We start from the raw sequence: 111,129 nt of genomic DNA, 5'->3' as shown, positions 1-111,129 counted from the left end.
GGGGAACGGCTGAGGGAGACCAAGAAAGAGTAGTGTGGGGGAGAGACGCACGCATATGCGTGTGTGTGTGTGTGTGTGTGTGTGTGTGTGTGTGTGTGTGTGTGTGTGCGTGCGTGCGTGGGTGCGTGCGTGCGTGCAGTTGCAGGATGGCACAGCAGCAGAACCTGAGGGTGGAGAGAGAGAGAAAGAGGGAGAAGGAGAGAGACAGAGAGAGAGAGGGAGAACGTGCTAAAGATGGAGAGAGATGAAGGAGGGAAAGCTCAGGAGACGGCTGGTCTGACCTGCTGAAGCTGCCTGTCTTTGCCAACATGCAGCATTTCGCTTTGTAGCCTGATGGAAAGAAAACCCTTTAATATAAATGTCCCTAAATATTCTTAAACTTAATTGTACCTCCTCTGTTCGGAGAGCTGTTCATCCCACCCGCTCATTTGACCAGATGTGCTGATTTACATGATTCAAAAGAATGTCACGCTCATCAATCAGTCTTCCATAAAGACCTTTCCTGTCATTTTTCTTCCTTTTTACAATCACGTCACTGACAAGTACCACTTTCTGGGATTGGACCCGGCGTAATAGGTCCACAGATGGCTCCGTGTCTGTAGTGCGGTCGGGGAAAGAAATGGCAGTACTGGGTCGGCTGGCTGAAGAGCTCTGAGGGGTTTTTCTCTCCCTAATTGCTCCAAGCTGTGTCCCTTTCAAGGGCCAGAGACACGCAGTATTCTCATCTAGTACTAACTCCGTTTACTTCAAAGCTGCGTAGATTCAGTTCATCAGCACTGTTTCTCATTCTTCAAGGTAATGCCGCATGAACTCACACGAACAAAAAGAGATGAATAAACCAGGTACATCATAAGGAATTATTTATTTTGGAAAAGAAGAGAGATAAACTTTCCATAGTAAACATTTTCTGATCTACTGCAAGTGCAGAAAAGTTTGATTTCTTCTTTTTCATATAAAATTCTTATATTTTAAACGTATAAAAAGTGACACAAGGCAATTTTTGTCAGTGTTACAGAAGGCGATTTGCCCAGACATTCTATACTAATTCAAATACAGTTTCTCCATTTATTATCTGTAGTTCATACGTGCAATAATACTTCTAATCTAACTAGCTCTACATAAAGTGTGTGATTATATTGTGCACTTGTAGTGACAGCCTTTGGAATTACAAATGTTTCTTTTTTTACTATTTTTAAAAAAAATCCCTTGACACAAGTCATTTGATTACAGAAAGGATATAAAAACAACAGAAAAACCCAGTTATTTTTATTTATGAAACTCAGAGAAGCAGCCTCCCCTGCATAGGTGCACATTGCATATCTTGCAGCCAAACACGCTCTCGTGTCGGAGTCCTTTGTTGGTGCAGTTCCTGCAGCGGCGGGAGCGTTCGGACATGCGCTCCAGGCGGTGTCCATACTCTATGGGTGAGTCTGCGTGTCTCTTCCGTGCTGCCCGCTCCATGCCCCTCGCCCCTTGGTAGTCTCCGATCAACTGCTGGGCCAGCCGCACCCGGAAATGGCGCTGGGTGAACTGTTTGCCGTTGAAGCCCGCAGGCGGCGTGCCTCCCCTGCTCTCCCTCAGGATGATGTACGCGTTGACGATGCACAAGTTGACGTAGAACCACAGGAAGTAGCGCCACCACTTCTTACAGGGCCTGCCGACCTGGTAGCACTCCCTCAACTGGTCACACAGGTTGACCCCCCTCATATTCTCCTGGTAGAGCAGCAGGGGCAAAGGTCGCGGCACACCCAGAGGCAACCCTGAGCTCTCCATGCTGTCACTCTCACCCTCGCCATCTGTGTCACGCTGCTGCTCTCCTGGGCTGATTCCCACAATACCTGGCGCAGAGTTGGTGGACAGGCAGCTAACCATTTTAACATCCCATGTCACCGTAGCAACCAGGTTTCCACGCTGGCACTGATAGAACTCACCCTGGGCGAGCTTGCCAACATTACGTGGGCGGAGAACTTCTGGGTAACCTTTGCGTCCTGGTTGGGTGGGTCCGCAGGCGTACAGTCCGTCTCTCAGCAGCTTGTGGAGGAGGGGCACTGAGGTGAAGAAGCTGTCCATGAAGAGGTGGTGGTACTGCCCCTCCAGACCACGAACCAGCGAGGTCACCACCCTGTAGCCCTGTAAGGCCGCCGCTTCCCCCTCCCTGGGTTTGCCTACATAGATCCTCGATCGGTGGCAGTAGCCTGAGCGCGAGTCACACAGCATCCACACTGTCAGCCCCTTCCTCAGGGGCTTGGAGGGCATAGACTGGGAGGGGGAGAACCTTCCCTTCATGACAACAGCACACTTATCAATAGTGAGACAACGATTGGGCATGTAAGCATCCCACATGGTGTTCTCCACCACATCCAGGAGAGGTCTGATTTTAAACAGGCCATCATATCCACGCTCCCCCCGCTCAGGCTCCGACTCCCGGTCACACAGCTGCAGATACTGGGTGAGTTTCTCAAAGCGCCTGGCTGTCATTGTTTTTTTAAAGCCTGCATTGCCTATAAAGATGTCACTGGCCCAGTACATGCCCGTGTCTGGGAGCTGATTGATGCCCATGAGAATGTTCAGACCTACATACGCTCTCATCTCTCTAACATCAGTGGGGTGCCAGTGGGGGTCTGACTTCCCGCTCCTCCTTTGCCGATAGAGGGCGTAATTGTTTGTTTGTTCTACCATGTGTTCAAAAAGAGAATCTGGGAAGAGTATCCGGAAATAGTCACGGGTGTCAGCATCGTCCCCCAGCGAGTGCTGCGGGCCGCTGACAGCAGAGAACGGCTCGATGGAGATGACCTGGTCAGGTTCACCCCAGAAGTCCGGAGACGTGCAGTCCTCTTCCAAGTCCTCGTCAAGGCTGAAAAAACTCCTGCGCTCCTCCTCCTCCTCTAAATCGGAGAAATCAATATCCGAGTCGTTGGAGGTGCTATCGGAGCAGTTAGTGGAGGTAGAATAATAGCAGTCCTCCGCGTACTCCTCCTCGTCGTGCTTGATGCCGTTACTGCCCGTCACTAGAATAATGTTGCAGCCTCCTCCCGCGATGAAGCTGGCCGCGTCTGCAGTCTCCGCCGCGGCTGCCTCTGCCGCCGCCGCCGCCGCCGCTGTGCTCGTGAAGCCATTCGCCCCCTCGCCGTCCTCCTCCTCCTCCTCCTCCTCGTCGTCTTCCTCGTCCGAGTCTGGCTTTTTATATGGAATCTCAAACCACTTCACGTCGGCTGAAAGATTTAACGGATAGTCTTGACTCTCGCACACCGTGGTACTTTCTGTGTCCGCGCTAGTTTCCAAAATAGTAAAAAGCTCTCTTCCTTTTCTTGCCGTCGCCATGTCGGGGTATTAAAGTGCCCCTGCATGAGTCTTTTTATGTATATTTTCTCACCGTGAAAAAACACTCGCACGACCCGGTCATCCGAAATGAAGTGATGTGCACTTAACAGGAGGCTCTTGGAGAAAACTTGCTGCTGGGGAACCTATGCGGCGTCTATAAGCTCGGCTCTCATTGTTTCCGCTCCGGGTTTTCTGAGCTTTGTAGCGCAGTGTGGCCGCAGACGTCAGAAGCTGCATGCATGTCCTGCTTTGTAGGGCGTTTTGCGACTGCAGCTGGTGGGGTTGCTAGTTCGCTCGGCTGGCAGATGGCCGCTCGCTGTTCTAATGCCCGCTGGCATTCACCACTATCAATAAGCCGGATGCCCATCTCCGAGGCCGCGGAGACGCAGACATCACTGCAAAACATCACCCCCCCCCCCAAAAAAAAAAAAAAAATCACATCAGTCACCTAACATCTGGCTGCCTGCAAACTTTCACTGCACACTGCACTGCGTGAAGTTTGACAAACCTCCCCCCCAGGTGCATAAAGTTTATTATTACCTGTGTGGAGTAAAAACATTAGAGAGGATCAACATCCCACACAGGAGGAGCCCTCACAGTCAACTCGCTTGTTCATTCATAAACATGCTTCTTGCTTCTGACAGGTTCCTACATGAGTCTGAAGCCCTATAGGCTATTGTAGAATTAGGGACCTCCCTCTACTTTATGAATGTGGGCAGATACTTTTTGTGTGTGTTTGACTTCCAGGATTATTTGCCCCTGACTGGGCTCATTGATCCTCTGCAGCTTTTGTGAGTTGGTTCCGTGTTTCTAATCACATTCTTAGTGTCATTTTCTTTTCTTTTTTTTCTTTCTTTTTTTTTTTTGCTGAGTGAATCGAGTCTGTTAAATGCACAAGCGTTTTAAACGACACCAAATGGTGTTTGGAGGGTGTTGTAATGTATGATTGAACCATCAATCATGCACATTTCAGTGTGTGGACTTGTGGCCTGTAGTTCTCTCTTCGGAAGAGGATGGGGGGCCAAGAGAGAAAGAGGGAGACACACAGAGAGAATTTTGTATGCAGTGTCAGAATTTTAAACTTTCTAAACTCAGAATGATCACTTTCACCCCAGGATGAATAATTGACAAAAGACCTCTGATTTCAAAGTCAGAATAAACGAGCAAACCTAATAGGGTCTTCGCCCCGGAGTACCTCCGGGCTCAGGCCCCAATTAAAAATAAACCCAAATAAACTAAATACAAATAAAATTGAAAAAAAATAAAGTATAAGTGCAGCGTCAATCCTCTGCCTTAGTTAACCATTAGTTGCCAAAACAACAAACAAACAAACAAAATGCTTCATTTATTTCGCAGTGTTGATTGAGTTTGAATAATGTTTGTCAACCACTGGGTCAGGGCCCATACGAGGACCGTGAGCACACTTCAGTGGGTTGTAAAGTGCTTTCAAGATGAAGTTCACTTTTTAGTAGAGGACGTAGAGTGGAATATTTAACTTAAAGACATCATGACAAATTTAAGTTTAGAAAATATAGAGTTTATACAAATATTAAAATAGTTCACTTTAGAACTCCATCTTTGGGCGACGTCATCAGTCTGACATGCTCAGTTTGGCAGCTAACTGCTAAAAAGCAGAGTTGTTGTATTTATTTATCTCCAGGGCTCAAATAGCAGGATGTGGTCTTGTTGGATTTCAGTATTTCTTGTAAATTTATCATGACATTAGAATAAAATAGATCAGCCAAAATAATATGGTTGATTTTTTTTTATCTAATGGCCCTGGTGGGCCTGGGATCGATGGGCCTTAAGGTAGAAAAGATTAAAACTGGGTTGTAGAAGACAAACCCTGACGCTGTGTTTGAAATCGCATCCATCATGGCTGCGTCAGTGGAGAGTCCAGGCTTCTAAACACCTGGGGACAGTTATTGATCGTAGAATTGAACTGCGAAGCCGTGCGCAGAAAGAGGAATCAGCGTTTTGAGGAAACCGTTTTACTTCCGTCTTGGCAAAGCAACGATGACCTTGTTTTTACATGCCTTTGTTGAATGGATTTGATCTTCTTGTTGGTGTCTCGGTTTGGACGTCTTTCTCCGCAGAACAGAAATTCCTCGAATCAAATTGTTAAGTGGTCCAGCAGGCTGATCGGTGACTCACAACTTAATCTGGCGTCCCTGTACTCTGGACAGTTACAGAGGCTGACTCGTTCAGTTTTAAATGATGACTCCACCCTTTGCACAATGAATTTCAGCTTCTTGCCTCTGGACAGAGGTTTACTGTCCCCAGGTGCGGAACAAAGCACTATAGAAATGGCTTAGTAAGTTTCTCTGGGAAGCCTGGGGCTGTGGGGGGGATCCGAGAAACATATTTGCTGCTCAGATTTCTGTCTTCAGTCCTTGATTATTGGAGCCAGGAGTTTGCTTGTCATCCTATCACCGTCTGTGTTGCTTTCAAGATGTGTGTCGAGATGAACGCCTGTCTTGCACACTGCGACACAAATACATGTATGGGAATAAATAAAGTATCCCAATAGTAACCTGAGCTAGGCTAAGCTAAGCTAACATACCCTAACTTAAGCTCTCCTTAGGAGCCTTTCTGATGTTTGATGTGACACAAACTGTTCAGTTTCATTTTCAAATTCCAGGTTAGGGTCCACAAACTTTGTCATACCCCTCTGCTGTCACAGAGTTGCTCTAATGAAATGAAATACAATGCAGAATATGTCAACTGTATAATTTGGTGTTACTGGTTAAAAAATGTAAACAATATCTCAAGGTTAGATGTTAAGAGTCATGGGTTGTTTGTTCGCTTGGAAAGCGTCTAGTTAAGTCTCATCTTCTTGTGTGTGTGTGTGTGTGTGTGTGGGGGGGGGGGGTGCAGAAAGGGTCTCCTCCAAATTCTTTCAGCCGGGGCCTGAGTCTACATGGCTGGCTGAGCACTCGCTTGCTGCCCCTGGGCCTGGCAGTGAAGGCACGATTTATGTGTCCCTTCTCACCAGCTCATTGCACAGCTTCATTTTGTCTCAACTGTATCACATCGCCTCACTGTTGTTGGTATCTGAAGAAATTGAAGCTGTTCAGGCACTGGGAACCAGTACGCTGGAAAATTAGTGAGGCTGTGGTCCTCCAATATCTAGCCTAAAATAGAAGTAGTGCGAGAGAGAAAAAAAAAAGGCTCACTCCAGCATTTGCAGGCCCCTGGAGCAGAAGAGTACTGCAGCAGACCCCTCAGAGACTCCCGCGGTGGGGTGGAGAGACGCCGACCAATGGGGGCTCAGGCGTTTTGTGTGTGTGTGTGTATATGTGTGACAAACAGAACTCCTCCACAGCTCAGATCCTTTTCTCATGGATGAGTTCAGAGATGGTTTTGTATGTGTGTGTGTGTGTGTGTGTGTGTGCACGTGTGTGTGTGCGCATATATGCGTGTGCACGCATCTGCCAGCATGTGAACGAATGCTGCAACCACTGCAGCCCCTGGTAAAGAAGAAGCAACACTTCTCCCTGTCACTTCTCTGACACACTGGAGGTTGTGTTTATGTGCATGTGTCATGAATGATGTCGTCTTCCACCGCCATGGGCATCTTAGCTGATGTAATCTGAACTGAGACAGCATCCCAGTTAAACGCTAAAGTAATCATCACCTTTAAAAAATATTTTTATCATTTTTATACACCAGAAAGTTTTATTTATGTGAAGTTAAAACAGTTTCATGCTCTTCGATACCTTTGGATGTTTTCCATCTCTACCGATATCTTTAGTAAACATATCCATCTATTTTTACTCTGATGTTCTGTTTTCCCATAGAAATTAACAGCCTGAATAATCAGGCTGTGACGTGTACGGTTGACCTTGAAAACCATTCACCGAGTTGCCCCCTCCTTCGAGGCAACAGGGACACAGCGCCCTCTTGTGGTGTCCAGCGAGAAGCGATTTACCACAAGACAGACTAATTTTACACTGTACCTCGTCATGATTAACCCTTAGGAGGAGCTCAGGAGGCTATTTTGGCAATTAAAAAAAAACAAAAAATAAAAACAGACACTTTTACTATATACAATAAATGAAATCTGAAATTTTTTAACATTATTTTTTCATTTCATTGAGAGATCTGCTTAATCCGAAGCAGATGCGATTTAAATCAGTTGTACACCAAAGCAATTTGATTTGCGGCGTTCTTGTTCTTAATATTGATTTTATGAATATGTAAAAATGAACATGCCGGTGAACGTGTATTAAGTGATGATAAAGGAGAAACTGATTTGGGACACTGTCCACAAGCGCCCATCTAACTTGAGTGGAACATGTTTTGGAACCTTGTAGAGCTTTACCAGCAAACAACAGAGTCATCACCCATAAACATGTTCTCTGTTGTAGAGATTAATAGAACCTTTGTGCAGTTGGCAAAAGTTTGTCCAGCAGAGCAGAAAAAGTAGTGAGTATTTTTACTGTTGCCCACTAGATGGAGATAAAAGACAGAAGAGGAGGAGGAGGAAGGAGCCTTTACAGTACACAGCATCATGTTCTGTGTTCTTTATGAGAACAAAGTCTTAACAAAGCGCAGGATCTAAAAGTTTTAATGAGAGTATACAGTATCTTGGTGTCTCAGCCTCACACACACTCTCACACACCGACGTGCACACACCGACGCACACACTAACTAGGGTTTTGACTTGGCTCCTGGATGTGGGACCATGTGTTCCTCATTACGCCTGTTGTGGTGGACCAGAGCAGTTGGACCTGGTCACCGAGGCTGTCTTGGCGCAGTCACAGGACCTCTGCTGCTCCTCAACAATCTCTGACATGTCCTCATTTTTACAGTAATCCATTGTTAAGGCTCAAAATTCTTTCCGCTTAAATTGTCTTAACTTCTCAGGATTTATGTTGATTTATATTTTAAGGCCATAAAGGCTGATGGAAAGCACAGCTTCCATGAGAAAAAGAGGGAAAGTTAATAAAGCTGAAGATGTCAGGATATTCAGCTGCGCCATGGTGAATGTTGGAGATTTGTATCTGCATGTTCCCGTTTGTTCTGGTCTGTCAGTTCACCTGGCCAGTGAGACCCATCCCACATGAATGTGAGTGGGCCAGCACTTCCTGGTCCACGCGGGTGAAACCTTGGTTGTGACCAAAGTTTACCAGCGTGCCAACTCGGGTTCTGTGCTGATGCTGAGGAGAGCATCTGCCATGTGTTCAATGGGTTTCATGAATGAATGAGGGCATGAAAAACAGCATCGGCTTCAAAAAAAAGATCTAATCAAATTAGGGCCATAAGTGTTTGTGTGGAGGGGCTAACAACAAACAAAACAAACCCAGATTTCAAAACACGTTGCAAAATTCTCTCTTCTCTCTCTCTCTCTCTCTCTCTCTCTCACTCACACACACAGACATACACACACACACAGACACACACACACACACACCCTCTTTACTGCGGGCGTCATTAAAAACATCCCTTGGAAATGACGACACACATACCGAATAAAGCTCCGCCTCCCATGCTGACAGACATTCTAACACAACAACAAATAAAACCAGTGGACCAACAACTTCCCCAAATACGACCCACACTTGTTCTGGGCTTATTTTTGTTTTTATTTGATCGAGCAAGTTTTTTTTTTTTGGGATTCACATGAAATAATTGATATAATAGATACAAATTGGCACCAAAGGCTTGGCCTCTGGATCTGTGTGTGTGTGTGTGTGTGTGGGGGGGGGGGGGCAGAATAAAATTACAAAGCCATTATTCCAGTCAACATAATCATAGGTAGGTTTACGTCACCTTTCATATAAGCACTTGTCTCTTTTATTTCCCCCGGAGATGAATAAAACTCTAATTGCTAGAGAGAGTAGGTGAGTGAGTGAGTGTGTGTGTGTGTGTGTGTGTGTGTGTGTGTGTGTGAGAGAGTGAGAGAGAGAGAGAGAGAGAGAGAGAGAGAGTTACAGAGTTAAAACCGTCACAGAAATTCTACCAACTCTGTCCTTCATTAAAAATCTGCACTGTTTTTGCTTTCATTACAGGTGATTTTCAGGTCTCCATCTTTGTCTCTGCATGACTGTGACAATCAGGGCTGCCCAAAGTGGGGCTGGTGGGCCAAATTTAGTCCACCAGATGTAAATAAGTCAATAACAAATAATGACGACAGGCCTGATAATAGAAAAAAAAAATGTAAATCACTCTTTTCTTTTTTGTGACATAAAAAGATACTCTTAAAATATTTAGGTTAACTAATGTTTCATGATTTGAGAGACACTTTCTGCAGGAGATCAGTTTGGCGTCCTTTGAACTCCGAGAAACAATATAAAATCCATCTTAAGAGCACAGTATGTGGTTGTTTTTGGCCTGCAGCCCAGCGTTGACTTTGAGGGGGAAAGTCTGTGTCCCTCTGGTGTTGCAGCTGACTTTACTTGATGTTCTTGACAGTCGGACTGTGTACGATTATTACTAGCGTCATGTTTTAGTGTGAGTTGATAATCAGTGTCCCATCATGTGAAAAGTCATTGTCTCTCGTGTGTTCATGAGGGAATCCCACCTCGCCATCATATTCTGGCATATGAAAGATGTTATTGCTGTCATGTGACCAAGTGACTGATCCCTACAACAACACAATAAAGTCTGCAAAGTATTCTGCAAAAAAGAAGTGTTTTGTCTGACGCTCACTGGGAATGATGGCAACCCTTCTCAAATGCTAATGAGGAAATGCATCAACTGCTTTCGAAGGATTTGTCACTAATCCTTCAAAACTAACCAACATGTGTCAGTGATTTCAACTTTTTTCAGGGATTCATGAAACCCAGAGTAGCTCTGACGTGCCGTTATTGCTCAGTTGCACTCCGTTGCGATTGTCTTTGCAACAGCAAATCATCTGATTGTGTTGGAGTCCCACAGTGTACAAGAATTGTTCACATGTCGTATTTAATGAGGTCCACATGAGGTGGTTGGCTGTTGTGCACCGTCAAAAACAATTGATCTTTTTCAGAGGATCGAGGATCAGTCCCGGCAGATATTTACCATCGACTCGAGGCCAAAGCTGCTTATTTATAACTATCGCATTTTGCCTTCAGGCTCCTTGAGTTGATGTTTCTCTCCTGTGTTTTAGCAGGATTCATCGACGCACGGCTGAGCAGACAGTGAGCGATCATCTGATGATCTGATAGCTGGGATAACAAATTCATCTCAACTCTCATGATGTAATCGATTTGCTGTGCGAGGGTCTGTTTTCAGTTGTTTGTGAGTTGCATTCATTCCATAGTAGCCACAAGCCCAAATCTGACTCTTGGTGCTTGACCGAGCTCTGTAATATCTCTGCAGGAGGAAGTCGGTCTGCTCCTCATAGAAATCACTTGTATTAATTGTTGTTTTATAGACCAGGGATATGCAGAAAACATCCAGCTACGTATGTTTAGCTTGAAGCTAATGGTGCCTGTGGCCGCCGACTGCAAACAACAGCAAAACTCTCCAACAACATCCATTTTTAAAACTCTCAAGTGCCTCACCTCGTCTTTATCCGGCCGTATAGTTAATAATTCATGAACACTTAATTTTGAATTTAAAATAAATACATAGAACAAGTGCGGGTGCAGCCCTGCCATGAATGAACAAGACTGGCTGGAGCGTTAAGTTAAACTGACTCACTGGCACTCTTCTGCACTCACTGGTGGTAGAACCACATTCATAAATGTTCTATTTACTTTGTTCTGAGCTCAAATCAAAGTATTTTTGGACATTTATCATTTTATCAAGCTTTTTTAAATTTTTTTTATTTTTAGAAAGCTCTCTGTTTTCTCTGTGTTTTCAGGTGTCAATGTACTTCCTCCTTATGTTAGCAGAGGAAGGCAGGGACCATATGGACCTTGTTACATTTCTTGCAAAGAGAGGTCGTGTGTGTCTGTGTGTGTTGTGTGTCTGTGTGTTATTGCTTGAGAGAAAGACTACAATCTACAAATGTCTTTAATTCTGAAGCAACTGGAATGTCTCCAGACACGACTGTAATTGGTCCAAAATAATGAAAAAGTCACGTATAAAAATAGACTTTCTATTTCATGATAAACCTTCTATTCTCTTATATGCAGTATTACTGAAGATCTGCTGTTTCAGACTAAAATACTGTTGTTTTTTTTAAATGAAAATGTACCGATGACAGTCCCAGGACTTGAACGGAGCACACAAAAAGCCAAGGAGGTCCTCCTGCGAGTGTTTGGTCTGAACACAAACACGTTCCTGAGGTCTTTCTAAACTCCTGGTGACGATTCACCAGTTATCATGAGAGGGCCTCAGTGTGGGAGGCCAGTTAAGAGGGTGAATGTGACACTGTTTATTTCAAGCAATCGAGCAACGCTCCTGTGACAAATGACAACATGGATCAAGGTGTTTGGTAAAACCGACTATAGTTCATTATTAGGTTGTCGATATGATTTTTTTTAACACATCTTGTCAATTTATTTTGATTCGTTGATTTTTTTTTTTTTATATATATAAAAAGTGGAAAATTGAAGCGCAGTGTGACACACATGGAGGAAATCTGGGATCCCTGACCTGACAAATTAGACGGAGGTGTTGTTTGTGTTTACTGAACGTAGCTCAAGCAAACAAATGTGTTCCGAAGCTGCTGCTGCCACCGCTGTACCGGCATCCCAGCCAAATACAGGGAGGCCCGTCACTCCGAGACATCACCATCATCTCCCTCTCACCGCCTGAGTCATGTCTGAGAAAACAGGAAAAACTTGTCTCATATGAGCGAAAAATATTTTTCTCTTCACTTGTAGTATTAGCGGAGTGACACATCTGAGAAGTGAATGCTAGATTTTTTTTCAGAAACGGGATAACCTGGAACCGAATTAGTTTGGATGACTGCAACTTTGACCAAAAAGTGGAAACCAGATTTTATTTTCTCAAAGATGTGTGTAGTAGCTGCTTTGAAGAGAGTTGAATCCGTGGTGCTACTCTAATTTTATATTCCTTTACATCAGAATTAATTTATCTTGTTAACTATGTGTATTTCCCTATTCCTGCATATCTGAGGACTGAGTGTATTGTGTGGTTTTATGACAATGGATGCTGTAAAAGTCCAGCCAGGAGATGGAAATGAGCAATAATATCAAGTTTCTGTACAGCACACTGATTTCATGCCCTGTATTGAAACTAAGTTAAATGACATTGTCATACGAAATGAAAACCACCTGCAGAAATGAAGGGAAAAAAAAGAAAAAGAAACCACATAAATTGTTACATAGTGCTTCAGGGTACAAGACTGGTGCTCCTTCTGTTTTTTTCTTCTTTATTTTTTGCACATGGAGGTCATATCTGTGCCAAAAAATAATCCAGGAAGACCATATACACAGAAGCCTATAACACACCACTCACATCCATAAGAAGAAAATGTACTTTGTCACCAGTTACTTTATTTAAGGGCCGGTAAATGTTTCGGATCATAAGAACTTGAGTCTCACAGCTCATGAAATCAGAGGAGCACAATATGCCCCAAAAATGTCTGATTCCAGCTTGTCTTTGGCTTTTTATATAGAGTTTGACAGCCTGACTTTCAAGATCGTGGAAATCTTTCATGCACCTCACTCTTTTCATTGGATGCCTCAGTGGAGAGTAATTTTCTTTTTTGGTCAGGATTAATACAGTCTTAAAATATTTTATTGTATTTTAAGTCAATAATAAATCCGTTCACTGTCATTTGTACCATTCATATACACTCCTACTCCACGTTCTTCATCACCACCTTCTTCACTGGGACCAAATTAAAGTTTCTTCCTTCATAACAGACACCAGGGAAGCTCTGTTGGCTTCAGCTGGAGATAAACCCTCAGCTCTCTGAACTTTGACCCTCTTATCTGTGACTGAGCTGATCCGTCCAGTCACCGAGGAGCCGTCGTTCACTCTTACATGTGCTTGACAGAAACGTTAAGGAAACAAAGAACTATGAAATGAAGGCCATTTTTGGGTGGCAACTCATCCCTGTGCCTGTGCGAGCTGACAGGTCAAAGGTCACGAGGACAAACTTTATTTTTTCGGTTCATTGTTACTCCTTTGATAAATGATTTGTTGAGGCGAAGCTGTTGAGCGTGTGAGTGTTTTCATGAAATATTAGATGTCAAACCCATTTTCAGGATTCTCCGACCACTAGAGGACGCTGTACGAATCTTAACTGTATTACCTCCAGTTCTCTTTATCATTGAAGAAATATGAACCGCTGTTAACCTTTTCAATTACCGGCGGATCATGGAAACAGTGACCGAAATGAAGAGCAGGAAAAAGAAAATCAAAAGTACAAAATATTGGGTCCAAGAGGCACACTGCCTCTTCTTTTCTGGAACATTTTAAAGTCACAGCCAATAAATTACAGCTATTTTGTGCAATTTCTGTTCAGACCACTCAATGTGACACCTTTTCTAACTCATCTCCCACCAGCTCACAGCTTAGAGAACACCTGTGATGCTACGTTTCTCTGCCCCCTCACTTGGTCCTCTCCTTCCCTCTGCTTCTTCAACTTTGCTAAAATTCAATCTGTGAATGGTTCTGAGCCGGAGTGCTCCATCAGAAAGGACCCCACCCCACCCCCCCCCCCCCCCCCACACACACACACACACACACACTCACACATGGAGAAGGTGCCCCTCTCTTCACCTTTTATAGTTTAAACCACAGATAAAACAATGATTCCTGCGAGTGGCAGAAGTTCCCCGGTGACCTGCTTCACGGAGGCTGGAGGAAGTGAGAGGGATCTTGATTTCATTATTGCAGAGTGGAACTTTTATGGAACTGAGACAGAGCTCAGGTGTACTTTGACAAATTCCATGATGCATTTGCTCTACTAGTGAACCTGGTGCACAGAGGACATGCACAATAGTCAAGAGAGATGCTGGTTTTAAATTAGAGCCATTGTAATATGCAGCGTAATATGTTTTTGTTTCTTTCCATTGACTTTGTTCCACGTGTTTTTAGCCACAAGCCAAATATGACACAGACAGATGCTGACGAGTGTTTGTAATAATAACAATATAACTGATTGTATAACCTTTTTTGTGAAGACAAAGCATAACCAAGTGACTCTGCATGATGAACAACCATACGTTTTAAATAGTGCCCCTCTATCACCCCTCATTTAATCTTTGGTCCATAACTACTCCAAACACAGGGCAGTTTCTCAAATCTTGAGCAGAATGATAACACTTGTTCCTTCAGAGATAGGAGCGTTATTTTCAGCACCAAATCCTGTGGTCAGCTAATGGTCTGCTTGTAACTGCTTGCAACATCCTTGTTTTGTTGCTGCCAAAGAACATTTGTTGTAGATTTCACTCTCTAGAGTGCCAAAACCAACAGAGAATTGAATAATTACACACTTGTACATTTATATGAAGCATTGCCTTTTTGCAAACAGGCTCATCTGTATAATACAGCTGTTTATGCCTGTAGGCTTGTTCAAGTTATTATTTTTCCATTTGAGGTTCCACCCTAATTGTGACTCTAAGATGGGCATCTGGTAGAATTCTGTGTCCCAGCTAGTTGTCCTGTTAACAATGGATGTTTTAGGGAAACAGAAGCCAGAGCTGAAGCTCAACATTTCAGCTTGCGTGTTGTCTTCCTGTTCGTCTGAACGGGGACATTTTCAACTGTCCTTTAAAAGCGTTGCGGGACCTGATGGGTGCGGCAGGAGCATTTCAGAGACCTCAAAGACTTGATCACCACACGTCCTTAAAAGGATTTGAAATTGTAATTTAACAGGCGATGGTAAAATGTGGACAAATGATTGAACTGTGGAATCACCACATGACTGTGACTTCACACGGTGATATGAACTGTGAAATGAAAACCAAGAATGGTTAGAAGCTGAAGCCTCAACTGGAGGCTCAGTGAAGCAGCATCACAATCTCGCATGTGTGTTTTTGTGTGTGTTTGTTTGCGGGTGTTGATTTTGTTCTGCGTTGTTGTGTAAGAGCCCTCACGTTTGCCCAGCAACAGTATCTCAACGTGCATAATAAGATGTGATATCACCGCTCATCAGCAGGCTTCACCCAGCTACACAAGTGCACACTGTTACGTTGTGAGTGTTGTTCCATCAACGGCCTGGTTTCTATGGCAGCTCTGACAGATGAAGAGGAAGAACGTCCCACCAAATGTCTGGAAGGCTGCCTGTTAAACTCCAGAGGCCATCGCACTCCAGCTAGCTGCCAGGGTTGACAAAGTCCTCGCTTTTCCAGGAAGTGATGGATGAACTAGACAACTCTGCTGGACAAAGACACTTCACACTACAGATACACACGCTGTTACAGAGACAACTCATGTATTGTCTTGTGGACAAAACAGATGTTCAAAGCCTGAATTATGAAATCGAAGCAACTCAAAGCAATGTTGTCCTCGATCGAATCACTGAAGTTATTGTAGATGTTTTGCACGTGCGTTTCTGTGCACGTATTTATGTGACTGCTGAGCTTTGGGATGGCTTGAGGGACTTCCTCGCACGGTGCGACTGAACGGAACAAATCTATGTCACGTTTTGTCTTTTCGCTGACTTTGTTGGGGGCAGCTGCACACGATCTAATATTCGATACAAGTAAAATAACCTATAACGTACCGTATATAAACGCAGCTTTGCCCTCATAATACTCTGTGTGTGTGTGTGTGTGTGTGTGTTTGTGAGACAAGGTGAAACAATTCTGAAGAGACCGCTTCATTTAAATGCCACACACATCCTTAGCCAATTTTCACATACACTGTGGCAGAAAAAAACATGGACGCTGTACACACTTCACACTCATTCATGGACCAAAAGTACTGCGTCTCCATCAACGAGTTACCACGGACACGTTCACAGGAAATACAGAACATGACCGGATCAGCCTTCCCTGTCCTGTCATACTGGGATTTTCTAAGATTATTATGTGAGTTTATACATTTCTTCATGTCTGTTTTCCTGCAAAAACCGTTTAAAAAAAAAAAAAAGTTCATTTCACTAAATCCTCCAGCTGTGTCAGACAATGTGTGCAATTTATCTTCATATATTCTGGTCCTGCTCTTTATTGCCATGATTTCTTTCTAGGAGGAGGTTCATTTTGGGAAAAGTATTCCAGATGGACATCCAGTTTAAACTACAGACCTTGCATTTGGGCGTCTTCTCATTTGTAAATGCTTCCTCTCATCTTCGAGCTCATTTTCAGATTCTAAGTGCAGCTGGCAGGGAGGTGACTACCAGAACATGGCTCAAACCAAAAATCCCTCCTGCTGAAGATTTGATTGACACGATTTCATATCTTTAGGATGGAGAGAATCCCTTTTTCTATCAAAGGATGACAGCAAAGGTTGTTGTGTACATTATATGCAACCATTATTTGTTTATCCTGCCTCCTTTTTTCATTTATTCCCTTGCTCTGTTTATACGTTTGCAAAGAAATTGGATTGTTTTGAAGGCACACCAACCCTTTTACCGTAGTCTGGTTGTATTTTTCAAGTGTGTTCTGTTTTGCATTAAGTTTAAATCCAGCATAAATGCAAACACTTGTATTTATTCTTACTTTATTTGCTGTCATATTCTCCTGCATGATCTCCTCTAGAGTTTTCTTCCTCAGTGTTTAGGCTCAGATGGATGAATCTATACATGAAGTGTATTTCTATGCAAATCTTGTTAAAATTAGAAAAAAAAGATTAAAGATTAAAAAAAAATCCTTTTCAAGGCTTTAATGATGAGTGAGCTATTTTTCTTAGGTATTTGAATATTGTGGTCTCGGTTAATCAGATGCGATTACGGATGTGTTCGTTAGTGCTTAGCTTCTTTTCTATAATTAATATTTGAACCATTTACAATGTTGAAAGTGGACAGAAATTCTTAAAAACACATGTATGAACATTTGAGAGGGAGAGAGAGATTCTTAGAGAAGTGCAGGAACTATTCATAATTTAACTTTGTTCTATTTAGGTATGCTAATGAGCCACGATGCTTGAGTCCTGCCACTAATACACACTTACAGGATACTGCAATTACTCTTACTATGAAGTACTGTCATTAATCACAACTGGCAGGTTTGTTATTTTACTAAATTCGGTCCCAACAGACTGTGGACCCTCGCGTCTTCTATACTCTGAATATGAGGACACATCTCAAAGCTAACATTGAACCATCATTAATTCACATCACATCAGGTTCATATGTATTCCTTCCACTGATGAATCTCCACGGCTTCGGGCCTCGGGCTCTCTGGCTTTGTAGAGCTGCCTTTTAACAGAGACGACTCCTGCCTGGGGCTAATGAGCATGGAGCGAAATGTCCTCTGAACAAACTGCGGCTGCCACCTTCAAAGGAGACATGCGGTGCCCCAGTTACTGAGGCCACAGGGAGTTGTCTGACACGACTACGCTTAAATATTTCTCTTGTTACCATTAAATTTGTGGTGAAGGATTACATGTGGAAGGAATTAGAAAGAGGCCTTGGTCTGAGGGTGAAGCTAAAGAAAGTCCTATAGGTGCTATCTTGCGGTCATTGTAAAGTAATTTGCACACATTGTCACCATGTTGGACCTGGATTTGCCCTATATGACGCCGACTGGTGCCTTTCAGCTTGCAGCAAGGTTCTTGTTTGTTCCCCTAGAAGCAGTAAAGATAGATTTCCAATGAGAGCATGTGGAGCAGAGGCTCTACGGTAGTGCAGTTTTCAATCCATGAAAAAATCTGGGATGAAATCAAAAGGGAATGTGACTCATCGATGTGTCAGGAAGCCGCTGGACCTCTGGTTGTGTCATAAAGACATCCTCCTCCATCACTTTCTCGCAGGCTTCATGCAGGTTTCTCCTCTGTTCATGTTTCACTGCCTCCACAGCAGAGTGAGTGCTGTGGTTCAAACAGGCTCCTCTCCAAGTTTTAAAGGTCCAGGTCTACTTGGACCCTCAGCAGGGGATGGCCCAGACTTTACTGGCTTGATTGGCTTTGAAGTCCTAAAAAAAAACCCCCCAAAAACGACTGCCTGCCTGATCAAAGGAGGAGAGACAGAAGGAAACCAGAACAATATGTTGTGGATGCACCTCAGCTGATGGTGTATGAGGAATGCTTGACATTACAAATGTGTCTTTATCTTCTGAGGGAAGACATGCAAACACAGTGAAACATTTTGATGTATTTGATTGTGTCTCAGCCCTCATCTTGGAGCAGCTTTCCACCAACACTCAGAGAATTAACTGAAAGAAATGTCAGTCTGCAAACGAGTTCAGTTTTGTATCCTTTAGTGACGTGGACATGACTCTCAATCACTCGGACCTCGTGGCTGAGAGAGAATAACTCAAGTTTATAGTTACACCGCTGACATTTAATTAGTGTGGAAATTTACGACGCGTAAAAACGTTGATACATTTGGCTGCTTCTCTTATCTCAGCGAAACAAAAGGTATGACATCTGTTACTGACAGGAAGATCGAGCCCAGAAGACAAATGCTCTGGCGGAATGTCGTTCAATTCATAATTAAAGATTCGGAATTGGAGACTTTCTGCCCGTAAAAGAAGAAAGCAAACTTCTTTGGGGATACTTTTGAAATAAAAAGTCAAAATCCCAATATAAAAAGTCAAGGTAGTATGACAAGAAATCATATTTAGAAGATAAAAAAGTCAAATTCACTAAATTAAAAATCCTAGAAATAATTTAAAAAAAAAAAGCCCGAGATATGGAATCAAAGTAATTATTTTGGAATTGACCTCAAGCAAAATCAAATTTAAGAGATAAAAAAGAATCAATAATGAAATAAAAAGTAAAAATTATGAGATTAAAAAGCCATGATAAGTTAAAAAAAAAGACTAAATGTGCATCAGCTCCAGTGGCTGAGGTTCCATCAATACTCCTAATAATCCTACACTCATAATTATGAGCATTTATCTCTTTATTTTGATTTACCATGGGGATATTTTTTTGTTGATTGTGGCTTCATTCTTATTCTTGTGTCTTTTTACTGGAAGGAATGAGCTCCTGTAGCAAAGACACCTTCAGCATTTAGTACATCACTTAAAAATCACAAAAACAGACCCAGCAGGTTGTATTTGTGTTTAGTCAAGGCTGTTGAGAAGCGTTGATAACCAGCTAAGTGCCGCCTTCGAGAAGTCAAAACTTCAATGATGAAGCTTAACACGGTTGACGAGAATGAAGATCTCTTGTGTCCGTTTGGCATCAACTTGAAAACATTTCGTTAAGCTAACGTCAGGATGAATTAGGTCACTGTGCTCACAGGAAGAAGATTCCAAATGTTGTTTCAGGAGTCACAGCCTGATATTCATCATCCTATCCAGTCGAATGGAGATTAATTGTGAGCCGGTTTGACTTTGTCCCGAGCCGTCCCCTAAGGCAGTGCCATCCAACAGTCTGTTATTTTTTGTTCATGACCAGAGGAATCCCAATCTAACCAACATGTAGGACCGATGATAGCAGCTGCAGCTATCATCCACTGGACTGAGGTCTCCTGTATCTTTTCCCTTTCATCATCACCCAAGACATTAGCTGGGTTCATTGTCTCAGCGATGTCCCCGCAGTATCTCTGCTCCCCAAGATAGAAGCAGATGACTGAGAGCTTCCTGCTCCTCCGTGTCTCCGGTATCGGCGTCACTGCCTGATAATCCCAACTTTACCGGCAGCCATCACTTGATGCTTTATCTCAACCTGGGAGTGCCAAAACGAATGCACACCAATCTGGGGGCCGCCCTCCCTAACAAGGCCCGAGCTGTGTGGGAGTGACGGGATGTGAACACTCATCAGTGATCAGAGTATCAAAGGTGAGTGTGTCAACAAGTCTCCTTTATTTAGTCTTGTGTAACACACAGCAGAGAGGGTGTGTGTGTGTGTGTGTGTGGCTGTTTTTTTGATTTACAGCTGTCATTTATGCATTGCAAACCACTGATGCAAAATATAAAAAATAAATTAATAATAAAAGCATTTGAGCGGATCTGTTGAATTGTAGACACATTGTGGCCGAAAAGTCAGTGGCTCCATATTCCCTACATGCCTTCTTAAGCACTTGGAATTGCGTCTAATAATGAGCACTTTATGCTAAATAACTTGTCATTTCACGGTTTAGAGTCGTGACTTGTTGAAAGTATCTCGGACGCCCCTGGGTCGAGCTCACCCTCACACAGTGGAAGGAAGCTGCTCCCAGCTGACGCCGGGCCAATGACAAGGCTGAGGCATGAGAGACCAACATGCAGTCACATTCACATCTGAAGGTGCTGTTGAGTCTCCGATTCGCCTTCCGTTTGAAGAGCCTACTTCCTGTTCTAATGTAACTTTTTAACTTCTACCCATCTGAGACGTGCGATGTTGTGCAAACACACAGCCACGCTACCAATATTCTTAAGTAACATACTTGGATGATTCAATTATGCTGTTTAACAGACAGTTTGGTCCAAAGCAACTTATTCTGACAGAGCTTTGTTTTTTCTTTTTTTTTTTAGCAGAAGCAGTAAAAAAGGTGAAGGGATGTGTCCTCAGAAGCTGGCCAGGGAGCTCGTCCCTCCACTGTGGCTCCAAGTAGCAGCTTCCTCTAAAAATGCAAATGACTCAATCACTTTATTTCCATTTCTGCTCTTTATGCAGTTGTTTCAATCTCGTACAAACAGTCTTTAAGTCCTCAGAGACACAGCTAACAAAAGGCTTACAGGTTTATCATCAAGACGCATTTCGCAGATTTACAGCTGTTATTGACAACGTCATCTTTCAGCGTGACAACAAACGAGCTGATGTTAACAGGAAAAAGTGATCAAAATGGTTGAGCTGAAAGGACAAAATCCAACTTCTCAGGCCAGGCTTCCAAAAAGGTTCTTTAATAAATAGTGAGCACCTGAACAGCTTTAAAACAACAACGGTCGGTCTTTGACACCGTTTGAGCTGCGATAGCCTTTCGTTGAAAATGGAGACCCTCTCTGCAAACGACACCAAACCAGGCAGACGTGACAAAGACAGTGAAACCATTTTTAAACACTTATGAGGGGGCTTTTGTTTTCTGGAGAATTCCAAACAGGTCGATTCAAATGGAAAAAAAGAAATAATCTGAAGCAACAGTTTGAGAACACGTCATTTGATCCCAGGTATTATGTCAGAAAGTGAATTCTTTCCTTTAAACTAAGTGGCAGAAAGCATGGGTGCCCCACACATCCGGAGTAAACATTCCACTTCATCAAACACAAGGACAGACCTGGAAGTCCAGGGAGGGATCCACACACACTCACACGCACGCACGCTCTGGGGGGTGGCAGTGGCTATCTGTCCACCCGTCCTCCCACACAGACACATTTTCTCCCTCTGTGGCTACAGCGAGTGGTGACAGGTCCCAGTTTTTACATTATCTTTGACAGCCACTGCAGTTCCTGTTGTGCTTCTAGGTTTGTATTGTCCGTGCCTTGTACTCTGTTCACTCTCCCATTGTTTCCATCTGTGGTTTCCTCTGAGCCGCTACTGTAGGAACAGGATGCTGAACGCCATGATGACACAGCAGCACGCCACCCACGGACTCTTCCGCTCACCTGCAAGAGTAAACAGACACTGCCAAATTAAAACCGACATTTTTTATCAACCTAAAACATTAGTCCATATAAAGAAATGAGGTAATCACTTACTTACCTATTCTGGCACATTTCCAGAAAATTCCTAGAAGCCTACAAGATTTAAAAAAAAAAAAAATTACACAAAATGACTGGTAAGCAGAGAAAAAAACTTAAGTACATTTCCTGGAGTGCTGTATTAAATCAAAAGAAAGACAGGAATCGCTCTGTTGTGGTGACATCAAATGTAAAACAGGTGCAGATTATATTGTTGACAGCTCTGTTAGAGCTACATGAGTAGGACCGAGCTAGAGGGCCCAGGAAGCTGTCAGATGTGCAGGCAGACTTCTGTGTGTAGGCCTGTGAGTCAGCTGTCTCCAGTTTCATGCTGACCAACAGATCTAAGCATCCCACTCTCTTAACCTTTGTTGAGGTTGCCTTTTCTACAATTTAAGCAAACAAGCTTCACAATGTAAACACAATTTTTTTTTCTTCCAATAGACAAGTTCTCAGAATTCTAGTATTTCCCTGAAACTCTAGGTTTGTCCCTACCACACGACATTTAATATAATGGCTCAAGTCGGAGTCAACAGATCAATCAAGAGAGCGATTAACTCACTCTATCTGGCTCTCTTGTGGATGTCTGAAGAGGATGTCCCTCCCTGTTCTTCTCATCGTGTATCAGTGTGACTGTGTGTGTGTTTGTGGCAGTTCTTTGTGCCAGCCCACATGAATCATGGAGTTTGTACAGCCAAGAATAATAATGAATCAGTAATGAGGCAAATTTAAGCTTTCTAGCAAATGGAGAAGTTGACTAAGAAGACCGAGTGTACGTACGCTTCGTCTGTCATCACTGTCTCACCCTTGTCAAGTGAAGGATGTAATAGATAAACCTTGAGTGAGAGTAGCTGCAGCATTTGCATGTACTCTTTTGCAGTTACCTTATTCCTGTTCCAGGTTACAGAGACATAAACAAGGCAGAGTGTTTGTCCTACAACAGCAGAACGATGGCAGGCGGAGCCTCGTGTGCTCTGGAGAAATATCCAGCTTATTCTGCACTCTTAGCCTTTCTAACAACATCTTATCAGTGCATGTGCTTTTTACTCCTGTGCAAAAATGTAGAAAAAAACATATCAATCTACTTGGCAAAATTTTGGACCTTGTAATTTACATGATCACACAAATGCACCTGACAGTTTGTGGATAATATAAACAACAGAGATACATGACGAAGAGGGAAATATGTTTAGCAACACCCTCCTGTGCTTCAAGCACGACAATGCGGCTTATCCAGAGCGATGGAGACAGCTCAACGATTTCTTGTAGAAACTTTAATGGAAGCCTGGTTATTAAGTAAATTGACTGGATGTGGTCATACCCGGTCTTGTTCTTGTCCAGCAGGCTGGGAGCCAGAGCTCTGATGTAGGCACAGGTACAGATCAGGAGGAGAATCACTGTTAGCAGTGACTGGAAGTTGAAAATTGCCGACTGTAAAGTGTCAAGACAAGACGGTGATACATGTTAACACGATCAAGAGACCAGCAATAAATTGTTAGCAGCATGTTAACTTTTGTTTAACCGACAATCATGGTACATTTTCTTGTTTATGTTAAGAATTTAGAATGTTAGTTGATTTTATAAAATTGCTTAATTTCTTTAAGTGACATTAACGTGGAAGTAACAATCAATGAGGCACAGAATGACACTCACACATGAGTGTCTGATCAGATAATTTTATTCAATCTTTTTATTCTTGAGAGACTTACTAAAGCATAAGCTGAACATGGATTTCATCAACACTCAACTTGAGACTGACAAACTTATTTTTCTCTTGTGAGTTAATTAAACTGTTTTGGAATAGGTTGTTTGGATGGATGAGATCTTGTTTTTAGAGCTTTTTGGTGCAACAAGTAAAGAAAATTGACCCCATGAAGACGTTTTGTCCTCATCATCTCTATTTACAAAAATGATTTATATCTACAATAGTTTTTGCATTTTTTGATCATGTTCCTGCTTCTGTTTCTTCGTCGTAAGTTTCGCTCCATTTATGTCGCTGACTCCTCTCCTTCGATAACGTTATTTACATTTATTCAAACTTTCCTACTCACAAAATTTTTTTTTTTTTGGAAGATCAGAACAACCAGTGCATTCCACCATTCTGCATACAATTAAGTTTACACCGTACATGTATGCTACATTGTGATGATCTCTCAGAAAGAAGTTGTTCTAGGTGACAACAAACCTGTTGATTACTTGATTTGAACTACACGGGAATCGCAGCGAACAGTAACGCTATTCAAAACGTGTAGCCTGTCGCTCCAGGATCTTCAAATATCCTACTTTTTACAAGCTTATGATTAAGAACCTCGTAACATGTAGCTCCCCAAAACCAGTTCTTAACGCACTATTTGTAGGAATAATGGGGCAGCTACGTGGCACACAACCCATTGTACATTTCGATGCTTGAAGACATCGTATTTAGTAAATATCGTCAAGCTACTCGTGTTTACACAAGACAGGAGTCTACAAAATGACTTCTATCGACAGTTCAACGAGGTTCCATTGAGTACGGTGACAGATAACTGTTACATTAACTGTTAACTAAACAATTAGCATACCGTAGCTAGCCGATGCTACCTAGGTGGTTAGCCAGATATAACACAATTGAACGGCGGCGTCACTAGTCGTTGCAGGGTGTAACTAACACGTATCAGACGTAGGTTACGAGTTATAGTTTACACCTGTACGTCACCCTAAATGAGTAGAAGAACGTAGTTAACAAAAATCTTACCATTTTTGTTGCTAATCAAAGCCACATCACACTTCCTCCTCCCTGAGTTTACGTAACGCAACGTAACGTAACGTAACCACGCACAGACCGTTTGCTGATTGGCGGACGTAACAAAGGGTGAAAGTTCAATCTCTCGGGTCAAAACTGCTTTGACAGAGAAAAGTTGCCGGCTGTTATAAAATACATTGCTTCGTTTGGACGTCGTGGTAACTTACCTGTATCATACCGTAAGTTTCTAAAGAACACGTTTACGAATCGTTTCATCCACAATGAATACAAACAACGTCTACGAGTTGTTTTATCCACAACAAACACACAGTCCGTGTAGAGTGAACATGAACTGCAGCGCGTCATCACCTGGGCGCCCCGGTCTTTACCTCCATATTCTTTCCTCATGTCTACTGGTAAAGGTGGGTTTAAGCTAGCTTGATAGCTCTTGTAGAACCCGGAAGCTTTAATAAAAATTACAATTTTTTTAAGGGGTTAATGTAGTTGTTAATGTGGTAAACATTTTTTTTTGTAGTTGTTAAATAATGGAAAGTTGATGTGCTGCAAACAGACAGTGCAGGTACAAACAGCAGGGGAGTTAGTTAAGTGTTCAGTTCAGTGTTCAGACAGTTCGATCTCAATTGTAATTATGATTAACTTGATATATTTTATGAGATGCAAAACAACAGCAATGTGATACCTGTATTACATATCATTGGAGGTTAAGAGACGAGGGAGTGTGTTAAGTCTGAAGAGAAGAGTGCGTTTAATGTTAGAATGGCCGCCGTGGTTCACTAAGGAGGCACGTTGCCACTGATATTAGTTACAGATAAGAAACTTATTCCAGTTTGCAGTCATCAACAATCCCCTAATACATCTGCTGCCCTAAGTCAGCCTGTGAGAAGTTTAGGAATTATGATTGCCAGGGAGTCACACCTTGTTGTAGTAGACAGAGCAGGACCCCGACCCACTACAACTGCATCAGCGTCCTCTGCAAGCAGGAAGTGGATCAGTACTAAAAGTGTCCAAGTGTAAATGGCTGCCATTTTTCAAACCTTTTCTTCTTTTCTACTGTGGCATACATCACCCGGCCATATTTGTAACTCTGATTTGACCGTTTGTTTTTTTGTTTGTTTGTTTTTTTAAACTTACAAGACAGATCTTGAGCTGTCTTTTAAAGTAGCACAATACATTATATGAGCTATTTGTTGAATACTGTTAATAGTCATTCATGAAAAAAACAGTTAATGGGGCAGCATAGCAATAATGCCTGTGGATTGAGTTTAATGTATGGGAGAAAGCATGATGGGAAAGTCCAGTGAAAGTGCTTGCCTAATTATCAGCGCCCATTAAAGAGGCAGTTGAGTGCAGTGGCATCTTTTACTCTGAATGAAGCAACCATCTGAAACGCTGGATTCATGAGTAGAGACTGTCTTTGTGACTGGAAATCTGTTATTGCTCACTACTTCCTGCGTTCCATCTTTCTGTAATGCAGCTAAGCTAAAGAAGTGAAAATGAGAAGGCTGAGCAACGAATGCAGATGGAGTAAGAGCGGAAGGTAAAAACTGTGTCAAGGCTGCAGGGGAGCTATTGCTAATGATTTAAGCACCCAGTGATTGTGTGGGCTAATGGAACAACGTAACAGATGCTAACAGGAAGAGTTCACGATCGACTTTGAAGGTTTTGTGTAGTTTGCCATTCCTGACAGACAGCGCTGTTTATTTAATTGGAGTGTCCTTCTGTCATTACCACAGGGTCATCGTCCCTGCACACCAGATGTTACAGTAACTAATGAGTAGCCGGCTCACTTTATGAGGTTAAAGTTGAACCCTTCATCTCCCTCATCTGGTTCAGCCCCTTCATCCAGCCACAACCCTTCGTCAAGCACAAAGGGTCAGCTTTAATCTGTTGGTTCTGCATGTGCGCATGTATGGATCGGTATGTCTGTATGTAAGTTGAGAGAACACGTGTGTGTCTGTCAGCATGTATGCAAAAAGACCCCCCCCCCCCCCCCCGCATACACACACACTCACCAAAAGAAAAGCCAGCTGTCATGTCATAACTTATAGCACTGTGTCCGAAGGGGTTAATTTTCATTTTTCAAACATGTCCAGCATGGCTAACTGCCAATTTAGCTGTCCTTTTCCCTCCATCCACACGCTTTTTGCCCTGTATTTAGGCAGGGATGATGTCCAACTCACCTCTCACTTCACATGGAAGCACTAATCACATGTTTGGGCCTGGAAATCCGTAATCAAGTAAAAGTTTGCGCAACGATTTCACAGGAAGGATTGTCAATTAAGGAGTTTCATGTAGGGGAGGACGATGGACGAAAGACTTGTATCACAGTGTATCCTGATGCAGGAACATTGCACATTTGAACCGGCAGCACAGTGGCTCAGTGGTCTGAGGTCCATTTTGTGTGAAGTTTGCATGTTCTATTCATGTCTAACTGGGTTTCCTTTGGGTGCTCCACTTTTCCCCACCATCAGAAAAATTCATGTTAGGTAACACACCTCTCAGTGCTCCTGACCACTGGCAGACGTGTACAGATGTATATCTGATGTAATGGAAGAATCATGCTGAGCTCTTTATCTGTCATTCAACATGTAGTTTTAACGATTGTTTAAAGAGCCTGAACAGGCTTCTCCAATGGATGTTTCCAGATGTTGTTAAATCAGGTCATAATGAGATGTAGTTTTGGCTTTGGCTCCAATGCATTTTCAGTGATATCTGTGCTTTAGATCTCTGGATAGACACTTAAAAAAACCAAAAAAAAAGCAACAGTTTAAGCCAATATTCCATTTATCACAGTATGTAATTACCTTGCTGGTGGTCAGGCAGCCCCCATTCCCTTATGTAAGCCAGCCAAAACCTTTTAATCTTCATGTGGTTCCTCTGACTCAGTGTGACTCCCATTGAAGATTCACACAGAGCCTTTTGTTACTACATCCAAGAAGTAAAACAATGAAACGTGCTGATGCAACAGAGCCTTGCAACATCAAAATGGACTCATTAGAGGCCAAGAATATGTGCTGAGCACTTGCAATGCCTGGACAATAGTCTTACCTGAGTTTGTATCTGTGGTTGCAGGTCTGATGCTGGAGGGATGAGTGGTACAGTTAGACAGATCTCTGTCACCACCGACCCAGGGACCCCCTGTTTTCTGCGGGTGGACTGGGCTGCAGACCTGGGTGCTGGGTTCACGATTGCTCTCACAGACGGCAGCTCTGCATGGATTGGAGAAGGTATATGGGCCACATTAGTGATTTGAGCCACAGCAGAAAACGCAAATGCTTCTTTTGGCTGCTGACTAGGAGAGGTCGACACCGGGCGGTCCCAACTCTGCAGGCACCTGGCTGAATCCCATTTCATAATAATGGAACTGTTAGTCCTTTACCCAGAGGGACAGCAATGACCTTGTTTTCACCATCATTCACTACTGTGCTGCAGCTTACAGGTGTATCAAGTAGATTAAATTCTACAAGGCTGGTCTTTGTGTGAGTCTTTGTTCAGTGTGTGTGTGTGTGCGTGCGTGTGTGTGTTGTGCATATGCACATGAGTACATTTTGTTTGGAAGGACACCTGGAATGTAACTGCTCCTTAGTTTTCTATAGCTGTCCATCTGCAGGGTTGACAGGCAGAGATGAGGCTGTGACAGCTATGTGCAGGTCTTTCGGTTGTCTCCGTGTTTGATGTGTTAATTGGGACCCTGCGAGCAGCTGTGCAACAGCTGATGACATTCCCCTCGGCTTCTCTGCATGCTTCCCTTTCCATCAGCTTTCACGTGCATTCATGCATTACCACATAATTCCTATTTACCGTTTTCTCTCAGCTATATGTCTTAAAATGTAGTAAAAAAAAGAAATGCTTTCTGTGTCCAGTTTCAGAAGATGAGGTGACGAGGGAAGCTGAAGACATGGGGATCTTGAGAGAGAGCTATGTCAAGGATCTTCTTCAAGCACTAACGGGAAGTGAGAAGGGAAGAAGAGAGGGGAGGAGAGCCGGTGATGCAGAGATGTATTCGTTCCAGCTCACGCCGGATCACGGCCGTCTCTCCTATCAGAGAATCTGTGATGACATCTCGGTGAGCAGAAGGCATATAGGAAACAGACATTCAAGCTGTCATCAGACAAACAGCACTGTGTTATAAATGCAACCTTCCAATTCATTTACTTCCAGTGTTGTTAAAGATAGCAATGTTTAGGTGTCTGACAAACCTTCAGACTCATTCGTCTGATTCTCAGACTAGCTTTCCCAAATTACCTGCAGGCAGCATTGGAACAATATTTGATAGTGATGCAGTTTTAAGTTGCTTATAGTTTTTTTTGAAGTTATTGCACCTCTGATATCAGAAATTTCTGTGATTCTGTCCATCCTCCAATTCAGTACCATTATTTATTTGCCCTAAATGTCAAATTAGGTGATAAGTCAGAGTTCAGTTGGCTTCATTCATCCTGCGTAATTGCAACTGACGGGGATAAACAGGTTCTGAATAATCATTTTTTAAAGATCCGATAGAAAGTTGTAACAAATGGATCAGTGGTTCACCTTTAAATTCCTCAACATCATGTAACCTCCCCATCATTGCTCCCTGAGGATAAATGCACGGAACGACTGACGACCAAATAGAAAGGAAGTCCTTTTACAGGGGGCTGTTAAGAAGATAAGCTTTATAGTGTCCACATTATTGCAGAATTAGAAAAGAAGGGTTGCCTTCAGGCTGCAGATAACAATCATTTGTTACCAGCCATCCAATAAGCAACAGTAAGAGATTGCAGTTTAATGGCTGCAGCTTGTAAATGTTTACTGATTGGAAGTTAATGAAATAACAAAAGCTTCCAGGAATATAAGCACACGGTGACGCCAAGGTGAAACCTGTGTAGGTGGAGACGAGCGTCACATGCTGAGTTGCCGCTGCTCTCACACGGTTCACAGTGAGTGACAGGTTTGATGGAGTAAAGGTCATTGAGCTTTCAGTGGATTTTGGTGTTATTCTTTCCAAATGTGAGAGGATGCTGTTGCCTCCGGGGAGCAGGTCACCGGGGGTCCTGGGATGGCGGTGCAGGCAGAGGAGACCAGAGGAGGGGGAAGGCCAGGGGGTTAGGAACACTGTAGAGACTATAAAAGCCTGATTTATGGACAGGTCCGTCCCAATCTCACGATGTTATACAACAGTTGATTAGAGCCTTTTCTTTTCTCTCTCCAACTCCCCCTGGCTTTCTCCGTCTCCGTGAGTGTGTGGGCCATGTACACAAGTGTGCCTGTGAGTGCGGGAGTCTGCGTCCAGACATGTGCTGACATACTGTTGGTTTTAGAGGATGTTAGCGAGCTATTTGCCTTTGGGTGCCATTCTTGACAAAAAGGTTGTTCTACTGTATAGGAAGTGATCTTATCACATGGACCAGCAATGTAAATACTAATATATCAGATTTCCTTCTTTCACTTATATTCCAGTGCATGATTTGAGCTTTGGCAGAGATAGAATATCAGTGTATAATCACCTGAAAATAAGGATCATATGAGCTACTCAGTAGGGAGCAGGAGGATCCTACCACCGTCACTGTCTAGAGTCTCCTGCTCAGTTTCTGAAATGAAGTATTACTTTTTAGTTTAACAGTGTTTGTTGCTGAATGCCTTTGTGCAGCAACCTACTGCCGCAGTGTTTACACCAGCTGTTTTGAGCTGGAACTCGGCAGCCATCTTGCTGACCACATCAACAGAAATCCCCACAGAAACTCTATGAGGCCGGGGAGGAACAAGGAAGAAGAGAGCTGGGTCTGTTTTCATGGGCAATATAAGAAAGCTAGAAGATGGATGAGCCAGTGAGGAGACATACAAGAAGATGCTGTCCGTCCTATCACCACTATTCATAGAGAAGAATACATTTGAGAGTGTAAAGAGAAGAGGTGACAGTCTTGCCACCATATTTTTTTCAGGTCATCGCAAAATACAAAACGGCACCCCACGCTGAAGACTGGACACGCATTTCCCCCTTTTCTCCCTGTGCATTGACATACTGTATTGGAAGTGTGTGGCCATGCACATCCATCAGAAGATTAAAAAGTGATACTGCAGGTCAGCTCAGTGGACACATGTCAATACTCAGGGTTTAATTTGCGTTCATCGTAGGATGAAGTAATTTTCCTTTGGGGCTCAGTGATATTTTTTTAAATCAAATATGGAAAAATATAGCATGCAGGCCACTGTAGTTGCTCCCTCATGCTTGGAAATGGGGAGGCGAGGTGGTTGGAATCTGCAATTTCACCACTAGATACCACTAGATCCTACACACTGGTCCTTTAAAATGGTGAAGTGGCACAAACAAATATAAAGCAGCTCCAATTCTCTGGCGTTGAAGTGATACGAGTGAATGCTCTTGTTAATGTCGGTGTTTGGTATTTCTACGCAGCAAAAAGTGTTTCCAAAAGGATCAGTCAAGCCAGACAAAATGACTGACAGTGGCCAAAGTTTGTCCAGTCCCATGTGTGCTCTTAAAAATATAATCCCAGATTATAATAATGGCTGTGTTCATTATGTGTGTGGTAGAAACAGATCGAAGAATCCAGAAGGACTATTTGCGTCAAGTGCGAACTACCACTCTTGTTAACATCTGCTTCTTCTCTCTCTCTCTCTTTCTCTCTCTCTCTCTCTCTCTCTGCTCTCCCTCATTTGCCTTTTCCCCCTCCAACATGTCAGAGGTTAAAAAGTGGAACATATTTTCCCAGCCGGATAATTTTAGGGTAGAGAAATGACCAAAAATTTGACAAGTTTCCTTCAGGATTTGTAGAAAGGTGGGCCGAGACAAAACAGGTGGTGAACTTAACCTGACATTAATATTTTATGAATATGACCCCAGAAGTTGTAATGCTGAATGTAATTTGAGTGTTTGCTGTTAAACTGCTACTAAGCAGGTGTCTTACATTGCTCAGTCAGACATTAACTCCTCTTTAATGTCTATTTAAGTGGCAATCTGTCATTGGTAGGAAAGTATCATTCCTGCACTGACATTTACCAAAGCAGACTGTTGATGCTCTTGGAGATGAAGGACTTTGAATTAGCAAATCCCATTTTTGTTGCATCTGCACCCAAAGAACCAACGCTTAGCACTGCCTTCCTTCACTTGTTGTTTTTAACAAAGACTCCTAATGTTTCGCTGATGTAAGTTGAATATATAATGGCTTAAAGTGTGCTTGGCTGTGTTCGTAGCACATTATATCCTTCTTTCCTGCTCTCTTCTTTTGCTGATTAAATATTACAGAACATATATTTGTATTTCTCTAATTAAAACATAATTTGGTCAAGGGCTAATTTATAGGCTTTTGCGTGTTGAAATCTGTAACACAACATAGTTATTTTCGAGTAAGATTTTTGGTAACTTTTGTTTGGTAAATCGAGAGCTTCATTTTCTGTCTCCTGTCCTCGCGTAAGTAGTTATTTGACATGTGAGTCTCTCCAGCGTGTGTCCTTTTCCGTCTAAATGATTTATTGTTTACGTTTGGTATTTAAATGGAGAAAATTAGATAAAGTTGCCAACAAAATTTCCCAAAGCTCAGTGTTGTGTCTATTAATCCGAAAACATTTTTTTTTTGATTAAATAGTTTCACTTTTACTGGGACCAACTTGTAGCCTTCCTGGGTTTAACATGGGGGAAATTTTATGCAATGTTTTATCCATAATTTGATCAATTGAAATAAAGCTCCTCTCAGTTCACTACTGTGCTGCTGCACGCTGATGAATGTGGGAACATTAGCATTATCGGAGAAGGACTGGCGACTCTCGCCCCTCACTTCCTGCTCCCTATCAGACCTCCGCCTCTGCAACGCCAACTGCTGGGACAACCTGATCTCTGCTTGATGCCCACACTTCTCATTCTGAACACCTTTCAGTACACATTTGGAAAAAGTAACACCAAAATGCACTGCATGCTCAATAACCATCTTTTTGGCTTCATTTACACAGAGCTCCCCCCTCTTACTTAGCTGTTACTGGACACGATCGTTATCTTAAGACAGAGAAAGATAAATCGCGTTTTGTTTCTGTGTTTTGGACTTGTTAAATTATGAAGTGTACAAGTGAAGTTTGAGTTTGCTTCCCTCACTCAATCAATCCATTCATGTCAGTGTCAAGTAGCATTATGGATTACTGGTGATTGACCAAATGGGGTTATGTCCTCTGACCCTTGGATATAAATGGTGGGTTTGGTCTCCTGCAGTGTGTTAGACGCTGTAATAAGGAAAGCCTTGTGTCTTCTGTGCCCACGGTGTGTTATTGTGTCATTTCCACTGGGACTGTGTTCTTTTGGCCTTGTTTTCTACACCTACTCCCCCCCTCTCCACGGGTTTGACCTTATGGTCTGCCTTGGTGTCTGAAGGCACAAATAAACAGTTAGACCACACACAAACACGCGCACACACACGCACACGAGCCCAAATGAATCATGAAACCAAGATTTGACTTTCACATATCCTGACACAGCTCAGCTGTGGATTTTGTAGGATTCTCTCTGAGCTCTAATCCTCACATTAGATTCTCTAGGGTTATGAAGGTCGCTACCTCAACCTCAGATGACCTCAGAGATCAGGCAGTCGATTCCGTTTATTGTATTTAATGCTGGCAGCATTGACCTTTCTAATAGTTGAAACTGAGCCTCCTCGTTGGTGTCAGTCATATTTTGAATGCAATTACAGGCTTAAATCATAAGTGCCCTCATTCTTTTATTGTTTAGTTGAATAAAAGATCAGAAAACTGTGTCGTGGGCCCTGGATGACAAACCGCAGTCTGACCTCCCACACTCCGGCAGAGCGCTGGCTGACCTTTAACTTTATCTCTGTCTCATGAGAGAAGCAGAAGCTCAGGAAAATAAAGAGCCGCTCTTTTTGCTCCACAAAGAATTTTAATCAGTTAAATAAATACTCACTATCCTCTAACTCGTATATTAGCGTGCTGCTTAGTCACGTTATCAGATTTATCTTCTTTTGGTGTATATTTCCTCCTTTTGGAAGCACTGTAAGTTTGAGATAAACTTTTGATGTTGAGGAACTCGCATGTTTATGGCAGTAGGTCTTCTCAGAAATCCTGAAAGCAAAGACGGTAAACCTTTGGTATTTAGAGCGAGGGAGGGAGAAGATGAGATAAACTGAGCTGAGAGCCACTTCCAGTGATAAACCGGTAAATTGAGGTGATTCCTCCATCAGATTCTCTGGTGAAGTTCAGAAGGATTTCAGAAGAACATATTTATCCACGTGCTTTAAGATTTGATGCCAAACTTTGATAAAATCTCAGGTATTATGGTGTAAAACTTTTACTGTAAATGCAGTGCATCACAAGTTGGGAAGGAGGAATCGGATAGTGATTCTGACATTATTCACTCATCGGATATCAGAATGACTGATAGTGCAACCTTCCCTTCACATTACACCTGGTAAATCGCCTCACTGTGAGGTGAAAAGGGGCAGCGGAGGAAGCATGTGGTAATCGGTGGACCTCCTCAGGTTGGTAGAGGAGGTGGGGCAAAGACCAGGAACGCTTTGAAACATGGTATTTGGAAATGTACAATTGGTAAGAAGAAGGTCACAAACTTCAACTCATTTAACCACAGGACTTATCTTGCATGTCTCTGCACACACAGGTGCAGAAATGTACTGCAGCCCAGCCCAGGTATCGATTGAGTCGGACCAAAAATGTGCGTGTCGTTGGACTACAGTGTTTGAGACAATGTAATTGATCATTTCCCCTTACATTTTTATTATCCCTAACACAGATATAACTTCACATTACCCTCATAAATGTTTTTCAGTGATATATTGCTCATAGGGTTATTTGTTAATTGAGAGTATTGCATGTTTAGGAAGCGTATAGGCTAATATATTCGTTATTGTTATTGTAATGTTAAAAAAAGCATTCAAGCATAAACCTTTTTAACCTTGCACTGATCAGGAATTTTGGACTGGACCTGAAAAAAGGAGCAGTGCATGTCTGGTGACAACCTTCTTACAAATGTGGAAGCATCTGCATGCTCAGCATGTCAGTGTCACGGGCCTTCACATTATCCTCTCTCACTCGGCTGATTTATTACCATATGACTTTGCTCTGGAAGTGCAGCAGCGATGTTGTCACAGGTAGCTGCAGGTTGAGGAGATGATCAATAAGATCAAAGCATTTCACCAAAATGGTGCAACCCTGCGTGTGTGCACATAGATATGAATGATAGCGATAGAAATAGAGCTGTAAAACGAATCTATGCGATGATCACTCAGCCCTCTACCAACACTGAACTGCCCATTTTATATTAGTGGTAGGACATTGCACACACGCACGTGCACACGCTGAATGGCACAGATTTCCTCCTCAGTCCTGAGAGGAAGCTGCGCTGGATCATTGTGACATCCTTATGCTGCTCCAGACTTTTATGAGTTCTTAGTGCCTCATGCTCCTCAGATCCTGGGTGGTCTCTTTTGTCAGATCGTGTCAACAAAAAAAAGTTGTTAAATCCCTGATTTCCTTAATATTCCCATTTTGTTTTCTTATAAAATGCTGAAAGAGCACATCGCAGAACACTTGGACCTCAGTGCTAGTTCACTCTCCAATCAATCCATCAGTGGATTTGATAAATCCCTTTGTTTCATTGCAATATTACAAAGCTATTCAGAGCTTTGACATTGAAGGGTAGAGTGGATCAAGGATGGAAACCGAGGGTTTTCAAACCTGTGAAGGAGCGTGGCTGTGAGGTGAATGTCCACTCATTGGAACGTGTTCATGTTCACCAGTGGAAGGGAAAACAGCTGTGTGGCTTGCCAGGACAGCATCAGCCCCGGACCAAAAATGACAAGTATTTTATGAGAGCGTTTGAAGATGATGGCTTTATTACAGTGGGCCTGCGACCTTGACGCTGCCCAGTTAAGATTTAGCACCTTGTCACCTTCTGGTTTCCCAGTGCAACACCAGCAGCACCTCTGTGTCTGCTTGAATGGAAGAAGGGTGCTGTGGCAGGAGGAGGCAGATCTGGAGCGGTGTTACCGAGGCAACAGGCAAACAAAGATGTTGTAGTTATTTGAAGTGTACGTCACACAGTAGCTGCTACATATTTAGACTTAAGATTCCTCAATCATTCATTTCAGTTCTTTTCAGTCAGCAAAATGTTTCTTTTAGCTCCTTGCAATGCCTCGGTCCTCCTTTGTGACTAAGTGCCAAAATACAAACCAAACAAGAAATGTTTTATAACATCTGAAGCCTGCCTGTGATTCCGAAGAGTGGCCAACAAGAAGAAATGGAGAGGAAACAGTTCGTTCTGTTCCACAGTTTACTGGTTACCGATGAATTCATCCTGTATTTCTCCCAGACAGATGAAAACACTCCATCATCTCATAAAGTCTCGCACTTCAGAGAAAAACGTGATGTCATGGTTTGTTGCACCTTCACAGTGCAGAACGTCTTTGGATTACACAGAGGTGCAAATGCTGACTCAAACTTCACTGTAAGCAGGCTGTGGGAGCTGCTTTTGTCTGATGTTTTGCTCGAATCTACTTTCTCAAAGAGGATCCCCAAGAGTTCTGGGACAGCTGGGAGATGTATCAAGAGTATGGTTCTAGATACGCATGCTCTCGTCTAACATGAGGCACCCAGAGATTGCACTTGTCATGTCTCTCGGTCTACCTAAAGTGTCACCTGTCAGTGTTGAGGAAGAATGGTTAAGTACCACGTTGCTATGTAAGGGCCACCTGCCCTCTGGAGAAACCTTTTATTTGCCTTTTAAAACATGTAAATTGTGTAAAGCTATGAATCATCCATCCTTCTTTCATCTGAGTTTTTCTGTTTTTTTTGTTCCTGCCCTTCAGGTGCACTTGGGCTCGGTGGAGCTTCAGCCAGCTCCAGACCCCCTACAGTTGACCCTGGAGATGATTGGCCAATCCCTGAAACGCAGCACGGACCTGGAGACAAAGCATTGCTTGCTTTTTGAGGAGAACCGCAGTCTGAAAGAGGAGCACCAGCGTATGCTCAGAGAGTAAGACTGAGGTGCTAATGGTTTGGACAAAATCTGGGATAGAAAGCAAATAAGTTTGAATAGATTATATCGTGACATATATTGAGAACTGGTATTTGCTCCTTGATTATCTTTTCAAGCAAACTCTTTGCTCTTTAACTCGCCCTGCCAGCTGGTTGTATGCACAACAATCACCCAGTATGACCTCATTACTGGTCGCCCATCTGACAGTATTGAGGGTTACACCCAATGTTGCAAACTGGGCTTGTGATTTCTGGGAATTACCAACAATTTTTTCTCTACTTGTATATCTTCATTTTGCTTGACCTCTTTTCATAGAACATTTTGCCTGGTTGCTTACCTGTTAATTCACTGAATGGAGATTTTCCAGCAGAAAGTGAGGGTGACTTATGTCTGAAGAGGGCGGGGGCAGCGTAGTGATTCCTCTCAGCATTTTACTCTCAGAAGGCAGACAAACAAGAGTCTTTTGAAACATGTCTGCCTGCATATGTGTGTATATACATTTGCTGTGTGTGTGTTGGAGCGCATCCATCGTCACCGTCTTTTTGTGTCCTCACCAGGCTCGACCAGCAGCTTCAGGATAAGGAGATGGTGGAAAGGGAGCTTTACTCTCGTTTTGTCATGGTGCTGAATCAGAAGAAGGCCAAAATCAGAGCCCTGCAGGACACACTTCACCAGCTCCAGCCAACCAATGACCAGCCGGGAGACGAGCCGGTGGAGCAAAGGTTGGCAGACTTTGGCGTGTCAGTCTCCTCTTGTAAATTTGCAGACATGGTGCCAGAGGTTAAGGATCACATTTATTTCATCAGAAGTGTCTCCCCTTGCCAGCACTTCACCAATGTTGTTGAGTTTACAAGCTTTAGCACAGTGTAACGTAGTGCTGCGGTTGCCTTATAGTGCTAATATTTTATAGTTTGTTTGCAGAATATATAAAAACACAAAGAGATTAATAAAAGAAAAAAGAAATTGTGCGGGGGAGGTTAGAACGCAAAGGCTTATGAAGATACTGCCCCTCTTAATAACAGTAGTTACATTTAGCAGCGATGAAAATTAGAAAAAAAAAATCATTACTTTCTTCTGTGACTGCAATTTCTTTAGCTTCCTATCAAAGCTAGATACGCTTCTAACTAAGTTAATACCTTTAGTGTCATAGTGTAATATAGTTATGTTTAGCATTCACAAGCATTCATGTATTTGCCTGATTTGATCTCTTCTCATTTTAATGTTTCTTTCTAATTAAGTTTCCTACAGTTTCCAAAAAAAGCCGTACCAGAACTAGTTGTCTTTCCTCTTAATGAGACCAGCTGAAAGTACTTTGCCAAAGTTATAGCAAAGTGTTGTTACAGTAGATTTTAACAGTTCAGTCGACTGAGTGTTATAAGTTCAAAAAAATACAGCCCTGGCACGCAAGAAGGCTGAATAAGTCCCTATTTAATTCATATTGATTAAAGAAAAAAAGATTTCTTTCACAAGAAACACTTGTGTTTCCAGGCAGGTCACCCCAGTGCCGTCAGACCTGCATATGTGTCGACCACACCTCTGCTGAATGGAGACGGACACTAATTCACTTTTTATGAGCTCGCTTTATGTCTTCCGTCATTGCAGGCCAGACTTTACTCAAATTTGCTGCTCATATGTCAGATGTGCCATTATTTCTTGAGGTCAGTAATCTGAAATATTAGAAAATAATGGCCTGAAGGCTTTGCTCATATTGTAAAGATAAAGTATTTTCTGAAACTCATACACTTCCAAGCTACTTTTCATTTTACAGCTTCTCTTTCACTCATTCAAATACACTGAAACACACTCTCTTCTTTTTTGTCCTTAAGGGACACAGCTGAAGGTGAAGGTGGCAGCCAGGACGGAAGAGAGGAGACGGCTCAGAGCATCCATCCGTCACAGGAAGCAACGATCCTCATCACAGGTCCGAGTTTTATCAGAGTAAATCTGCCCCTAAGCAATCTAACTATCCTTGTCAGAATGAGAAATGGAGTATTATTCATGAGTAATGGAAACAAAACATTTGCCTGCGCCAGTATATGTTACAACAGAATTAGCGGTAATAACGACCAGATTAAGCAGAAACGCCCCTTTGTTCTGTAATCACTCAGAGCAAAATAACAAAGGCTTTTCTCCAGGGTAAGTCAGCACCCGGCCGAAATTGTCAGCTGTGTGTTGGTGAATTTGCACGTACAACTGTGTGTAAGTTTGTGGGAATCATTAGGGTTTAGGAGTCAGGGTAATTATACTAGAGCTTCATTAACTGATAGCACATTTATCAGTCGGAACAGGGAGACGGTGAGGCCAAATATATGATAATAAACGATGAAAACTGTAGGATATGTTTGGTTAAAAAAGGAGCTCAACAGCCAAAAATTCTTGGACACATATCACGTTTAGAGAAGTTACTGCAGCTGTGACGCACTGTCAACACACTGTGCACCAGTATTCCACTAACAGACGACATTTCTTGGTGGAGCAGGGTGTGCAAGTATTGAACATGGCAAAATTTCTCTCACTCCCATTACTCTTCGTGATGTCATAGGTCACAATCTGACTCAGTAATGATGCAGACGGTGAGTGAAACGCTCAGGTTTTGCTCCTTTTTTTTCCCCACTTTCCTGCTCAAGCTGATATTACGGTCCAGTAAAGTTGACAGTTATCATGACAGATGTTATTGATTATGCAAACAGGAGGTTTGACTGTAAACTTAAAAGCACACACAAGCAGAGAATATACCCTCGGGTAGTCTGCTTCTGGGAAACACTTGTCAGTGAGTCATAAACCCACCCAGCGAAGTCTGCAGTGATTGCTTCAACACGGCCGTCTGTGAGGTGGTCTTCCCCTTCCTGGATCACGCCTGCTCTGTGTGATGTCACATCTGCTGAGTCATACCCCCCTGTACCACAGCCGTGGAGTCGGCTGGGATAACCTGTCTCAATGCTCTACCATTGTCTTTTTGTTGCGAGCCAAGAATCTCAAGAGGGGGATACTCTTACAAAACGCACTGATGTTGTAGTGACAGCAGGTTCTGCACTCTCTCTCCCTCACATGTCAGACCTCATCTCCTCGCTCTCTCTCCACTCCTGGCACCAGATGAATGGAGATTGGGCTACGTTTGGGTCTTGGCTTAAACACACTTTGTTGTTTGCACTCAATTTGTTTGTTTCCAGCATGTAAGTGAAAATCACTCAACGCGTAACTCTTGACAAATTCAGCAGCCTATTCTCTTGATACTCAAAGCCTTTTAATATTATGGGTGTATTAAAGAGTGTGTGTGTGTGTGTGTGTGTGTCTCTCTGTGTGTGTCATACTATTTACATGAATGCAGCTGTCTGAGTCTCTGGGCGTTTTCTTTTGGCTATGAGCACTGTAGTGGAAACAAGCCATATATTCATGTTGATGGCTGCTACATCATACTAAGAGATGTCTTTCATTGCTTTATGTTTCTGTTGTACATTGTCCTACTCATTTTTTTTTAAATAGCACGACCAGTCTGGTAACCCTTGGCAACCAATTTATCACTTTTGATCAGAGGGCGTGAAATAATTTGCTATAAAAATCTTGTGTGTTCACAAATTCAGAAACAGATAAACATGTTAAACGTGGGACGTCACCGATATTTGATGGGTTCTTCTCAGGCCTCAACCATTCTGCCCATGAAGACTGATGCTTTATTTGCATTTGGAATCCAAACTTTATTAACATGGTGGTTCACACATGTTCCTGTTTGACATGCCTCGCCTCAGTTAACCCTCATGCCTCAGGCTGTGATTTTATGCTGCTTAGGCCTGATAAGAGAGAGTAACGACAAGGCAGAAATTGAGACAAAAGAAGAACCTCTACCTCCAGGTTCAGTACCTGATAGTGACAACATAGGAAGCAGATCACTCACACTGGGGTGAATGGAGATAAAAGAGAGAGAAAAGAGGAATGAATGGAGAGAAGACGCAGAGGATGAGAGGCTGTCAGCACAGAGAGGGTTCAGAAAGTACAACTGTCTGATGAACTTAAGAGCAATACTTTACCCATAAGTGTATTTCGCCTATCAATAGGTCATTTTCCCCTCCTGCATTACTTCTTTGTGAAGAATCCAGGAAGAGCCAGCCACATATGTTTAGCTTTAGGCTAATTGCGACTGATGGCTAACAACAGTGGGGCGCCATGGCTCAGAGGTAGAGTGGTTGTCAAGCAACTGAAGGGTTGCTGGTTCGATCCTCACTTCCCCTGGTGACCATGTCCAAGTATCCTTGACCAAGATACTGAACCCCTAATTGCTCCTGATGGCCATATGATGGACCGGCGACCCGTCCAGGGTGAACCCCGCCTCTTACCCTCAGCTGGGATAGGTCCCCCCCAACGACCCTTAACAGGCGTGGAAAATGGATGGATGGATGGATGGATGGCTGGCTCACAACAGCAAAATGCTATTTGTTGTCTGTTCTCAAACTCCTTTCATTCATGGTAGTGCTATTTTTTTTTTTAAATGTTTGCTCAAATCACAGCGTTTGCGGATTGCTGTGCATAAAGCTGAACAAAGAAGATACTGATTTGAACAAACAATGCTCCTGACAGTTTGTAAATGGAGGTTTTTTTTGGCCAGCTTTGCTGCTGTTAGCCATCAGTTGCCATTAGCTTCAAGCAAAATATACGTGGCTGGTTCTTTCCGAATCATGGATTCAAGATGCATGACGTGTCTTGGTGAGCTCAGACACCTATTTGTGTCCAAGCTTGTCTTCTCAGAATGGCGCCTCATCCAGCACAACTGCTCAATCTGTTGATCTGAATTTGTAGAGGCTAGCAGCAGCGTTAAAGGGCAAACAGGTGTGTTTGTACATCTGTCTGTCTGTATAGAAATGATTGCATCCGAGTTTGAACCGGCTTGTGTGGAATGCCAGATCTCTATTCTTGATAAAGGTCACAAGACGTGAGGAGCGGAGTTGACTGGGGTTACTAAAGGTTATCTGAGGCAATAAGCCCTGAAACTGCCACAAATGTTTCCAGGAATGACACTGATGGAGAATCTGTTCAAATGATGAAGATGGAGAATCAAGACTTCTGCAATGAAACCACCAGTAATCCCAAGTATTTGAAGGAGATAAGACATCAGAGGGCAGGTGTTTGCAGATCTTGGCTTAGAGGCATTTGATGAACTTCCCCTTCAGCAGTCCGTTCGTCTTAGTGAGAAGAATCCAGTGCAACTTCCAAACAGCGGACAAACCTGATGCTTTTTATTACTGCCTGTTGAATGACTGTTTACTGTAAATAATACTGTGTATGTGTACTTATTGTATGCAGGGCGGGATCTGGTGTGCTACGGCATCCCATTGTACCCCACTTCTGATGATGAAGATGTACAACCGAGACCAAAAAGTCAAAGACTTCACACTCAAATCCCAGAACCTTCACAGCTGGAATAGAAGTCACAGGTGTGTCAGATGTGTCCCCCAAATTACTGTTACTGCTGGTTCATAGAGAACATTTGGGATCCTCACATAAAACCCCGAAACGAGGTCAAAAATTAAACTAGATACATGTTTTAATACAGGGAACTATAGAAGAAAATTAAATTGTGTAATGGAAAAATCTTGTCTGTAATACCACTTTGTTCCTCAAGAGGCAGTAATGAGTCACTGGAGCATCCTGGAGTTGTAGCAAAAGCTAAAGACCTCACTCCACAGCACTGCACGGCAGAGTTAGCGTATCATTATCGCTCACAATATGGTTGCTAACACCAGCTCTATTAATATGCTGCTCGCTTTTGATGTGGAGAGTGAAATGTGAAGCGCTGTTGTACTGTGTAGTCTTGTATTTTCAATATAATTACACTCAGGACTTTAAGTTTCTGTTTTCAGAAAACAGAAACTCAACATGGCAGTAACAGATGAGGCCTGCGCTTGTGAATATCTATCCCTCATTCCTTCCACTTCATCATTTTGTCATCACCAGTGGTGTTACAGCAAAACTGACGCAGTGTGTGCTGCTTAATACACTCTTCCCATCATCCCACAGTCATAACTCTGGCCTGTTGTGGCCAATAATTTATTTTTTCTTATGGTTCTGATTGCATTGCTCCTTATTGAAACATCCCTCCTCCTGCTTTTGACCACAACTTTTCTCTTTGTTGTGCTGGCTGCCATCTCTTCCTAATGGGTTAAATGCAAGGGGCATTTTTCAGTTGATCAAATGCGCAGTATGATGTGTATTTATAGTCTTGACCTGAATATATGCTTCTAGTCGTGCATGGCATGGCAATTAGACAAATTTCCGACAGCCTCAGATGGGATCGCTGGTGGGTTTGACAGGGATTAATACGCTCCTGTTAGTATTTGGCTTTCAGAGGTGTCTCCTGTTCTGGCTGTGCAGCTTAAACATACAGCATGAGGTCTCTCCCCATGCAGCTCTTGTCTCTTCGCTTATTGACACACTGCGTGAATGACCATAAATACTCGGGCTTCGGTAGCGATTTGTGTTTCTTTGGGAATTACAATGTTACATTGAGTTGTCATCGTGTTGTCAGTCTACAGGACATATAAAATAACCTCTCGTTTGTTATAGTTACACGTCCTTTAAAACCTGAAGTTCATAACATCCTCCCTCAGCTTACATTTGGGTGTTGGCTGGCAAATAAACAGCTAAATCACTGCAGTGTGTAGAAACTCTCGGTCCAACCAAGCACTGACAGCAAGAGCTTGTGAGCTCCAGGAAAAACATGAAACGTTTGTCTTTCTATCACAGCGTTCAATCAGTAATTAGCTGTCTTTTTTTCTTCACAAAACAAATCATGCAAACTCCTACAGGCAAAATTCAGTTTGACAAATTTTTCACAGCATCTCCTTGGAAAGTGTTGAATGTTGAATGTGTTTTGTGTTTTATTGAAGCAAATGATTTATTACCTCAAACTTTTCAGCCTCTTTCTATTCTCGAGTCCTACTTTGCCTCTTTTTCTCTCTCGCGCCTTCTACTGTACGAGACATCCAGGACCCATCATGAAAGCAATCAGAAAGTGAACAATCAGATTCTCAATCAAGCGATGTGGCGAGGTTCTTTTGGCTGGTCAGTCCTCTCCCCATTCCCAGATTTGATCCCTGATTTGTTCACAGGTTGTGAAAACCATTTTCAGAAAACCGGAACGTGTCGCTGCCATCTGCTTTGTTTTAACAGTGACACTTACCACCCTAGAGACTTTGTTAAGCTTTTGCAGATTTGAATAAACCAAAAGAAGTAAAAGTCACCACCATCTTTTCCCAAACGGCTCAGACTGAGTCATCCTATCAGTGCTTTCCTAAAACCTCGGCACAGATCAGCGTCACTGATCATATGATAAACTTACCACCCCCCCCCCATACACCCCTCCCCCCACCCCCATCTGTGCTTCCTCATGAAATGATGACATTGCTGTTAATGACTTGGTGAAGCTAGTAAAGACCCTAGATGTGGAGCAGGGAAGCAATTTCGTTAGAGATAAGATTCAACTCTGCCCTGAGCTTGAGTTTGGCTCCTCTGCTTCAGCTCTGTGTGGGACCAGAGAAACAGTAACACCCAGAAAACAGGGTGTCACCACCAGGGAACTAAAGCTGCTTGTCTCTGCTGCTTATTCATCATGTCATGCAGATGTTTTCCTCCATCTTTTCAGAATGAAAATGAACTCTATGCATCTCTTTCATTTGCATGTCCTAAGCTAGCATTTTGCAAACGATAATTGAGCTCCCCTCTATTTTCTTGTTTTGCCCTTTTATTCTGTAGATGTTCTGGCCTGAAGAACCCGAGGGGTGTTCTACCGAGGGTTAACAGGGTTATTTTGTCTCTCACTGTCCTCACCTCCTCACCTCTTCCTTTACGTCGGCTACCAGCTTTAGGTCTTGAGGTCATCACAGTGTGTCTTCTCCCTGACAGTAATGAACTTACGGAGACCTACTCAGGCTCTTTGTCTGACCATTCTACCTTTGACTTCTGGACCTCCCCGCCGTCTTTTATGATTTTGATTATATCTACACCTTGGCTAAAGACAACGGGTGGTCGCCGGGATAATCCTACAACACGCGCTGGCTGGTTTAGTAATCCTCACAAGAATGTCACACTCTCCTCGACACCACTGGGGCATCTAATAGAGAGATGTCCAGGTCGGTGTCTGGCCGTGGTTTACTGACGAGTGCATGACACACAGGCGATGGATGATGAGACAAAGAGATCTGGAGGTTGTGGAGAAAATCACAAAAAACACGTCGTTAGATTGAATAATGAATCTTGTAAAAGCAAGGCTGTGCCACCCATCTATGAATTTCAGTTCTCAGCCAGTTGATGCAGGTATGAATGTTTGTTATTTAAGTAAATCATAAAAATGTTATTGCAGGCTAAGTATGATTTTCTGTGTGAGACACTGTAATTCTATTTCTATTTGTTGTTGAGGCCTCTTAATATCAGCCTGACTTGAATCTTGACTTGCCTTTTTTTTCAACATCCCACATTGTCAAAGAACCAGTCAAATAAAGTTATTTGAAACCGTGAATTTTGATTGATTTTTATCTTGTCATATGTTTCTGATGTGAGATGGAGGGATGCACGTTAATTGAGTTTTACAAATTTATCAAATATCCTGGTATTTTTGCAACTGAAAGAATATGTAGCATCGTCAATGTGTTAATTATAAATATATTTACATATATTTGTTTCAAGAAGAAGAGGCTTGAGCAGGAGTGAGCCAACATCCACATCAGCCAATGACCCCGTGCAGATGTATTAAAAATGCTAAATACTGATACAACGATGTGCTGACTTCATGCATCCCATACAAGAGGTTTTATGTGGTGTATTGAAAATGCTGCAAATTTCTTGTTTGAAAGTAGCTGATGCCTTAAGAGTGGATTTAATCTGTATATCTGACAGTCATGAACTGCTTGTTATTCATGACGTCATTTTAAAGCTCTGGCTGCCAGTTTTCCGATGCTCCTGCAACACAAAACATATGAAAAAAGACTGAGATAAAAGTGAAGTTTGGCTCCAAAAAAACTATTACCTTATATGATCCTGTGTGAGTCTCATAACCAGCCAGCAACAAACACGTTGGCCTACTCTAGCAACGCACATCTGGGACTGAAGGAAACGTGACGTAAACCCCAGGTTCATCCAGCAGGGCAAATACCCAAATTTAATCATTTTAGCGCTGTGCTGCAAAATTGACACAGCCCACCGCCTAGTTTCTTTTGTCTTGGAGCAGAAACTTGATCTTTATTTATTGAATCCACTTGAATGTGGTGTTGTAGATGAACTGCACAGGGTTTCACTGAGGGTGGAGTTCGTACTTTGTCTTTAGGAAGCGTAACTCTCACGCGAGGCTGCTGTCTTGTGTCACATTAGTTATATCCTGTTGTAACAAATTGGAAAGTGAGTGCACGTATCCACTTCTAGTGATGAACTCCTGTTGGTTTTCTTTTTTTTACAGTGGAGGATTAAACTCCACCGGGCCCCACCCAGCTCTCCAGAACGGCCGGCCTATTTTCAACCCGTGCAGCTGAAACACTGTTTGAGAGGCCGATGATGCCTGAAATTAAACGTTCCCTCGCTCGCTTATCATCATCATTCACTTACGGCGTGCACCTGTAGAAAATGAGTGGCGTCTGCCTGCTCTCCCGCCACGGCGCTGTGCTGCAGTGGGACAGAGCAGCCTTTGTCTGGGTTCTAGCTGTAACGTTCCCTCACTGCTCACACTGTAATGTCTGAAACAACTTGGCCTCACACAGTCAACATTTTAAAGCCCAGGATGACAGCTCAGGTGCTGAATTCTGCCATCAAATTATATGCTCTTCTAACAGGTCACTGCTGTAAACGAGTTGGACCAGTTGTGTGCATCCTTAAGCCCCCCCGAACCCCCCACCCCTGCCTCCGTATGGCTGAATCAACCTTGTGATTCATTGCTTCAGTGCTTCATCTGTTGATTTTGGTTCTAACTCAATAATGTGATCAGTTTTGTTGGGCCTCTTTTGCCTCCAGTGGGCAGAACCATATTTTCTGGTGGTGGGTGGTCAGGGGGTAGTCTTCCCTGTCATATGTGCTACTTGAAGACATATTTACTATTTACTGTGTATCTACAGTGGTATTGGTCAAATTCTTGTCCAGTGATGTGTCAGCTGTGAATGACTGGATTCATAGAACCAATTCTTTTAAAGGACCACGCCTATTCTATGGGGAAATATGCTCATTATCAATCATTTTTGCTACCAGACAAGCAGATGGACACCCTTCTTTCCTCTCTGTGTGCATGACAGAGCTCCAGACCTCCTCCAGATGAAGTGAGTTAGCTTAGCTTAAGGCTAGTTAGTGTAGCTGAATGCTTGTTCCTGCACAACCAGATGCCTCCCTTGTAGCCACTGGCAACAGCAGCCGCATGGCGGACGCTCATGATACACAGATGTATGATCATATGCAGTGACAGCTAGATTTACTAAAGCAGTGTTTAGAGTTGTCGTTGGAAGCACATAAAGCAAAGTGACTCTGGAAGGATTTGAACTTTTGTTTGGGTCTAGTTCATAAATGAACACACCCAGCTCTTGTGTGGAAGAAAGGGAGTTCCACCATATAGCGAGCCAACGAGGAAACATTTATAAATACGCTGGTGCTCATGTGAACTACCACCCAACTATAATTTGAAACGTGATCACCCCAAATTCCTAGAAGTCATGTATACATTTGCTAGAGCATCAGGGAGGAGGCTGGAGATTTAACGCTTCCCACAGTGCTGTGTCATGTTCGCACTGGGGAAGGCCTTTGACAAGGAGGGTCTGTTTCTCGTTATCAAACCATTTTCTCTCTCTTTCTCTCTTACTCACGTTCATATGCCTTTGTTCCTTTGCCATTCATGCAGATTAAAGTGGCTGAAAGTGGGAGGTGGCGGATGCAGCGATTCATGGAGTTTCCAGTCTGCTGAACGTCTCAAACTGTCATAATCACAACTGTCTCCTTCGCTGTAGGTTTACAGTGGCGTTTGGGTTGGGCGGTTGAATCACAGATGACATCTTGTACGGGAACATGTTTGTTAGGGTGTGTGTGACATGACGCGTGTGAACACCCCTCAGAGCAGCGCAGTGAAGACCCCTGCTGTCACGCGTCAGCTGACTGTCTTTGTGTTCCGTTTCACCTTTTGTTGAAAGTTGAATTTACTGAAAAGTCCAAGAGGGCCAGGGAGGCGTCTCAGTGGGAGCTTGAAAGTTTATTCACACACATCACATGACTAAAAAACAACAAAAAACATAAATAAATTCAAAATTGTAAAGCAGGGGGGGCGACATGGCCCAGACAAAGAGTGGCCATCTAGCAAGCAGGGTCACTGGTTCTATCCTCACTTCCCCCAGTGACCATGTTGAAGTGTCCTTGAGCAAGATACTGACCCCCTAATTGCTCCTGTTGGTCATTGCGACGGACTGGCAACCCGTCCGGGGTGAACCCCGCCTCTCGTCCAATGTCAGCTGGGATAGGCTTCCCCCCTGGGGAATCTTAATGGATGAGCAGTGGAAAATGGATGGATTGTAAAGCAAGACAGGAACCAAACGTGAATGAAAAAGTGAAGCTCTCACTAGAATCACCAATTAGTAGACCGCTGCATCTCAGGAACACCCCTCACACCCACAGCCCACCAGCTGTCCCAAAATGATTGACACCTGCCCGCAGATTGACACCTGGTCTAGATAGTTGTGCCACTGGCTCACCTGTAGTGCGAAGCCCTTCATTCTTCTCTTCTTTTTCTCCCCTTTCAATTATTTTCATGTTGTTCGGAAGTTGTGGAAACGAGTGGGTGTGGCTTGCTGGTACAACTGTGGCATTCTGCTGCTGTCTGGTTGTGTTTCTGTTAAACTCCTCAGGTCGTCTTCTACTGTCACACCTATACGGAGGACTTGGCTGTAACGACAAATATTAGAATAGTCCAAATGACGCTGTGTTGTCTTCACATGACAATTAGCAGTAAGTGCTGTCTAGCGCCACCTAGTGAACAGAGCAAGTCATATTTACGCCACATCATGCACAACCCAAATATCAGGGTGTAAGACCCTCTCGCTCTGTGGAACAGCAACACACTGAATGCACGGGGATATGAAGGCCCCCTCATCGCTGCTTGTCTTACATTGGCTTTGATTCACCAATCAAAGACATGTCTGTCTCAGAATATCTTAAACATAAGCTAGAAAAATGCCTTTTTTTTTCTCTCTTTTTTTTTTTTTTTTTTTTACAACAGACCAAACATTCTCGCTGATGTAGGTGAGAACACTGACTCCAGCACGTCCCCTTCATAACATCCAGGAATCAGTCTGGAGACTGAAACCTCTCAGCGCCAGTTCGAAATAATCTGTCGAACAGAGCTTTAATAACAAAATATCAGGGTCATTGCAAGCAGTGAACATGCTCCTCACTCAGAAATATCAATATAAGCCTCACACAACCTTCAAAAGCTACCTGTATTTCTCCATAGATAATCTTACTGAACATGAAAATAAGCGCAACATACATTGACCCGAAGTTGGTTTTGATGAAAGATGATTAAAATACCTCTCGGTGAAGCTAAAGGGATCAGCCTCAGTGGTCTGGGTCTCCACGCTTGGCTCCAAAGGATCAAGGTTCACGTCTGTTCAGAGGCCACTTCATTTTTTGTGCATATTCTCTGTGCGGGGGGTTCACACGTGTTTTCCTCTACCTTGGGAAATCACAGCAAGCGGCTGCGTCTCCCTGGGTCGCAGGTTTCACACTTTAATTGCACCTCTTATCTTAACTCATTATCTATTTATGTTTTCTATCTTTGCTCAGTTGAGGTGTTTTTAGTTCATCTACACACTCACACACACACACACTCACTACTTGTAGATTTAGGGTTCCCCTTTACCACGTAAAAAAAAAAAGAATCTAGTTTTTAATCAGAAACATCAGCATCAGGACTGGAAGTATCAGGCGGAGAGATCCCTCAGGGTCTGAGACATTTAATGCTGCTTTTATGCTGTCTGAGGTGGCATGGGGCCGGAGCTACACCGCCTTTATAGGTCATGTGATATGTGGGTCATCTTGGGGCCCGCGCAGCAGATCACCAGGATCAAACGCTCTTTGATTGGCTCTTTGACTTCATTGATTTATGAGTACTGAGAGGCGACAGGAGATCCACGGTTCCTCATCATAGGAAGGTTTTTTTTTTTTTCTTTTTTTTTTACACGGCAGTAAGAGACTTGCAACTTTTAACTTTGCCGTGACTCACTTAAGAATGTAAAGCGGTAAAATGATTAAATGATTCCTGTAACTCCAAAACTAAGGGGTCGTTAATTATGTTGGGGTCAGGTGGTAAATTCCATCCAGAATCAGGTCAGTTGTGAAACCTTGGTGTCATCAGAAGGCACTCCGTCATTGTCAGTCATGCTAATGGCAGCATGTGCACCTTTGTTTCCTCTGCAGGCTCACAGATCGGACCTGAGATAAGCTCAAGTGTCCTGTTCTGGGATTTCTTTCTTTTTTAGTCAGTAAAAGCTTGTATAAGTGAAATATCCACCACCTGTCACCTCTCTACTTCTGTTTCTCTCTAAAGTCCAACTGTCCAGACCAGTCCGGCCTTGCAGAGATGTACTGGGATGATTACAGTGCAGAAAGACAGGTATGGAAAAAGCAGCCATAACTTTTACAAGAACCTCCAGCTTCAAGGGCAGTCGTCTCTGTCAGATGCTTCTTGCTTGTGTTCCGGCCCTCCACGAATGTGAGAGGCTTAAGGAAGCTAGCATGTCCCGTTCGAGCCCGCAGACCCACCGGCCTGTTCTGGTTCACACGTAGAGGGCTACATCTCCTCTAGGCCATCATTAGGGTGTTGTCACGATACCATTTTTGAATCCTGTGTCCCTGCATTACTACATTTATCCGGACATATTTAAATATATGTAAATCTTTGTAAAAAAAATATTTTCACGACGACTCCTGCTCGCAGCGTAAATGCTTTCTAAGAGTTTTATGCCCCTGCCTCATTTATGCACTTTGTGTAACTGTTTGATATGTCGTCGCAGGTGTCACACAGCCCTCATGATACCTGTTCCACCACCAGAATTCAATCCATTTGCTGTTATACCACTGGGGAACTCCAGAGTTCCAGAGCTTTAGAGCTGTGCCATGTTATTTATCCATGTTTGAAGGAAGCGTCAGTAAATAGACTGTTCAACTGGGATCAATCTCTAAAACCTCATGGTTTTACTGAAAACTTGTATACGCATGAAGAAGCAGCGGTCCTACGGGTGTTCACTGGGCCTTTAATGCTTAGTCAAGTGTCAGTGTTCCATACATATTTATAGTGCTTCTTCTCTTCCGTCTGTTTGCGCCCTCAAACATCACCTGTGACATTTTCATGTGGATGCTGCACGCGTTTGATACCTACACTGAGGTTTCACCTTGTGCTGTTCTACAAATTTGTAAGAGGTCATCCAGTCCAGCGGAGTAGACGAGGAAAAGTACAACAGGCATCAGTGATTAAACATATCAGTTGACATGATGATTTGCCTTTAGCACCACTGAGCAAAGGAACACAAAAGAGGAGAGGAGAAGTCAGCGTGATGGAAAAATGCGGACAATGACTCTGGGAGAATTGGATGGGGGGGGGGGGGGGGTCCCACAGTTTTGTAGGCGGCAGTAGAGAAGCCCCTGTCTCTTATTAATTTGATTATTCTGTGCTACTTTTTTTTGGTATCAGAGATAATTAGAAGAGACGCATCTTATCATTTACTGTTAGGATCCCTGCTAGACAGCAATTGTCTAACACACACACACACACACACACACACACACACACACACACACACACACACACACACACACACACACACAGACCCTCCTCTACAAGAAGCAGTAGCCAATGATGAAGGTGATTATTAGGCAGGGGTTGATAACTGTGGTCCAGCCTCTCCCCCCTGTGGAAAAGCCAAGCACACATGTTTTAGTTCACCAGTGTATTCTCACCACCACCTCAGCCAGGCAGTTACACTGATCACCGACCACCAACCAGAAACTACCCCTTCACATATATCTATATCTATCTAGATCTAGATCTAGATAGATATAGATATATAGATAGATATAGATATAGATATATATAGATATATAATTGGCAGATCTGACTCTTCCTTTTCTGTGAGGACCTGCTAATGTGCAGACACCTCCAGGATGAGAGATGCCTCAGAGGTGGAGGAGGACGCATGGGGAGAACTCCCTCATGATACTGACAGAAATGTGTTGTTGGCAATAACAGTGAGTTGGTGACTCAACATGTTCTGTACCACCCTGTTTCCACTGCACACCCATGATGGGACTGTCTGGGCCACTTGAGCCGTCGGTGGGATACTTAATCCGTGGTTGATCAGATGATCACGTCGCCATTTTGTCGCAAATAATTTGTTTTATTGATTTAAAATGTAGGCGGCATGGCTCGGAGGTAGAGTGGCCGTCCAGAAGCTGGAGGGTCGCTGGTTCGATTCTCACTTCCCCCAGTTACCACGTAGAAGTGTACTTGAGCAAGATACTGAGCCCCTAATTGCTCCTGAAGGACCTGCGACGGACTGGCGACCTGTCCAGGGTGAACCCCGCCTCTCACCCAATGTCAGCTGGTACAGGCTCCAGCCGCCCGCGACCCTTAACGGAAAATGGAGGGATGGATGATTTAAAATGTGTAAATGTACTTGAAAACTTCATATTTTAGTGTCAGGGAGTGAAGTGGCACCACAGTGAAGTTGCTACACCTTAAAATGACGGATGTGTTAACCTGCAAATAATCGGCTTGATGTCGGTGATTGGATGAGGATGCGCCTCTCAGGCACAGCGCCAAATTAAGGCTCCCCCCCCCCTCCTCCCCCCAAAGGTGTCTCATTCACTTTTCAGATGGGCACTCTGCCCCTCCTCTCCAACACTGACGAAATAATAGTGTGCGTTAGGCAAAAGTAAACTTGTTGCTTGCCAGCACTTCACGGTTTCTGTCGCTCCCTGTCGAACCTGCATCATTCAGGAGCGGATCCCTGCAGCTCTGGACCATCAAGGAGGGAGAGAATCACACAAGGGAGATCAGTGCTGCTGCGCCGGTTTGGAGGAGGCACATTTGGGCACTTTTACGCACGCATGTTACGCACGGGGAAAAACTGGATTTAAGGACATATATTATTATTTTTTAAGATTTATGGAATAAAACAACTTTCAACGTAAGTATATCTCTGCATTTTAAGTCTGAACTGATTGAGACTATTATATTAAAACCTCGATTACAGGTTCTAAATGAATATACCTGATGGCATATTGTTTTCTCCAGACATCTATTAGGTCAATGTTAATGCTTGACAACGAAAATATACCGATATATTCAGGTTCAGGTTGTTTTCTTCTCAGCAGACACACTATTTTGCAGGAGCGGACCCACTGATGCTGCGCTGTCCTCAGATAACCTGCATATGTCGCTGAGTGAGAATTTTCCCGCTGCGATCCGCACAACTTCCTCATAACTTTTTTCCACCCGCAGTATATTTATTATTTAAAAGATAACCAAAGGAGACAAAATACATTTAAAAAAATAAACTCAAGCGCTAGATTCCAAGAAGTTTAGCATTTAAAAATAACAGGTGGTTCTTTACAAAACGTGCCAGAAACGCACCAACATTATAATTCAATCGTTGTTCCGAACTTTATCACACTACTAACTATTCTAAATTTTATATATATATATATATATGTATATATGTATATGTATATATGTGTATATGTATATATATATATGTGTGTGTGTGTATATATATATATATATATATATATATATATATATATATATATATATGTGTATATGTATTTATATATTTATATATATTTAATTTATTTCATAGGCTGGGCATTAAATAGCACATGGCTTCAAAAAAAAAAAAGAAATTAAACGCCCGTGAGACGCCTATGAGGACTTATCCCCCCCCCCCACCCCCCCATTCCTAGAAATTTGCAGCTGTAGTTTAGAGAGAAACGACAACAGCGGGAGATGATGTGACCTGACTTGCGCTTATTGCCTCCCCAAAGTCTTTTTCACGGAGTTTCCATTCGGGTGGGACTGTTGTCTGTGGGTAGCAGACTGTTGGAACAATCTCCGTTGATATCCACCCTGAAATATCGGATGATTTTTTTTTTTTTGTCTAATACTGTGACATAGCGAATGTCTAGCTTTTATTGAGAATAACAATGTGCTGCTCCCCCCCTGCAATCCACCTCTTGTGTTTATATAGTGGGGTTGGTGGGGGGGTTACTGCCTTCTCTAAATACTCTGCAGTCTGACCCCACATGAAGATTTATATATCACTGTAACCACCCACAGATTAATTTGGAATATATGCTTCAAATGATGAAACGAAATCTATGCTGCCAGGTAATGTGGTGTTACTGTGTCTCAGGGCATTTGGGTGGTTTCTAAGGGATATCACTGACACAATAGTCCAGGAAAGTGCTTCAAACATTTTAAAAATCATTGAGTTGTTGATATTTTGTATTTCTGCTTTGTTGGGATTAAAACTGGACATTTAGGTGAAAAACATCGCTCCAGTATCACCCTGAATCTGAAAACCTGGATGCAGTAACAGCACTAAAAACCAAAACAAGAATATGAATGAATGTGCTTGCTAACTTCTCTTTTTATGTACTTTTGCCAACAGATGATACTAAATATAAAGCATATCCTTTGGTTATATTGTCTCTGTGAAGCTGCTACTGCAACTGGTAAGTTTCTCCTATCCTCAGTCACTCCTCTCTCTCTCTCTCTTACTCTCTCTCTCTCCCTCCCTCCTTGCTCTACTTATTTTGACAGCTTACCTGCAACAAACTGATGTGTTCATGATCCCTTGCAGCGTTACATTTGATGTATTAAGTAGCCCACTGCGATAAGCCCCCTCCACATTTTTTGCAACCTGCGAGAGACTAAGTGTTGACCACAGAGGTTTGCATCTCAGGTCCCACTGGCCCCTCGAGCACTTTGGCCCCCCTAGTCTCTTGCTCTGTCTCTGAGTATAGATGAACACCTTTCAATTAGACTCCCAGTCTGGGAAAAACAGCTGGTTTCACCGACCCACCCCACCCCCACCCTAATAAGGCCCTGTGTTCAAGCTAAGTCCCACCACTATTTCTAGAGCATTCTCTACTTTGTTAATCACACCACCACCACCACCACCACACCACCCCCTTCAAAAAAGACAATAAAGTAAATCCTGGACACATGAGCAAGTGTGAATCAGCCTGTTGCCATTCATGTGTGCTTGGTAGTCTGTCTGACATTAGAATTCCTGCACCCCCTGTCACAGCCGGGGAGGGAGATACAGTCACCAGCTTCACGTGTGGAAGGCCAGAGTTACCTTGTATGGTTTAGGGCAGGGATGGGCAATCATGTGCCATGGGGGGCCGTGTGTATGCAGGTTTTCCTTCCAACCAAACACTTTAACAGGTGATTCCACTGATTAACACACCTTCAGCCGCAGAAGAGTGTTAATCAGTGAAATCACCTGTTAAAGTGTTGTGTTGGAAGGAAAACCTGCATACACACGGCCCCCCATGGCACATGATTGCCCACCCCTGGTTTAGGGGCTGGACTGAGTCGAAGGCTTAACTGTTGTTGGATTAAAGTTCTCCCCTACACCAAACACTGAAAAATGTAGGGCTTAAGAGGAGAACAGGTCTGTACTTAAAGGTGCATTGTTGAAGAATGTTCTCTCAAAAGAAAAGCACGATATTTGTTTTTAAGAGGCTAGGCTAGTACATCTTTTGACCAACAAAAATGGTACAAAGGGAAGTGAAGGGTACGAAACTGCCTTGTGGTTACTCAACGGTTACAAAAGAATTTGAACGCTTTTAGACGTACTCTACCTGCAGTTTTGAGTATGCACTCTGCTCTTGATGGAAGGATTTGGTAGTTTCTTATTTGCGAATAAAATAGGAGGTCATGACTGCTGCAAGATGACGATTATCTCATGAATTGGTTTTCATGGAGCTGAACGACATCAAGGCAGACACACACATAACTCAGCAGTGACGTGGCGAATTAACTCACTAAACAAAATTATCTCTACTTTCGTACACTACAGTGCGTCTTACATGTGTCATACGCCTGCAATTTTAAGGATGAGGCTTGACTTTCCATGAGCACTCATTTTCGAGCCAAGTTTTTTAATAGTCTGGGTGTAGTTGTCACACCCTGTCAATGTAAATGCGTCAGGCAATTTATAGATGCATCGTGCATGATGTGATTGAAAACATGCCATCAGAGAAAAATGAAGAGGAAAAGAATATTTGTTCATGAATTGGAACTAAATCAATTGTTTTTGCCTTTCAGCCTCCAACGCATTATCAATAATCCGGCCGGTGACTGGCTCTTTGTCAGGGAAGGTAAACCTCCCCTGCTTCTTCTCTACCATCCCAACCTCGGCGCCAGTCATCCCTCCCAGTGGAACTGCTCTTTATACCAAAGATTACTTGCGCATTAAATGGACCAAAATCGAGGGGGAAGTAGAATCGACAGTGTTGGTGGCACAAAATGGAGTCATCAAAATAGGCTCCATCTACAGGAACCGTGTGTCAGTGCCCAGTCACCCCGAGGATGTGGGCGATGCCTCGTTGACAATGGTCAAGTTGCGGGCCAGTGATGCCGGCACGTATCGCTGTGAGGTCATGTACGGCATCGAAGACACCCAGGATACAGTGAACCTTGATGTCAATGGTAAGATGTTCATGCTGTGTCTTCCAAGTAGCCCTAGATTCAGAAGGAAAAAAAAAAAACCTCCCACCAACATTGATTAAAGAGCTTTAAGTCCAGCTGAAACAATATTTTGAGATTGTTGTGATGTATATCTGGATAAAACAGGCTAGAGAGGCGGGAAATAGTGTTTGGAGGGATTGAATGGGCGTCTCCAGAGTTTGTCTTAACATAACATTGGGTGAGGGGGACGGGATAGCAGTATCCGCCAAGGAGAGGGATGTAACCTGTCTGATGATCCACATAGTTGCTGGAGCAGCCCTCAGTAGAGTGTCACTCACTTCATGATCTGAAGCCACAGCAGATCCCACTTGCCTCAACATGAACCACCAAAGACACACTGACGTGACTTTGGCACCGAACTGATCTTTAAATTGTAATTTGATGTATATCATTGTATGGGTGAATGATGTGAGCAGGGATCTGATCTAAAAGGCTTCAAAAGGCATTTTTTTTTCATTCAAAGAAGTGAAACACAATATGACCATATGAAAGAATTGTGGGCGGCCATCTAATTGCTTTGCTGCCCTGTAGTTGAAAAGAATAATCACACTTTTCAGTTCTTATTGAAGGCAAGTGGAGGAAGACTTGTATTCTCTTGAGACCTAAAATGTTGTAATTCAAGTATTTATCCATTCAACTGGACGAAAGCTCAGTGGTTGTTGATATATTCTAGTTAGCTGTTGGTACCATGGATGTGGAACTTTATTAACTTGATTTAGTTCTCTGTTTACATCCATGGTTAGTGTGGGGAACCCCCATCACTGTAGGTGCCGTTCTGTCATTTGAGATTTTGGTCTTGGTGGGGCGATTGATAGCTGCTCTCTTTTCCAGGCTGTTGGGGGAGGCGTTATTACACAGTCTCTCCGTGTGAAAAGTATTCTGGGAAATTTAGCTCATGTTTTGGGGATGTAGAAAACATGGGTGGGGTGGGGGGATAGTTTTGGTTGTCACTGCACTTCAGTCTGCATAAGCCCATTTCCAGCTATCTGCAATGTTAATTAGGACCATCAATCATGTCTTTTGTGTCTGTTTGCTGTCCACAAATATGGGATTTCAGGGCGATGGCGTCAGCTACAGCTATGTTCATTTGTGGTGAACTGCAGAGTCACTTATTCTCTTGATTTATTGCAAAGTTCTTCCTTTCCAAAAAAAGGGTCAGACTCAATTTTTTCACTCATCGTGTCGTGTGTGCTTTATTTCCCCTAATTACCTTTGCCAATGTAGAAATGCGCTCCCAGCGTTGGTTTTCCTGTTAGCGAGACAATTAGAAAATTTGTGGAAGGATGTTATGCAATTTGGTAGGATGATGGAACTTAAGGTAAGTAACAATCAGATTTGGGAACTGATTGATTGATTGATTGATTTATCTTTACGATATAAAAACATGTAGATAAATTCTGAGTTTCTTTGTCGAACCATTTTATATTTCGTATTTGGATACATTTCTCTGTTCCTTTTTTTTCCGCAGGTGTTGTCTTTCATTATCGTGCAAGCAGCAGCAGGTACACGTTAGACTACCAGGGGGCCATGCAGGCGTGCCACAACATTGGAGCAACCATTGCCACATTTGACCAGCTGAAAGCAGCCTATGAGGATGGCTTTGATCAGTGCGATGCCGGCTGGATTGCTGACCAGACAGTGAGGTTTGTGGGATTTAAATTCTCTCTAATGAAGTCATTTCTCTTTCGTAACACTGCTATTACGTGCATGTGCTGACACAATGATGTAAAATGCTCTTCAATGGTCCTGTGTGTACAGATACCCAATCACGAAGCCAAGGCAGGGTTGCTTCGGGAATCTAAAGGCTAAACCTGGTGTCAGGTCATACGGAACCAGGAAACCCACAGAGACCTATGATGCATATTGTTACGTAGACAAACTTGATGGTAAGTCCACCACAAAAATGTGACTTTTATAGCTCTTTGGAACAGAAGGAAAATGAGGTGGTGTTTAGGGGCTCTGACACACCCTCTGACCTTAATGTTCTTGATTTAATTAGAATTTGACTCAAAAGCAGAAGTGGAAATTGATTCTCCGCGGTGGTTATTGTAAAATTAGCCAAAGAAATATAACATTGGGTGTTGGAAAAGTTTGGCAAAGCTTATGAGAAGTCTCCTCTCCTCTGCTTAGCCAGCAGTCATTCTCTGTCCGCTCATTATTTAGACGGCAGATGAACTCACAGAGTTCCCCTCACGGCAGAGAGCCTTTTATGAGTGTTAACATCTTTTTGACACAAAGCCCAGCCAGCCCTCTGAGGTCTGTCTGTCTGGGATTTCTGTAGCACAGCCCATAGACACTTATTGCCGTACACTTTATATATTTAATTTACTCTAGTTCATTTGCCATTATGTTACTTCTGAAAAACAAGGAGTGTTGTGATATATCCATCATTTTCGGTTATTCGCCGGTGCAGACAATAGTGTCAGCAAGAGAACACAACCCAGCCCCCAGTCTCCAGGGACATGCACAGGTTTCTTCCTCTTAGCTTCTCAATCGCCCAACAAACTATTCACGTGTCTTTGACCTCACTGAAATGTGTTGTAATAGATATGATCACTTGTATCGAGACACCTGTAATCCGCTGGCCACTACAACTACTACTACTAGTACTACTGCTACTGTTCGTACTCTTACTAATCTAGGGCACTCGCACTAACATGATGACAAAAGATACGTTTTTGGAACCACATGTTTGATTTGGTTGATTCAATTTTTTGTACAAGGCTAAATTCTGTTTTTTTTTTTTTTACATGTAACAATGAATGAACATGTTATAGCTGCAGAATCTGTGGCGATAAAGTGATATAATTCAAGAATATAATATATTATGCATGTAATATATAATATTATTTTACTCAGTGAAGTGTTAGGTTTTTAATTCCTGTCCCCAAATGTTGCAATGAAAGCCAGCCTATCTCAGCAGCCTTCGGGCATGAAGCAGGGTTCACCCTGGACAGGTCACCAGTCCATCACAGGGCCAATACATATAGACAGACAACCATTCACACTCACAGTCACACCTACGGTCAATTTAGAGTATCAATCAGTCTCGTCCCCTCTTGATGTCTTTGGACTGTGGGAGGAAGCTGGAGAACCAGAGAGAACCCACACAGGAACAGGGAGAACATGGAGACTCCACACAGAAAGATCCCGTGCTCAAACCGGGGCTCGAACCGAGGCTCGAACCGGTAACCTTCTTGCTGTGAGGCGACAGTGCTAAGCACTGCACCACCGTGCAGCAAAACATAAAATGACACGCAAATTATGTGATATTATTTTTGTTTTTCAGTTTTTTGGAGAGACATTACACACTGAAAAAGTTGTACTACCTTGAAATGGGTTAAAAAGGTGTTAATTTCCTCTCAGCTTTCATGATACCATAATATGAGTCATCTCTGCATTTAGGAAGGCAAAAAAATGGCAAAAAATGCAATTTCTATGTTAAATAGTATACTCTTGTTTCTGTGGCAGATTGTCTGCTTCAAAGTGGGGAGACATTCCTGGGTGGGAAGCATTTTCCAATCTTAATTCCCTTGTAAATCAAAAAAAATTAAACTATCATGGGATCTCAGAAATGTTACACCCTCGACTAACAGAAAACATGCTATCAGTTTGATATCTTCTCTTAAAAAGTTGTTTGATTTCAACTCAGATCTGCCTTCCTGCAGCCTTTCATTTATTTTACCAAGTTTATTCAGGCATATATTTCCAGGAGCCTGGTTCACTCACCCGCAAATGGGAAACCTAACATCCTGAAGCACAGACCGGGCACATAGTTGGCATTGTTATCCCACCTCAGAAAGTTATAATGAAAGACCTACTGTTGTCCTAAATACGATTGGTGGGAGATGTTTTGGGTCCATGCCCTGCACAGCTGTGACTTTTGTCAGCTGCTTTTGGGATACGCCCCCTCTAAAAGGTCAAAATGGTCTCATCTGCATTTTTCAGACTATGACCAGTGAGAGACTCTTTACTTCTGTTCTCAGTCCAGCTGATCTGATAATGATTTAAATTGAATTCAAATCTGATAGCAATGTAAATCTTTCATATTGATTTGAAGAATCCATTAAAGTTGATTGGCAAGTTGCCTTCAAGGTAGTTTTGTTAATCTGTGTCTGCATTTTCATCTGACTCTCAGGTGAAGTGTTCTACGCTCCTGTGACCCTCAAGATGAATTTTGAGGAAGCCAACAAAGAGTGTCAAGCGAGGAACGGTGTCCTGGCATCACCTGGCCAGCTCCATGCCGCCTGGCGACAGGGTCTGGACCGATGCGACTACGGCTGGCTGTCCGATGGCAGCGCACGACATCCTGTTGCTGTACCCAGGATGCAGTGTGGTGGAGGCCTGCTCGGTGTCAGGACCATGTACCGCTATAGAAACCAGACTGGATTCCCTGAACCGACCACTAAGCTTGGAGCTTACTGTTTTAAAGGTAAACTGTTTGTCATGGAACACAGTGCCTCCTGTGTATGGTGGGTAACACCGTGTTTCTGTTTATGTTTGGTTTTACAAGACAGAGACTGAAGGTACAGACATTCCTATAAAAAAAAAAACCCGACCTAGACTGTAACAACCTATGATCTCATCTTCTATCCGTCTCTGCTCCCCCCACCCTTTGATTTTCTGCCTTTTGCACTTCTATACACACTCCCACATCGGTACCCACCCAAAACGTTGACATGTTTACAGCCTCACTCATCTTTTGTCATCTGATATATTTACTTTGTTTTTCCTTTTCTTTGGTACATATTACCAGTGTTGCAGTGTACCAGACCAGTCTCACAGATTGCAGCGTCCAGTTGACCTCACTGTCTCACATTTTATTTTCCATCTCATTTCTGTGGCAGCAAAATTAGCTGAGGGGAGGGTAAAGTAATGCTGGTAAACTCTGTTTACTTTAGAAGTAATGGGCAGACCAGTTGTTATTTTAATGGGAGGATTAATGGTTTGTTGAAGAGTTTGAGACTGTGATATTTTTTTAGATCTTTCTTATGTTCACCTTGGCTAATCTAGGATTTATCTTAAAGAAGCTCATGTACTCAGTACCAGACTGAATATTCAAATGAATAGCAATGGCTTTGGTGAACCAGGGTGGCAGTTCATTCAAACCTTGACGTCTTTTATCACTTTCCGAGGGCTCGCCTACAGGAACTCTTCAATGATTAATTATCGTCGAGCATCGCGAGAAAGCAATGCATTTCGATAATGGCAACACTTCATGGTTCACTGGATGTTAACAGATTTAGACTAATCCCTCAAAAATGCAAGTGTTCCTCACTAATCAGGATCCTCAGGGCAAAACCAAATGACCGATGATCATTTCTAGAAGCAGCATAAGTAACTAATACCACACCTGTCAGCCCTTTTAGTCTCACTATCTCACCCCCTTTGCGCCTTTCTCCTCTCATTTCCGCTGTCAGAGTTTGCACTCCATCATTCTCACTTGTACTTATCAGAGCAGACATTTGGATAATGGACAAAGCTACTGCTGGACTTCTAAATTCAGTCATCCTTGGTGACCCTTGACCCGGCCTTTCCATCTTTACAAATGAGAGGCTGGGCAGATAAGCCATGCCCTCCTGGCCATTTACTGCTCATGAGCAAGGCTAAATCTCGCGGTGATAAGTCCCCACGGAGTTCAGAGGGCACAAAAACAGCCCACCCTCACCTCCTGCTCTGTGTATTCCATGTCAGTTCCCTCAGCCGTGTTGTATTTACGCCCTCGTCTAAGTGCTTTTCAAGTACCCCTGTTAGGTGGGACTCGGTTCATCATTTCCTGCTTTCCTACCCCCCAATAATATCTCAAAGAGAAATATTATGTAAACTATGTAAGGCTCCATCAGTTAGACTACACAGTGAGACAGGGTGAGGGGAGGTGATGCAGAGGGAAAGGGAGGGTAATTGGTTTCTGATTGGTGTCTGAAAATAACAAAGGCCTCAGTAATAGCAGCAGCTCAAACATTTTAGTGAGATAATGCACTCGCTTTGAAAGCAGACTCTGTTTTTCCATTTGGAAAAAACGCGTCTCACACCTTACATCAGTGATAGTTTCGTGAGGACAGAGGGCAAACAAAGGCTTTCTAAAGTTGATCCACGCTGCTTGAGTAAAAAAGGAGGACAGAGGAGCAGCGGACATGAAGGAGTTTAAAGGACTCACTTTACACACCTGGAAAAGTCATGGATAACCTTGAAAATTCATGGAATTCAAATAGTAATTTCAAGGTTTTTGCAAAATAGATAAAGCTAGAAATTTTTGAGAAAAGTCATAGAAATTTCCCTTTTGAAAATACCTGCATATTAGCTCAGTTATGCTTGATTGAGAAAAATCTATTTTTGTCAATGGTAATATACATGCCTATGTTGTATCAATCCACAAAGCTTGTCATCAATTCCAGTCTATTATAGGCCTGTAAAGTGTGACATGGATATCTCAGTTTCTGGGATGTGGAAAAGTTGTGGACATCATCATAGATGTATGAAAGCTTGTATGAACCAAACCTTAAGCCCAGAAAATGTTCGTAGACCACCTAGGTTGTTGTCAGGATAACAAACGTTCAACTGACTAGTTCTGTAAATGTTTAGATTGTGCTTAACTTATCTTGAACAGCCATATTAATCATTTCAGGCACTTGAGGAAATCTTTGGAGAAATCCAAAGAGAACAAACCGTCATCGTTTAGCTCCTGAAAATAAACCTTTTCTCCAGTAGTTAATTAATGAGAAAATTACTGCAATATTTATTTGATTATTTATTTTCATTAAAGTTTGAGGTTATTTCTTACTCTGGTGCGCCTTAAAACTCGGATTGCTTCGTCCAGCGTGAGATATTATGATTGTGACCAGGCTTAAGCAGCACGAAGAGCTCAGGAAGGACATTGAAGTTTCTAGGAAACTTTTACAAAGCCAAGGTGCCGTAATGTTTGTATCGCACTGTCATGGTAGCTTCTCAACTGCTTTTTTCATCCCCAAACTTTTTCTGCATTACGCCTGCTTGGTTAGTGGAAGAATTATTATAGCAACGATTGCGGTCGATCGCGAATACTTGTTGACTTTGGAAACATCACGCCTGATGATGTTCCTTGTCAGGCTCATTGAAACGAAAGTGTTTCCAGTGAATTAGTTTAAGCTCTCAAAAGTCCCCCTTTGCTTTGTCACAGAACCCAACAGCCGGGCAGAGAGGAAGTCTGGGGTTTTAGGGAGGGATGGCTGCTGTAAAGAGTAACGGTTTAAAACACAAAACAGAACCCTATTTCACACACTTATATAAGAGTGAGTGAAGCATTTATGGCTTTTATCTGTTTCACACCATATTGACTGAGGTGATTGACAGTTTAACCTGTGTCTTATTTCTGTCAGAGCAAAAGCTGATCTTTTTATCTTCTTCCCTGGAGGGAGATGTGCTTCTCTTAAATGCAGCTCCATTACATAATAGGTATAACGTTGTGTTTTTTAGGCAGGAGAGAAGTGAACCAGACTTCCTTTGTGGATGTTTTAGTGGTGGGTACCACCATCAGCCCCTCCACCTCGGTTCCTTTACTGGAGAGCAGCACGATATCAAGAACAGCACCACCTGAGCGTCTACCAGAGGCTGACACAGAGACTCCAGGTCCCACAAATCCTCCATGTATGTTTTCTACCAGCATGGCGCCACCTCGGCCCACTCCAGCAGGCCAGGAGGAGGAGTTGTTCACCACTGTTGCACCGACCATCACCGAGGAACACGAGGATGTCGATTATGTGACAAATGACTTTGATGTCGATGACTTTATCAGTGAAAATGTAACTCTTTTAGAGTCTGTTCCCCACCGTGGTGACACATTCCAAGAAACCAAAGAATCAACGTCTGAGCCGACAGAAGAGCCAGACGATCAGTCAGTGATTGAGATCAGCACCATACAACCTGATGTCCCCATTCCGGAGTCGTCCCCCAGCACAGAGCCCATGTTTGCTGAGGGAAAGACAGAGGAGACTGTTCTGGAGTCTGGTATCACCACCACATCAGCTGAACTGTCCGGAGAGGAAGAGCTCAGCCCCTGGCCTGTTGGGACTGAACTCCAAACAGAGACTCCCACCACCACGGTTGGGTGTAATACCCAGCCAGGTAGTGAGGTGGAGATCACCACTGCTGCACCTCTGGAAACTACCAGCACCGCAGCAGAAACCCCAACTCCAACGCAGAACATGAAGATGCCAGTTGGTCAGACCACATCTACGGCTGTGACAGGCGTCCCCATCCTCATTGACGGAGGATCATCAACGGACGATGTGACATCGACATCGACTGGCCATGTCTTCGACGAGTCCTCCTCTCAGGTGCTGGAGAACAGCGGTGACTCCCTGACAGAAAGTGTCACTTTCGCAGATATCGGCTCAGAGTTCTTCACACCCACTCAGAGGATTTCTGGCAGGACCACGACTCCGAGAACAGTGGTTACTGATGAACAGCCCGTCCAGGTGACCACCGCCATGCAGAGGCAGAATGCATCAGGTAGGATACATCAACAAACACTGTAGCTACTGAAGCTTTTGCCAACGTTGTTGGAGGCATCATTTAAAACACTTCGAAAGTCATCTCCACCAAGTACACATCAATGAATCCAAGGCACACTATTCTTTTGGTGAAAAAACACTGAAAAAGGCCATTATTACAAACCACAGATAGTAAAATATCGGTTTCAGCTCACCAGGGCCTTCCTTAGGGTGAAAAGGAAGTGACAGCTTCCTGTGCCCATTTAAATTTCTGTATAGTGATTAGCACAAAAACTAGACTAAAATACACGTGATATGTTCAGGTAACACAATCATGTTTCACTAGACTGCATTTAATATAAAATGATTGTTTTAGGCATGCCGGGGACTTCCTGAAATATTTAATATGGATTAATTTATTTTCATGTATTTGTCGGGGTGCGTAGGGCGCTTTGCATTTTTGCTAATACATCCCTGTACAGTGAGTAGACCGCATTCAAGGCAGTGCTGTCCACGGTGCTGAAGTAGAGAGAGAGATTTTTGACTCTCAAAGGTCTCTGTTGTCATGCAACTTCTTAATTTTACATGCTGCCACATCGTAAAGGCTCAAACAAGTCAAGTATTTTCATCATCTTGTCACTCGTATTCCTAGAGAATTTAGAGAGGAGAGAGATTCAGCAGCTTTCTGTCCACATTACCCTCAAAGGTGGCTGTAAATGTATTCTAGAATGTAGAGGCTGTAAAATTAGAGTGAGGTGTTGTTTTGAAGGCCCTTGTTTAACGGGGTTCTAAGTGTTTTGAGTTGTGGTTCCCTCTGGCTCATGTTTGTGTGTGTCACTGCTGCTGAAAGGCTTCAGGCGGTCCTCAGTCAGTCCAGCTGAGCAGAAGCTCTGTCAGTGATTTTGACTCAGACAAGAAAGAGGAGGTGGGACGTAGAGAGGGGACCGCAGTCCTGATGTAGTCACTTCAAATCAAACGTTCTGCTTGTTCACCTTCCCGGGATAATGCAGCAATGCCTGAAATGTTCCTAATTTTGTTATTACATCCACCAAGAAAATATCCTGAGGTAGGTTTCAAACTTGGTGGAGGGCTGTAGAATGGACCAGTCATAGCGCCACCTAATGGTCATAGGAATTAAGCCTGATGTAACAAAATCACAGTGTCGCCTTCACGTGATGTACAGCAACATAAAGGGTGTGTGCTCTCTAGTGCCACCTCGTGGAAGCAGGAAGTGATGTTTGTGTCACTGTGCATGCATTAGTCTGTGAGTCATTACTTCAGTTTCTGCACCTCTGTCCTTGGACAGACAACTACTTTAGAATACACGTATTTTGGGTCATGACGTTCAGGATAGCAGCACGTAGCGTCAGTTGCAGACAGCAGCTGCATCATTTTAGTCCTTTATTTAACTTTTAATCTAGCTGCAAACATGTGACTCATTCCTTGTCTCTGATGAGATGCTCATGTTTGAAGAAAGGAGTCTGGACGGTTGGAAAGAGCCCCGTGAACTCGTCATTTGGCAGTTCCAGGGACTTTGATCGGGCTCAGCGGTAGTCGTTAAGGGTTCCTGAGAGAGTAGCAACCTGCATTCCCAGTTATACTCACACTGCTGGGGTCTTTGGTGAATCACATCAGCACTGTGTGTCTGCAGTGTGGTCAGTTTAGCTGCCAGGAGTACACACAGGATGGCCTGTATATTTGTGTGTGAATGTAGTCTATACAGAGACAGCCCTCTTTAGAGTCATTTCCTGTTTCTGCGTCACGTGGGTACTGTCACAGTGGCAAACCCTGAGCCTGCTCACTCACGTGTGAGAAGTCAGTGTGGGCACAGATTATGAACGACTCCGTCGCTCCATACTCTCTGAAGTAAAGTTTGGCACTATTTTCCACAAGTCAAATGTGTTTGGAGGGAATTTTGAAAATGCTTTAGACAGGGAGATCAGGAGGAAATTAACTTTTTTCACAGTACTAATTTCTGCTGTTCTGTTTCCAGCTGGAGAAAGAGAAATGTAAAGGGAATCTTTTTTTTCTGTGAAAGCATGATGTAAAAGTTGAAACTGAAGTAAATCTTCAAAAACAAAGTGACAAGATTTGCGGTCGAGGGGACCACACCCACCTGAGGAGACAGGACGGGTCATTTCATACAACTGGCACAGTTTGCAGTGCAGTGTCTCCTTATGTATCATGTCAGGATGCCTGTTGTTCATTTGTTCTTCTAGCCAGTGTGTGTTTTCAGCATGTGTACAGTACCAGGTTACCAGCAGCCAGTCTGGCAGTGACATCTCCACGTTGGCAGTCAATCAGTTTAGATTGGACACCATCTCCAGAGCTGATGTCATCACTAATACAAAGTCTCCCCTCTCTGTCAGGACAGCTGGAGGCTGCCTGTCCACAGTGGGCGATTACAGCTACTTTTACTGCTACATCATGTGATGTTGCTCAGTGAGGACACTTGAGGTCTCTTTTTGCTCTCCGAGGACGTGTGGGAAAAGTTTGTGGAAAATTTTGTGGTAGGAGATGTGTGTTGTCGGGCTGCATGGTAACATAGAGCACAATACTTACCAGCATGGTAAAATAATCAACTTCTTTGCTTCCTTAGCGCGAGCCAAAGGGTCAAACTCTTTAATTACCAGTTGATTTATGTTCCTCACCCATTGTCATGAGTTTGGAGTGGTGACTGAAAGAATGAGATTGAGGCCGCTGCTTTGTGGAGTTGCTCTGAAGAGCTTCAGAGGAATGTCTGTGTCATACCATAACTTTGGACTGTAAGAGCTCACAAGCACTTCAGGACTCACAGTCTCTTCCTTAATAACAGAGTGGTGGGGTCCCGGGTAGTGAAGCAGTCTAATGTGTTGCCTACGTGCACAGGTGCTGCTGGTTCTACTCCGTGTGTTGCCTTTTGGATAGGCATCTGGATGGGGGCATGTGTCCTGGTCACAGCTTTAGTGCCGCCCCCCATGTGCTACATCATCCTGAATTTATTATTTGTGCGTTTGTAGTTCTGCCTCTCACCTCGGTAACACCTCATTTACAACTGCAGTCTATTACAGTTTTATTGCTCTGTTTTTCGTTTATTATTGTGGTACATTACATAATTTGGTTATATATTTCCATGACAGGTTTGTCTAGTTTGAATCTCTCTGTTTATAGTTGTCTTGAAAAAAATAAACCATAAATCAGAAATAGGGTGAAATTGGTCAATGTCCAATTAGGGAATAGCTGGCTTGTTGAGCTCATTAATAAATGAGCTGAAAAAATGAAAAAAAATAAAGTCCCATAAATATAAGTTTTACTATGACCTCATGACATGTCGAGGTGTGCCAACTGCTAATGTCATACTACAATGTGCACAACCACCAATGGAATACTCTCACTGTCCTACTGTTCTAAATACTGCCCAGCTAATTTCATAAACAGCTTCCCTATTTCCTTCCCTAGTCATGAGTGCAGGTTGAAACTGTCTAGTTATTGTTTTATTGTTGGCTTCATAATTGTGTGTTGTGTAAGGTGAACATAGTTTTTTATGGGGTTATATAAGTTGGCTTGAGTGAATTCCACATTCCCTGTAAAAAAATAAACAGAATTATAAACTACCTGCAGCCGAGTGCCAGGCTGTCAGCTGACGGGTTTATACATCCCATATTGCTGGTTTATACTAAACAATGCTTCTAATTTGAAATTCATGTTGGCTCAAGTTGGCTTCAGGTGCTTTAGTGATTCAAGGTGGAGGCCAATTGAGGACAAGCTGTGTGTGTGTGTGTGTGTGTGTGTGTGGGGTGGGGGGGTGGAGGGGGAGGGGTGGTTAAGTCTAGTGGGTCGGCTGCTTGAGTTCCCAGCCCTTGATTGGCTTTAAACAGGTGTCTCTCTGCAGGGCTGAGATGGTGCAGGTGTTCGTGGTTGCAACCATTAATCTTTCTGAAATCAACATTTGTGGGAAACCGGGAGCAAAGTGGTCAAGTTTGTATACTTTGCGTTGTTGTGTTTGCATAATCTTTCCCTCCTCTGTGCTTGTACACACTGTAAATATGCAAACACATTTAGTGCAACAGAGCTAAACTGTTCACTTTTGGTTAAATGGCAGCTCTCTCTTCTGTTCCCCACCTACACAGTTTTGCCACAACATGCACAAAGAACATTTAAAACAAAAGCTGACTTCATGTGTTTGTCAGGAGGATCCACACATGTGACGTACAAGCCAGCGAGTGTCAAGCTTTTTCTCAGCCTCAGAGGATGATTGGCACCTTTGAGTTCAGCAGCTATTGAACAACCCCCCAAAAACGGAGAGTTTGGTCTCCTGTAGTTTAAGGCAATAATTATTTAGGTAAAGTGGATTGTTTCCAGAAAGATAATGTGTTTGTCTCTGTATAAATACATGAAATTGTCTGGGGAAACACATGCAGAAGACAAGAACAACTACAATATGAGGACCTCTTGGTTTATTTCTGAACTTGTTAGATTTTAAATAGTTTTGTTGTGATATACTGTAAGTTGTGGTGAGAGAGGCCATCATTTATGAAGATGACTAGTTAGATTAGTAAAATTGGTGTATTTCTACATAAAATGTATGTTGAGAGACACGAAAAACGTAATGCCATTTCTGCTGTGATTAAAAATCTATTCCAATGAAAAGTCATAATTTTGATTTGAGATATCAAAATTAAGATTTTTGTGAAATTAAAGAAAAAAACTGTGATTATAATTAAAAGATTATGACATGATTTCAACTTTAATCTAATAATTACGATTTAGAGTGGAGATTTTGTCTTTTATCAAAGGTATGATTTTGCCTTTATTTTTCCTGTTACTGGTGAAACTACTTGTCTCGTTTTTCATAAGGTGATTTATTCTTTGTTCGTTAACCCTGATAACACTGTTACTAATCTGTGAGACGGGCGAGATTATCTAGAACTGGACCTCTCAGGACTAGCAGTTACATGCCAATACTGTTGTTCATTTTATGAAACTTACCTTTCAGTTCTTGGGTAATTAACAAATCACAATGACCATTATTTCCTTTATTCTCTTTGCAGTTGATCAGGATGTACAATCCCAATATTCTCAGTCTCCAACGGTCCCAGTTGTGCCTGACCATCCCACCCCATCTATAGCAGATGGAGAGCCCATCCGTCCCAGTGGAGACCCAGAACTCTTCTCTCCTGTTCCATCAGTTAGCTTCATGAATGGCAAGCATGAGATCACACTGGAGCCACTTAGTCCAGAGGAAAAAGAGGCCCAGGGTACCCAGATTTTGACAAATGTGACAAATCTGGGAGTGAGTGAGGAAATAACTACAGTGTTTGATTATAGATGGACTGATAGCTCCACAGAATCTACAGACGAACCAGGACTACCCACAGATGTACTGATCTCTACAGAGACCCCCGAGGATTATGACCTAGACCGTGACCTCATCTCAATGGTTCAATCATCTCCACCTCCGAGACAAACTGAAGAGACTGAGCTGACCACCGAAAGGCCAACACAGAAAGACCCGTCCTCTGCCCCAGTCTCAACCCCACAGAGAGCTGACGCAGCTGCCACTAGTGCTGATTTTCTCTCTACATTATCGCCAGCTGAGGCAGGAGAAACCCAAACTATGTTTCCTGATAAGGAAACCATCACTGTCAACACCACAGCTGAGCAAAACGAGTCAGGTAGCACTCCCTTATATGTAAGAGGTAGAACAGAAGTGACTCTGACAGAAGAGACCCAGTCTCTTTTCACAACTGAACCTCTTACAGCCAGGGATAGAGATGAAACTACACAGAATACAAAGAGCACATCTGCCTCCCCAGCTGCTGAAGGCACCACCCCCTCTGATGATGCTGATGGGAAAACTCAAACAACTAGTGACTCACAGAACTCCACTCAACATGTTGAGGGAGGGAAAGAGGCTCAAACCCCAAAAGAATTTGCCTCCAGCACAACAGCTCCTTCAGTGTTTAGTTCAGCCTCTCCTGAACAGACGTCCGAGCCTGAGATAACTCCAGATAAAGATACAGGCACCACTGACTCATCTGCTGCATCTACCACCACTGAGGCTACAGCATCCAGTCAGGAGGCGAGTACAGTCAGTCAAACTCCTTTCATCTCACCCAGTGACAGCACTGCAACTGAAGTCATGTCTTCACCAGAGGAGGAGGGCTCCGGGGTTCAAACAATGACCATGTTTGCAACCAGCCCACCATCACGAACCTCCACAGGGACCTCAAACTCAACCCATCCAACAGCTACACAGGAGAGTGAAGTGCAAACATCTGTTCCTGCCCCTGGAGACACATCCACGACGTATGAGGAGCAGAGGGAAGATGAGACAACAAATACTCCATCTCTTGAATCAACCACTGCCTCACCCTTGTATACTGCGATAGAAATTATCAAGACAACAATGGCATCATTCACCGATTTCTTCTCTCAGTACTCAACACAAAGTACATCACCAGTCACAACACTGACAGACCAAAACAAGGATTCAAGTGAGGGAGCTGCCTCAGGTGTTCCCTCCTCACCTGCAGCCTCGTCGACTGCTCCAGTCATTAGCACAGTGACACAAGGTGGTTCAACACCAGAAACCTCCAGTGAAAGTCAGGATGTAGAACAAACGCAGCTGTCAACAGAGACCCCAGAGACAAAATCATCTCATGACGCTGGACTAAATACAGATGAGCAAACAGATGCTACTGTGGCAACATCAGGAAAAATAACACAAGATGAAATGACTCGTATTGCAACCACTGCTGAAACTGTAGCCCCTTCCTCTCTCACAACTAAGACTCCAACAATGACACCCAAAGATTTATCCGAAATCAAAACCACTGAAATGACTCCCCGTACTTCTGTAGTTAGCTTAGAAGTAACACTGAGGGCGACCGATTCTTCTGACATAACGATACAATCCTCTACATTTAGCTCAGACAGTGAGGTGACGAGTGAGCAAACATCAAGTTCAAAGAATCTAGACATCAGCAGCCAGCCTATCTCGGGGGAAGATGTGAGGTCGGGAAGTCCAGCAACGACAGCTTTAGCACTGGACAGCACTCAGAAACATACAATCACATCTGCAACTGCTGGCTCAGCAGAGACAGTCCCAGTATCATTCTCTGTGGATAAAGAAAGCTCAGTCGAAAAAGGGACTGAGGGGACCAAAAGTCCATCACTCTCTATAGAAGCAGGAGTTTCTTCTGTCTCTGATATGACAAGTTCAGGAACATTTTCTCTGAGTTTGGCTTCTCTTGCATCACCAACAGTTTCAGACATTGAGGATGAAGGCACAAGCATTGGGTCTATGATGGTCAAATCCACTCCATCTTTCACTGTAACAACCAGGAAACCTGAAACATCTTTCTCCACAGATGCTGAGAGTTCTGAAGGCAGCACTGCTGATATCACTGAAGACTCCACTGTCATACCAACTACTGGTTCTTCATTGTTCAGTACTGAGACTCCAGCTGTAACAGCATCACAGAGAACTGAAACAAGTGACACTTCAGCTTCTACTGCAGCATCATCACTCTCCAGTAGTGAGAAACCAACATCGCTGACCCCTGAGACACAAGAGGCTGTAACAAGAAGTAAGGAAGCAGCAGTAACACCTGAGACACAAGAGGCTGTAACAAGAAGTCAGGAAGCAGCAATAACACCTGAGACACAAGAGGCTGTAACAACAAGTCAGGAAGCAGCATTAACACCTGAGACACAAGAGGCTGTAACAACAAGTCAGGAAGCAGCAGTAACACCTGAGACAAGTTCGACTTTCCCTGCTGAAGAGAGCTCAGGGGAGGAAACCACTGATACATCCAGCAAAGAGTCTGCATCTCCAACAGCTTCCTCATTTTTCAGCACTGAGAAGTCAACATTTCTACCAGCTGAGAAAAAAGATACTGTTGCTACAGCTCAGACAGAGAGACCCTCAGTTTCTGCCTTTCCAGGAACGACAGAGAAAGACTCTGCTGTGACTCCAGTAGATGAAGATGGCTCTGGTGACCAAACCACAAGCATGTTTACTCCCGCCTCTTCTGCCACAGGAACATCCTCTCTGTTCACCACGGAGAAACCAAAGGCAACTTCAACTGACACAACTTCAATAGTTACAGACATTGAGGATGAAGGTACAAGCAGTGGAACTATGAAGGTTGAGTCCATTCCATCTTTTTCAGGAACAACCAGGAAACCTGAAAAATCTTTCTCCACAGATGTTGAGAGTTCTGAAGGCAGCGCTGCTGTTTTCACTGAAGACTCCACTGTCATACCAACTACTGGCTCTTCATTGTTCAGTACTGAGACGCCAGCTGAAACAGCATCACAGGAAATTGAAACAAGTGACACTTCAGTTTCTACTGCAGCATCATCACTCTCCAGTACTGAGAAACCAACATCAGCAACACCTGAGACACAAGAGGCTGTAACAACAAGTCAGGAAGCAGCAGTAACACCTGAGACACAAGAGGCTGTAACAACAAGTCAGGAAGCAGCAGTAACACCAGAGACAATTTCTACTTTCCCTGCTGAAGAGAGCTCAGGTGAGGAAACCACTGATACATCCAGCAAAGAGTCTGCATCTCCAACAGCTTCCTCATTATTCAGCACTGAGAAGTCAACATCTCTACCAGCTGAGAAAGAAGATACTGTTGCTACAGCTCAGACAGAGAAACCCTCAGTTTCTCCCTTTCCAGGAATGACAGAGAAAGATTCTGCTGTGACTCCAGTAGATGAAGATGGCTCTGGTGACCAAAGCACAAGCATGTTTACTCCTGCCTCTTCAGTCTCAGGTTCATCCTCTCTGTTCACCACAGACACACCAAAAGCAACATCAGCTTCCACTGTTTCAGACATTGAGGATGAAGGTATGAGCAGTGGGACAGTGATGGTTGAGTCCATTCCTTCTTTATCAGGAACAACCAGGAAACCTGAAACATCCTTCTCCACAGATGCTGAGAGTTTTGAAGAGAGCGCTGCTGACCTCAGTGAAGACTCCACTGTCATACCAACGACTGGTTCTTCATTGTTCAGTTCTGAGACTCCAGCTGTATCAGCATCACAGGGAACTGAAACAAGTGACACTTCAGCCTCTACTGCAGCATCATCACTCTCCAGTAGTGAGAAACCAACATCGCTGACCCCTGAGACACAAGAGGCTGTAACAAGAAGTAAGGAAGCAGCAGTAACACCTGAGACAAGTTCTACTTTCCCTGCTGAAGAGAGCTCAGTTGAGGAAACAACTGATACATCCAGGAAAGAGTCTGCATCTCCTACAGCTACCACATTATTCAGCACAGAGAATTCAACATATCTACCAGCTGAGAAAGAAGATACTGTTGCTACAGCTCAGACAGAGAAACCCTCAGTTTCTGCCTTTCCAGGAACAACAGAGAAAGATTCTGCTGGGACTCCAGTAGATGAAGATGGCTCTGGTAACCAAACCACAAGCATGTTTACTCCTGCCTTTTCAGTCTTAGGTTCATCCACTCTTTACAGAACCGAGACACCAAAGGCAACATTAGCTCAAACAACTTCTACAGTTTCAGACATTGAGGATGAAGGTATGAGCAGTGGGACAGTGATGGATGAGTCCACCACACTTGTCACTGGAATGACGAGCAAACTTGAGACAGCGTCATTCTCCCAAGATGTTGAGAGTTCTGAAGGCAGTGTTGCTGATTTCACTGAAGACTCCACTGTTATACCAATGACTGGTTCGTCATTGTTCAGTACTGAGACTCCAGCTGTAACAGCATCACAGGAAACTGAAACAAGTGACACTTCAGCCTCTACTGCAGCATCATCACTCTCCAGTACTGAGAAACCAACATCGCTGAGCCCTGAGACAAAAGAAGCTGTAACAAGAAGTCAGGAAGCAGCACTGAAACCTGGGACAAGTTCTTCTTTCCCTGCTGAAGAGAGCTCAGGTGAGGAAACCACTGATACATCCATGAAAGAGTCTGCATCTCCTACAGCTTCCACATTATTTATCACAGAGAAGTCAACATCTCTACCAGCTGAGAAAGAAGATACTGTTGCTACATCTCAGACAGAGAAACCCTCACTTTCTGCCTTTCCAGGAACAACAGAGAAAGATTCTGCTGGGACTCCAGCAGATGAAGATGGCTCTGGTGACCAAACCACAAGCATGTTTACTCCTGCCTCTTCAGTCTCAGGAACATCCTCTCTGTTCACCACGGAGAAAACAAAGGCAACTTCAACTGACACAACTTCCACAGTTACGGAAATTGAGGATGAAGGTACAAGCAGTGGAACTATGACGGTTGAGTCCATTCCATCTTTTTCAAGAACGACCAGGAAACCTGAAACATCTTTCTCCACACATGTTGAGCGTTCTGAAGGCAGTGCTGCTGATGTCACTGAAGACTCCACTGTCATACCAACTACTGTGTTTTCATTGTTCAGTACTGAGACTCCAGCTGTAACAGCATCACAGGAAACTGAAACAAGTGACACTTCAGCCTCTACTGCAGCATCATCACTCTCCAGTACTGAGAAACCAACATTGCTGACCCCTGAGACACAAAAGGCTGTAACAAGAAGTCAGGAAGCAGCAGTAACACCTGGGACAAGTTCTACTTTCCCTGCTGAAGAGAGCTCAGGTGAGGAAACCACTGATACATCTAGGAAGGAGACTGCAGCTCCTACAGCTTCCTCATTATTCAGCACTGAGAAGTCAACGTCATTCCCACTTGAAGAACAAGATACTTTTGGCTCAGGTGACAGAACTCCTGAAATCTTCACTCAAACGTTCACCGTCACAGGTGCTTCCATCCTGTACACCACTGAGACACCAACTGAAACGTCACCTGCAACAAGTTCGACTGTTGCAGACATTGAGGATGGAGGGACCAGTATTGGGACGATGATGGTTGAGTCCATTCCACTTTTCACTGAAATGACGAGCAAACCTGAGACAGCGTCATTCTTCCAAGATGTTGAGAGTTCTGAAGGCAGCGCTGCTGATGTCACTGAAGACTCCACTGTCATACCAACTACTGGTTCTTCATTGTTCAGTACTGAGACTCCAGCTGTAACAGCATCACAGGAAACTGAAACAAGTGACACTTCAGCCTCTACTGCAGCATCATCACTCTCCAGTACTGAGAAACCAACATCGCTGACCACTGAGACACAAGAGGCTGTAACAACAAGTCAAGAAGCAGCAGTAACACCTGAGACAAGTTCTACTTTCCCTGCTGAGGAGAGCTCAGGTGAGGAAACAAATGATACGTCCAGGAAAGAGTCTTCAGCTGCTACAGCCTCCTCATTATTCAGCACTGAGAAATCAACATCTCTACCAGCTGACAAAGAAGATACTGTTGCTACAGCTCAGACAGAGAAACCCTCAGTTTCTCCCATTTCAGGAACGACAGAGAAAGATTCTGCAGTGAATCCAGCAGATGAAGATGGCTCTGGTGACCAAACCACAAGCATGTTTACTCCTGCCTCTTCAGTCTCAGGTTCATCCTCTCTTTACAGAACTGAGACACCAAAGGCAACTTCAACTTACATAACTTCCACAGTTTCAGACATTGAGGATGAAGGTACAAGCAGTGGAATTGTTACGGTTGAGTCCATTCCATCTTTCACTGTAACAACCAGGAAACCTGAAACATCTTTCTTCACTGATGCTGAGAGTTCTGAAGGCAGTGCTGCTGATGTCACTGAAGACTCCACTGTTATACCAACTACTGGTTCTTCATTGTTCAGTCCTGAGACTCCAGCTGTAACAGCATCACAGGGAACTGAAACAAGTGGCACTTCAGCTTCTACTGCAGCATCATCACTCTCCAGTGCTGAGAAACCAACATCAGTCACACCTGAGACACAAGAGGCTGTAACAAGAAGTCAGGAAGAAGCAGTAACACCTGAGACAAGTTCTACTTTCCCTGCTGAAGAGAGCTCAGGTGAGGAAACCACTGATACATCCAGCAAAGAGTCTGCATCTCCAACAGCTTCCTCATTATTCAGCACTGAGAAGTCAACATCATTCCCACTTGAAAAACAAGATACTTTTGGCTCAGGTGAAAGAACTCCTGAAATCTTCACTCAAACGTTCACTGTCTCAGGTGCTTCCATCCTGTACAGCACTAAGATACCAACTGAAACGTCACCTGCACCAAGTTCGACTTTTGCATACATTGAGAATGAAGGTTTGAGCAGTGGGACGGTGATGGATGAATCCATTCCATCTTTTTCAGGAACAACCAGGAAATCTGAAACATCTTTCTCCACAGATTCTGAGAGTTCTGAAGGCAGCGCTGCTGATGTCACTGAAGACTCCACTGTCAAACCAAGTACTGGTTCTTCATTGTTCAGTACTGAGACTCCAGCTGTAACAGCATCACAGGGAACTGAAACAAGTGACACTTCAGCCTCTACTGCAGCATCATCACTCTCCAGTAGTGAGAAACCAACATCAGTCACACCTGAGACACAAGAGGCTGTAACAACAAGTCAGGAAGCAGCAGTTACACCTGAGACAAGTTCGACTTTCCCTGCTGAAGAGAGCTCAGGTGAGGAAACATCTGATACGTCCAGGAAACAGTCTTCAGCTCCTACAGCCTCCTCATTATTCAGCACTGAGAAGTCAACATCTCTACCAGCTGACAAAGAAGATACTGTTGCTACAGCTCAGAAAGAGAAACCCTCAGTTTCTCCCATTTCAGGAGCGACAGAGAAAGATTTTGCTGTGACTCCAGCAGATGAAGATGGCTCTGGTGACCAAACCACAAGCATGTTTACTCCTGCCTCTTCAGTCTCAGGTTCATCCTCTCTTTACAGAACTGAGACACCAAAGGCAACTTCAACTGACACAACTTCCAAAATTTCAGACATTGAGGATGAAGGTACAAGCAGTGGAACTATGACGGTTGAGTCAATTCCATCTTTCACTGAAACAACCAGGAAACCTGAAATATCCTTCTCCACAGATGCTGAGAGTTCTGAAGGCAGTGCTGCTGACCTCAATGAAGACTCCACTGTCATCCCAACTACTGGTTCTTCATTGTTCAGTCCTGAGACTCCAGCTGTAACAGCATCACAGGGAACTGAAACAAGTGACACTTCAGCTTCTACTGCAGTATCATCACTCTCCAGTACTGAGAAACAAACATCAGTAACACCTGAGACACAAGAGGCTGTAACAAGAAGTCGGGAAGCAGCAGTAACACCTGAGACAAGTTCTACTTTCCCTGCTGAAGAGAGCTCAGGTGAGGAAACCACTGATACATCCAGGAAAGAGACTGCAGTTCCTACAGCTTCCTCATTATTCAGCACAGAGAAGTCAACATCATTCCCACTTGAAGAACAAGATACTTTTGGCTCAGGTGACAGAACTCCTGAAATCTTTGCTCAAACAATCACTCACACAGGTGCTTCCATCCTGTACACCACTGAGACACCAACTGAAACGTCACCTACACCAAGTTCGACTTTTGCAGACATTGAGGATGGAGGTATCAGTAGTTGGACGATGATGGTTGAGTCCACCACACTTGTCACTGGAATGACGAGCAAACCTGAGACAGCGTCATTCTCCCAAGATGTTGAGAGTTCTGAAGGCAACGCTGCTGATGTCACTGAAGACTCCACTGTTACACCAACTACTGGTTCTTCATTGTTCAGTACTGAGACTCCAGCTGTAACAGCATCACAGGAAACTGAAACAAGTGACACTTCACCCTCTAATGCAGCATCATCACTCTCCAGTACTGAGAAACCAACATCGCTGACCACTGAGACACAAGAGGCTTTAACAACAAGTCAGGAAGCAGCAGTAACACCTGAGACAAGTTCTACTTTCCCTGCTGAGGAGAGCTCAGGTGAGGAAACAACTGATGCATCCAGGAAAGAGTCTGCATCTCCTACAGGTTCCTCATTATTCAGCACTGAGAAGTCAACATCTCTACCAGCTGAGAAAGAAGATACTGTTGCTACAGCTCAGACAGAGAAACCCTCAATTTCTCCCATTTCAGGAACAACAGAGAAAGATTCTGCTGTGACTCCAAAAGATGAAGATGGCTCTGGTGACCAAACCACAAGCATGTTTATTCCTGCCTCTTCAGTCTCAGGTTCATCTACTCTTTACAGAACAGAGACACCAAAGGAAACTTCAACTGACACAACTTCAACAGTTTCAGACATTGAGGATGAAGGTACAAGCAATGGAACTATGACGGTTGAGTCAATTCCATCTTTCACTGTAACAACCAGGAAACCTGAAACATCTTTCTTCACTGATGTTGAGAGTTCTGTAGGCAATGCTGCTGATGTCACTGAAGACTCCACTGTTATACCAACTACTGGTTCTTCATTGTTCAGTCCTGAGACTCCAGCTGTAACAGCATCACAGGAAACTGAAACAAGTGAAACTTCAGCCTCGACTGCAGCATCATCACTCTCCAGTACTGAGAAACAAACATTGTTGACCCCTGAGACAGAAGAGGCTGAAACAAGAAGTCAGGAAGCAGCAGTAACACCTGGGACAAGTTCTACTTTCCCTGCTGAAGAGAGCTCAGGTGAGGAAACCACTGACACATCCAAGGAGGAGACTGCATCTCCTACATCTTCCTCATTTTTCAGTACTGAAAAGTCAAAATCATTCCCACTTGAAGAACAAGATACTTTTGGCTCAGGTGACAGAACTCCTGAAATCTTCACACAAACGTTCACTGTCACAGGTGCTTCCATCCTGTACACCACTGAGACACCAACTAAAACATCACCTACACCAAGTTCGACTGTTGCAGACATTGAGGATGGAGGTATCAGTAGTGGGACGATGATGGTTGAGTCTACCACACTTGTCCCAGGAATGACGAGCAAACCTGAGACAGCATCATTCTTCCAAGATGTTGAGAGTTCTGAAGGCAGCGCTGCTGATGTCACTGAAGACTCCACTGTCATACCAACTACTGGTTCTTCATTGTTCAGTACTGAGACTCCAGCTTTAACAGCATCACAGGACACTGAAACAAGTGACACTTCAGCCTCTACTGCAGCATCATCACTCTCCAGTACTGAGAATCAAACATCGCTGACCCCTGAGACACAAGAGGCTGTAACAACAAGTCAGGAAGCTGCAGTAACACCTGAGACAAGTTCTACTTTCCCTGCTGAAGAGAGCTCAGGTGAGGAAACAACTGATACGTCCAGGAAAGAGTCTGCATCTCCTACAGGTTCCTCATTATTCAGCACTGAGAAATCAACATCTCTACCAGCTGAGAAAGAAGATACTGTTGCTACAGCTCAGACAGAGAAACCCTCAGTTTCTCCCATTTCAGGAGCGACAGAGAATGATTCTGCTGTGACTCCAGCAGATGAAGATGGCTCTGGTGACCAAACCACAAGCATGTTTTCTCCTGCCTCTTCAGTCTCAGGTTCATCCTCTCTTTACAGAACTGAGACACCAAAGGCAACTTCAATTGACACAACTTCCAAAATTTCAGACATTGAGGATGAAGGTACAAGCAGTGGAACTATGACGGTTGAGTCAATTCCATCTTTCACTGAAACAACCAGGAAACCTGAAACATCTTTCTCCACAGATGCTGAGAGTTCTGAAGGCAGCGCTGCTGACCTCAATGAAGACTCCACTGTCATACCAACGACTGGTTCTTCATTGTTCAGTACTGAGACTCCAGCTGTAACAGCATCACAGGGAACTGAAACAAGTGACACTTCAGCTTCTACTGCAGCATCATCACTCTCCAGTACAGAGAAACCAACATCAGTAATACCTGAGACACAAGAGGTTGTAACAAGAAGTCAGGAAGCAGCAGTTACACCTGAGACAAGTTCTACTTTCCCTGCTGAAGAGAGCTCAGGTGAGGAAAAAACTGATACATCCAGGAAAGAGACTGCAGTTCCTACAGCTTCCTCATTATTCAGCACAGGGAAGTCAACATCATTCCCACTTGAAGAACAAGATACTTTTGGCTCAGGTGACAGAACTCCTGAAATCTTCACGCAAACTTTCACTGTCTCAGGTGCTTCCATCCTGTATAGGACAGAGACACCAACTGAAACGTCATCTGCACCAAGTTCAACTTTTGCACAAATTGAGAATGAAGGTTTGAGCAGTGGGACGGTCATGGATGAATCCATTCCATCTTTATCAGGAACAACCAGGAAACCTGAAACATCTTTCTCCACAGATGCTGAGAGTTCTGAAGGCAGCGCTGCTGACCTCAATGAAGACTCCACTGTCATACCAATTACTGGTTCTTCATTGTTCAGTACTGAGACTCCAGCTGCAATAGCATCACAGGGAACTGAAACAAGTGACACTTCAGTTTATACTGCAGCATCATCACTCTCCAGTACTGAGAAACAAACATCAGTAACACCTGAGACACAAGAGGCTGTAACAAGAAGTCAGGAAGCAGCAGTAACACCTGAGACAAGTTCTACTTTCCCTACTGAAGAGAGCTCAGGTGAGGAAACCACTGATACATCGAGGAAAGAGACTGCAGTTCCTACAGCTTCCTCATTATTCAGCACGGAGAAGTCAACATCATTCCCACTTGAAGAACAAGATACTTTTGGCTCAGGTGACAGAACTCCTGAAATCTTTGCTCAAACAATCACTCACACAGGTGCTTCCATCCTGTACACCACTGAGACACCAACTGAAACGTCACCTACACCAAGTTCGACTTTTGCAGACATTGAGGATGGAGGTATCAGTAGTTGGACGATGATGGTTGAGTCCACCACACTTGTCACTGGAATGACGAGCAAACCTGAGACAGCGTCATTCTTCCAAGATGTTGAGAGTTCTGAAGGCAACGCTGCTGATGTCACTGAGGACTCCACTGTCATACCAACTACTGGTTCTTCATTGTTCAGTACTGAGACTCCAGCTGTAACAGCATCACAGGGAACTGAAACAAGAGAAACTTCAACTTCTACTGCAGCATCATCACTCTCCAGTGCTGAGAAACCAACAGCAGTCACACCTGAGACACAAGAGGCTGTAACAAGAAGTCAGGAAGCAGCAGTAACACCTGAGACAAGTTCTACTTTCCCTGCGGAAGAGAGCTCAGGTGAGGAAACAACAGATACGTCCAGGAAAGAGTCTGCATCTCCTAAAGCTTCCTCATTATTCAGCACTGAGAAGTCAACATCTCTACCAGCTGAGAAACAAGATACTGTTGCGACAGCTCAGACAGAGAAACCCTCAGTTTCTGCCTTTCCAGGAGCGACAGAGAAAGATTCTGCTGTGACTCCAGCAGATGAAGATGGCTCTGGTGACCAAACCACAAGCAAGTTTATTCCTGCCTCTTCAGTCTCAGGTTCACCCTCTCTTTACAGAACAGAGACACCAAAGGCAACTTCAACTGACACAACTTCCACAGTTTCAGACATTGAGGATGAAGTTACAAGCAGTGGAACTATGACGGTTGAGTCAATTCCATCTTTCACTGTCACAACCAGGAAACCTGAAACATCTTTCTTCACTGATGCTGAGAGTTCTGAAGGCAGTGCTGCTGATGTCACTGAAGACTCCACTGTTATATCAACTACTGGTTCTTCATTGTTCAGTACTGAGACTCCAGCTGTAACAGCATCACAGGAAACTGACACAAGTGACACTTCAGGCTCTACTGCAGCATCATCACTCTCCAGTACTGAGAAACCAACATCGCTGATCCCTGAGACACAAGAGGCTGTAACAAGAAGTCAGGAAGCAGCAGTAACACCTGGGACAAGTTCTACTTTCCCTGCTGAAGAGAGCTCAGGTGAGGAAACCACTGATACATCCAAGGAGGAGACTGCATCTCCTACAGCTTCCTCATTGTTCAGTACTGAGAAGTCAACATCATTCCCATTTGAAGAACAAGATACTTTTGGCTCAGGTGACCGAAACCTTGACATATTCACTCCAACTATTTCTGTTTCAGGTTCATCCTTCCTGTCCACCACTGAGGCACCACCAGCAACTTTACCTGAAACATCAGAGATTCGGAACACTGATCGGACCAGACGTCCATCACCCTCTGGAGAAGCATCAGTTTCTTCTTTTTTTGATATGACAAGTTCAAGAACAGTGTTTCCAAGTACAGCTTCTCTTGCATCAACTGCTGGTCCAGACATTGAGGATGAAGGTATGAGCAGTGGGACTATGATGGTCGAGTCCACTCCAGCTTTCAGTGAATCAACCATGAAATCAGAAACAGCATCGCTCTTCACTGACTCAGACAGATCTCGCGATCGCACTTTAGATTTCACCGAGGAGTCATTTATTGTAGCAACAACCGTCTCAACATTGACCAGCACAACAACTCAATTTGTGACTTCAGTGGAAACTGAAGGAATTGAAACTGAAACTGTTACTGCAGCATCATCACTCTACAGTACTGAGAAACCAACATTGCTGACCCCTGAGACACAAGATGCTGTAACAAGTCAGGAAGCAGCAGTAACACCTGAGACAAGTTCTGCTTTCCCTGCTGAAGAGAGCTCAGGTGAGGAAACCACTGATACATCCAAGGAGGAGACTGCATCTCCTACAGCTTCCTCATTGTTCAGTACTGAGAAGTCAACATCATTCCCATTTGAAGAACAAGATACTTTTGGCTCAGGTGACCGAAGCCCTGACATGTTCACTCCAACTCTTTCTGTCTCAGGTTCATCCTTCCTTTCCACCTCTGAGGCACCACCAGCAACTTTACCTGAAACATCAGAGATTCGGAACACTGATGGGACCAGACGTCCATCACCCTCTGGAGAAGCATCAGTTTCTTCTGTCTCTGATATGACAAGTTCAAGAACAGTGTTTCCAAATACAGCTTCTCTTGCATCAACTGCTGGTCCAGACATTGAGGATGAAGGTATGAGCAGTGGGACTATGATGGTCGAGTCCACTCCAGCTTTCACTGAATCAACCATGAAACCTGAAACAGCTTCGCTCTTCACTGACTCAGAGAGTTCTGGTGATCGCACTTTAGATTTCACTGAAGAGTCATTTATTGTAGCAACAACTGTCTCAACATTGACCAGCACAACAACTCAACTTGTGACTTCAACAGAAACTGAAAGAACTGAAACTGAAACTGTGACTCTAGCATCATCACTCTACACTACTGAGAAACCAACATTGCTGACCCCTGAGAAACAAGATGCTGTAACAAGTCAGGAAGCAGCAGTAACACCTGAGACAAGTTCTGCTTTCCCTGCTGAAGAGAGCTCAGGTGAGGAAACTTCGGATCCATCCACCAAACATGGAGCTTCTCCTACAGCCTCCTCATTATTCAGCACCGAGAAGTCAACATCTCTACCAGCTGAGAGACAAGATACATTTGCTACAGCTCAAACAGAGAAACCCCCAGTTTCTGCCTTTCCAGGAGCGACAGAGAATGATTCTGCTGTGACTCCAGCAGATGAAGATGGCTCTGGTGACCAAACCAAAAGCATGTTTACTCCTACCTCTTCTGTTAGAGGAACGTCCTCTCTTTTCACCACTCAGACACCAAACTCAACGTCAGCTCAAACATCTTCTCCAGTTTCAGACATTGAGGATGGAGGTATCAGCAGTGGCACGATGATGGTAGAGTCCATTCCACTTTTCACTGGAATGACGAGCAAACCTGAGACAGCGTCATTCTCCCATGATGCTGAGAGTTCTGAAGGCAGCGCTGCTGATGTCACTGAAGACTCCACTGTCAAACCAACTACTGGTTCTTCATTGTTCAGTACTGAGACTCCAGCTGTAACAGCATCACAGGAAGCTGAAACAAGTGACACTTCAGCCTCTACTGCAGCATCATCACTCTCCAGTACTGAGAAACCAACATCAGTAACACCTGAGACACAAGAGGCTGTAACAACAAGTCAGGAAGCAGCAGTAACACCTGAGACAAGTTCTACTTTCCCTGCTGAAGAGAGCTCAGGTGAGGAAACAACTGATACATCCAGGAAAGAGACTGCAGTTCCGACAGCTTCCTCATTATTCAGCACTGAGAAGTCAACATCTCTACCAGCTGAGAAAGAAGATACTGTTGCTGCAGCTCAGAGAGAGAAACCCTCAGTTTCTGCCTTACCAGAAACAACAGAGAAAGATTCTGCTGTGACTCCAGTAGATGAAGATGGCTCTGGTGACCATACCACAAGCATGTTTACTCCCACCTCTTCAGTCTCAGGAACATCCTCTCTTTTCAGAACTGAGACACCAAAGGCAACTTCAACTGACACAACTTCCACAATTGCAGACATTGAGGATGAAAGTATCAGTAGTGGGACGATGATGGTTGAGTCCATTCCACTTTTCATTGGAATGACGAGCAAACCTGAGACAGAGTCATTCTCCCATGATGCTGAGAGTTCTGAAGGCAGCTCTGCTGACCTCAATGAAGACTCCACTGTCATATCAACGACTGGTTCGTCATTGTTCAGTACTGAGACTCCAGCTGTAACAGCATCACAGGGAACTGAAACAAGTGACACTTCAGCCTCTCCTGCAGCATCATCACTCCCCAGTACTGAGAAACCAGCATCAGTCACACCTGAGACACAAGAGGCTGTAACAAGAAGTCAGGAAGCAGCAGTAACACCTGAGACAAGTTCTGCTTTCCCTGCTGAAGAGAGCTCAGGTGAGGAAACCACTGATACATCGAGCAAAGACAGAGCAGCTCCTACAGCTTCCTCATTATTCAGCACTGAGAAATCAACATCTCTACCAGCTGAGAAAGAAGATACTGTTGCTACAGCTCAGACAGAGAAACCCTCAGTTTCTGCCTCTCCAGGAGCGACAGAGAAAGATTCTGCTGTGACTCCAGGAGATGAAGATGGCTCTGGTGACCAAACCACAAGCATGTTTCCTCCTGCCTCTTCTGTTAGAGGAACATCCTCTCTTTTCACCACTCAGACACCAAAGGCAACTTCAACTGACACAACTTCCACAATTGCAGACATTGAGGATGAAGGTATCAGTAGTGGGACGATGATGGTTGAGTCCATTCCACTTTTCACTGGAATGACGAGCAAACCTGAGACAGCGTCATTCTCCCATGATGCTGAGAGTTCTGAAGGCAGCGCTGCTGACCTCAATGAAGACTCCACTGTCATATCAACGACTGGTTCTTCATTGTTCAGTACTGAGACTCCAGCTGCAACAGCATCACAGGGAACTGAAACAAGTGACACTTCAGCCTCTACTGCAGGATCATCACTCCCCAGTACTGAGAAACCAACATCAGTCATACCTGAGACGCAAGAGGCTGTAACAAGAAGTCAGGAAGCAGCAGTAACACCTGAGACAAGTTCTACTTTCCCTGCTGAAGAGAGCTCAGGTGAGGAAACCACTGATACATCGAGCAAAGACAGAGCAGCTCCTACAGCTTCCTCATTATTCAGCAGTGAGAAATCAACATTTCTACCAGCTGAGAAAGAAGATACTGTTGCTACAGCTCAGACAGAGAAACCCTCAGTTTCTGCCTCTCCAGGAGCGACAGAGAAAGATTCTGCTGTGACTCCAGGAGATGAAGATGGCTCTGGTGACCAAACCACAAGCATGTTTCCTCCTGCCTCTTCTGTTAGAGGAACATCCTCTCTTTTCACCACTCAGACACCAAAGGCAACTTCAACTGACACAACTTCCACAATTTCAGACATTGAGGATGAAGGTACAAGCAGTGGAACTATAATGGTTGAGTCCATGCCATCTTTCACTGTAACAACTAGGAAACCTCAAACATCCTACTCCACAGATGCTGAGAGTTCTGCAGGCAGTGCTGCTGACCTCAATGAAGACTCCACTATTATATCAACTACTGTTTTTTCATGGTTCAGTACTGAGACTCCAGCTGTAACAGCATCACAGGAAACGGAAACAAGTGACACTTCAGCCTCTGCTGCAGCATCATCACTCTCCAGTACTGAGAAACCAACATTGCTGACCCCTGAGACACAAGAGGCTGTAACAAGAAGTCAGGAAGCAGCAGTAACACCTGGGACAAGTTCTACTTTCCCTGCTGAAGAGAGCTCAGGTGAGGAACCCACTGATACATCCAAGGAGGAGACTGCATCTCCTACAGCTTCCTCATTGTTCAGTACTGAGAAGTCAACATCATTCCCATTTGAAGCACAAGAGACTGTTGGCTCAGATGAGCAAACCCCTGACATGTTTCTGCCAACCCTTTCTGTCACAGGGACAACCTTCCTGTACACCACTGAGACACCGACAACAACTTCATATGAAACATCAGAGATTTTGGATACTAATGGGACCAGACGTCCATCACCCTCTGGAGAAGCATCAGTTTCTTCTTTCTCTGATATGACAAGTTCAAGAACAGTGTTTCCAAGTACAGCTTCTCTTGCATCAACTGCTGGTTCAGACATTGAGGATGAAGGTATGAGCAGTGGGACTACGATGGTCGAGTCCACTCCAGCTTTCAGTGAATCAACCATGAAACCTGAAACAGCATCGCTCTTCACTGACTCAGAGAGTTCTGGTGATCACACTTTGGATTTCACTGAAGAGTCATTTATTGTAGCAACAACCATCTCAACATTGACCAGCACAACAACTCAACTTGTGACTTCAGCGGAAACGGAAAGAACTGAAACTGAAACTGTGACTGCAGCATCATCACTCTACAGTACTGAGAAACCAACATTTCTGACCCCTGAGACACAAGAGGTTGTAACAAATCAGGAAGCAGCAGTAGCACCTCAGACAAGTTCTACTTTCCCTGCTGTAGAGAGCTCAGGTGAAGAAACCTCTGATCCGTCCACCAAACATGGAGCTTCTCCTACAGCCTCCCTATTATTCAGCACAGAGGAGTCAAATTCTCTACCAGCTGAGAAAGAAGATACTGTTGCTACAGCTCAGACAGAGAAACCCTCAGTTTTTGCCTCTCCAGGAGCGACAGAGAAAGATTCTGCTGTGACTCCAGGAGATGACGATGGCTCTGGTGACCAAACCACAAGCATGTTTCCTCCTGCCTCTTCTGTTAGAGGAACATCCTCTCTTTTCACCACTCAGACACCAAAGGCAACTTCAACTGACACAACTTCCACAATTGCAGACATTGAGGATGAAGGTATCAGTAGTGGGACGATGATGGTTGAGTCCATTCCACTTTTCACTGGAATGACGAGCAAACCTGAGACAGCGTCATTCTCCCATGATGCTGAGAGTTCTGAAGGCAGCGCTGCTGACCTCAATGAAGACTCCACTGTCATATCAACGACTGGTTCTTCATTGTTCAGTACTGAGACTCCAGCTGCAACAGCATCACAGGGAACTGAAACAAGTGACACTTCAGCCTCTACTGCAGCATCATCACTCCCCAGTACTGAGAAACCAACATCAGTCATACCTAAGACGCAAGAGGCTGTAACAAGAAGTCAGGAAGCAGCAGTAACACCTGAGACAAGTTCTACTTTCCCTGCTGAAGAGAGCTCAGGTGAGGAAACCACTGATACATCGAGCAAAGACAGAGCAGCTCCTACAGCTTCCTCATTATTCAGCACTGAGAAATCAACATTTCTACCAGCTGAGAAAGAAGATACTGTTGCTACAGCTCAGACAGAGAAACCCTCAGTTTCTGCCTCTCCAGGAGCGACAGAGAAAGATTCTGCTGTGACTCCAGGAGATGAAGATGGCTCTGGTGACCAAACCACAAGCATGTTTCCTCCTGCCTCTTCTGTTAGAGGAACATCCTCTCTTTTCACCACTCAGACACCAAAGGCAACTTCAACTGACACAACTTCCACAATTTCAGACATTGAGGATGAAGGTACAAGCAGTGGAACTATAATGGTTGAGTCCATGCCATCTTTCACTGTAACAACTAGGAAACCTCAAACATCTTACTCCACAGATGCTGAGAGTTCTGCAGGCAGTGCTGCTGACCTCAATGAAGACTCCACTATGATATCAACTACTGTTTTTTCATGGTTCAGTACTGAGACTCCAGCTGTAACAGCATCACAGGAAACGGAAACAAGTGACACTTCAGCCTCTGCTGCAGCATCATCACTCTCCAGTACTGAGAAACCAACATTGCTGACCCCTGAGACACAAGAGGCTGTAACAAGAAGTCAGGAAGCAGCAGTAACACCTGGGACAAGTTCTACTTTCCCTGCTGAAGAGAGCTCAGGTGAGGAACCCACTGATACATCCAAGGAGGAGACTGCATCTCCTACAGCTTCCTCATTGTCCAGTACTGAGAAGTCAACATCATTCCCATTTGAAGCACAAGAGACTGTTGGCTCAGATGAGCAAACCCCTGACATGTTTCTGCCAACCCTTTCTGTCACAGGGACAACCTTCCTGTACACCACTGAGACACCGACAACAACTTCATATGAAACATCAGAGATTTTGGATACTAATGGGACCAGACGTCCATCACCCTCTGGAGAAGCATCAGTTTCTTCTTTCTCTGATATGACAAGTTCAAGAACAGTGTTTCCAAGTACAGCTTCTCTTGCATCAACTGCTGGTTCAGACATTGAGGATGAAGGTATGAGCAGTGGGACTACGATGGTCGAGTCCACTCCAGCTTTCAGTGAATCAACCATGAAACCTGAAACAGCATCGCTCTTCACTGACTCAGAGAGTTCTGGTGATCACACTTTGGATTTCACTGAAGAGTCATTTATTGTAGCAACAACCATCTCAACATTGACCAGCACAACAACTCAACTTGTGACTTCAGCGGAAACGGAAAGAACTGAAACTGAAACTGTGACTGCAGCATCATCACTCTACAGTACTGAGAAACCAACATTTCTGACCCCTGAGACACAAGAGGTTGTAACAAATCAGGAAGCAGCAGTAGCACCTCAGACAAGTTCTACTTTCCCTGCTTTAGAGAGCTCAGGTGAAGAAACCTCTGATCCGTCCACCAAACATGGAGCTTCTCCTACAGCCTCCCTATTATTCAGCACAGAGGAGTCAAATTCTCGACCAGCTGAGAAAGAAGATACTGTTGCTACAGCTCAGACAGAGAAACCCTCAGTTTCTGCCTTTGCAGGAGGGACAGAGAAAGATTCTGCTGTGACAGCAGCAGATGAAGATGGCTCTGGTGACCAAACCACAAGCATGATTACTCCTGCTTCTTCAGTTAGAGGAACATCCTCTCCTTTCACCAGTCACACACCAAAGTCAACATCAGCTCAAACAACTTCTGCAGTTTCAGATTTTGATGATGAAGGTATGAGCAGTGGGACTATGATGGTCGAGTCCACTCCACCTTTCAGTGGATCAACCATGAAACCTGAAACAGCGTCGCTCTTCACTGACTCAGAGAGTTCTGGCGATCACACTTTAAATTTCACTGAAGAGTCATTTATTGTAGCAACAACCATCTCAACATTGACCAGCACAACAACTCAACTTGTGACTTCAGCTGAAACTGAAAGAACTGAAATTGAAACTGTGACTGCAGCATCATCACTCTACAGTACTGAGAAACCAACATCAGTAATACCTGAGACACAAGATGCTGTAACAAGAAGTCAGGAAGCTGCAGTAACACCTGAGACACAAGTGGCTGTAACAAGAAGTCAGGAAGCAGCAGTAACACCTGAGACAAGTTCTACTTTCCCTGCTGAAGAGAGCTCAGGTGAGGAAACCACTGATACATCCAGGAAAGAGACTGCAGTTCCTACAGCTTCTTCATTATTCAGCACAGAGAAGTCAACATCATTTCGACTTGAAGAACAAGATACTTTTGGTTCAGGTGACAGAACTCCTGAAATATTCACTCAAATTTTCACTGTCACAGGTGCTTCCATCCTGTACAGCGCTGAGACACCAACTGAAACGTCACCTGCACCAAGTTTGACTGTTGCAGACATTGAGGATGGAGGTATCAGTAGTGGGACGGTGATGGTTGAGTCCATTCCACTTTTCACTGGAATGACAAGCAAACCTGAGACAGCGTCATTCTCCCATGATGTTGAGAGTTCTGAAGGCAGCGCTGTTGATGTCACTGAAGACTCCACTGTTATACCAACGACTGGTTCTTCATTGTTCAGTACTGAGACTCCAGCTGCAACAGCATCACAGGGAACTGAAACAAGTGACACTTCAGCCTCTACTGCAGCATCATCACTCCCCAGTACTGAGAAACCAACATCAGTCATACCTGAGACGCAAGAGGCTGTAACAAGAAGTCAGGAAGCAGCAGTAACACCTGAGACAAGTTCTACTTTCCCTGCTGAAGAGAGCTCAGGTGAGGAAACCACTGATACATCGAGCAAAGACAGAGCAGCTCCTACAGCTTCCTCATTATTCAGCACTGAGAAATCAACATTTCTACCAGCTGAGAAAGAAGATACTGTTGCTCCAGCTCAGACAGAGAAACCCTCAGTTTCTGCCTCTCCAGGAGCGACAGAGAAAGATTCTGCTGTGACTCCAGGAGATGAAGATGGCTCTGGTGACCAAACCACAAGCATGTTTCCTCCTGCCTCTTCTGTTAGAGGAACATCCTCTCTTTTCACCACTCAGACACCAAAGGCAACTTCAACTGACACAACGTCCACAATTTCAGACATTGAGGATGAAGGTACAAGCAGTGGAACTATAATGGTTGAGTCCATGCCATCTTTCACTGAAACAACAAGGAAACCTGAAACATCTTTGTCCACAGATGCTGAGAGTTCTGAAGGCAGTGCTGCTGACCTCAATGAAGACTCCACTATTATACCAACTACTGGTTCTTCATTGTTCAGTACTGGGACTCCAGCTGTAACAGCATCACAGGAAACTGAAACAAGTGACACTTCAGCCTCTGCTGCAGCATCATCACTCTCCAGTACAGAGAAACCAACATCAGTAACACCTGAAACACAAGAGGCTGTCACAAGAAGTCAGGAAGCAGCAGTAACACCTGAGACAAGTTCTACTTTCCCTGCTGAAGAGAGCTCAGGTGAGGAAACCACTGATACATCCAAGGAGGAGACTGCATCTCCAACAGCTTCCTCATTTTTCAGTACTGAGAAGTCAACATCATTCCCATTTGAAGCACAAGAGACTGTTGGCTCAGATGAGCAAACCCCTGACATGTTTCCGCCAACCCTTTCTGTCACAGGAACAACCTTCCTGTACACCACTGAGACACCAACAACAGCTTCATATGAAACATCACAGATTTTGGATACTGATGGGACCAGACGTCCATCACCCTCTGGAGAAGCATCAGTTTCTTCTTTCTCTGATATGACAAGTTCAAGAACAGTGTTTCCAAGTACAGCTTCTCTTGCATCAACTGCTGGTCCAGACATTGAGGATGAAGGTATGAGCAGTGGGACTATGATGGTCGAGTCCACTCCAGCTTTCAGTGAATCAACCATGAAACCTGAAACAGCATCGCTCTTCACTGACTCAGAGAGTTCTGGCAATCGCACTTTAGATTTCACTGAAGAGTTATTTATTGTAGCAACAACCATCTCAACATTGACCAGCACAACAACTCAACTTGTGACTTCAGCGGAAACTGAAAGAACTGAAACTGAAACTGTGACTGCAGCATCATCACTCTACAGTACTGAGAAACCAACATTGCTGACCCCTGAGACACAAGAGGCTGTAACAACAATTCAGGAAGCAGCAGTAACACCCGTGACAAGTTCTGCTTTCCCTGCTGAAGAGAGCTCAGGTGAAGAAACCTCTGATCCGTCCACCAAACATGGAGCTTCTCCGACAGCCTCCACGGTATTCAGCACCGAGAAGTCAATATCTCTACCAGCTGAGAAACAAGATACTGTTGCTACAGCTCAGACAGAGAAACCCTCAGTTTCTGCCTTTGCAGGAGCGACAGAGAAAGATTCTGCTGTGACTGCAGCAGATGAAGATGGCTCTGGTGACCAAACCACAAGCATGATTACTCCTGCTTCTTCAGTCTCAAGTTCATCTTCCCTGTACACCACTGAGACACCAAAAGCAACATCATCTGACACAACCTTTACATTTTCAGACATTGCGGATGAAGGTATAAGCAGTGGAACTATAATGGTTGAGTCCATTCCACCTTTCACTGAAACAACCAGGAAACCTGAAACATCTTTCTCCACTGACGTTGAGAGTTCTGAAGGTAGCGCTGCTGATGTCACTGAAGACTCCACTGTCATACCAACTACTGGTTCTTCATTGTTCAGTACTGAGACTCCAGCTGTAACAGCATCACAGGGAACTGAAACAAGTGACACTTCAGCCTCTACTGCAGCATCATCACTCTCCAGTACTGAGAAACCAACATCGCTGACCACTGAGACACAAGAGGCTGTAACAACAAGTCAGGAAGCAGCAGTAACACCCGTGACAAGTTCTGCTTTCCCTGCTGAAGAGAGCTCAGGTGAAGAAACCTCTGATCCGTCCACCAAGCATGGAGCTTCTCCTACAGCCTCCTCAGTATTCAGCACTGAGAAGTCAATATCTCTTCCAGCTGAGAAACAAGATACTGTTGCTACAGCTCAGACAGAGAAACCCTCAGTTTCTGCCTTTCCAGGAGCGACAGAGAAAGATTCTGCTGTGACTGCAGCAGATGAAGATGGCTCTGGTGACCAAACCACAAGCATGATTACTCCTGCTTCTTCAGTCTCAAGTTCATCTTCCCTGTACACCACTGAGACACCAAAAGCAACATCATCTGACACAACCTTTACATTTTCAGACATTGCGGATGAAGGTACAAGCAGTGGAACTATAATGGTTGAGTCCATTCCACCTTTCACTGAAACAACCAGGAAACCTGAAACATCTTTCTCCACTGATGTTGAGAGTTCTGAAGGCAGCGCTGCTGATGTCACTGAAGACTCCACTGTCATACCAACTACTGGTTCTTCATTGTTCAGTACTGAGACTCCAGCTGTAACAGCATCACAGGGAACTGAAACAAGTGACACTTCAGTCTCTACTGCAGCATCATCACTCTCCAGTACTGAGAAACCAACATCAGTAACACCTGAGACACAAGAGGCTGTAACAAGAAGTCAGGAAGCAGCAGTAACACCTAGGACAAGTTCTACTTTCCCTGCTGAAGAGAGCTCAGTTGAGGAAACCTCTGATGCATCCAGGAAAGAGACTACAGTTCCTACATTTTCTTCGTTGTTCAGCACCGAGAAGTCAACATCATTCCCACTTGAAGAACAAGATACTTTTGGCTCAGGTGACCGAAGCCCTGACATGGTCACTCCAACCCTTGTCTCAGGTTCATCCTTGCTGTACACCACTCAGGAATCACAAGCAACTTCACCTGAAATATCAGCGAAGTCAACATTTCTTCCAGCTGAGAAACAAGATACTGTTGCTACAGCTCAGACAGAAAAATCCTCAGTTTCTGCCTTTCCAGGAGCGACAGAGAAAGATTCTGTTGTGAGTCCAGCAGATGAAGATGGCTCTGGTGACCAAACCACAACCATGTTTACTCCAATCTCTTCAGTCTCAGGTTCATCCTTCCTGTACACCACTCAGGCATCACCAGCAACTTTACCTGAAACATCAGAGATTCGGGACACAGATGGGACCAGACGTCCATCACCCTCTGGAGAAGCATCAGTTTCTTCTTTCTCTGATATGACAAGTTCAGATTCAGTGTCTCCAAGTTCAGCTTCTCTTGTATCAACTGCTGGTACAGACATTGAGGATGAAGGAATAAGCAGTGGGACTATGATGCTCGAATCCATTCCAGCTTTCAGTAAATCAACCATGAAACCTGAAACAGTGTCGCTCTTCACTGACTCAGAGAGTTCTGCCGAGCACACTTCATCAGGAACAACCAGAAAACCTGAAACATCTTTCTCCACAGATGCTGAGAGTTCTGAAGGCAGTGCTGCTGACCTCAGTGAAGACTCCACTGCCATACCAACTACTGGCTCTTCATTGTTCAGTACTGAGACTCCAGCTGTCACAGCATCACAGGGAACTGAAACAAGTGACACTTCAGCCTCTACTGCAGCATCATCACTCTCCAGTACTGAGAAACAAACCAGGAAACCTGAAACACAAGAGGCTGTAACAAGAAGTCAGGAATCATCAGGAACACCTGAGTCAAGTTCTACTATCCCGGCAGACAAAAACAGCTTAGTTACAGCAGCTCCTACAGTCTCCTCATTGTTCAGCACAGAGAAGCCAACATCACTGCCTGTTGAGGTAGAAACAAGCAGCGTCACAGATCATACAGAAAGCCTCACAAACGATTTTACTGGCGAGGTAGAGGAAAGCTCTGCTCTGACATCAGCAGATCAAGATGGGTCAGGTCACCAAATCTTAGAATTTCAGACCTCATCTGTCACAGCTGTATCGTCTCTCTTCAGCACTGAGGCAGCAACAGCAATTTCACCTGTTAAACCATCTACTATAGCATTGAGTGAAGCTCCCACAACTCAGCCTACAAGTGCAGAGTCTTTTCCTTCTGCCAGTGAATCAACCATGAAACCTGAAACTGCCTCATTACCTTTTGCCACCAATACTAAAGGTTCTGGAGAAAGCTCAGTTGGTTTCACTGGAGAGCCATTAGTGTCAGCTGCCACTTCTTCAATGTTGAGCCCTGATACCATTTCAAAGCTGGCTGTAACCATGAGTCAGTCTGAGGAAGTGTCAGAGACGAGTTATACTTTCCCAATTACAGATGGAGAGAGCTCAGTGGAACAAACAACAAAGATGTTCTCTGCAGTTCCAACAGCCCCAGCAACACCAGCATCTAAGGGTAAAGAAACTATCGTCACAGGTGCGTCTTCACTGTTCAGCACTGAGACATCAAAATCAGTGCCACCTGGAGTAACAGAAAGATCATTCCTGACTACCGCAGGTTCAGAAGGTTCTGGAGACAGTACTGATGATTTCACAGCAACTACTTTCTCTTCAGTATGGAGTACAGAGACACCAGCTCTGACAGAATCCCCTCGTACTGGAATGAGCGGTGCCTCAACGGAAGCTGTTTCTTCAGTATCATCCCTCTTCAAGACTGAGAAACCAACTTCACCTGAAAAACAAACTGCAGCTCCAGCTAAGAGTGAAAGCGTGTCTGTAGTGACAAACTCTGGCGTGACCTCAGCAGATCAAGAAGGCTCAGGTGATCAAACCCAAGACACTCAGACCTCATTTGTCACAACTGCATCATCTCTCATCAGCACAGAGACTCCAGCAGCAATAGAGGATGACACCGTGATACCTTCACTCTCAAGTGAACCAACAGTTTCTCCGATTTCTGTTTTGCAAACATCAATAACAGAATCTTCAAGCTTGACCTCTGATGATTCAGAGATGGAAGTTGATAATATAAGCAACCAGACAACAATGGTTGAATCCATTCCCTCCTTCAGTGGAACTATGACAGCCACCGTCTCTTCCAAGGCAGCTGTTACATCACCCTCCTCAGAGACTTCCACAAGATCACTTGACACTTCTGATACAGCAGAAGGCTCCGCATTTACTGATATCGATGACACATTTCTCTCCAGCACAGAAAATCCTGCTGTCACAACAACAGTGTATAAAACTGAAGCTGACACTAGAGACGCAAAAGCCAGTGAGACTGATACAACCCTGTTTTCTACTGTAGCTGCAAGCTCAGGAGGTGATGTGACACAAAGTACAATCATTGCCACAACTGAAGCTCCACAGTCCAGCACTCATCACATGTTTTCAACAACCTCTGGGTCGCTCACTGATGTCTCATCACCAGGAACCACTGCTACCACATCAACATCAGACGTTACAGTCACACAAGCTCAAAAACTGACATCAGCTATCCCCATCATTATTGAGTTTGACACAAACTCTTCAATCGCTCTGACAGAGGAAAGCAGCTCAACGGGACAAACAACTGATATTTTAACTGAGGAATCATCAACATTTTCTTTTTTGCCAACGACAGACATAACAGCAGGAGCAAGCTTGATTGGAACCACACAAGAAATTACAACGGCATCTCCAAGCTCTGGTAGGCCCTCTATTCAAATCATTGATGACACTGAGCTTATTGATCAAATGCCTGATCCTCCCATTGAAGCCACTAGCAAAATCTCTTCAGTGCTAAGCACAGAAACACCAGCAACTTCATTACCTGCAGCTGCAGGAAGTGGCAGCTCAGAATCACCAAGAAGTACAGATTCTTCCTCTACATTTTCCATTTCAGCCATCACAGAAATGAGCACTCCTGAAAAAAGTTCTGCCATCACTGCCGAAGAGAGCAGTGGAACTGCTGATACTACATTCACCACCGAACCTCTACCCTCCTCATTCAGCACAGAGAAACCTGAGATCACAACCATTTCACATGCAAGTGCAGCAGTTCTACATTCAACAACAGATCTCACTTCTGAAGGAGCCTCTGGGGACCAGATCTCTCCTGTTGCAGATTTTTCTACTGAGTCCCCAACTGTCACATCCTTGCAACACAGCACAGAAATAACTGTTGAATCCTCTCCAACCTTTATGGGAACAACTGAAAAGTCTAAGATATTCACTGATGAGGAGGGCTCAACTGATGTTACCAGTGTCCCAGTTTCTTTCCTGTTAAGCACAGAAACACAGCAAACAACTGAGAGCGTTGCAACAGATGAAACGTCCGTCACACCCACAGACGTTGGCATGACTGAAACAGCAAGCAAGTCTTTGACATTTAGCACAGAGAAGCCATCAATATCAGCATCCACTGAAACAACTGCTGTTGTAAAATCCCATGTAACCCCGGCTTCTTCTCTGTACAGCACAGAGAAACCAACATCAGTGTCGCAAAGCTCTGAATCTCAAAGCAAAACTGTGAGTCAGAGCACATCACAGCCTGGTGTTGAATTATTAACTGAAACCTCCCGCACATCTGCTCCAACCGAAGCGAAGACAGAACCTGTGTCTGAGTCACAAAGTGTTGATTTTACAGAAGGTGTGACATCAGGAGATGTCACATCCACATCCACAGATCAAACTCCTCTTGAGACACCACAAGTGGTTAATGAAACCTCAACCATAGCAACCTCCACCCTGAGACCAACAAGCACATCCACATCAGAAGAGAGAGAATTCACAACCATTCCAACTGAAACAACTCAACCCTTAGAAACCCCCAATCTCACTGTAGACTCAAAAGAGCCCTCTACCTTCATCGACATGGAGATTTCTGGTGTTTCACCTGATGAGGATGATTTAGAGGCAAGTCCAGATGGATCTGGTGGTAATTTACCAACTGAGACACCCACAGAACCCCAGGAGGAATCCACTGTGGCTACAGATGAGACAGAAATCGATGAACGAGACAGCACGACTCAGCTTAGCAAGAAATTTGTGTCATCTACTCAGTCTCCACACACAACAAGCAGCAGGGATATTTATATCACTGAGCAAGGAAGTGGGGTCTACGATGATGACTTCAGAGTCGAGGAGGAGGAGGAGGGCTCAGGTACTGAATATTTTGAGAGGTCAACTACATCTGCACCAGCCACCTTTGTGATCTCCACAACAGTAGCAGCTGAGGAGAGCTCAAGTAACTCACCAACACAAGAATCAACCAGCACTGCAGCTTCTTCTCTTCACAGCACTGCAAAGACAAAAGTGTCCCCTCCTGAGATTCAACCTGCAAGTAGTTCATCTTCAACAATCACAGCCTCACCCCATGAAACTGAATCTGTTACAGCCTCTTCCTTCTTGATCGCAGAGACAACCGGAGACACAACAGAACTGCATGAAGCAGCAACATCTGCTGTTACTGAATCGTCTCTCTACAGCACAGTGAGGCCAAACGTACCAACATCTGCCCAGTCACTCAGCATGGCTGTAACTGATAAATCCACAGCAAGTCCAGGATTTATTGTGACGGAGAGAGAAGGTTCTGGTGACCAAACCACAGAGATGTTCACCACAAAGCCATCAGTGATGGAGAGTGTGACATTCAGAGAAGCAACAGGTGAAATGGAAACTTTTGTATCAGTCTCGTCAACATCTGATGAGCAGTTTTCCTCACAGGAGCTTGAAACTCCTTCAGTTACAGAAACACCCATCACTTCAGCAACTTCTAGTTCTGGTAAAGATGAAACTTCTCCAACTGAGCAGACAACACAATCCTCCTATACAAGTGTACCTGCTGACGATCTTAGCAGCACAGTCAGCCCCAGCATGGACACAGCTGGATTCACATCCACTCCTATTCCCTCCATTGTTTATCACAGTTTTACAGACCAGCAGGTTGTGATTATCACCCCCAGCAGCCAATCCAAAACTGACCTGAGAGAGCAAACACCTACCATGGTCCTGCATGTGTCCAAACCATCAACCAGCACAAGCATCATATTTACCGAGGATGCAAAGGATGAAGACGAGCTCTTCTCTGGAGTTACAGAGGGTACACAGAAGAGCAGCCCGACTACTGAGCTCATCAGCAAAGACGATATTATCATTGATGCAGATTCGTCTCTATTTTACCCAACCATTCAAACCGAGGAAGCCGGAGGTGCCACAGCAGTTACAGTACAGGCCACTTTGGAGGGGACAGATGAAGGTTCGGGCGTTGATGGTACCACCTTCTTCACTCCTACACCAGTAACTTTACAATCATCAGCAGCCACTGATTCATCATTGACCTCTACATCCTTCCCTTCAAAACCTATGGGGGATGATTTTACTCTTGAGGCATCTAGTAAAGATACCGCCACACCGTCACCAGCAGCCACCCTTGCTATGACTGTGTCAACCAGGTCAGAAGAACTGTATGATTTAACTACAACACATCCTGTTTCCCCAGCTGATACTCATACTGAGGGTGGTTTATCAGAGGAGGATATCTCTAAGTCTGTGATTGAGACTGCCACCTCGTTGTCTCCAACTTTAACTGAAACAACAAATTCAGTCACTCTGGTGTCTAGTGAAGAGTTCATGGTCAGCACAGTTGAAACAGAGAAATCCACAACCTCTCTCATCCCCAGCTCAACCGTGAGGCATGATAAGATGGATGAAACATCACATGGCGCCTCACAAATCCCTGTCACTTTCACATCTCATATGCCAGTGTCCACTGAAGCTGCTACGGGGAAAACCTATACATCCTTAGGTGCTGATGACTCTGATGAAGGCTCTGCAGTGGAAGCATCCAGCACCGAAGCTACCGCAATAGCAGTATCAGGAATGGATGGATGGACTGAAATCACTACCACAAAGACTATTTCCCCTGGTGCACACGATATGGATGATAAGACTTCAAGTGACCAAACTGACATCTTACCAACCTCATCAAGAGCTGTTACGGGACAGGATGTAAAGCCAACAACATTTAGCACAGTGAAACCATCTGTCACGTCTGTACCCGATGTTACTGACACCTCAAGTGACCAAAAATTGTCAACAGCGAAGTCTGAACCAGTTACAGTTGCAGTTGTATCACCAGAAACTGGCAGCAAGGAGGCTGAAAAGGCATCATCGAGCGCTGCATCTAACCTTTACAGCACTGAGAAGCCAACAGTCACATCCATCCCTGATGTGACTGAGACAAAGGCAGCTTCTCCTCTGTATAGCACAGAAGAAACAGACCAAATGGTACACACAACTCCATCTACCGCTGAAGCCCTGTCAGGTGTTGAGGGTTCTGTGGATGAGACCTCAGGTAGCACAACAGCATCATCTAAGATATCTGAGAGTGAGAAGACAGACGCCACTTCAGGACCTACTGTGTTCAGCACAGAGAAACCCACAACAACTTCTACCAATGGGGCAACATCCCCGGAGGAGAGCACCTCTTTATCCACAGAAGAATCATTCTCTACATCCACAGATTCTCCTTCAATGTCAGATGTGCTGGTCCAATTTGTTACCACTTTTGGCCCAGAACCAGATACAACACCGTCCGAGGTATCTTTCCAACAGGCCAGGTCTGACATCACTTTCACTCATCATCCCCACACTGACATCTCCTCTGAGAAAATAGTGTTGGCCACAACCAGTCCCATGTTGACCACGGAGGAGCAGACTGGAGCTACAACCACATCACTGGGAGGTGAGACAACTGAAGCATCAAGTCAAGCGCCTACATCCAAAGAAGTTTCAACTGATGCTGGAAGTAGCACAGACAAACCATCTACTACACAGGCTGGGCTCGAATCTGCAACTCTGAGTAAGAAATCTACCAAACCTGAAACTGTAGGAGTCAGCGCTGAATCATCCACAGACTCAGCAGAAACAAAAAAGAGTCCATCACCAACTGGGTCGTCACTGTTTAGTACAGAGACACCTTCAGTAGCTGTGGTTTCAGGTGTTACTGAACAAGTAGGTTCTGAAGAGACGTCAACCATAACGGCCAAAATGATGACAGAAGAAATAGAAAAGGCTATCACCCCCCATGATGCTACTGAGAAATCAACTGCAGAGCCATCTGAGACAGACACATCAACGGATAGTGACGAGACTGCTGCTGCAACAGCAACAACTATTACTCCTGTCTCAGAAGAGGATGATGGTTCAGCACCCTCAGTACCACTAGATTCTGACTTTGCTACTACGACTGTTTCATCCAACATAGTTACATTCAGCACATCAACAGAGACGCCGGAATCATCGACGTATACACAAACCTCAGGTCAACAGTCCACTGAGACAGATGTACAGAAAAGACCTTTTCCATATGAGAGCATTTATGCAGGTATAGATGAAGAGACCCCAGATTATGAGGCATTAGAGCCCAGCAATGTAGCATCGAGCCCACGATACAATACAAGTACAACCTCCAGAGAAGGGGATGGTTCATCAGGCTCTGTTGTCATGTCCACCAGCGCTGTTCCCATCATATCTTCCTCTAGTTCTGAAAGTGGTTCCGAGAGCACCAGCAGCTCAGAGGACAGCATGGCCACAATGAGTACTCTTGAAGTTGAAGACATGACCGTTGAGATTCTGTCTGCTACCTCTGTTCATGGGTCAGACAGCTCTGAGAGCGGGCCAAGAGAGTCGACGACCGTAGAGAAACCAAAACCCGGCAGTGCGAACAAACCCACAGAAGAAATCCAGACTGTGTACAAGGTAGATATGACCACCGCTTCACAAGTGGAGTCTGCTAGCACCTCTGGGACACCGGTAGAGAGAAATACTGTGTCTCCTCACACTGAAACACCCACAGTGACTCCAGTATTTTCTGATGGGGATGAGAAACTGGACAGAGACTCAAGTACGCCTCCACCTTTGTCTGGAGGAGAAGTACTAATACCAGGCGAGGACACGACTACTATCCCTGATGAAGAACTTGATTTGGAGCACACGGATGTGGGCGAGATGATTGAAATTCCAGGTATGTCTCTTCAGAGTTCTTCACCGGAATATACCTCAACATTTCAGTTTAAAACAATTTATCCTAATTTCTTCCTTGAACAGGTGTTAACTTGTGTACCAAGAACATCTGTCAGAATGGAGGGTCTTGCTACATGAGCAGCGGTACTCTGACCTGTCACTGTGCTCCTGGTTACACTGGGGATCACTGTGAATCAGGTAGGACATGGACAGTTGAGATCTCATAACTTGGACTGAAGATTCCAGATTCATTTATCTCAGTGGGGTTTATTGTATAATTCACCTTCTCTTTCCATTTGTAGATATTGACGAATGCCAATCTAATCCATGCCGTAATGGAGGCACATGTGTTGATGGGCTGGCTTCCTTCTCCTGTGTGTGCCTCCCCAGCTACTCTGGGCTGTACTGTGAGGAGGGTAAGTTGGTGATTCATTTGATGGATTTTCTCCCTAACGTACCTCTGAGTATTCAGTTTCAGATTAATAAGAGCTTTTCTTCCGTCCATCCCTCTAAACTGCCTTGACTGCTCTTTAACTGGATATGACATGATAGAATCAACAATTGGGATAGTATAAGCAGGTTTTTCATTTGATATTTTTGTGTAAACTCCTAACGCAATCACTCCCTTTGAAATAAACAAGAGCAGATATGACTATGAGTCATCCCAATTTCATACAAACCACACAAATAGTATTTATCTTCACACAGCGCAGTATTGTCTCCCAGACATTTTCTGAGTCACAATTCTATCTCTCTACCAATTGCTGTAATCATTTTCTACAGTTTCTTTTATTGTGTTGCCTGAAGTGTTGATAATACCTGAGCTACCTCAATCACCCTGAAGCTTTAGTTTCCACAAGCTTCAGAGCACTGAGACAGCTCGTGTGTCCTATTTCAGACGTTTGGTTCTCCGTGCCAGCTCAGATGTGGTGGTATACACAAGTCACTCCTGCAAGACCATTAGAAAAGTTTCTTTTTACGTCCCTCATATTCCACCTGCAGTAATATACACAAAGTATTTCTCAAACAGAAGTTCTATTTTACTTCTTATCCGAGTGAAACCTCAGTTTCACCCCTCGTCTGTTGAGCCAAGGGCATCGCCTGCCTTCGCTGACTTCTCTTGACTAGTTTTTACAGCCGCCGTCGTGCTCATCACTCATCGATGAATCACATTCTGATGCAGCTGCTGTCTTTGAAAGCTTTGCAAGGACCAGGAGTGAAAGAGGAAAGACCCAGGGAAAGATTTGGCTTCCGTTAATGTCCGTGTCTTCTGGAAGGACAAAAGGAGGCAGAGGCAGATACTCAGAATAGTTGTGGTTTATGATTGGTCATAAAAAAACACACTCTCATACACCATCATTAAGGTGAAGATGTAATCAGAGTGTGACTTGGAAAAGCTCTGGTATTTGCCCTTTTAAATTCCTCACCTTAGTTCATTTTAAAACTTCTGTCAAGATTGATGGTTTGAAATTAATTTGACCTGTTAAAGAATGAACTAATTTATCCATCAGGCAGGTTCTGAATCTTAATTTCAGATTTTCTATTCACAAATACCTGTGAATTACTTCAACATGGTAATACCACCGTTCCAGGCACTTCAGGTAGTAATTGGCATTCAAGTGGAACCCTTTTGTTTTGCCTGCTTGCCCTCCTCTAGTGCTGATGTTGGATTGGAGCTGTCACATCCAGTTGTTCCTCCTTCATCTTGATTAGAGGTGATAGTCAGAGATAAACCAGCCTCAAGGGGTGAAATACTCAGGTGTGGATGTAGCAGATTAGATGAAGTCACTATAGGCCGGAGAGGTTTGTCTGGTTGTTGATCTTTATTCCCTCTTGCTTTCCCCGCCATCAGATACAGAAACATGTGACTACGGCTGGCATAAGTTTCAGGGCCACTGCTACAAGTATTTCCCCAGCAGAAGAAACTGGGACACAGCAGAGAGAGATTGTCGTATTCAAGGGGCTCACCTCACCAGCGTGCTGTCCTACGAGGAGCAGCAGTTTATCAACCGTAAGTTAAAAATCACAGTCCTACATAATAAGACAGAACTAGTGCACATACTCCTTCGGAGCTTGTTTAAATGCAGGAAATGGGATTCGGGCATCAAACATGCCATTGCTATCTTTGCCCTCTGACTTCTGTAGCTGAACAGTCCTAATAAGGACAAATGGCCACAGAGAAACGTAATCGGCTTCATTTTTTGTGCGGCAGGTCTTGGACAGGACTACCAGTGGATTGGCCTGAATGATAAGATGTTTGACAGCGACTTCCGCTGGACTGACGGCAGCTCTTTGGTAAGAGAGGCTGCTTTCTTCTATATTTTTTTTTCTTCAACAAACATGGCACAATGACAGAGTAAATATTTGGAAGTGATGGCGGAGACAGATGCAGCCATCCAGGGCGAATCAGTCAGACTGGGGCCGTGCTGGTTTTCTCATGACGTTCTCTCCTCTGCCTCACTTTACTGCACAGCCGCGATTAAACAATCCTCTCCACATTAATTGCTGAGGTGCTTTAGAGGGGAGACAATGTGAACAATGCATAAATGTACATAAAGGCTGTGTTGAAGACGCCCCCTCAGCAGACAGGAAAGTTGCTAATTACTATGTGCAACAGTGTTGTACAGATTGATGTCCTCACTTCAAAGATAATCCTCCAGGAGCAGAGATAGAGGAAGCATTCAGCCCGAGGGTTAAAAGATAAGACCCTGGCTCAGCTGAGACACTGAGGGGTGTTGAGGGTGTGAGTGACACTTCGTGTGGGGGGAGTCTGGCAGGCGTAGACAGGTATAAGTCCCCCCCCCCCTCAGCCCTTCTTGTGGCAGCAGCAGTTTGGGAAGCGGGGGGCGACAGGCGGATACACAGATGGACAGCACCTGTGCATGGCTGCAGAATGAAAGACAAAAAGATAGAAGCAACAAACCAGGGGGTCTGGGTGGGTGGTCCCCCCCAGTGCATTTATATATAATAAATAAGATGGCCTTTAATCAATTCTGAAATATTTACTTTTGGATTTTTAAAAAAAATAAAGTCTAACTAATTAACAATTGAGCAGTAAAACACTAGATTGAGTATCTTTAGTTTGTGTGTGTGTGTGTGTGTGTGTGTGTGTGTGTGTGTGTGTGTGTGTGGGTGATCAAAGTGTGTCTGATTATTTTGAGGAGGATGAAGGCCCGCTGGGCTGCTGATGGCTGACCCATTTGTTAAGTTAAAGTGAGCTGAGCAGGAAGCTGGTGTGTGTTTGTCAACCATAATGACAGATCAGCAGCAGCGCCCCAGGACGCAATTGGTCACGGGGGGGGGGGTCACATCTTTGAAGAGACCGTTTGAACCTACAATGTGCCGAAAGACTGCAGGTAGCATCAGTTGCAATTTGAATGGCCTGCAGCGCTCCAGCTGTGTGTATACTGTATAAATGTGTAAATGAGCAGCGGATCTGTGCGTGTGTGGAATGTCGTGACTGCTGAGTTCCACGTGTAACGTGAAATATGCAGGCTGTGTGATGTAACGACACACCGCCAAGGTTTCACTTAAACACAGAGGACTGCCTCCAACGACATCCAGGCAATCCTGAATATCAAAGGTGTTTTTAAATCAAGGAAGTATTAAAAAATCATTTGGTGTTTCATCAGAGCAAATAAACATCATAGAAGCCACATTTGAGGTGATCAAACGTGACCCGCATTGTATCATGACGTGTGAACACACTGAATACATGAAATAACAGAACACATGCAAGAAAAAAAAATTGGTTATTTTATGTGATAAATTGGTGTTTTTATTTCCTTGTATGGGCTTTCCAGTTTGTCTTTCAGGTATTTTCAGGCTTCCGGTATTTTCCAACAATGTGTGTTTTTTTGGTTTTTCAATGGATTGAAAGGCACCAAAACTATTTGACTTGTTCCAGTGTGTAAGAGAACGTCATGGCTGACAATAGCAAAACAGAATCTTAGAGTCCGTCTAGTAGAAGTGCTTGTTTTTGTCACTAACAGGCTCGGATTGTATCATCAGTGACAGAAAACAGTGGAAGGATCCATAGAAAATATAGGTTTCACTTTCACTTTCCGTAGAGGGGCAGTGGAGTGTGTGTGACTTTTAAAGTTACCTTAAACTGATCGGAGGCTATTTATTGGTCCCGTTGTTTGACTTATTTGGTCACATGATCGCCTCCCATAGCCTGTGATGTCTGTGTAGGTGAGGACACACCTGTGTGTGAGCGTCTGAGTCGGTGTCTTGTTGGGAGGGGAGTTTATCAGAGCTGAATCATGATGATGTCATAATGTTGTCCATGCAGTTGCTCCCTCTTGTGGCGGTTAATAAAAACACAGGGTCAGAACTAGCATGTTTGATGACAGTTTTTTGGAGATACAAACCATGCCTGACTCCACATGTGGTTCTTTTATTGCAGCAATATGAAAACTGGAGGCCCAACCAGCCCGACAGCTTCTTCTTCTCAGGTGAGGACTGTGTGGTGAGTATCTGGCATGAGGACGGCCAGTGGAACGATGTTCCATGCAACTACCACCTCACCTTCACTTGCAAGAAGGGCACAGGTATGACGACTTTCTTGCTGTATCAATATTCTGTTGTAACATCATTGTTGGAGTTGTGAGATAACTTTTTGTCCACGTGAATAATTTTGCAACTGTTACTTTGTCCCTCAGTGGCATGCAGCCAGCCCCCTCTGGTGGAGAACGCTCGTACCTTTGGTTCCATGCGTGAGAGGTACGAGATCAACTCACTGGTGAGGTACCAGTGTCGCTCAGGCTTCATCCAGAGGCACTTCCCAACTATCCGTTGCCGTGGGAATGGACGATGGGACATCCCTAAAATCACCTGCATGAACCGTGAGTACAGCAAGTGTTACCCTGAACGGATCCACGGGACTCCATCATGACCTTATTGCTAATTTACTCCTTTGTTTGACAGCATCGAGCTATCAAAGGACCTACATCAGAAAACACCATCACAGCAGCCTCTACAGCATCAACAACTTCAAACGATGGCCAGAAGACGCCTTCCGCTTCCGCTACAGAGGAAGGAGGGACAGGACTGAAACTAAGAGGAGGATGTCGTGATTGCCACGTTTCTGTAACGTGGCGGAGCTTTCCTGAGACGAGAACACACGGCTGTGGCTTGTGTGGATAAAGGAAAGGGAATCTCAAAGGAAAAGCAGGAGAGCAAATTCATCAAACAAAGAAGATAAACCGCAGTTTTACTCGCATTGTGGATGACGATGGAATCTTATGAAGTGCCTTTAAACTGACTTTTCTCACCAACGGGCACTGTTTTATAACAACGCCGACACGGAGAAAATACTTTCAGCTGGCTACTGGAAAAGCAACAAGTATGCGCATCAATTTTTAACTGTGTTTAAGTGCTTTCTTTGCCCTTAGGTTAACAAACAATACATTAAGGACTGTTGCCAAATACATTTGTATACCGACTGTGCTATTTAAAATCACCGTGAGTGGTCCTTATTCACAGAGAGAGGCTGCTGTGAAATTATAGCGCTTATATTATGTAAAGGAATTCATTACGTTGTGCTAATTTATGCCGGGCTTCAATTTAACGAGCATCTATGCATATGCACGGTCAGATCTCATTCATACGACGTCAAGAGAGCCGGCGTAAACAGAGGCATCGGTGATTAAGAAAATCTGTAGAACGTCACATCATTTTCGCCATTCTTCTCTCGTATCGGCAGCGGTGACATTTCACAGCTCAGTTTAGTGTTCCAGACCTTATTTCTGGTGGCAGCTTTCAAAGCATCATAATCTCGACCTCCAGCCTTCATGGAATGTCACTGATGTTTTATCAAGATAAATGTCTAACACAGATTTTTAAAGAGGTGGAAAAAAAAAAACCTGATATTTTTGTATATTTTACCTTGCCTTCTAGATGGAGAGACAGTACTTATCGACAAAGCCTTTTATTATAAAAGAAGGGAAGCCACGCTCGCCAGTATTTCTACCCAAGTTTTAACGTGTTTACAATAACGTAACGCTGTTGACGATTCTACTCCAGCTCATCTGTTGCTGCTCAGCTGTAGCTTCTGATGGTTTTTCCTTCCTCACAACTTTTCTGTTATTAGGGTTTTTTTGTTTTTGTTTTTGTTTTTTTTTCGGTCAACTATCGTGAGAATGTATTTTGTGAAAACACTCCAAAAAGACTTGAACGTAAGGTTACAGCTGTTTAAGCAGAGATGCGTATAATTTATTTTCAAGCTGCTCTTCATCTCTTTAATTGTTTGACACTCACAGGTAACGTGATGCAGCAGTGCTCTTCATGTATGTTCTACCGTGGGTTCACCGCAGCCACAATCACGGTCATTCTAAATGGGACGCGGTGAAACATTTAACAACAGTTTGCAATAACTTTTCTCTTTAATGCCAGCAGTGGACCAAAGAATATGGAGGGCCCGATCAGCTGCAATAATGTTGTTTTGTAACTTTGACAAGAATATTGTACGTTGTGGATGCATTTTTGTAAAGTTTTGTCTGCCTGTGAATGTCTGTATGCGTGTTTCAGCCTTAATGTGCACATAATATCTTTTTTTTATATTTATAACATGTTGTTTCTTATTTTACAATGTGAATGTCTTGGATGTTTGTGAATTTTTTTTTTAAGAGATCAAACTGTTTCCCCCCCCCCCCCCCCGCTTGAAATCACCAAAGAAATAAAATAAATATATGAATATTGAATATAAGTAACTTTTCATGAAAACTTTTAAAATTGCTGATGCTTCCTGAAGAAAAAGTGGAAATTTTTTGTTTGTTTTTTTGACATTATACACATCTGCTCTTGTGATAATTTGGGGTAGGACCCCAGCTTCGGGGAGCAGTGCTGTGGTTCCACCAGCAGGTAGTGCTGTCAGACTAATTCAGAGGTTTTTCCTGTTCAATATAATGGAAAAGGGAAGATTTTATTCCTTTAACGCTGCAGCACTCAAACATCTCATGGAGACTTTGAACATAATGTGGAGGAGTTCCACCGAACCCTGCGAATTATCTTAGTAGAACTCTTAGATATACATTAACCATCATCATCAGATGCTCCACAAGCTGGCTTAGAGACAGACAGTGCGTTCACAGGGAGCAGAAAGGAAATTGCAATGTGAATTATTGGAAATAAAGTGTTTTCAGGGTTCAGTGGCACCATTGTGGCATTGTGTCTGAAAGCCCCAGACAGACGCTGTGTCTGCGCAGGAAGTGAGCAGCAGTTAGTGCTCTGCTGGCACCGTTTAGCAGGGGAAAGGTGTAACGGATATATATATATATATATATATATATATATATATATATATATATATATATATAGAGCTCTGCCCTGATTTGTATTAGATAAAAGTCTGTGTAGGTGCTGGTTTTGAATGTTAAACATGCCTCTGTGACTTTGGAGAAAGTAAAAACATCATGATTTTGAGTGCTGTGTCCCCAACCTGTATTCCCAAGGTGTGTCCCTGTAAGACGGTCACCTGAAGCTCCCCCCCTACTATCACCCACCAGTATTGCCAGAGTATTAACAACTAGTTATTGGATGTGATCTTTGAATAAATTTAGGTTAGTGCGGTTTTCGCTGTGACTTCCTGCTCTGTCATTAGTCAGACTTGTGATTAAAGGCTGCTTCTGGAAGTTCCTGCAAGAGTGAAACCTGCAATCTTAGCTCATGAAATGCAGCTGTCTCATGGGAGATAAGTGGAAAAACCTGGACCGCTCCATCCAGGTCTCTCTTAGACTTGTTTCTCTTTGTTTTGCAAAGGAAATGCACACTGGCTGGCACTGATGGGATGAGGGGCGCCACAGACTCTGTCTCTGCGGAGTCATTTAGTTGTTAGCCAGCTATTTTTCTTTCTCGTGTAACATAATCTAGTTACGTGCGAGTGAGTGTAATGCTTCACTATTAGACTAGCTGGGATACAGTCTGATATTAGATGGGATGAAACCACAGAGGCAAACCAAATTAAATGTTCACCATCATTTGTGCAAAATCAAAGACAATAGTTCTGTCCAACAGCACATGCTGATGGGTTTGTTCTGAGTGTAACTTCAGACAAAGACAAGCGCTTCCTTTGACCATAAGTGCAGACGGGTTTTAAGGAGGAGGCAGCAATCATGTGGACAAAGTTCTGCAAACTCCTCTCATTCTTCCCATCAGTTCTCACCACATACAGAGAACTCACATCAATAGACTTACAGCCATCACATTTACATTTGTCTGGCATTTCACTGCTGAATCAACCTACATCTGACCCCATTCCCATGCGTTCCCACGAGCAGCCTTTCAGACCAGGATACTGTTCCCTTTGTCCAACTTAGTGGTAAAGTGCCAGCCTAGCACTGAATAAAAATGCCAAAGAATAAATAAATGTGAGGAGAGTGTTGAACCCCCTCAATGACGGGAGTTCATGCCAGATGCACCTCGAATTTGGCAGTTTGAACAATACAGTCTAAATCTCTGATTAAAACTCTGTATTACCTCATAGGAAACAAAACTGCTTTCATTCCAGTGGGGGACACAGAAATCCTGTGAAATCTACACCAGAAGTGACAGTTGGATTCTTTATTTCAACTTGTTTTGGTGAAAAAGGGTACATGGCAGTAAGATACAAAAATACCTTCTTTTTTTTCATGCACAGGTGTATAAAATGTTGCTTTTACAAACAATGCATCACCATTACCACATGTAACCTGCAGTGAGTACCATATGTCAGTGCCCAGGATCAAGAAAAGAGCAGAAATTTCTGACCGGAAGCTTAAAAACAGCTATTTTCTGTTTGTGGCGCAGTTATAGATCACCACCTCTGTACGTCCAAATCACGCTCCCTGCGGTGCGAGGGAGCGAGTTCAGGACCGAACAGTATCTTGCAATTTTTGCTTGTTTTATTTGACATAATCCAAACAGAGATAAAATCACTAGAACATGACTATCAATGAGTGAGGGCACGTGGAAAGCCTCTGTAACAACTCGTGAAGTTAAGAGTTGATCGGTTCAATACCTTTTATTTTTTAGTCGTTAACTAGTTAATCACAATTATCTAATGATTTATTGATATTATTGCGTCAAG

The 111,129-nt window shown here is 43.8% G+C and overlaps 4 protein-coding genes across 11 annotated transcripts; 3 read left to right on the top strand and 1 right to left on the bottom strand.

Annotated features, from left to right (window-relative positions):
• Positions 1-20,845: 20,845 nt before the first annotated feature.
• Positions 20,846-24,839, bottom strand: tmem167a (transmembrane protein 167A). Its single transcript, XM_086205206.1, has 5 exons — positions 24,831-24,839; positions 24,443-24,457; positions 23,203-23,312; positions 21,904-21,938; positions 20,846-21,806 (listed from the first exon to the last, which is right to left on the bottom strand). The coding sequence occupies exons 1-5, from the start codon at positions 24,837-24,839 to the stop codon at positions 21,736-21,738; spliced, it is 240 nt and encodes a 79-aa protein (XP_086061332.1). The 3' UTR covers positions 20,846-21,735.
• On the top strand, positions 24,713-46,226 carry LOC147259784 (DNA repair protein XRCC4-like). Of its 8 annotated transcripts, XM_086205964.1 has the most exons (9): positions 24,799-24,842; positions 26,099-26,161; positions 26,358-26,496; positions 27,697-27,851; positions 28,488-28,690; positions 36,441-36,607; positions 37,168-37,332; positions 38,437-38,531; positions 41,906-45,108. In XM_086205964.1, exons 4-9 carry the CDS (start codon positions 27,713-27,715, stop codon positions 42,025-42,027), a joined length of 891 nt encoding a protein of 296 aa, XP_086062090.1. In that variant the 5' UTR covers positions 24,799-24,842; positions 26,099-26,161; positions 26,358-26,496; positions 27,697-27,712; the 3' UTR covers positions 42,028-45,108. The 8 variants fall into 8 exon arrangements, with proteins under 8 accessions (XP_086062089.1, XP_086062095.1, XP_086062093.1 ...); XM_086205963.1 differs by lacking the exon at positions 26,099-26,161 and having other exon boundaries at positions 24,713-24,842; XM_086205969.1 differs by lacking the exons at positions 26,099-26,161; positions 26,358-26,496 and adding an exon at positions 46,050-46,226 and having other exon boundaries at positions 24,728-24,842; positions 41,906-42,036.
• An 8,056-nt stretch (positions 46,227-54,282) lies between these two features.
• On the top strand, positions 54,283-80,248 carry LOC147259783 (uncharacterized). The gene is made up of 11 exons (XM_086205205.1): positions 54,283-54,346; positions 55,950-56,333; positions 57,841-58,015; positions 58,131-58,258; positions 60,511-60,811; positions 63,829-64,859; positions 69,871-70,494; positions 72,769-72,948; positions 73,033-75,441; positions 78,820-79,181; positions 80,243-80,248. The coding sequence occupies exons 1-11, from the start codon at positions 54,283-54,285 to the stop codon at positions 80,246-80,248; spliced, it is 5,664 nt and encodes a 1,887-aa protein (XP_086061331.1).
• An 11,397-nt stretch (positions 80,249-91,645) lies between these two features.
• On the top strand, positions 91,646-108,679 carry LOC147259782 (uncharacterized). The gene is made up of 10 exons (XM_086205204.1): positions 91,646-91,731; positions 91,894-94,689; positions 95,860-102,063; positions 102,147-102,260; positions 102,365-102,478; positions 103,915-104,073; positions 104,275-104,357; positions 106,471-106,615; positions 106,727-106,909; positions 106,992-108,679. Exons 2-10 carry the CDS (start codon positions 92,022-92,024, stop codon positions 107,138-107,140), a joined length of 9,819 nt encoding a protein of 3,272 aa, XP_086061330.1. The 5' UTR covers positions 91,646-91,731; positions 91,894-92,021; the 3' UTR covers positions 107,141-108,679.
• Positions 108,680-111,129: the final 2,450 nt, after the last annotated feature.

The sequence above is a fragment of the Aulostomus chinensis genome, chromosome 6, assembly GCF_037954235.1.
Source record: "Aulostomus chinensis isolate RoL2024-O1b breed Wild chromosome 6, RoL_Achi_v1.0, whole genome shotgun sequence".
Lineage (NCBI taxonomy): Eukaryota > Metazoa > Chordata > Actinopteri > Syngnathiformes > Aulostomidae > Aulostomus > Aulostomus chinensis.
The sequence above is the reverse complement of the archived record's forward strand: the minus strand, read 5'-3'. Positions and strand labels throughout refer to the sequence as shown.

Bases quoted from the DNA above. Each gene is read 5' to 3' on its own strand.
- LOC147259782 (XM_086205204.1), top strand. From the start codon at position 92,022: ATGACAAGTTCAAGAACAGTGTTTCCAAGTACAGCTTCTCTTGCATCA. The intron at 102,479-103,914 runs GTAAGTTGGTGA...CCCCGCCATCAG, and splicing joins TGGGCTGTACTGTGAGGAGG to ATACAGAAACATGTGACTAC. The intron at 106,910-106,991 runs GTGAGTACAGCA...TTTGTTTGACAG, and splicing joins TAAAATCACCTGCATGAACC to CATCGAGCTATCAAAGGACC.
- tmem167a (XM_086205206.1), bottom strand. The intron at 21,939-23,202 runs GTATGACCACAT...TAAATCTTGTAG, and splicing joins CTGGACAAGAACAAGACCGG to GCTTCTAGGAATTTTCTGGA. The intron at 21,807-21,903 runs GTAAGTAAGTGA...TTACTCTTGCAG, and splicing joins CTGGAAATGTGCCAGAATAG to GTGAGCGGAAGAGTCCGTGG.
- LOC147259784 (XM_086205969.1), top strand. From the start codon at position 27,713: ATGAGTGGTACAGTTAGACAGATCTCTGTCACCACCGACCCAGGGACC. The intron at 28,691-36,440 runs GTGAGCAGAAGG...CCTGCCCTTCAG, and splicing joins GAATCTGTGATGACATCTCG to GTGCACTTGGGCTCGGTGGA. The intron at 37,333-38,436 runs GTTGGCAGACTT...TTTGTCCTTAAG, and splicing joins GACGAGCCGGTGGAGCAAAG to GGACACAGCTGAAGGTGAAG.
- LOC147259783 (XM_086205205.1), top strand. From the start codon at position 54,283: ATGATACTAAATATAAAGCATATCCTTTGGTTATATTGTCTCTGTGAA. The intron at 56,334-57,840 runs GTAAGATGTTCA...TTTTTTCCGCAG, and splicing joins AGTGAACCTTGATGTCAATG to GTGTTGTCTTTCATTATCGT. The intron at 72,949-73,032 runs GTACAAGCAGTG...CTTTCTCCACAG, and splicing joins TACAGACATTGAGGATGAAG to ATGTTGAGAGTTCTGAAGGC.